Source organism: Asterias amurensis, chromosome 14 (genome assembly GCF_032118995.1).
Source record: "Asterias amurensis chromosome 14, ASM3211899v1".
NCBI lineage: Eukaryota > Metazoa > Echinodermata > Asteroidea > Forcipulatida > Asteriidae > Asterias > Asterias amurensis.
The window spans coordinates 4,842,465-4,966,993 of record NC_092661.1 but is presented as its reverse complement, the minus strand read 5'-3'; the positions used below and the strand labels follow the sequence as shown (position 1 = coordinate 4,966,993).

General features: G+C 38.3%; 4 protein-coding genes across 4 annotated transcripts in view; 1 reads left to right on the top strand and 3 right to left on the bottom strand.

The window, feature by feature from the left end:
- The first annotated feature begins 4,182 nt into the window (after positions 1-4,182).
- On the top strand, positions 4,183-88,073 carry LOC139947497 (protein eva-1 homolog C-like). Its single transcript, XM_071945423.1, has 9 exons — positions 4,183-4,797; positions 42,254-42,477; positions 49,853-49,976; positions 51,093-51,239; positions 55,548-55,691; positions 73,780-73,938; positions 81,605-81,751; positions 82,377-82,505; positions 84,514-88,073. The coding sequence occupies exons 1-9, from the start codon at positions 4,707-4,709 to the stop codon at positions 84,777-84,779; spliced, it is 1,431 nt and encodes a 476-aa protein (XP_071801524.1). The 5' UTR covers positions 4,183-4,706; the 3' UTR covers positions 84,780-88,073.
- A 2,928-nt stretch (positions 88,074-91,001) lies between these two features.
- Positions 91,002-100,276, bottom strand: LOC139947128 (cilia- and flagella-associated protein 298-like). Its single transcript, XM_071944978.1, has 8 exons — positions 100,117-100,276; positions 98,279-98,430; positions 97,769-97,936; positions 97,173-97,240; positions 96,366-96,524; positions 95,402-95,533; positions 94,868-94,963; positions 91,002-94,514 (listed from the first exon to the last, which is right to left on the bottom strand). The coding sequence occupies exons 2-8, from the start codon at positions 98,415-98,417 to the stop codon at positions 94,401-94,403; spliced, it is 876 nt and encodes a 291-aa protein (XP_071801079.1). The 5' UTR covers positions 98,418-98,430; positions 100,117-100,276; the 3' UTR covers positions 91,002-94,400.
- A 5,778-nt stretch (positions 100,277-106,054) lies between these two features.
- On the bottom strand, positions 106,055-116,214 carry LOC139947588 (fucolectin-3-like). Its single transcript, XM_071945535.1, has 5 exons — positions 116,109-116,214; positions 109,992-110,123; positions 107,613-107,702; positions 106,632-106,875; positions 106,055-106,340 (listed from the first exon to the last, which is right to left on the bottom strand). Exons 1-5 carry the CDS (start codon positions 116,212-116,214, stop codon positions 106,055-106,057), a joined length of 858 nt encoding a protein of 285 aa, XP_071801636.1.
- Positions 116,215-124,104: 7,890 nt separating this feature from the next.
- Positions 124,105-124,529, bottom strand: part of LOC139947262 (uncharacterized) — a 9,125-nt gene continuing 8,700 nt past the window's right edge. Inside the window, exon 5 of the mRNA XM_071945152.1 lies at positions 124,105-124,373. Within this exon, the coding sequence (XP_071801253.1) occupies positions 124,105-124,373 (269 nt within the window). The remainder of the gene's footprint in view (positions 124,374-124,529) is intronic.

The following is a 124,529-nucleotide window of genomic DNA, read 5'->3' as shown; positions in this document are numbered from 1 at the left end:
GTGAACTAAGAATACTTCCTTTTTGTTGGATTGAAAAATGGTTACTTCTGAATATTGTATTGTTACTAAATACATTGTTTTCATGGTAACATTTCCTCTTTAAGCATGTTATCAAAAAATGGTAATGTCTAATTTTGTTGGCATTTGTGAATGTACAACTTTTGTAAACCTTTTGTGATTTAACTAAAATACGCACAACATTAAATAAAGACTAGGTTCTTTTATGTACTTAAATAATTGTTAATCATAAAATTGATAGGGCCAAATTTTATAGAGCTGCTCGAGCACAAAAAATAGCTAAGCACAATTATAATAAATGCTTATCAGAATAAGGTTACCAGCCGAAATACCATTTCGGATGTATCAATTGTGACTGGTATCACGTTTATTTCTGCTTAAAAAAATTAGCGCTATGAAATTGGGCATATATTGAGAAATATAAAAGTATGGGCACATTTTTTTTTTTATTTTTTTTTTTTACTTTTTACTTTATTTATTTATTTATTTATTATTATTATTATTATTATTATTATTATTATTATTATTATTATTATTATTATTATTATTATTATTATTATTATTATTATTATTTTATTTTATTTTTTTTTTTTGGGGGGGGGGGGGTACCCATTGCCTCATATTGGGCATGGTCTATTCATGAACGTGCAAGATACTGATAGAGCAAACACATGTTCTTGTTGATTTTCAGGTTGATTTTTACACTGTATCTATTGAATACAAGAGTGTCAGATTTCTATACAAAAATCTTTAAACCGACCCCAAAACAATGGTGCACTTCTCCTTTAATACAATCTTGCCTCTCTCTTGAATAAGCTTTACACACATTGTACATGACAGAAATGAACGAGCATAGTAGAGCTGTAGGAGATTGCTCCCCAGTGTAATTTAGAGAGAGGTTTAACGTGCCACTGCCGTCAGGCAAATGCCCCCACTGGACAAAATAATATTGCCACATGTTTCAGTTCCGGTGGAGCTGGGCGATGCATTTTAAGCAAGGTTTTCTCAGATTATTCAGGCAGGGTTTTTGTGTATCTTTAGATCACAGTGAATCGATTCTGTCTTTAATTGGTGAAATAGAGGAGTTGATATGTGTCATTCTGAAAGCTATCCTATTCAATTAAATTCAAATCAACATTTATTTCCATTTTCTGGTGAAACATAAAACAAATAAACCAGTAGACAACAAACGAATAAGTTAAATGAAATAAAAAGTTTTAATTAAACAAACAAACAAACCCCATAAAAAAAAAATAAAAATAATAATAATAATTAAAAATTGTCATTGTTATTATGTTATCATGAACTTGCAAACTTGCAAAGAAAAATCCCTGATAATTTACATGAAACTTTTTTATTATTATTGTTATCATGGAAATTCGCCCAACTCATTTTATGAGCTTTGTCATTAAAAATGGTGTCCATTGCAATTGATAAGATGGGATTGACATCAATTCCAAAAACCAGTGATGCATTTTGACTTTTGAATAAAAATAACATTCATGTCACAGAGTCCTCAATAGGGGAGGTATGATTTGAAATCTCTGGTGTTAGAATAGACTTGTGGACAAGCCGTTAAATGTCTATCGCGGTGATAGCGTTCCGACTCTCCCCGTGGTTTCCGCGGTATTCTACTATTGCTGTCACGACTGCGATCCAGTTAATGGGGAGTAGAAGTCGGCAACCAGCAGTACCCGCGAGAGCAGTGATCTCGCCATAGCACCGCCACTACTCAACTATCTCACCGCGTGGGAAACTATCTCACCGCGTGGGAAACTATCTCACCGCGTGGGAAACTATCTCACCGCGTGGGAAACTATCTCACCGCGTGGGACCATGCACAACTTGTTCACAAGTCTAGTGTTAGAGGGATGTTGATGGACATGTCTGAAATTAATTTGAAAAGAAATGTTCCTAGGTTTTTTGCTACTAGTCTTTTTATGTGTGGGATTTTAAGATGTCGGAAATTTAAGGGAAGTAGTATTGGTAAATAATTATGTTTGTGATTTACTTTATCAATGGCTTTGGGATTTTTCTTTTTTAAATGTAAGACTTTGTGATAGCATCCCGAAATTATGTACAAATGTTGTAACTACTAAATGTAGAAATTATCAAATTATATTAACAGACAATTTAACAATAATGAAATGGTTGTCCATGGTTTTGTTTATAATTCTTATTGTAAATGTACCTGTATTCTCTTAAGTTTTGTAAATCACTGGGTTTAAAAAGAGATTTTTTGGTGTGGAGTGAGACGGTTAAAGGAACACGTTGCCTTGGATCGGTCGAGTTGGTCTTTGAAAAGGGTTCGAAACTGTTTGTTATGAAATGCATATGGATGGAAAGATGTTTAAAAAAACGAATAAAATGACCTCCACAAGTATTACTCAAAATTGCACGGTTTTCCTTTTACGTCGTGGACTATCACAGTCGGCCATTTTATGGAGTCAAAGTTTTGACTCCACAAAATGGTTGACCGTGTTTCTTCACGACGTAAAAGGAAAATCATGCAATTTCAAAGCATTTTTGTGGTGATTGTTCTATTCTACTTTTAAAATATCTTTCTTACCATTTGCATTTCATCACAAACGGTTTCAAATGCTTTTCAAAGACCAAGTCGACCGATCCAAGGCAACATATTCCGTTGATCTTCACTCTTTTTAATGAGATAAATACTAATTAATATTTGTATGTAATTGACTATGTACTTTTATCACGATGTATTTTAAAGCAGTAACCACTTCTTGTATATTTTAAAAGAAAATGAAGAATTCAAATGATGAGTTTGTCTACCCAGAAAGTGTATTTTTGTGTTTTGTGTGCGATTATTTTTTATATTTTTTATCAAGCTGTTAATGCATTTTGTTAAACTTTATGAAAGTTTGCTTAAAGGCAGTGGACACTATTGGTAATTACTCAAAATTATTATTAGCATAAAACCTTATTTGGTAGGGAGTAATGGTGAGCTGTTTATGGTATAAAACACTGTGAGAAATGACTCCCTTTGAAGTAATGTAGTTTTCGAGAAAGAAGTAATTTTCAACGAATTTGATTTTGAGACCTCAGATTTAGAATTTGAGGTCTCGAAATCAAGCATCTGAAAGCACACAACTTCGTGTGACAAGGGTGTTTTTTCCTCTCATAGTTATCTCGCAACTCTGACGACCAATCAAGCTAAAAAAAATCACAGGTTTGTTATTTTATGCATATGTTGAGATACACCAAGTGAGAAGACTGGTCTTTACCAATAGTGTTCAGTGTCTTTAAATTACAATAAATCATACAAGAAATACTCTTTAAGAAATGCCTTTATAAAGAAATACTCTGGCTAAAGCAATTCTCTAAAGCCAAACACTTTATAAAGCACCTTCACATGAGAGCAATTTAGCAAGGGTCCCTTGCTAAATTGTAGCAAGGTTGTACACATTTCTCGGGGTTAGACTGTGGCACGCTGTAGCACAATGTGTGTAGGGGGGGGGTCTACCCTTTTTCATGATTATTTTTGTTAAATAATGTCAAGTTTTGGCAGCAGTCACCGTTTTTTCTACACCATTATTCATTTATGGTTGTTCAGATTAGAAAACATAGACTCTGCAATCTATTCGGAAATACCAGGGGAATCCAATCCTCAGTGTACAAGAGAGGAGCCATTTCCTCCCTTTATAAATACAGTCAGTTTTGGTGTGGATCAATGGAATGTGTATTTGTAACTCGACGATCAAATAGCTAAATATACCGCCGGCCGCCTAAGGGCCGCTTTGGTATTTTTGTCACATGATTACAAACCGAATTTTTGAGCGGAGCAATGGTTTGGCGCGATCAGAAGCAATTTTAGTACATGAACATTTTGGTAGATGGAGCATAGCGCACATCCATAAGCAGTGACTTCGTTTTCATCTTGTTTCTTTTTCTTCAAAAAGAGATAATTTCACGATTTGGCCACCATGTGCTTTTTATGTTGTGCTGCTGAGAACTATTATAGCTGAGAAATACTGCAACGGCGTGCGGCTGTGTGAGGTGAAGTAATTAGCCCAGTATTCTAACGGTAGTGGTTTACTGGAATGCTTTGTGTATGTGTTTGCCCCATCATCATCAACATCACTGCATACCTAGTTCTCTGGGATTGGACCCAGTGTGTATCTGAGCTCCCCCTGTCACCCACTCACAGAAAAGGGTCCACACATTTTGAGTGGTTGGAGTAAAACGACCTTCTGTGAGTTGTTGGGGTAGTGTAGTGACTGTGTGTAGGATGCTAGCTGGCGCGCTTGTTATTTTATTACACACTTTATTGCAAGCGGAACAAACGGACGGACATACACTGACTATGGATCGATCGTGTGGAAAGCCTCGGTAAACTCGTGTTTTTCTCCGAAATGAAGTGAAATCGGCACTTTGTGTGTGTGCTGTTTTTTGCCTTGGACCAGTTTCGCCGGAACATTGTCAAGTGTTGACGTAACTCTCGAACAGTTTCATGGGGGTCGCTCTCTGACTGAAGCTCTGGGAAGATTTAAACGAGGACGTGCCACTTCGTGGAGAAAGAGAGCACTTGTGTTAACTTCCTCTCCATGATGATCGTAAACTACTTTTGTGTTTATAAGTTGCAGTAAATCGTGTGATGGGATACGGAAACTGGGCTCAGATCTAGGGTGAATTTATAGTGCGTTGATGAACCCATATTTATCGCCGGGATGATGCCCGATTTACTGCCCATGGTGTTCACTGTGATAGTGGGGCTGACTTTCCCATATCTACCCGTCAGCCTGGCAGACGGAAGCACAGGTGAGTGAGAAATACGGGGCTGGAGTTTTGGAGTCCCTGAAACTGTTCGTCCCCTCTAGAGAGAGGGGTGAAATTATAACAATGTATCTTACTCAAATGCCATGTGGTTGTTGTAAATTGATACTGTATTATTGTAGATAGATACATCTAAAAAAAAGAACAAGCCAAAGTAAAAAATAGTGGCAGTGCGGTTTAGCATCTTTTGACAGTGGATTCCGCTTTCACAGTCACTGATGCATTTGATTGAAAACTTCCTATTTCTTACCACAACTAGCTGCACATGGTTGCACCTATGGTTGCACTTTCATTGTGGTTTTTAGGAGGTTGGAAAAAACACATGTTTTTTTATCTCCCACACGTATTGATATTCGTGGTTCGTGCTTTGTGAAAACGATGTAATGTTTTTATAGATCGGGTGTCAGTGGGTTGTTTTGTTTTTGCAAAATTTATTTTGGTAACATCAGACTTGGGCCACCAGGTATTTTCAAAACAAATAAACAGGAATGGTTGGACGGCCTCAAGAAGAATCAAAGGCTAAATATAGTAGAGTACATTGACAGACCAACTGGGGGCTGTTCTCCTTTTTTCGAAACTTGTCATTAGGACCCATAATGACAAATTTTGAAAATAAGGAAAGTTCTACAGCGCCCCATAGTAGTAGTAGTAGGCCTACTTGGTCTACATAATATTGATGGATGGTTGGGGTTTGCGGGGGGGGGGGGGGGGGGGGGGGGGGGGGGGGCTCATCGGACATCTCCACTTTGACTTTAACCTAAAGTAAAAAGCATTGGGAAAAGTTTCCGTATGGCACCACCACTTTTTCATTCGAAATAAAATAATATAGTATCTAATTTACCTGATTGATATATCCCTTTTTGTAAAAATGAGTGAAAAAGTGGTGGCGCCATACGGAAAGTTATCCAAGCATTGTAAGTGTGATGTTTATAGACCATATGACGTCATTTCAGTAGGGCGCCCTCACCTAGAGGTCAAAAGGAGGTTGTTCATTGGCCAATACTGTGCGCCGGGCGTACAAATCTGTGCGTCTCGATTGTTTCATCACCGTTTTTCCTCTAAGATGGCGGGTGGATGACGTCAATGCATTAGGTCTATTGAAAACTTAAAAGATATTGGAATTAATTTGTTCTTCAGGAAATCAGTCGATGGATTTTCCCTACTACTAAAATGTTTTTTACAAGTTCATTTCAAAATATATTTCTTGTGCAAAATTGAATAGTCTGATAGGCATACCTAAAAAGTATTTGTTTTCCCACATTTTTATTTAGGGGAAGCAGCGAGGGCCAAACATTCTTTGAGAACAAATTTTCATAAAAAACAATACGTAGACTGTAAGTTTTACAGTAATTAACACAGATTGAAACTGTAACTTCCCCCTCCCTCCTTCCCACGTTGTAATGTAGGTCGGCACCTTCGGTTCACAAAAATATTTGAATACGCAGGGGACTTCCATGGTCTGTTTAACCGGCATACACAAAGATGACTGATAGATAAATTTATTATCAGAGCAGCTATTAATAAATTCATCACTTGTCAAACTGAAGCCTGTCTGTAAGGGATGGGTGTGAAGTATTGGTGGTGAAAGTCTCACCTCGATCACACTTAGCTCCATTGATCACACTGACTGAAACTTATCATATTAAAAAGTAGATCAATTGACAGCTGTTTGAATTGTATATTTAAGATTATGTAAATTTATGCAACCTTGTGTTTTTTTACATCTTGGGCTTGCGTTTTAATCATCAGAGTAAACAAATCAGACCTGGCTGCAGTCAGTGTAATCCTCACACTCTTGGTAATATTTTTCCATAGATGGAAAGGTTTGCAGTAACACCATGTAATGACTATGAGTTGGGGTGGCTCTGAAAAGAACCGTTGGTTTTAAAGGAACTCTTTGCCTTGGATCGGACAAGTTGGTCTATCAAAAGCAATTGTAACCGTTTTTTATAAAATGCATGGTTGGAAAGATGTTTTAAATATAATGATCCACACAAGTTTGCCTCGAAATGGCGTGGTTTTCCTTTTACTGTGCGAACTAACACGGTCAGCCATTTATGGGATTTAAAAATTTGACTCCCATAAAATAATGGTCAACGAAGTAAAAGGAAAATCGTGCAATTTCGAGGCATGTTTGTGTGGATCATTGTATTCTACTTTTACAACATCTTTCCACCCATGCATTTCATAACAAACGGTTACAAATGCTTTTCATAAGACCAACACGACCGATCCAAGGCAGCGTGTTCCTTTAACTAGACGTTTCGATCCGATGCTCTGATCGTCTTCTCCAGAAGAGATTGGTTATTACATGGTTACCGCAAACCTTTCCATATCGTATAATTTCCACCATTCAAAGTTTCAAATCCTACTTAATATTTTTCCAGTGATTTCACCGACCAATTTCTACACACAGTTTGTGTAGTGGCATCTAGGTGCTCTGAGAATAGAATTTGCAGCCTGTTAATCCTACCTCCTTGGTTGTGTATTGCGTATTCATTGTGTCATTGCAGGCTAGAACAGTCATTCAAAACCACAGTACACCATACATTTAAGATTGAATATTCAGACAGTAGGAGGGTTGACTGTGTACTGTGGTGATCTATAAATCATAGAGCAAGGACCAGGGGCTGATTCCACAAAGCATTAAAATTCACCCAAGACAACTTGTCAGTATTACCACAGTGATTTGAATTGTGAAATCACACTTTACTTAGCAACTACAATTGACTTAAAGTTAAGATCAGTCGTAGCTCTTTGATAATTGGCCCAGGGGTGGAGTTCACAAAGAGTTAGGACTAGTCCTATCTCAAGTTAGGAACAGTTACTCGTCCTATCTTGGGACTCTTCATGCAATTTGTATATCTCCTAGGACTAGTCCTAAGTTAGGACTAGTCCTATAAACTCTTTGTGAAATCGACCCCAGGTCCTTGCTCTATGATCTACAAATTATGTAGTGTATTCACCACACCATAATTGCAGGCTGGTGTAGTTTATCTAATTATTCACCACCACCAGAGATTGAGTAGTCAGACAGTAGGAGGGTTGACTGTGGATGCATGATGCACCTTGTATCATATTGCAGGCCTGTCAGGTTTTCTATCGATGTCATTCGAAACCACAGTGGGACTGGGTGATATTGAATTTTGTCAGACGGTTTGGATGGATAGGAATTAGCTTTGAACTGCTTTTAAATTTGTAAATGTCACACGATGAACCCAATCATAGCAGAATGTGTCTAGTGGGAAGGGCCCAGAATAACTTAGGGGTTAGCTGTGCTGTAAGAAGACATGGAGGGGGCTGAGAAGGAGGTTAACAAAGTTTATTTGTTCGTAATTATTTGGGGTGAGCTGCATGAACTATACCCCCCCCCCATTGCTTTCAAATCTTTGTCAACATTTGTCCTTTCCCTTAAAAACAATTTTGGGTTGAACAAAGACAAATTTACTCTCGATTAAAGGCAGTGGACACTATTGGTAATTACTCAAAATAATTATTATCGTAAAACCTTACTTGAATACGAGTAATGGGGAGAGGTTGATAGTATAAAACATTGGGAGAAACGGCTCCCTCTGAAGTGACGTAGTTTTCATGAAAGAAGTAATTTTCCAGGAATTTGATTTCGAGACCTCAGATTTAGAATTTGAGGTCTCGAAATCAAGCATCTGAAAGCACACAACTTCGTGTGACAATAATGGGTGTGGTTTTTTTTCATTATTATCTCGCAACTTCGACCACCGATTGAGCTCAAATTTTCACAGCTTTGTTATTTTATGCATATGATGTTGAGATACACCAACTGTGAAGAGTAGTCTTTGATAGTGTCCATAACACTGTCTTTAATGTGCTGAGTCAAAACCACAACCTGGGTCGGATGGAGATTGCAGGTTTAAGTCCTGCTCCAGTAAATTTTTCTTTATGCTTCTGAGTTAAAACCCCTTGAAGTATTTTAAAATTCATTCCAGTCAGTTTCTATTTAAACACTATGTGACCCGTTCAAAAATAACTAAATAAAAAGATGGCCAACAGGTCTATTTTAAAAGTTAATTGCAGACAGTTGTTAAATTGAGATAAATCACGGCTCCCAAATTAGAAGTCAGAGTGAAATGAGAAGAAAAGGCAAGCTTCAGCCTTTTAATGACTGGTCTTTAGCTACATGTAGGCCTATGTAGTCTATTGTAGAGACTCTGTAAGCAATACTGTAGTTTGTTTAGGGGTCTAATTACTGTAATTAATCACTCTGCTAATCAACCAGCCAAGCAGCCAGTTGGGCTTCAATTCACTTGGAGTCTAAGATTAAGAATTGAGAATACAATACACGTACTTGTTTGTGGTTAATAATGCAGTTACAAGAGGCAATTTTCCCAGGACAAGTGTTGGTGGGAAGAATTTGTTCACACACCTCAGCCAACATGCCCCAAGAATGCCAATCTACAGAATAACGTGAGCAACATGCACAAACTCCTGCTTTGACAGTTTATCTGATCAAATTCATTAACTCGATACTTCAGGGCAGGGTGGCAATGACGCTGAATGCAGGGATCAAAATTTACACTGGACCGTATTAGCCCTGAGGCCAGTGTTTTTAGAGTCAGGCCACAAAACTCATGACAGGAAGTCCAGTGACCTTTCCATTGAATGATTTAACTTCACTGTGAAAAAAAAAATAATAATGAAAAAGTGATTTTCAAATGTTGATTTAAAATCTCTTTGTTGAGTTTCCAAATGTACGTAACAAATAAAATAATGTGTTGTCACTGGACACTATTGGTAATCGTCAAAGACTAGTCTTCACAGTTGGTGTATCTCAACATGCATAAAATAACCAACCTGTGAAAATTTGAGCTCAATCGCTCGTCAAAGTTGAGAGATAATATTGAAAGAAAAAACACCCAAGTTGTGTGCGTTTAGACGATTGGTTTCGAGACTTCAAATTCTAAATCCGAGGTCTCGAAATCAAATTCGTGGAAAATTACTTCTTTCTTGAAAACTTTGCACTTCAGAGGCGAGCTGTTTTTCACAATGATTTATACTATCAACCTCTCCCCATTACTCGTAATCAAGAAAGGTTTTATGGTAATAATTATTTTGAGTAATTACCAATAGTGTCCACAGCCTGTGAAAAAAACAATTTAATGAACAAATGATTTTCATATGTTGATTTGGAATCTCTTTGTTGAGTTTCTAAGTGTATACAACCGATGATATCTCTCTTGTAGTGTTGTTAAAATAAAAGCAGTTTATAGGCTTTTGCCATTTTGATTCAGGGGTCGACTTAACAAAGAGTTAGGATCCTACAATGTTGCTTATGTACAATGTAGGACTAGTCCTAGGAGATATTAAAAACTTAAGGCTAGTCCCAAGTTAGAATGAGTATAGCTCGTGCTACTTGAGATAATACATATAGTCTTAACTCTTGGCGAAATACACCTAGTTATAAATATCTCCTCCTAGGACTTAAATAAGTCCTGAGAAATCGACCCCTGGTTGGTCGATTTTTCCGGTACAATATAAACCTAGCGGTCTTCAAGTTGATTTTCAACCAAATTTAAAACCTGCTTGGTGCCCCCATCCTCCATGGTGCCCCCCTTGCAATATTCGAGGGCACATGTTGACTTACTCTTCTACTCTGCCCATATGTGCCATTCACTGAGAGAAAAAAGGCACTGCTCAATTTATAAGACCAAAGTGACAGGGTTGCATATTGTTGTGGTGCAATTTCGTTGTACAACAAGCGTGCGTGGACTGTGTTCCAAGTTTAGACCACCTGTACTTGTGCAGTAAATAACACAAATTTGTTAGGCCTGCCATGGCCATAGGGCCATAATTTCCACTTTGATATTTATTAGGCTCCAGAGAGTCTGTTCTCAAACTGTTTTCTAGTTGCAGGTTGAGCCACGTAAAAAGGACCTTTTGTGTGAAAGCAATTTTTTAATATTCGATAATAAAACTGTTCCATAAACTTTCATTGCAGATTGCGTAAGGTACAAGGTTCCGTTTGGTGCGGGATTGTACTTTTGAAGGCCTCGCTTGTTTATAACAGTACAGTAAAAATGAACTGGGGTGTGGTAAAATGGGCAATCATGCGAAAGATCATCCCCCATAGTAAGTGTACAGTAAACCCTATGGATGGTAATTAAATCTAGCGGAAGAAAAGATTTTGCAGTGAATGCATGGATTTATGCTCCAGCGTAGTCGGTAAAAAGGAATCACGCTCGCAAAGGTTATCGACTTATGGCCCCTGTTTAGAACTAGATCCACGCTGGGAATTCTGTGCATAGGAGATTCTAATATTCTATGCTTGGAGTCCTTGATCTTTGAGACTGGTGTTTCCAGCAAGTTAATTCTCTTGTGCTTCCTATCTTTTGTCAAGCATTCTGAGAAGTTACAGATCACTGTGTATGTGTCATCATCATGGCATCATGCAATGCGGATCAAACAAGAAGTTTGGGTACGGGTCGGATTTGTTAGGGGGGGGGGGGTAAACACTCTCGCAGTTGGTTAAAGCAATCGCACAACCTTGGTAAACAGTATTGTCTAAAGACCCATACTTCGTGTATCACAACTTATATTTTAAAATAACAAACCTGTGAAAATGTAGGCTCAATCGGTCAGCGGAGTCAGGAGAAAATATCGGGAAAACTTGTTTCTGGACGTTTTGCCGTGTCATGACATGTGTTTAAAATAAATCTGTTATTCTCGATATCGAGAATCGATAATTGTTGTAATGTTTTCTCAAAAAGTAAAGCATGTCATGGAATAATATTTCAAGGGAAGTCTTTCACCATTATTACCTTCTGTAAACCCTGTAAGTTATTTGTTAATCTGTGAACTTTTAATTTTTGTTCTGTTCAGAAAGTGTCCACTGGCTTTAAATGTTCAAATACTCTAGGCTTACTACTATACTATGTACCAGCACTAGCTGTTGATCATCAGTTTGTGGGTTCCAGTCCTGCCATCGATTTCACTAAGAGTTAGGACTCGTCTTATCTCGAGTTAGGACGAGTAACGAGTGCTTAGAAACTTATTTTTAGTATAAAGCGCTATATAAATGTAATCATTATTATTATTATTATTATTAACTCGTCCTAACTTAGGATTAATCTTAAGGTCTGCATGCTACAGTGCAGGGTTGGGACTCGTCCTAAGTCATAAGATTAATCTTAAGTTAGGAAGAGTTTTGTGAAATCAAGGGCTGGTCTTGACACATTTTTTTTCCTTGACGAGATACTTTATAGATTTGTCCTTCAAATTGGACATTAAACCATGGAGGTAGAAATTCAATGATTTTACTGTGTACTTTTTGTAGCTCCAGTGTAGGCCTACTGGGATTGGCAGTGCACGTCGAAGAACCCAAGATCCACTTGTCACAGAAGAGTAAGGGGTTCATCCCAATGTTTCTATGATAGTTAACATGCATTACATTTTATGTATCAATTAGCGTGTAGACTATAGATTATGTATTCTTATAAGACCAAGACATTTAATAAAGACAGTAGCACGTCTTAATCATTCACTGCAAAACCTGTAATCAATTGAACCATCCATCAATGACTCAAGCAATATAAATACCTCTCAGAACACACTAGTATGTATTAAAGTCAGGAGAGTTCTTCACATACCTTGCTGCTCTTTTGTAAGTGTGAATTCATTTACATCCTATATTATTGTGAAGTGGCCCTCTGGAGCTTGTTTTTGTTTACGTTTTGAGCACCTGTTCGAGCTGTGAGGATGTAATAAATCCAAATTGTTATTGTTTTTAGTGTCTAGTATTAAGGCTCTACTGCACATCAATGTACCAGCAAACATTCATGAGTGGATAAATAGCGCCAAATTACCAGATGAAAGACACTGGACACTGTTTGTAATTGTCAAAGACCAGTCTTCTCACTTGCTGTATCTCAACATATGCATAACAAACCTGTATAAATTTGAGCTCAATCGTTCATCGAAGTTGCGAGATAATAATGAAAGAAAAAACACCTTTTCACATGATTGATTTTGAGACCGCAACTTCTAAATCTGAGGTCTCGATATCACATTCGTGGAAAATTACTTATTTCTTGAAAACTATGTCACTTCAGAGGGAGCCGTTTCTCACAATGTTTTATACTATCAACCTCTCCCCATTACTCGTCACCAAGTAAGGTTTTATGCAATAATTATTTTGAGTAATTACCAATAGTGTCCGCTACACAACGGCCCCACTACACAACAAATTTAGTACCAGCAAACATTCATGAGTGGATAAATAGCGCCAAATTACCAGATGCAAGGCCCTTAAAAAAGGGAGGGTACCCCCATTTGTTTGTTAATTACTCCAAAAATTAATGACCACAAAAGTTACTTGTTTTATGGTCATTAATTTTTAGCACTGCTGTATGCACATTTAGTTTTTTCCTTGGTGTTATCCCGACTTTCGGACATTGCCAAATATCCCGTAGAAGTACTGAAATAATTGAATACATTTTGGGAAACAGTTCCCTCCGACCATCGACGAAGGAATGTGGTTGTGGAAAGAGGGATTCGAAAACAATGCAATTTGAGCAACATTTCTGCAATTAAGCATTTCTTATGTTCTAATTGCGGACGATTAATCACTCCAGATTTTCACTCAAAAATGCGGTACATGTAGGCCTCCCCCTTTTTAAATGATATTTTTGTTGGTTAAATTTATTCGGGCCTTGGCCTATTTCTATACTTGGCTAGCCTACATGTAGGATTTTGGAAACAATTAAAAGTGTTCCAAAGGTGAAGGCCTAGGCCCTACTTTACCTTTAAAGGCACGGGACACTATTGGTAATTACTCAAAATAGTTGTCAGCATAAAAACTTACTTGGTAGCGAGCAATGGAGAGCTGTTGATAGTAATAGTATAAAACACGCTGAGAAATTGCTCCCTCTGAAGTTACATAGTTTTTGAGAAAAAGGTAATTACTCAGTCAAATATTTAAAGACTTCAGATGTGAAGCCTTTTTTAGCACACAAAGTAGTGCAACAAGGGTCTTTTTTCTTTCACTATATTCTTTTTCAACTTTAATGACCAATCGACGACCAAATTTTCACTGCATTCGTTGAGATACACCAAATGAGAATACAGGTCTTTGCCAATTACCAATAGTGTCCAGTGTCTTTGAAGAAGAAAGACTAAGTAATCAGAGACAGCGGTACAAGTTGGAGAATAATGTAGGTGAGTCTCAAGATTTGAGATTGAGACCCTTTTTAATGGACAGAACAGTCTAATTGCATTTTTAATGGGGAGAGGGAGACTGTTTCTTTGGCGGGAGGTAGCATTGAAAAAAAAACGACAGTTAAACGCAGTTAGGCCTACACCCCCGCAGCCCTACTGTACGGTAAATGGTAAAAACAAGTGTATCAAGTTACCAAATTGAATTCTAAAATTGATCTATTCTAAGATTTAAGTTCTACAAGTATCTTACGCTGATTGATATTTTTGGTGAATGGATTTGTTTTTGAAAATTCGTAGTTTGAAAGCATTTAAAAGTGTGCAGAGATTAGTATGAACTTCATATTCAAAATTTGAGGGTTTTTGTCCTCAGTACCTGTTATTAAAGATGCTATGTCAGATTTTTGGCCGATTTGACCAACAAATTTTGATTTAAAATTCAATAGGTATTTTGACGGGGGTCGAGAAAGTTACCACCTTCATTTGAGCCATTGCTCGAAAAAGTCCGCCAATTATTAGTTAGTAGCAGTGAAATAAAGTGCTCAAAATTAGTTTTTGTCGGGATCCCGACAATATATCAATTCTTATGACCAATTCTTATGTGTTTTATAAGAAACGTTTTAAATTGTTGTCATGGTTCCTGACCATTGAGAGTAAAAGTTAAACTTTTTTTTCGTTAGAGCGGGTGATACTCTTTGAAATACCATTCACTCAAAAAAAAAAATTTTTTAATGTTTGGGGCCAAAAATCTGACATAGCATCTTTAATGTACACATTGTTTCCAACACTGTCCCCGTTGTTAATCAATCTATGACTACAAGATACAAAATAAACGGGCTAGACTTGTTTGGTCTACATACAATGTATCCCCTTTAGAGACCATTCAGTTCTCTATATATTTCATCACCTTATAAAATTGTCTGGACAAATAATTTGAAACAGAAATTTTGTTTTTGTTTCTGACATAAAGAAACTATGAAAAAATGAGAAACATTGAAAAATGTCAATTCGGGTCATGACCTTTACTTTGACCTATTTGGTTGAGTGGAAGTAGGTCAAATTTCGAAGCGGTTTGCGGTTTGCGGCCGCTATGGGCATTTTAGTACGAAGTGTTTCCGGCATCTTCGGTCTCTAAAGGGATTTGAGGGGGAAAACTTTCAGTATTTGACTGGAGCTTCACTGTGTGGTTTTAAAATAATGAGTGGATTGAGGGCCGGCTGCTGTTGGATTGAGCCAAGAGTTAGGTCTTGAGTTTAGGGCAAATTCACAGAAGCGCAGGGCTTTATGTAGCTTACATTTTTTATTGGCCTATAAATTGATTTTTCAAGACCAGAAACGAAATGAGAAAAGAAAACCCTTTCTACACACTCTAACATCGCTGCATTGTAGTTAGGCCTACACTGGGGAGTGCGAGTTTTCATTTCATTATTTAATTAAAAAACACACCACTGAACTTGGAGTTTACTGGCCTTGAGCACACTAAATCACTGACCTCGACCCTGTGATCCACGGTAAATTTTAAGCATTGGACTATCCAGACTCTTTTTCACTCGTACTTGAATTTCATCCAAATCTAGCAGTAAATTCTAGCCATTTCTTTCGAAACTGCATGCCTTGTAAACTTTACCTCTTCTAATAATTTCCCCCCCCCCAAACTCCCAAAACAAAAAAATAACGTTGATTAGTTTAGAATTTGAGGTCTCGAAATCAAGCATCTGAAAGCTCACAACTTGTGTGATAAGGGTGTTTTTTTCTTTCATTATTATCTCGTTACTTTGACGACCAGCCGAGCTCAAATTTTCACAGGTTTGTTATTTTATACATATGTAGGGATACACCAAGTGAGACGACTGGTCTTTGACAATCACCAATAGTGTCCAGTGTCTTTAATTTTAAAAAAACAAGCCACTGGACTTGTCCGGTTGTGAGTTTGCTGGCCTCACACTAAATCACTGACCTCAACCCTGTGGTCCATGGTAAATTTTAAGCATCGGACTTCCTGACTCTATTTCATGTGCACTGTACTTTAATTCCATCTAAATCTAGCAGTAAAACCTAGCCATTTCCTTTCGAAATTGCAGCCTTGTAACTTTACATCCAATAATTCCCTCCCCCCAAACTGCCCGAAACAAAAAAATAACATTGATATTTTCGCATCACCGAGTGTGATTTCTTGTTAAAACAAAATGCAAAAGGGAATCTTAGTAGTAGTACTAGATGTGGGTCGGTCGGCAGTCATGCGTAATATAAATTGGGAAATAATCAAGTTTGATCATTTAGGGCATTGACCGTGATTGTAATATTGCTGAGATGAAGCCAATAATCCACTTGAGATGACTGTAGGCAAGACATGTTATTAAAAGTCAGTTGAGTAGCCGCACCTGGTTCTCCCTCGGGGAAACGTCCCCCCACATATTAATGTGTACCTGTCAACTCCTTAACATCTATTTTTAGATTGATCATGATATTATCTGCTTGTAGGCTCACAGCAAATCGTCCTTCTAAATTAAATCAAACTCGGTGAAAGTCATTGATGTGGGTAGAGATGGGTTTCCGAATGAGTACTGTGCATGTACGAACATGAGTATACATGTACATTATAATGAGGACTACTGTTGTGAACTGTGCATATACACGTATGGCAGGCACCCAAGTTGCCTTAAAATGCACACTCTCTGTGTACCCTTTCCTTGAGCACCCTTACCCATTGATGATTGTACCCAGTTATTTGCCTTCGGACCTTTGCCTAATTTGCCCCCTTGCAATTGCATCTGCACCCTTGCCTTTGCCCCCTTGCCTATGTTCCCCCTTGCCTATGTGCCCTTCCCTTCCCCATTGTATTTTGTAGCATGCCTTGTGCACTCTCCTTGCCTTATCCAACCTTGCCTTTGGTCCCTTGCCAGTGTGCCCTTGCCCCCCCCCCCTTGTATTTTGTAGCATGCCTTGTGCACTCTCCTTGCCTTATTCAACCTTGCCTTTGGTCCCTTGCCAGTGTGCCCTTGCCCCCCCCCTTGTATTTTGTAGCATGCCTTGTGCACTCTCCTTGCCTTATTCAACCTTGCCTTTGCCCCCTTGCCAGTGTGCCCTTGCCCCCCCCCCCCTTGTATTTTGTAGCATGCCTTGTGCACTCTCCTTGCCTTATTCAACCTTGCCTTTGGTCCCTTGCCAGTGTGCCCTTGCCCCCCCCCCCCCTTGTATTTTGTAGCATGCCTTGTGCACTCTCCTTGCCTTATTCAACCTTGCCTTTGCCCCCTTGCCAGTGTGCCCTTGCCCCCCCCCCTTGTATTTTGTAGCATGCCTTGTGCACTCTCCTTGCCTTATTCAACCTTGCCTTTGGTCCCTTGCCAGTGTGCCCTTGCCCCCCCCCCTTGTATTTTGTAGCATGCCTTGTGCACTCTCCTTGCCTTATCCAACCTTGCCTTTGCCCCCTTGCCAGTGTGCCCTTGCCCCCCCCCCTTGTATTTTGTAGCATGCCTTGTGCACTCTCCTTGCCTTATTCAACCTTGCCTTTGCCCCCTTGCCAGTGTGCCCTTGCCCCCCCCTTGTATTTTGTAGCATGCCTTGTGCACTCTCCTTGCCTTATTCAACCTTGCCTTTGCCCCCTTGCCAGTGTGCCCTTGCCCCCCCCTTGTATTTTGTAGCATGCCTTGTGCACTCTCCTTGCCTTATTCAACCTTGCCTTTGGTCCCTTGCCAGTGTGCCCTTGCCCCCCCCCCCCCCTTGTATTTTGTAGCATGCCTTGTGCACTCTCCTTGCCTTATTCAACCTTGCCTTTGGTCCCTTGCCAGTGTGCCCTTGCCCCCCCCCCTTGTATTTTGTAGCATGCCTTGTGCACTCTCCTTGCCTTATTCAACCTTGCCTTTGCCCCCTTGCCAGTGTGCCCTTGCCCCCCCCTTGTATTTTGTAGCATGCCTTGTGCACTCTCCTTGCCTTATTCAACCTTGCCTTTGGTCCCTTGCCAGTGTGCCCTTGCCCCCCACCCCCTTGTATTTTGTAGCATGCCTTGTGCACTCTCCTTGCCTTATCCAACCTTGCCTTTGCCCCCTTGCCAGTGTGCCCTTGCCCCCCCCCTTGTATTTTGTAGCATGCCTTGTGCACTCTCCTTGCCTTATTCAACCTTGCCTTTGCCCCCTTGCCAGTGTGCCCTTGCCCCCCCCCTTGTATTTTGTAGCATGCCTTGTGCACTCTCCTTGCCTTATTCAACCTTGCCTTTGCCCCCTTGCCAGTGTGCCCTTGCCCCCCCCCCCCTTGTATTTTGTAGCATGCCTTGTGCACTCTCCTTGCCTTATTCAACCTTGCCTTTGGTCCCTTGCCAGTGTGCCCTTGCCCCCCCCCCCCCCTTGTATTTTGTAGCATGCCTTGTGCACTCTCCTTGCCTTATCCAACCTTGCCTTTGGTCCCTTGCCTTTGCACTGTACCTTTGCCCCTTGCCTGTGTGCCCTTGCCTCCCCCCTTGTATTTTGTAGCATGCTAAGTGCACTCTCCTTGCCTTATCCAACCTAGACTTTGGTCCCTTGCCCTTGCCTTTGCACTTCACCTTTTTGTACCCTTTTTGCCTTTTAATCCTTGTCTTGGTGCATTTGTGCCTTGCCTTTATACCCTTGCCTGTGCCCCTTGCCTTTGCCCCTTGCCTATGTGCCCTTCCCTTCCCCCTTGTATTTTGTAGCATGCTAAGTGCACTCTCCTTGCCTTATCCAACCTTCTCTTTGGTCCCTTGCCCTTGCCTTGCCACTTCACCTTTTTGTATCCTTTTTGCCTTTTAATCCTTGTCTTGGTGCATTTGTGCCTTGCCTTTACACCCTTGCTTTAGCACCATTGCCTGTGCCCCTTGCCTGTGCCCCTTGCCTGTGCCCCTTGCCTGTGCCCCCTTGCCTTTTTATTGTCTTTGCTCTTTTAATTGTTTCTCTCGAAATTCATACAAATCAGACTTCCAGAGTAATATTCTCATCTGCAATACTCTCATTGCTAAAGTCAAGGACACCGCATTTAAAGACCTGCTGCCCCACCCCCAGCAATAACAAAAACATGTAGGCCCTACACTCGTAATAAATAAACTTGCACAAAATCCCAGTGACAAAACGCAAACAGTCTCTTGTTGTTTTCACTCAAACGCAATTGCTGTAAAGTTAATGAAATTTTCACTGGTTATTTGAGTGGCGTGTTTACATTGAAGCTGATGCGAATGACAATCGACCATTCCAAAAAAATAACTACGGACTTTCATTTCAATTAGTGTCACAACAGTGCTATGCAGATCCTTAAAAAGTATTGTGCGGCAAAATTAGATGCAATGTACACCTTAAATGCATAGCACAAGCAGTGAGTGGGCATGTGTGGATCAACTTTTAAAGAGGTATTCATGCTATGCAATACACATTGTACAGTAATCTTGATTATCACAAAAGCAAATTGACAACTTTTAATCTACTTAGGGGGCCTACATAAAAAGATTACTTGCTACATTAAGTTTGTATAATTTGTGGGCTGAGAAATATTGTGATGCGAAACATTGTAATTTTTGAGAAAATATGATGTTGCTTACAAATTTAAAGCATGGAAGGTTTTATCTGCACTATATAGACCTATTCGCAATGCTGACGCGAAATGCTGTTTTTACACAAAACTGGAACCTTGATTTTACTAAAGTTTCACGGTCAAGTTTTAAGAGCGCAATTTATTCTAGTGTAGATGTGTCATACATCTGTAGGCCTACATATTTAAGTTGCTAGAAAAAAATATGTTGTTGACATAAAAAATCTGTTTTCCCCCAATGTTCCCTTTTAATAATTGACTCCCTTTGAATAGTGAGCTGTCAAATTTTAAATAATAGGCAAAACGCACAATAAACATAGGTCAATGTACAAGTGTACATTAAAATGTAAACTATGGTAAAACTACAAAACGGGGAAGTTTTTACATCATGTCAAAAAGCAATAAACCCTAATATGGTGTCAAAAGAAGTACATTTGTAACTGCACCCCTGGGGTTATAGAAGGCTGCAATGGGCTTTTGCAAATTCCTCTTAATTGTACACTGTGGTAGACCTATAAAACCACAAACATAAAAGTATGAATGAAGCCGACATAATACCAAAATTCTGAAACATGTTCTGGAGATCCTGCATTATACACAAATGAAACATTGGCATTTTGTTGTATTTCTTTGAAAAAGGCAGGGGTCTTGCTGACAAGATAAATGCATTTTTTTTTTCAGGGCTAACAGTGTTGGTATGACAGGGATGCTAGTATCATTGGAGACATGCCTTTTTCATTGCAAATTCCTCTAAATTGTGGTAGACCAGTAAAACCACAAACATAAAAGTGTGAAAGAAGAGGATACACAGAATTGTGAAACATGTTTATACATAGAAAAATGAAATGTCAGCACGTTGTACTCAATTTCTTAGAAAACGGCAGGAATCTAGTTGACAAGGTTATTCCATTTTTGTCAGGGCTAGGACTAGGAGTACTGATAGAAGGGCAGGGATTGGCTACTTTACTAGGAGGGCCATGACTTTTCATTAGCCAGGGCCTAATTTCATAGAGCATACAGGCATGTGATATTTCCTCTTTTAAGCTGAGTTCCTCTTTTTGGTTTTGATTTTCATCTTTTTTTTTCTTCACTTTCTGTGTACAAAAGTATAGGAATATAATCTTTTACTCTTTTTTCTTGCCCGGTTTTCTCTTTTCCTCTTCTTTCAGGGTCAGTTACCCACATGCCGGGGCTTCTGAACAGATTCTAGTAAACAAAATGTGTCCTCTAAGCAGGAATTGTTCGGAAAACAATCCTTTAACATTAATACTTGTCACATGGTAGTTTGGTTGGTAACCTTTGAATATAGCCTGAGTTCCTGTGAACTGGCATTTCCATGAAACTTGTCCTTGAAACCCTACCTTTTTTGAAACCCTTCTTCGGACAATTATATTTAAATGGATTTTAATTACCCCTTTGTCCCCCTCCCCAAATTGGCTTAAACCCCCCATCAATGCAGTCAATACACAGATGAAAACATGAAAGCAGTATGCACACCTTGCTATACAATTGCCCTGTAATTCTCGCCAACATTAGACACCCAAGGGCCGACTATCACCCGATCCTTTATCCAGAATGATGACGAATTGATTTCATTGATTTCATTGATTTGGATCGATTTGCGGTTTAGTTAACAACAGGTGGAGGCATGTTCTGTCTAAATCGGAGGATGTGAAGTTATTGAAAAGATGTCAGGCTTTAAACCACTTAACTAATTACTCAAGCTGGTAACCTGAGGAATTATACATGGACTCAGGTTTACCTGCTGGTGGGTGTGCAGGAACCAGTGATCAGTAAAGTAAAGTGACCGCTGAATTGTCCTAATAGTGCATGCCACGTTTAACATTCATCAAACCATATAGCAAGGAATATAGTTATAATAATAGTAATAAAGACTTGTAATGCGCAAATATCCACCCTTTGTTCAAGGTGCAGTGAAACCCCCCCCCCCCCCCCCGCAAAAAAAAAACCAAAACAGTGAAAGATAAACAGACACAACAAAATGAGTCCTTGAAAACCTGTGACATAAGATAAGTTTTGAGGAGAGATTGGAATTTTGTGGTGTACAAAGACAAGATCTAAGATTTAAGGAACACGTTGCCTTGGATCGGACGAGTTGGTCTACAAAAAGCGTTATTCACATATTTCTTGTTGTATCCAAACCTTTATGTCACAGTCAGTCTTCTTCATTCAGGACCAGTGCTTTAGTTGCCATTATTTAGCATGTATGCATGCATTAATGTAGTTCTGTTCAACATTTAAAAAAAAAATGTTTGCCTATTATTAAACAGAACATCAAAAAAAACAAATTTATTTTAACAAAACTAACTTCTTTTGAAGATTTCACAGAATGAAATATCCATTTTGAATGGCTACTCAAAAATAACGTTCAAAGCGTTACATTTCAACTAGCCTTCTGCTAGTCTTCATTAAAATTCCTGCACCATGGTAATTCCACACCCAAACTGCTGGACTCTTGACTATGGTGGTAATGTTTGCCTGAACCCATGTGAAGCATGATCAGTTTACTAAAATGCAGTCCGCAGTTCAACACCCACCATACAGTAACTCAACACCCAAACTGCTGGACTCTGATTATGGTGGTATGCCTGATCTGCTATGTGTTGAGCATATTCAGTTTGTTGGTCCAGTCATGGAGGAAGAAAATAGAGTCTGTTTTCTTCCTCCATGGTCCAGTGTAGTCCTTAGTCCAAATAAATTGAACAAAAGATGGAGTGGAACTTTGAAGTTTTGAGGTTGGCAGGGTCAAGTACACCCTCAGCATTACAATGGAATATACTGGCTGGCTACTGTAATATTCTGGAACACCAAAGGACTTCATTCAAAAGGCACAAGGTACCCACCCCACCTCCTTGAACCAGAAAAAAAGAGAAGAAAAAAAAGAGAATGATTCTTGTAACCTGCAGACCGTCATTCCAACATACAAATGTAGTACACTCTCGGCCTTACAATGCCAATACTGGCTACTGTAATATCCTGAAACACCAAAGGACTTCACTCAAATATTAATACAAAAGTAACCCACCCCCTTCAACCAGAAAAAAAAAGTAAGAAAGAGGGGGAAAAACTCTTGTTCAATACAGACCTTTGAGTCATTCCAACATAGTACACCCTCACAATAGTTACTGTTATTTTCTGAAACACCAAAGGACTTCACTCAAATGCTAACAAGGTAGCCCACCCCCTCCAACCAGAAAAAAAGCGGGAGAAAAATGAAGAAAAAGTCTTGTTCAATACAGACCTTTGAGTCATTCCAACATAGTACACCGTCAGCTTTACAATAAACTGGCGACTGTAATTTTCTGAAACACCAAAGGACCACACTCAAATAGCAACAAGATACCCAGTCCACCCCCTCCAACCAGACAAAAAGGGAAAGAAAATCTTGACCCTTGGACCTTGTTAAAACGCAGACCTTTCAGTCACTCACAAAATGAACCAAACATCCCAAGGCTCTGTTTTGAGAAGTCACAAACTTTGGGTAAATTTGTAAAACCTTGTCCCTGAGCACTCAACAACTTAAAGGCAGTGGACACTATTGGTAGTTACTCAAAATAATTATTAGCATTAAACCTTATTTGGTAACGAGTAATGGGGAGAGGTTGATGGTATAAAACATTGTGAGAAGCGCCTCCCTCAGAAATAACATAGTTTTCGAGAGAGGAGTAATTTTACACGAATTTGATTTCGAGTTCTCAGATTTAGAACTTGAGGTCTCGAAATCAAGCATCTGAAAGCACACAACTTCGTGTGACAAGGGTGTTTTTTCTTTTATTATTATCTCCCAACTTCGACGACCAATTGAGTTCAAATTTTCACAGGTTTGTTATTTTATGCATATGTTGAGATACACCAAGTGAGAAGACTGGTCTTTGACAATTACCAATAGTGTCCAGGGTCTTTAAAGAGAAACACACCAAAGAAAACCCTTCATTTTAGAATTGTCATAGAATTTCTGTTTTCCACTTTTTGCAATAAAAAGTCAGGGATCTGAACTTATAGTTAGCAAGAGGGGGTGTCTTGGTGTCTTTTGGACACACTGTTTTATGTGTGATGTAGATATACAGTATGAACAGATTGGACAACCAGTTTTAAAATTTCAAGCAAATTTTGGCAATTTATGAACAATTTGGACAACCAGTTTATAAGTTTCAAGCAAATTTTGTCACAATTTTGACCAAGTTCTGTCTGATAGAGTGGGAAATTGATCCTTTTAGCTGTGTACATATTTTCCCTCTTCTCTTGACCTTGGAGTGGTTTACAGCTGACCCACAGTGGGTCCCTGCCTGGAACCTATACCACTGACTCATGACTGGCCCCTCCAAACCCCTAAAGGACTCAAGAAATGCAAGGAAAACAATTTCCTGGAAGACTGTGTTATGGCACTTCTAGGCATCCATATATGCGGCGCCCACAGTACAACAAAATCTGATTAAAACGATGCCGCCCGGAGGCATGTATTGAAATCATGTTGCCTAGTTGCTGATTGGGGCAAACTCTGGGACATACCAGTAGTAGTATAAGGGCTTCAGCCCACAGTCAATGAATTCCCCAGTTAATCCCCTGCCCCAAGGGTATGCAGTTTAGGCTCTGATCAGGTCAATTCTCAAACTGGAAATGTTTATACTTTTTGCATGCTGTACAAACCATGTAGGGTACACATGTAGGCCTACTGTAAAACCAGACCTTTATACTGGAGTGGTACCGCCATTTTTGTTGGGTGATATTGGGTTCCCTGTGTACGCATTCAAAGGTACAAGACTATCCCCCTCTCTAACTTCAATATTATACCATGTCCGATATGGGAACAGAAGTACCCCCCCCCCCCCCCCCAATGTTCCCACTTTTTAACGCACAATTAAAGGCACTGGACAATAATTGGTAATTACTTTAAAAAGTGTTGACATAAAAACTTACTTTGTGACAAGCAATGGAGAGCTGTTGATAATACAACACATTGTGAGGAACGGCTCTCTCTGACGGTAACGTAGTTTTTGAGAAAGAAGTAATTTTCCACTAAAATATTTGAATATGATTTCGAGACCTCAGAATAAGATTTTGAGGACCCGAAATCAAGCATTATAAAAGCACACAAATTCCTAGTATGTGACAAGGTTTTTTTTTCTTCCATTGTTGTCTCGTAGGTTTGTTATTTTGTGATTATGTTGAGATACACCAAGTGAGAAGACTGGTCTTTGACAATATTAACAAAAGTGCCCAGAGGTTGATTTCACAAAGAGTTAGGACTAGTCCTAGGAAATATTAAAAACTTAAGGATAGTGCTAAGTTATGACGAGTAACTCGTCCTAACTCGCGATAAGACTAGTCTTAACTCTTTGTGAAATCCACCCAAGTGTCTTAATCAGGCCTCAAAATAACTCATGATACCCACAGTAATTGATGTGATGCCCTGTCTTTTTGCTGTGTTGCCCTGTCTTTTTGCTGTGGTGTCCTGTCTTTTTGCTGTGTTGCCCTGTCTTTTTGCTGTGGTGTCCTGTCTTTTTGCTGTGTTGCCCTGTCTTTTTGCTGTGGTGCCCTGTGCTTTTGCTGTGGTGCCCTGTCTTTCTGCTGTGGTGTCCTGTCTTTTTGCTGTGGTGCCCTGTACTTTTGCTGTGGTGCCCTGTCTTTCTGCTGTGGTGTCCTGTCTTTCTGCTATGGTGCCCTGTGCTTTTGCTGTGGTGCCCTGTGCTTTTGCTGTGGTGCCCTGTCTTTCTGCTGTGGTGTCCTGTCTTTCTGCTATGGTGCCCTGTGCTTTTGCTGTGGTGCCCTGTGCTTTTGCTGTGGTGCCCTGTCTTTCTGCTGTGGTGTCCTGTCTTTCTGCTATGGTGCCCTGTGCTTTTGCTGTGGTGCCCTGTGCTTTTGCTGTGGTGCCCTGTCTTTCTGCTGTGGTGCCCTCTGTAAGGTTCCAATACAAACTTAATTTTCGCCATAGAAGTGTTCCTTACCAGTAGAGGAAAGGAATTAAATATAAAGCTTGCATCATTTTCTTCTTGTACAGAAGTACAGTACCCCTAGCAAGCTCTCTAAATAGTTCCCGATATTCCAAACACAATGAAGACATATTAATTTTGGTTTTTACCCATACACCGATGTGTGTTAGCACCGTATACTCGGTACTTTCCCGAGTCTTGTGAAAAAATATCACATGCATGTTACTCGGGTGGGATTCAAACCCACGACCCTTGTAATTCTAGAGCAGTGTCTTACCAACTAGACTACCGAGGTTGCCCGGTAGCTACAGGCAGTTCGAATCCTATGTTTTGGCAGCGGGTACCGCAATGATTATCAGAGATGTTAAGTTTGCGTCGGGGATAAGGAATATTAATTTTGGTTTTACCCATACACCGAAGACACTATAAAATGTAACATGCCCCCATATCAAGCACCAAATCTTCAATATGGTTACATTGGATTGGAAAACTGGGGGCATTCAAGATAGCCTCACAATTATGAAATTCAAACCTCAAATTCCGTATATATCATCGTACCTCATGGTGGGTCAACTCTGAGAAGTTGGACAACTACTGTTGATAAATAATGGTCCAGCAAAATGGTGTAAGGTCTCAGTATTTTCATGGTAGAATAAAGTGAACATAATATAATGCGAAAATGAATAATTGTGGGGGTGGGGGATAGTAATTTGTTATTTTTAACCTACAGTATAACGATCGAAGAATATGAATATGAGGGAAACACTTAGAACCGGCGACAAAAGATAGCCTTCCTCTTAGCAAAGAATGTAATGTGTAAAATTATGCCTCGGGTTGTGTGTTAAAGTACACAGTACTCTTACGTGTACTTCACACAAAACTCACATTGATTCCTGGGCTACCTTGTCTACATCCGGCCTAAGTTTGAAACAACTTGTTGAAAGGAATTCCATGAAACCCTGATAACAGAGAACGAACCTCTTAAAGACACTGGACACTATTGGTAATTGTCAAAGACCAGTCTTCTCACTTGGTGTATCTCAACATATGCATAAAATAACAAACATGTGAAAATTGAGCTCAATTGGTCGTTGCAAGATAATAATGAAAGAAAAAACACCCTTGTCACACGAAGTTGTGTGCCTTTAGATGGTTGATTTTGAGGCCTCAAATTCTAAATCTGAGGTCTCGAAATCAAATTCGTTGAAAATTACTTCTTTCTTGAAAGCTATGTCACTTGAGAGGGAGCCGTTTCTCACAATGTTTTATACCATCAACAACTCTCCATTACTCGTCACCAAGAAAGGTTTTATGCTAATAATTATTTTGAGTAATTACCAATAGTGTTCACTGCCTTTAAAAGTTTTGTTCTTTTATTGGGATCTTTTACGGTGACATTTTGTTAAAATAAGTGAGACCGAAACTGAAAGTGTCGAGTGAGAACATCCAGTCATACTCCTTTTGAAAAGGCAACTTAGTCCGGGAGAAACTATTGTGACTCAGCTTTTTTCTTGGTAGTTTTCTGGCCCTTAGAGCACAAACAATCTGTTTCTCATGATAGAGCCAATTCCAAGAAAATAGAAGCCTAGGAAATTGCTGAGGAAGTTTAACCAAGGCGTTGAATTAACTTATGGCACCCTTGGCAATAGCTGCAGTTCCCTGTACTTTTGCTTTGGTGTCCTTTGCAAATTGACTTTATCCTCATAAAAGTACCCCTAACCAGAGAAACTTTTCCTTACCCTTTCCAGAGCGAAGTTAAAGGAACACGTTGCCTTGGATCGGTCGAGTTGGTCTTTGAAAAGCGTTTGTAACCGGTTTTTTTTAATAAAATGTATCTGGTTAGAAAGATGTTGTAAAAGTAGAATACAATGATCCACACAAACATGTCTCGAAATTGCACGGTTTTCCTTTTACCTCGTTGACTAACTCAGTCGGCCATTTAAGGGAGTCAACCATAAATGGCGACCGTGTTAGTTTGCGACGTAAAAGGAAAACCGTACAATTTTGAGTGATACTTGTGTGGATCATTATGTTCTACTTTTAAAATATCTTTCTAACCAATGCATTTTATAACAAACTGTTACAAACGCTTCTTATAGACCAACTCGTCCGATCCAAGGCAACGTGTTCCTTTAAAGGCTTTTTAACCCACCTGCCACGTTTGCTTCACTTTTGATGCAATTTTTTATGGGGAAAATAAACACTCGGTATAGGGCTACTAACAATGCAAGTTCGGAAAGACTTTTTGCTAATAAAATGTCTAGGGAAGTTCGTCTGTGTGAATAGGGCTTACATTACAATCTTCTTTACGCACTGTTTTTAAAATGAATAGGATATACCTTACAGGCCTATGTTCTGTTATTTCCCGGTATTTTGTTGAGCAACTTGATAGGAGTTCAAGTGAAGAAGAATTTGACACTCTTTGTTCAGAAATACAAAATATATAGTAGAATGCAGTCAGTAGGAGCATAAAATGAACAGTACTAATGAAGGGGTGTAGAAGGGGAAAGACATGGGGATTAAAGGCATTATACACTTTCGGAACAGAAAACAAAATAAAAGTTCACAGATTTACAAATAACTTACAGGGTTTACAGAAGGTCATGGTGAAAGACTTCTCTTAAAATATTATTCCATGAAATGCTTTACTTTTTGAGAAAACATTAAAACAATTATTCAATTCTCAACAACGAGAATTACGGATTTATAGTAAACACATGTCATGCCACGGCGAAACGTGCGGAAACAAGGGTAGGTTTTCCCCGTTATTTTCTCCCGACTCCGATGACCGATGGAGCCTAAGATTTCACAGGATTGTTATTTTATATATAAGTTGTGATACACGAAGTGTGGGCCTTGGACAACACTGTTTACCGAAAGTGTCCACTGGCTTTAAGACACAAATGGATTGGAACACAAAATTGGACAGTCCTTATCTGGAATCCACCTCCTCTGATTGTTACATGTATGATGTTCCTTTATCATAAATAAGAGACATCATCTTTGTGTTTTTGTTTGCTTGTTTTGGGGGTTTTTTTTCCCAGTTTTTTTTTAAGGGGGGACTCGGGGAAGGATATCGTCTTGCAATTTTCCATTGCAAAAAAAAACGCCAATATTGAGCAACGAATCGTGATTTTTTTAGTGGCAACAGTGATACATTTTTATGGAGCATTCTGCTCTGCTATATAGAGAAATCATTCACTGGGACTTCAGATCAAATTCGCTAAAATCATCCCAGATTTTTAAATCATTCTGAGTGCTCAGGCCAAATGTCCAAAATGTTGGTGAAGAAAAAAACTTAAGAGAACCCTGGAATGTGTATTAAAAAGTAGAGGAAGGGAATTAAAGGCAGTGGACACTATTGGTAATCACTCAAAATAATGATTAGCATAAAACCTTTCTTGGTGACCAGTAATGGGGAGAGGTTGATAGTATAAAGCATTGTGAGAAACGGCTCCCTCTGAAGTGCCATAGTTTTCGAGAGAGAAGTAATTTGCCACGAATTTGATTTCGAGACCTCAAGTTTAGAACTTGAGGTCTCGAAATGAACTATCTTAACGCACAACTGTGTGTGACAAGGGTATTTTTTCTTTCATTATTATCTAGGAAGTTCGATGACCGATTGAGCTCAAATTTTCACAGGTTTGTTATTTTATGCATATGTTGAGATACAACAAGTGAGAAGACTGGTCTTTGACAATTACCAGTAGTGTCCACTGCCTTTAATTTACACTTCCGGTAAAACAATGATGGACATGATTCCCTTTGAATACAATGGGGGTATCTGATGTTCTTATACTATGACACTACTCTCTTAAGACTAGTGTGATATCTGGCAGCTGGTTTTCTCCAAGAAGCTGGTATTTCCCTTGAGGGTCTTTGGTCTGTAATGGATGCACAACACCCAAGTCTTCTATCAGCAAACTTGAGATGGTCTGAATAGCTTAGGGTACCTGTTTGACCCCATCAGGTCATGTAGGTTAGGATTGGTCAATAGATGTGGAATGTCAGACCACATGTCATCATTAACAGCTTAATAGTCCAATCCTGGATTTCACAAACACTGAGATTTATAATATCTTTAAAGGCACTGTACACGTTTGGTAATTGTCAAAGACCAGTGTCCTCACTTGGTGTATCCAATCATAACCATAAAATAACAGGCCTGTGAAAATTTGGGCTCAATTCATCAAAGTTGCGGGAAAAATAATGGGAAGATAAAGGTCTAGGATATTGGCTAGAAAAAAGCCATTCTGTGTGAAGGGCCGAATATTATTGTAAAAGGAGGACTATTACGGGATTATGAAACCACATAATATTTTTAAAAAGAGCCCACAAAATCCCAAACTGTATAACTCAAAACCCAAACTTTTAGACTATGGTAATGCGAGGTGGTCTGCCTGATCCCTTGTAAAGCATAATTAATTCAATGGTGGATAGTCCCCTGTACAACCTTTTTCCCATTGGTCCAACATATTCAAACAAAAATGTATATTTTGTTCTTTACCCTTACACCGATGTCTATTTTAAAGACACTGGACACTATTGGTAATTGTCAAAGACTTGTCTTCAAAGTTGGTGTATCTCAACATATATGCATTAAATAACAAACTTGTGAAAATTTGAGCTCACAATCGGTCATTAAAGTTGCGAGATAATAAAAGAAAAAACACCCTTGTCACACAAAGTTGTGTGCTTTCAGCAGATGCTTGATCTCGAGACCTCAAATTCTAAATCTGAGGTCTCAAAATCAAATTCATTTAAAATTACTTCTTTCTCAAAAACTACGTCACTTCAGAGGGAGCTGTTTCTCACAATGTTTTATACCATCAACCTCTCCCCATTACTCGTTACCAAGTAAGGTTTTATGCTAATAATTATTTCGAGTAATTACCAATAGTGTCCACTGCCTTTAAAAGCAACATGTAAGTTAGTACCTTCCCCGAGTTCTGTGAAAATATCCATAATCAAATCACTTGGGTAGGATTCAATTCAAATTCAAGACCTTTGCATTGTCACCGGAGTGATTGGAAATGTGATTGGAAATGTCTGTAAAGTTGTGAAGGGATTGCAAGGGATTAGATTGGGCCATCATAATGAAGACATTAGAAAGGGGGGCAATCCCACCCTCTTGAAGATACCATAGTCCAGGGATAAGCTCATTAGCATAGAGTGGTCCAAATCTCAAACAGAGAAAAGTGTTATCCCTGACTCATGTAATCCCATTTAGGTTTAAACTCCTTTCAGAAAGTTGTTGTGAACTAAGAGGCACTGGTTTTTTTGTGTGGCATTGCGCCATATTGTTTGTATAATTCGCTGGTAGATTCGAAAGGGATAAGTACATCATTGGTTTTTTCATTCCGATCCTCTAGCTTTCAAACAAACGCAAACACCAGGCTGAGGAATGTTTTTTATCCAATTCAGGGAATTTGAAAAAAGTCTCATCCTGTTATTAAGGTGAACTCCTGCTGTTTCCCTGGCCATACCTTAACTTGGGTATTTATTGGTGGGGGGGGGGAGATGTCATTACATGTACCTTGGTCGCTTTACTTTTGTTGTTTAAAGCCCGGTTCATACTTCCTGCGAATGCAAATGCGATGAGAATTTGGCGTCACAACCTTTCTTTCGCAGCGATATGCCCACTTGAGATGAGCAGAATTGAACTCGATTTCGAGACCTCAAATTCTAAATCTGAGGTCTTGAAATCAAATTCGTGGAAAATTACTTCCTTCTCGAAAACTACGTTACTTCAAAGGGAGCCCTTTCTCACAGTGTATTATACCATAGAGTAAGACTTTCAACAGCTCCCCAATAACTGTTAATACCAAGTAAGGTTTTATGCTAATAATTATTTTGAGTAATTACCAATAGTGTCCACTGCCTTTAATACAATTGTTATTAATTATGAACTAAAGGCTTGATCAGTGAAATTTCAAATTAAATCTGTATTTAAATCAAAATGGCCAATCCTGTCCTCTTCGCCTGAAAATGTGAATCTAGCTGGCCCGGTCCCTCCTAATACTAAGAACACCCTGGGCCCCCATCTCTTTCTTGTCCCCATAGAGAGATGTTTCTGTCTGGAGGTAGTACGTACTTCAAACCTCTCTAAATTGTCCTTGCTAGGCCCACGGAGTGATAAGCTAGGCCAAATAAAGGACAAGTAATTGGTTAACAGCATGTCCCACTTTCTAAATTACCTTGTGGGGGAGGAGGTTTTGTTTGCCATTATTGCACCCAGAGTTTATTGTAGAGAAAATAGAATTAGCTTTCGCAAGCTGCTTACCAACCATATATACAATGAAAGAGTTTGTTGTACAATCTAGTAATAATAATAGTGAAATACATTTGTAAAGCCCTTCGGCCCTTCTCCTGGTTTGTAAATTTCCCATTACAGTCCAATCCGTAGTCATCTTCCCATTGGCATTTCTTTCCTCTGCCATTTGTAGCGTCTATACCGAGATTTATTATATCCTCTTTACTAACCCGATATCTAAAGTGGCCGATATTTCAACCTTTTCTTCTAGCGACATGTCCATACCATTTCAGATTCCTGTGGGGGCCGATTTCACAAAGGGCTAAGATTGATCCTAAAGGAACATTACAGAATTGGTTTTGCTAGCAAAAAAGTTGCTGGCAGTTTGTGTAATTACTTTATATAATTCACCATACATAAACCGACAAACCTGTAGAAGTTAGAGATCGATCGGCCATCTTGGTCACGAGAGAGTAGTGAAAAAACGATTACAAATTTTGCATTGCAAAAAAAAAAATGAATAAAATGGTCACTGTAGTATGAGCGATAAGTCCCAAACGCGAAATTTGATTATTTATTTCTCATAAAATATGAAATTTCAGACAGAAATATTTCGAGGGATGTTTTCTACTATCATCATCATAGACCGTGTAAGTTTTTGTTTCTTACCAATTCTGTAACGTTCCTTAAACTTTGTATCAATCTTAATTGCTAAGCAAAGTGTGATGTCACAGTATAAATTGCTATGGCAATTATTAACAACTCTTCTTAAGAAAAATTTTTGTGCTTAGAGAAATTGAGCCCCAAGGTCAAATTGAGTTTTGTGATGCTCTCATTTTCTGATAGATTGAGTCCTCCTTAAAAAAGGTGAAAGGTTACAAGTCTGTAACCTGATGTTAAAATGGTGTATTGCATCTTATTTTATACACTTAAAGACACTGCACACTATTGGTAATTGTCAAAGACCAGTTCTCTCAATTGGTGTATCTCAATATATGCATAAAATAACAAACCTGTGAAAATTTGAGCTCAATTGGTCGCCGAAGTTGTGAGATACCTATATATGAAAGAAAAAACATCCTTGTCACACGAAGTTGTATGCTTTCAGATGCTTGATTTCGAGACCTCAAATTCTAAATCTGAGGTCTCGAAATCAAATTCTTGGAAAATTACTTCTTTCTTGAAAACTACATCACTTCACCGGGAGCCGTTTCTCACACTGTTTTATAATATCAACCTCTCCCCATTACTCGTTACCAATTAAGGTTTTATGCTAATAATTATTTTGGGACCATTTGTGTCCACTGCCTTTAAGTGAAGTTTAAAACATGGCGCCATCGGCAGCACAAAAAAATAGAGTCTGTTCCAAAGAGGAGGTTCTGCAACATTCATAAGCTCAAATTCAATGCTGTTTTGATTGAAAATTCAGGAATGAATTGAAAACTCTCCTTCAAAAAAATGTACAGACTGTAACTTCAAATATGATGTCATCAGACGTACCTTTTTGGATTTTGATTTTTGTTTTCGCTCTCGAAGGGAAGGGGGCCTATATTAAACCATGGAGGTAGAAATCAAACACAGTGGAATTTATACCATTGTAATGTGAGGTTAGAAACTTGTAACTTGTTCCAACATTCTAATAAGGACTCTATCTATTGGAAAATGAATGGTCACTCAAAAAACAACTCAATTTGACCTTGGAGCCATCTTTAAAGGAACACGTTGCCTTGGATCGGACGAGTTGGTCTTTGAAAAGTGCTTGAAACCAATTGTTATAAAATGCATATGATAAGAAAGATATTGTAAAAGTAGAATACAATGATCCACACAAACATGCCTCAAAATTGCACGGTTTTCCTTTGACTAACACAGTTGGCCATTTATGGGAGTCAAAAACTCAAATTTTTGACTCCCATATACGTAAATGGCCGATCATGTTAGTTCGTAAAGTAAAAGGAAAACCACGCAATGTCGAGGCAAATTTGTGTGGATCATTATATTCTACCTTTAAAACATCTTTCTAACCATATGCATTTTATAACAAACGGTTACAAACGCTTTTCAAAGACCAACTCGACCGATCCACGGCAACGTGTTCCTTTAATGTTTTAGTCCTAACAGTTAGACTGCAATCCAATATAGGTTTCTAGGCTAGTTAGTGTATGGTCAATGATGATGATCCCATTCTCGCTACAGCACTACACAGCATACACAGTGAATTGTGGTCGGGTAAATTGGAAGTTAAGTCCCAGTGTTACCTTTTCAATTTTCCAGTTGTGAGTTTGATTGTCCGCCCACACAATAGCCTGTAACTGCCTTCTATTATAGGGCATACACAAGTGCCACCCTTGTGCAATCACAGATTGAAAAGACTCTGAGGAAATCCTCATACAAAGGAATAAGTAACAATAAAGCAATGGCCTTTTTGTAGGAGCCTGGAGAGTGGGACTGGGCTGTGTTACTTTTTAGAGATTAAGGGAAGTGCTGAGGAAATACAGTTTTGCAAAAGTCTCTCAGCGGAATTTTAGAGAGATTGATCGAATGTTTCAAGAGATTGAGAGAAATTCTTTTCGCGGATAAATAATATGTTCCTTTCAAATGATTAAAATGAAAGTACATTGCACACAATCAATCTATCATCATGTATTTGTAGAGCTCCATCATTCTAGTTGCCTATTCCGAGGTGCTAATAAAGTAAGGGAAACAATTCAGACAAAAGACTTCGAAGAATTTCATGTGGAGGTGGCAAGTGCAGCGGAGTAAATGTAAGCAGATTTAAAGAGATGAGTCTTACTCCAGGGGTCGAAATTAAGTGTATTTCCATGGTAGTCAGCAGGGCTAGTGACCAATAATTTTTAGTAGCCCTGATTAGATTTTGGTAGCCCGAAAGACACATTATGTCTCGCGTCACGGCTCAAACTTTACAATACACCAATAACATAGTTCTTTATTGTTTGTGATGATGATTTTTGCATTATTTTTCCACTAGCCCGTCGGGCTATCAAACTGAAAAAATGAGTAGCCCGGCTGTAAATCTGGTAGTCCCGGGCTAGCGGGCTAGTGGCAATTTCGACCCCTGCTTACTCTTAATCTAGCTTTTAAGGATGTTTAAGGAGTCAAGTGTGTGGAGTTGATAGTGGGGATCATGCCATAGCTTTGGGGCACATTACTATTTGTGTGTTGATACCTTCCCTCTTTTCGGAAGTTGGGTTCGAGGAGCTACTAACTGCTCACTCAATGTGGGGAGGGGGGGTACAGAACCAAACTTTTTAACACATTAGTGTAAAAAGTGAAAGCAATACACAATGTTTATCCATGGAGAGATTATTTCTCCATGGTTTATCTAAGTTGTTACTTTTTCATTATATTTAATTATAAAGCATGTAGGCCTCCTCTGTTGATTTATTTATCCAGATTGCAGGATTGGAGGGGACACTATTGGTATTTGTCAAGGACCAGTCTTCTCACTTGGTGTATATCAGAAACAAACCTGTGAAAATGTGAGCTCAATTGGTCGTCGAAGTTGCAAGATGATAATGAAAGATAAAAACACCTTGTCACAAGAAGTTGTGTGCTTCTAGATGCTTGATTTCAAGACATTTTGCACTTCTCCATACGTATCAAAATTGAGGCCGAAAATAAAAACTTGTCTGAACCCTTTTTGAAAGAAATCCCTAATATAGCTGTTGCACACAGGGGATCATACCGAATAATCTGGCAACCTGCTTCATTCCAACAGCGAGAAGTGCGAAGCGCTTCCTTTAAAGGTGGTGGACACTATTGGTAATTATTCAAAATAATTATCAGCATAAAACCTTACTTGGTGACGAGTAATGGGGAGAGGTTGATAGTATAAAACATTGTGAGAAACAGCTCCCTCTGTAGTAACTTAGTTTTCGAGAAAGAAGTAATGTTCCACGAATTTGATTTTGAGACCTCAAGTTTGAATTTGAGGTCTCAAAATCAAGCACCTGAAAGCACACAACTTCGTGTGACAAGAGTGTTTTTTTCTTTCGTAGTTATCTCGCAACTCCGAAGACCAATCGAGCTAAAATTTTCACAGGTTTGTTATTTTATGCATATGTTGAGATACACCAAATGAGAAGACTGGTCTTCAACAGTTACCAATAGTGTTCAGTGTCTTTAATACAACAAATAATAACAAATCTCTGCAATGGATTGATGAAAAGAGACTCAGCACTGATGAGTATCTTGATGCTAATCTCCTATGGGTTAAACCCTTGTGGTTAAACTAAACCTGTAGGCTAGCCTACTGCAGGCATGTCACTAACCAAGGTCATTTATTTAATTAATGTACCCACATACACACCATAGTGTTGTTACACTTCACTCATTAATAACAGAATAAACCTACATTCCTGGGCTGTCCTGCTTTGCTTTCAAGTGGCTATTCACTTGTGTGATGATGGCCTTGGTGGGTGAAGTAGGGGGGGGGGGGTTACTGAGCCTCACTGTCCATTAAAGGGGGTATCCCATAATTGATAAAAAAGTGTTACATTATAGAGCAATAATAATTAGTTTACTGGGAGTGGAGGGGACTTTCCAGCATGGGTCTTTGTGTTGTTGTGATTCAGTTTTCAACAGATCTTTTTACAAATGTCGCTGGGTAAACATCCGGAGACCTATTGTGCATTAAGTGTAGACTCATTCAAAAGCAAGAAGAAGGACCTGGTAGGGTGCTCCTGTAAAATATAATTTGAGCATCTAGCCACTTAGGGATAGACTTGTGGACAAGTCATTAAATGTCTGATGCAGTGGTAGTGTTCCTCTCTCCGCGATTCCGAATCTCCCCGTGATTCCCACGACACTGGCGGTGTTCTCGCGAGACTGCTGGCCCCGCAAGACTATTGCTCTCACGGCTCTACCGTCCCATTTAATGGAGGATTAGTAGTCAGCAGCCAGCAGCTTCTCGCGAGAGGCGACCGTAGATACCTGAATCATTACGCCACCACCATGACTAGACTATCTCACCTTGACAGACCATAACAACTTGTCCACAAGTTGACTTAGGATCTGCTCCAGATCCTTTTTCTGCTGAGTTGGTTTTGAATTAGTCTACATATATTAATCCATCTTAAAGGTCTCCCATTGTTCACTGAGCAGATCAATAAAGGCAGAGGACACTTTTGGTAATTGTCAAAGACCAGTGTTCTCACTTGGTGTATCTAAACATATATGCGCAAAATAATAAAACTGTTAAAACTTGTACTCAATTGTTTGTCGAAGTTGCGAGAGAATAATGGAAGAAAAAACAGCTTTATCGCACGAGTTGTGTGTGCTTTCAGATGCCTTGAATTTGAGCCTTATCAGCTGAGGTCGCGAATAATATTCAACTCAAAAACTACATTACTTCAGAGGGAAGTACTTCTCACAATGTTTTATACTACTAACAGTTCTCCATTGCTTGTTACCAAGTAAGCTTTTATGCTAACAATTATTTTGATTAACTACCAATAGTGTCTGGTGCTTTTGTAAAATATAAGTTGAGCATCTAGCCACTTGGCTTCTGATGTTTACATCCCATTTTTTTTGGTGGTGACTCACCAGAACCATTTATAACCAGCCTGTATTCAAGATCACATTCCTGTGTTGCATAACTATTTGTCTGCCCTGCTAGGAAATGGCTTTGCAATATTGATGGATTTTTTTCCAAACTGGTAGGATAGGAGCCAGATTGCAAGCTGCAACTGACTGAATTAATTAGTTTAGTTCTGTCGATTTTATTACCTTTATTGCACACACATCAAAATACATCTTTAATGCAAATGGGAAACCCTGAACAGTCACTCACCCACTATAAATAGGGGATCCTTGATCACAGAATAGAACAGAGACAAAAGACAAACAGCAAAAAAATTAACTAACAGTAGAAAACCTGGAAGTAGAGTAGTTAAAACGGTGGCAAGGGGAGACGACTTTTCAACATTTTAAATTAAAGGAACTTTACAGAATTGGTAAGAAACAATAACTGTGGAGATCACAGATTTACCTAAAACTTACACGGTCTAATGATAATGGTAGAAGAAAACATCCCTTGAAATATTTCTGTCTGAAATGTCATTTTTTATGAGAAATAAATAATCTAACTTCGCGTTTGGAGTTTATCGCTCAGTTAGCGTTTTATTCATTTTTATTTTGGCATTGATGCAATGCAAAATTTGTAATCGTTTTTTTTCACTAGTCTCTCGTGACGACCCAGATGGCCGATCGATCTCAAACTTCTACAGGTTTGTCAGTTTAATATGATGAATTACATAAAGTGCTTACACTGCCAGCAACTGTTTTGTTAGCAAAAACCAATTCTGTAATGTTCCTTTAAGGGTCTTTCAGTGTTACTATAATGTTTAATTTCATTGTTTTGTTTCCAAATGGTTTTAAATATGAATCTCATACACTACCCTAAATGTCCCCTTGGCCTTACTTCAGATCCCACCCACAGGGATAAATTCAGTTTCTTTAATTAAAAACCAACCTGAGAGACCAGGCTATGACGTCAAGGGACTCATTTTACAATTTGCAAAGGCTAAACATGGTTAAACATTCTATATGGTACATGTTTAAACATGGCTGTGCGATCTCCCTCTCCACCAATTAGATTAAGAATGGAAAAACTGTCCCCTATGTTTCTGAATGTATTTCAAGTTTGTTGGCCTGCTGTACTCTAAAATGATGTGTACATTCTATGTTTGTATTGAAGAATGTTTTCAACAATGTCCAGTTAATAATGTGACAGTTTGTTAACTGAATGCTGTCAATAGCCATTGACATTTGTGTGTTGTTGTTTTAAAGGCAGGGGACACTATTGGTAATTACTCAAAATAATTATTAGCACAAAACCTCACTTGGTGATGAGTAATGGGGAGAGGTTGATGGTATAAAACATTGTGAGAAACGGCACCCTCTGAAGTGCCATAGTTTTTGAGAAAGAAGTAATTTTCCACGATTTTGATTTCGAGACCTCAGATTTAGAACTTTAGGTTTCCAAATCAACCATCTAAACGCACACAACATCGTGTGACAAGGTGGTTTTTTTTTCTTTCATTATTATTTTGCAAGTTCGATGATCGATTGAGCTCAAATTTTCACAGGTTTGTTATTTTATGCATTGAGAAGACTAGTCTTTGACAATTACCAATAGTGTCCACTGCCTTTAAAGAAAACAGTTGGTAGACTTCAGGCTCCAGGCCAGTGGTCCTACATTTGTAGTCTGGGACCTGTGGATTAATAGATTTATGACCAGACAAGTCCAGTGGTCTTGCGTTTTTCAATTGAATAACAATACATATGTCTCAATATCTTAAACTGAAACAACTGTTCAAATGCTGACCTTGAGTCTTAAAACACCTTTAAAAAAACTATTTAGTATGACTGCCTCAAAAGACATTGATAAAACATCACATGTGCCTTAGGCCCTAGTGTGTTTAAACTCATGTAGTCAGGACTAAGTTAATTTCCTTTCATTTTGACTCTGGTCAAGTCACCATTTTGAGCTACGTTGTGGATTGTGGATTTTTCTCCCAACTTTAAGCCCTTTAGCCTTGATAGCAATTAAGATTAATATACATTCAGAAATACCCCAGACAGTAGTGACTCGTTCTTAAACGTCCGTTTAAAACCTTGCAGGGTCGTTGCAGTGCGCTTTATCACACGGCAATTCAACCCTGCCGGCATTAAACAGCCGTGTAAGAACTTGTCGCTACCCTTTTATTCCCATAGTTATAAGATGAATCTTAACTTGCTGATGAAATCGGTCTACGGAGACATTATGTTTGACGTTTTTTCTTCTTACAGCGTCCAACATAGTTTCTCACAACACATCTTGATTTCACATTCTTCCGTTTTGTTTTCTGGGCCAATGAAAAACCACATGGTTCGATTTGCGCATTATACCATGCATTACGAGTCACATGCACCCAATTTTAAGCTACTGTGATGAACTGGTTGAAAAATAGTTCATGACTTCATGACTTCACTGATAACTGATTAATTAATGAATGTCTGGGATTGGGAAACTGCCGGGGATTACATGTCAGGTAGCATCTTATCATTGTTGTGACTGCACCTAGTTCTTCTTCTCCTCTTCTGGTTCATCAAACTGCTGAGTATGCTCATTCAGAAGGTTGGAGTTGTTTACCCCCGACCCTGATATTAGGAGCACTTGCTGCTACTCGAAAACAATCATCATCTTAAAGGGATAGTGCAAGGCTGTGGTCGAATTGGTTGTGTTGTATTTAACAATTTTACTAGGGTGTCATGGCCGATCGATTTGGGTGTGGGTTCGAACCTGACACTGATATAAGAGCAGTTGATGTTACTTGAAAACAATCATCATCTTAAAGGGATAGTGCAAGGCTATGGTCGAATTGGTTGTGTTGTACTTAAAAAGCTTACCAGGGTGTCTTGGCCGATCGGTTTGGGTGTAGGTTCGAACCTGACAATGATATAGGAGCAATTGATGTTACTTGAAAACAATCATCTACTAAAAGGGATAGTGCCAAGGCTGTGGTTGAATTGGTTGTGTCGTATTTTTGAAAAGCTTACCAGGGTGTCTTGGCCGATCGGTTTGGGTGTAGGTTCGAACCTGACAATGATATAGGAGCAATTGATGTTACTTGAAAACAATCATCTACTTAAAGGGGCAGTGCAAGGCTGTTGTCGAATTGGTTGTGTTGTATTAAAAAAGTTTACTAGGGTGTAATGGTCAATCGGTTTAGGTGTGGGTTCGAACCTGACACTGGTATAGGAGCACTTGATGTTACTTAAAAACAATCATCTTAAAGCCATTATACACTTTCGGAACAGAACAAAAAATTAAAAGTTCACAGATTTACAAACAACTTACAGGGTTTACAGAAGGTAATGGTGAAAGACTTCTCTTGAAATATTATTTCATGAAATGCTTTACTTTTTGAGAAAACAAAACAATATCAATTCTCGATATCGAGTACGGATTTATTTTAAACATGGGTCATGACACGGGGCAAAGTGCGGAAACAAGGGTGGGTTTTCCCGTTATTTTCTCCCGATGACTGATTGAGCCTAACTTTTCACAGGTTTGTTATTTTATATATAAGTTGTGATACACTAAGTGTGGGCCTTGGACAATACTGTTAACCGAAAGGGTCCAATGGCTTTAAAGGGACAGTGGCAAGGTTATATGCAAGTTGGTTGTGTTGTAAGTTTACTAGGGTGTCTGGCCGAGCGGTTTAGAGCACCAAATTCAAGTTCTGGCGGTTTAGTCATTGAGTAGTGGGTTCGTATCCTGTTTACCTGACACTGATATAGGAGCACTTGATGCTACTCAAAAACAATCATGGTCTTCTTAAAGGGGCAGTGCAAGGCTGTGGTCGAATTGGTTGTGTTGTAAGTTTATGGTGACATGGCCGAGCCAGGCCTGGACTTTATCTTTGAGAGGGCAAGGCCATTTTCATTTTGCAAGGAAATTCCTAAAATCTATGGAAACTTTTGAAGGAAGGGGGCATCAAGACACTGACCAGGGCTGTGTAATTCCAGGCCGAGCCGTTTGAAGCATCAAATTCAAGTTCTGGTGTGGATAGTGAACCTTGTGTCCTTTAGCAAGGTGCTTTACTGTAATGTCCTCTCTTCACCCAGGGGTATACCCAGGGGTCCTCTCTTCACCCAATGGGTACCTGCGATGGAACATGGGTACCTGTGATGGTTACCATAAGTTATCACACAAGTGCGAGTGGAATACGGAAAAATATAGCGCTTCTGCGTCCCATATCCAACTCGGCCTTCGACCTCGTTGGATATGGGACGCAGACGTGCTATATTTTTTGTATTCCACGAGTGCGCATGTTATAATGAATTTATCTTCCAGTTTCACGTCAACGGGCAAAGTTTAAAACTTCAGACTGTTATTTCGCGACGAAGCGCACAAAGTTTAGAATGTTATTTTTGCTCTGTCTGTATACGGAGCGTGACGCATTGACATTCCCAATACGGACTGTGTAATAAAAACAGAGGAAGTAGTATATATGTTTTTATCCCCCTGGTAGTTCGAGCTTCTGATTGGTGGATTAGCGAGTACTGGAAGATAAAGGTTGATGTTGTGTTTGAAAAAGCCTTGGAGCTCCAGGGCAGCTTGGAACTGTATACTCCCCAGGGAGAGAAAGATTCAAAGAATGTTATTGGCCCAATGACCAGGGCACTAATGTAAAGCGCATTGATACGCTACTGTAAATCTATGTAAAAACTAGGTATTATTTTTATTTGCCATTTGCTGAAATCACTTGCCTATTTTTAAGCTGTTTATTTCTTCTGCCTCTAGCTATCGGGCAATCCCACCTGAGTAATAAATGTATGCCTGTGATTTTTTTCACAGGACTCAAGGGGAAAGTACTGTGTATATCTGTACAGTGCTAACAGTAACACAAATCGATGTACATATATGGATAAAAACCAAAATTGTGATTCTTTATCCCTGATGCAAATGTAACATCAATTATATTTTTTTATTTTTTTTTATTTTTTACAGATTTGTTAATGTCTACTCTAAGAAGCAAGTTGGTGTTTGCCTGCGACAAAGACTTCCTTTCATTCAAGTGTCCGAACAACACTGTCATTACGATAGAAAACGCTAATTATGGACGGCAGGTCCCAAATAAACACATGTGCCCCTACAGATGGAGCACCGTCGGCAGCTATCAAGTTAAGCAGTTTCATGAAGACACCAACTGCAAGGCAATAAACTCAAGACAGGTTCGTATTATAAAGTGTATGGGATTAGTTGTACTTGTTCAACAGATGACAGAGTTGAGAAACATAGGGAATCTTTGGGATACTTGTAGCAGTAGATGTACCAAGTAAATTTACATTGGTTACATTATTGTGTGCATGCGCATTTTTCTGAGAAAAATAGATTTACCTCAAGGGATTGAGACATGATTTAAGACTTTACCTGAAGGTCTTGGAGAGACTTTACCTCAAGGACTTGAAACTTGACTTGAGACTTTATATCAGAGACCTGAAACTTGACTTGAGACTTTAGATCAGGGACCTGAAACTTGACTTGAGACTTTATCTCCAGGGCTGGAAACATGACTTGAGATGGTACATCAATGACCTAAACCTAGACTTGAGATTTTACCTCAATGACTTGAGACTTGAACTTAAGACTTTACTTAAAGAACCTAAACTTGACTTGAGACTTTGCATCAAGGACCGAAACTTGACTTGAGATTTTACCTCAATGACATCAGAATTGACCTGGGACTTTAGGCCTACTACCTGGACCTGAAACTTGACATGGCACTCAACATTAAGTTACCTCTAAAACTTAAGACACAATCTGTGACTTCCTCTTAGAGGCTTGGAACATAACTTGAGACTTTACCTCAAGGGATTAAAATAAGACTTGAGAGTTTACCTCAATGACTTCGGACTTGTCCTGCGACTTTCTCTTTAAGCTTAAGATGTGACTTGAGACTTATACCGTTAGGGGTTGAGACTTGATTCAAGACCTTCCCTGAGAGATGGTTTGAAACTTTACCTCAAGGACAATAGAACATGATTTGGAACTTTTACTCAAGGACTTTAGACTCAATCCAATTTAAATAGTTTGTACATACATGTATGAACATGTGTAAAACTAGGAACAAAATGTACAAGCTGGTTTTTACATATAAAGTTGATATATGCATCTGACAAATAAGGAAGTCAGTGGGTTAATACGAAGGCCATAACATTTATTGAAAAATAACTCATTGAAGGTTGGAGGTCATTACTTACAGTGAAAGTCACCTTCAATATTACTTCAGTCACTTGTTGACGCTTTTAAGGGCAGTTTGTTATTTATTGCTTACATGTCAACCACGTTTATGCTTTAAAGGATTTGGGTACTTTTTCAAAATGTCCATAGATTAACATTAAACTTACAGGGTTTGAAGATAATGATAGGTGAAAGCTTCCCTTCAAATATTACTTACTGAGGTGCTGTAGTTTTTGAGAAATGAGTAAAACAATGTCATGAAAATATGTTTGTAAATGATTAAAATAATTTTCGTCTCATGAGACGAAAATTATTTTCATGACATTGTTTTACTCATTTCCCAAAAACTACAGCACCTCAGCACGTAATATTTTCAGGGAAGCTTTCTACTATCATTATCTCCAAACTGTGTAAGTTTAGTGTAAATCTGTGGACATTGTGTTTTTTGTCCTACAAAAGTTACATAGACCCTTTAAATTTATTTGTTTGTTATGGTGTTTTATTTTGAAACCCTTAGGAGATTTCTTGATAAAACTAGTATGCTCGTACTAACATGATGGTACTAATGACAACACTTTTGACCAAAACACCTTGTCTGGTAAACATTCCACCAAGGACCACCACATTGGTGCGCCAGACCCCAGTACAGTCAGTACCAGTAGGTAAAGAAAACAGCTTAGACAGGTTTTTCTCAATTGGTCATCGAAAATGCAAGATAATAATGGGTGCGTTCGTTCGTTTAGCTTCCCTGGGTCGACCCCGATGTGTGGCGTTTTTTTTTTGCCAGGACAAATGTGTGCAGATAATTACCCACGTTCATCCTGGAAAAAAAAAACGCCACACACCGGGGTCGACCCAGGGAAGCTAAACGAACGCACTCTGTGATAGAAAAAAACACCCTCAGAGCAATGATTGACTCTACACTGAAGCCTCTGAACCCAAATCAATAGGCCCACTTCTCTCTTATCTCTTCAGTCTCCTGACGATGACTAGAGCAAGCTAGTCGAAATGTTGGGACCAATTCAATAACTGACTCCATGGTAGTGCAGTTATTTACGATCCTTTAAGCTTAAGTACTAGTCCCAGCCAATTTTCTATACCTTACAGCATGGAACAACATCCCTTCTTTCATTAAAGTCGCTAAATCCACAGACCAATTTAAAAAACTTCTGAAAACACATCTCTTCCCTGTTTAAGCTTTTCTCTCTTTATCATTCTTTTCAAACATTGTGTATGTAGCTTTTCCGTTAAGATTTTGTTGTTTATTGTGCATTTCAGTTTTTGTAAACACTATAGTTTTCTATGGGGAGCGTCTCTAAATACCTGTTATTGTTATTATTATTATTATTATTATTATTATTATTATTATTATTATTATTATTATTATTATTATTATTATTATTATTATTATTATTGATACCTCACCATGCAATGCTTCAAATCCTACAAAAACATGGAATTATGGGCTTTCAGATGCCGAAGATTCAAGTTTTTATGTGAAAATAACCCCATGGCTTGTGTCTAAGATCTGGATAGTGAACTGTTTCTAGCATTATTGAAGAGCGCTATTTTTCTTGAAATTGTGTGCTTAGAAAGAGGAAGACTCTGCTAAGGTCACAACATCAGGCCAGTAAATATTTTTAAGTGGCGGATTTTTTTGTGTCATAACCTTAAATGAAAGCTTGTAACTTTCTTAAATCAGTAACAATAGCACATTAAACATAGCATCTTTAAATCTTTTTAAAATGCCTTTTTGCTGTCTGAGTAGAATTACATGTAAAAAGCTTCTCATTAACAAGCCCAGTGAATATTGGAGACTGTTTGGTGTTTGACACTGTTCAAAACATTAAACAGCCGTCGTTTCCTTTGATGGAAAAGTTCAAAATTCACAAACAGACACCGGTGATGCATTGATCATTTAGAAGGGGAAACTCGGGGGGCACCGGTGAAATTGCTTGTACAGCATATCGCAGCTGGCCACTAGAACACGTTGTCGACGACCACACGGACCCTCTACGCAAAGGTATACGGGGAGACGTCTGAAAACGGAGCCCAGGGCAGGCTTAAAAATCACTTGCAGTAGGTGTTTAATTTCCTCTTGAATCTGTCTCGTTCAATCGGAGAGGATTTAAATTGATGAATTTAACAGTCCGAGTATTAACGCGGAGGGGTGTTGTGCTGGGAAAATTAAAAGCGCTGTGTTTCCCTGAGAGGTGGGCTTGGGATTTGTTTTTCTTGGAAGAGAACATTCATTCCCATCGGATCTGCTAGTTTAATTTCTCATTTAGGCTGGGGAAACCTTTCAGTAAAACACAGTTTTTCAAAGGTGCCAAGCACTAACAAACGTTCGTCGCGTAAAATTGAAAAAAATGTTCGAGACAAGGACAGACATTTTATGGAGAAAATAGAAAATTAATAGACAGTGAGATGGGGCAGATGAAATGAATTCAGTAGAAAACCCAAGATTGATTAAAAACAAAAATCTAAGCAAGGCAGAGGAGATGAATAGAGAAAACAAATAATTTTGTACCTAGATAGGCCTACAGCTGACGATAAAAAACCAAGCCCTCCATCATATTAAAAAAAAAAAACACCGTACAATCAACATGTGAAACTTTTGTTACAATTGTTTTCTTATTTTTTGTTGTGTGTTTGCTTATTTTTATTGTTGCAATCGTAGTAAGCAAAACCAATTTTGGAGGCAATCAATTGCTATTTTGCTCAACTTTTGCAGTTAAAGGCAGTGGACACTATTGTTAATTACTCAAAATAGTGTTTCAACAACTTTGATTTTGAGACCTCAGATTTAGCTTTTGAGGTCACAAAATCAAGCATCTGAAAGCACACAACTTCGTGTGACCAGGGTGTCCACTTTCTTTCATTATTATCTCGCAACTTGAGCTCACTTGAGCGACGACCAATTGAGCTCAAATTGTCACAGGTTTGTTATTTTATGCATATGTTGAGATACACCAAGTGAGAATACTGGTCTTTGACAATTACCAATAGTGTCCACTGTCTTTAACGAAAAAGTGGTTCAAAGCCTTATCACACACATTTAATGAAGGGGCTTATTTTGAAGAATGTACCAGCATGTTTTACCCTACGTATATGTTGCCCTGAAGCAAATGCTGTTTCTTCATCAATAACATGCTTTTTATGAATGTTCCTAATATAAACCAATGTCTAATTTTAAAACCGCACTCTTATCTTCAGGCAAATTGTGACGTCATGGCAAAAATTCACAAAGAAAACTTTCCGATAATAAAAAAGAAGAAAAAGAAGTGGAGCACAAAGCAAGGGTGAATGAATGAACCTTCCACATGAGTTAATGATGCTGAGTTCGCATGGCGTCAAACCATGCATCAGTGTTTTAAAGGGAAGGTACGCGTTTGGTAATCACTTTCCAAATGAATGGCCATTGGACACTTTCGGAACAGAAAGAAAATGAAAAGTTCACAGATTTACAAATAACTTACAGGGTTTACAGAAGGTAATGGTGAAAGACTTCTCTTGAAATATTATTCAATGAAATGTTTTAATTTTTGAGAAAACATTAAAACATTATCAATTCTTGATATCGAGATTTATTTTAAACAAATGTCATGACACGCGAAACGTGCGGAAACAAGAGTGGGCTTTCCCGTTATTTTCTCCCGACTCTGATGACCGATTGAGCCTAAATTTTCACAGGTTTGTTATTTTATATAGAAGTTGTGATACACAAAGTGTGGGCCTTGGACATTACTGTTTACCGAAAGGGTCCAATGGCTTTAAAACTTCTGGTAAGAAGCCTTCAGCTGCTTTCAATAGTACAAAGCATTTTGAGAAACATATCATAATTGTTAAAATATCATAATTTTTTTGTGCCTCAAAATTTGAATGTGAGAAGTTACTGTCAGTAACACTTCTCAGATTGTGGTTTCCTATTAGGGATTATTCTTCTTGCATGGACAAATTCGCTCCTGATTTCCGGCGATATCTAAAAAATAGATAAAGTGGAAAGCCATGAGACACAAATGTCACCATGTTCACAAATCGTCCTTAAATTTTGGTTGCAACAAACCAATCAGCTGTTGCATGTTTTTTTTGGTTTTTAGATTTCTTGAATGCGACTTCATTTCAGAGGGAGCTAATTAAAATAAAAAAAAAATGATTCCAGTAAGATCTTCATAATCAGTAGGATTCCAGACTGAAATTTAAAAAAAATTGTGTTTTACCAACTCTGCATAGTACGAAGGATGTATCTTTATTGATGGATGTATTCATTTAATGCATACATCAGCGAAGGCATTAATAATTTCCTTCGTTCACAGTTCTACAGTCACACTTAAAGGCAGTTGACACTATTGGTAATTACTCAAAATAATTATCAGCATAAAACCTTACTTGGTCTTGGTGACGAGTAATGGGGAGAGGTTGGTAGTATAAAACATTGCGAAAAAAGGCTCCCTCTGAAGTGGAGTAGTTTTCGAGTGAGAAGAGTGGTCTTTGACAATTACCAATAGTGTCCAGTGTCTTTGAAGAGTTTGTTGTTCTCCATCAACCTCTGTAGCAGCTACATACAAATTTCTTCTGAGTTGGTATTTTGAGCCTTAATGGATAAAAGATGCATCAAATCATCCAGAAGATTGAGGGTGTAGGGGAAAACAATATTTATTGCCAAACCTGTGCTTGCTGCCAATAAATTTATAGAGCAAGATAATTAGAGACACTACAGTGTTTATTTAAAGTAAGGGGTTATGAATGATTGTATTAATGTTGTAAAACTGCAATTAAGATAAATGACAGTCTTTAAAGTGCAAAGTGTATTTATGTGCCGTGTGATGAGTGTTTTTTCTTGTCTGTGGACATTTCTGCCCTGAACAAACATGGACAATAATCAGGAACTACAATCTAAGAGTAAACCTTTTGGCATGTTTTACAGCCAAAAGACAATTGATGCTCTTTGCTATGGACCAGACAGTATTGGATACAGGAATGTTTAAAGGAACACTACAGAACATTACTTTAATTGGTTTTTGCTAACAAAACAGTTGCTGACAGTGTAAGCACTTTATGTAATCCACCATATACATAAATTGACAAACCTGTATAAGTTTGAGATCCATCGGCCATCTGGGTCACGAGAAAATAGTGAAAAAACGATTACAAATTTTGTATTGCATCGATGCCAAAATAAAAATAAATAAAACAGTCACTGAGCGATAAACTCCAAACGGGAAGTTAGATTCTTGATTTCTCATAAAATATGACATTTCAGACAGAAATATTTCAAGGGATGTTTTCAACTATCATCATCATTAGACCGTGTAAGTTTTATGTAAATCTGTGATCTTCACGATTTTTGTTTCTTACCTTCTTACCAATTCTGTAGCATTCCTTTAAAGATAACACACATTTGTTGCGTGTGATTTTGCTCAGGCATTTTCATGATTTCATGATTGTCTCGGAACCTCCTTGATCCTTTAGCCCCTTTTACACAAAAGGTGTTTAGCAAGGGTTGTAGCATGTTTGTAGACTTTTACAAAATGTACCTTGTGTGAAAGGACAGCACTTTTTCTAATGTCCAAGTTCTTATGCAAAATTTTGTCAAACATTGCTACATTTTACAACCATGCTAAAATTAAGCGAGGGACCCCAGTTAAGTTGCTGTCATGTGAATGGCACTTCTACATCAAAGGGAGAAAGAAGTAGTCCACAGTTTGTCCAGACTTTGTTCTGTATTTCTGGTTCTGCATGGAGTCTATAAACCTCAGGATTGTAACATCGGGGAGGTTCTGGGTCTAGAATAAAGGGGAACCCAGACTGTAAATGCAGCTATATTGATCTGCTTTTTGTTTACACAGACCAACAAACAAATAAAAGACTTGACAAAAAAAACTATGCTGGCTTTCATGCTAACATTATATGATTGTTGCCACTGTGACGGGGTCCATGGCGTTTTGAACACCGAGTGTGCCATTTTCCCTCGAGGGTATACAAAACCCATGGACCCCAGTCACAACGTGAAACAACTGTTTTGTTATACCTTTGTATAATTTTTATTCCTCTTCTCGAAGTTCTGTTGTCATCTTCAGACATTATTACGACGGACTATTCATTGTTTAATAAGCAGACGAACAGTTCCCTCGAACCCACGGTTGTTTCGTACACAGCACTGGAAATCGACCAACGCCGGGAACGATCAAGGTGATGTACAATGGTGTACATCACTTTTCATGTTACCCGGCCCGTCGAGCCATGTAACATGCGTTTTTGTTGCGCGTAACACGATTGGTTCTCGACCAATCATACTCGACCAATCAAACTTCACAGTTTGTTACCGAGGTATAACAATTTTTTTTGTCAATGTCTTTGATATAGATTATACAAAACATGTGTGAAAGCAGGCAGCTTTGTAAGATCAGCGTCTCAAGTGATCTGTTTGGAGGAGACCCCTGCCCTGGGACAAACAAGTACTTAGATGTCACCTATAAATGCAAACCAAGTAAGTTTCTATAGAATAATATTGGATATTAAAGACACTGGACACTATTGGTAATTGTCAAAGACCAGTCTTCTCACTTGGTGTATCTTAACATATGCATAAAATAACCAACCTGTGAAAATTGAGCGAGATGATAATGAAAGAAAAAAACACCCTTGTCACACAAAGATGTGTGCTTTAAGTTGGTTGATTTCGAGACCTCAAATTCTAACTCTGAAGTCTCGAAATCAAATTCGTGGAAAATTACTTCTTTCTTGAAAACTGTGTCACTTCAGAGGGAGCGGTTTCTCACAATGTTTTATACTATCAACCTCTCCCCATTACTCGTCACCAAGTAAGGTTTTATGCTAATAATTATTTTGAATAATTACCAAAAGTGTCCACTGCTTTAAGAAGTGTTTGCATGTGCAAGTCTTGTGCAAGTCTTGCACATATCGAAAAAACAACTAGAACAAAGACTTAAAAAAAAAATGAAACAAATTTTGTTTTAACATTCTATAAAATAGAAAATTCTTGAATATATAAACGCGCATGGCAGATCTGGAATTTTGGCTTTGACAGGGCAAGGCCATTTTCATTTTACAACGGGCACTTGCATTGGAAAATCTTTAAGCCAATGGGAAACTTTTGAAGGGGCACCAAGGCCAAGACCAGGGGCAACATAGGCCATGACATCGATGTAATTCTAAGCAAGTTTTTAAGAACTCTATTTCAATTATTTTTATTTGATACAAATAAATAATAAATTTAAAATCCAAACTTGTGACGAAGACTCTTATTTTTTTGAGAAACCTCATTTGCCAATTACACCTAAGCTTAAATTTAGAGGGGATACAACAATTGGACAATGCCAGCGTTTTTCTTGACTTGGAGTTCTTCTTGGAAAGTCTTTCGACAGCAACATCGAGGTTGAAAACTGAAGTTGGAATTGTGGATTTTTTAATTTTTTATTTTATTTATTATATATATATATATTTTTTTTTTTTTGGGGGGGGGGTAGGGAGTTAGGCAAAGAAAGTAACGAAGAACAAAACTGGAAAGTAACTCTAGCGCCTGCCCTAACCAGCGTTATAGTGTTATGTTGATTTGACTGTATCTTCATTTTCTTTACTGCAGGTACATTTCGTAACATGGTTGTATGTGAAGACAGTCACATGATGCTTCATTGTGACAATAAAGAGGTTTTAGCAATACACTCAGCTGGTTTCGGTCGGCCCATTGCAGAGAATATGAAATGTCCGTCGTTCACTATGGATGAAACGGGTAAGTAAATTTCAAACTGATGGGAAAGAATTAATCTACCATTCTAAAAACTTTACTGTACATGTACCTTCCCTCCAAAGGCATCAAATAGGGATGGGGTTGGGGATTGGGGGTGTGGGATTGGGGGTGTGGGAGTGGGGGTGTGGCGGTCTACCCCCGAAACTTGCTGTTCGGTATTTGAGTGTTCATTTTGGTCATTGTTTTCTGAGCCCCCCCCCCCTCAACCTTCTCCACACAGTCTCAAGACATTCATCCTTATGAAACATTCTTTTGTTCTTTTCTTTGTCCCTCCACTTTTCTTTGTTTCCCATAGACTAGACGGTGTACACAAATTTCCTCATGGCGCACCCCAAATGTTTAGAATTCCCTTATGGAATTCTTTTGTTTTCCTTTTCTTGTTTTGTCCTTCGTCCCCAGTAGGTACTGAGCACACCTTCTCCTTCCCCTTCCCACACACTTTCCAGCATGAGGCTAAATTTCTCTCTCAGTCACCCCAAATTTCCTCGTGGAGAACCCCAATCTTTATAATTCCCATAGTTATGGAGTTCTTTTGTTTTTCTTTTTTGTTTTGTCCTTAGTCCCCTTAAAGGCACTGTACACGTTTGGTAATTGTCCAAGACCAGTGTTCACACTTGGTGTACCCCATCATAACCATATAGTAACAAGCCTGTGAAACTTTTGGCTCAATTGGTCATTGAAGAAAATGATGAAAGAAAAAACACCCTTGTTGGACGAATTTGTGTGCTTTCAGATAGGAGTAAAATACTTCTAGCTAGAAGTCTTTTAATATTTTAGTGAGAAATTACCTTTTTCTCAAAAACTACGTTTCTTCAGAGGAAGCCGTTTCTCACAATGTTTTATTCTATCAACAGCTCTACAATGCTCGCTACCAAGTCAGTTTTTAAGTTAATGTTTGTTTTGAGTAATTACCAAACGTGTACCTTCCCTTTAAACTACTGAAAAATGAGCACACCTTATCCTCCTCCCACACACTTTCAAGTATGAGGCTAAATTTCTCTCAAAAGATGCCACGGTGTGACACTATAATAAGTCATTTACAATCTTAAACACATCTGGTGGGAGCATCTATGTATTCTTTAGTCACATTTTACTACCCCCACCCCCCGGGCCCCCCCCCCCCTCCTGTTGTGTCACTGATGTGCAGCAGGGTACTTCATCATCTAAACCGAACGAAATGAAAAAGTCCTTATTTGGCAGTACTCATTACCGATTTATTTGCTCAAATGAGCGTTTCAGGAAAGCCTTTCAGGAGAAGCTGTGACTGGCGGCTTGTTTCTGGATTATTCCGGATATCTTTGCCATATTTCTGACCTGGATAAAGTGTCTTGTTTTTTTGGCGTGGGCTCCTGTACTTTATTTCTCCTCTAATTAACACAGATTGATTTATCACACATCTTGACAAGCTCTGTCTTGTTTATGACATTATAGTAAAATGAACTTTTATTCTATGCTTATCACGGAAGAACCCAAATAAGGCATTTACAAAATCTGTTTCAAAGGCCAGTTCGATCAACCAGACTAGAGCAGGGGCCAATTTCATATAGCTGCTTAAGCAAAAAATTTGCTTAAGCACGAAAATAGCTCGCTTATTTTACACATGTTACTAGCCAAAATTTCATGCCATATACATTGCTTATGACTAGTATTTAGCTGTTGTTTACTTAGCATAACAATTGAGTGGTATCTTGGCCGGTAATCTGATTTTACTAAGCAATGAGTTTTTTGCTTAAGCAAAATTTTGTGCTTAAGCAGCTCTATGAAATTGGGCCCAGGATTTGAACCTGCAACCTCCAGATAAACCTACCGGCGCTGCACTACCATCTGAGCCTTAGCCCTTAGCCCTAAAGTTGGCGGTCTCCCTATTTTGTCCATATCTGTGTTTTGGTGTGCCACTCAGACGCCATACAACCAAAAGCTGTTGTTAAGCCAGGGGCACTCGCACCCAAGGAGGCAACAGTTGCGATTGCCTCCATGCCCCCTTGTCATTGCCTTGATGCTCTTGAAATGCTCCAGTAGAAATTTACAATTTCCTTATAGGGTGAAGCCTTGGTACCACTGCCTTTCAAAAATGAAGCATACAGACCTGAAGGGAGATGCAAACTTTTATTTCAAATACAAAGCCACAAGAGAAACTGACTTGGTAAATTTTAAATAATTATGGGATGAAAAAAGACAAATTGAGTAGAGTGTGATTTTAAGATGCTTTACATTGTATACAAATCAATTTTTTGTTTGACTGACAACTCAATGACACCCTGCACTGTTTCTCTGTTGTCCTAGTGTTTTATCATATTGGGCTTAGTGTCTTTTGCTAACCAGCTCTGGTATGGTATTAAGAAAATGTATCTGAATATCATGTTTGCTCATACCACAAATGCCTAGTATTCAGTAATTGTTCAGGGTCCTTCCTCTCATCCCACATTAGAGTTATCACAGATCAGTATTTAGGCCTATAGAATTTTAATTTGCTCGCAAAAAGATATTTTGATTGACCGTAACTCATTTTCACCATGCAGTATTTCTCTGTTGTCGTTGTGTTTTATGAAATTGGGGCAAGTGTCTTTTGTTTACCAACTCTTGTATGAAATTCAGAATCTGAATGTCATGTTGCTCATACCACAAATGCCACGTACAGTAACTGTTGGTTCTATCTAACATCCCACTCAGAAGTTATCGCAGATCAGTATTTATAGAATTTTAATTTGCTCGCACTGTGATGTAAACCACAACCAACACAAGAGCGAGCCGCGGTGAACCAAAATGCCATCGGACTCGGCCAATTGGCAGCTATGTTGAAACTATGTTGCATGGGGTGACGTGGAATGTTGTAACAGTTTGACAGTGCGGACTGGAGTCTGCATATAACCAGCCTTGAAATTGAGGAACTGTCATTGCTCGTTGGCATCATAACAGCATTTTTACTTTACACCCCCCTATTGGCTAGAAGCCATCTGTCTGACCAATCATGGTGGGTCAGTTACAATCATTGGTCTCGGAGTGCTCCCTGTTGGGGATGGGTTCTGGATTGCTCGTTATGTAACAAGCGATGGTTATAATTAGGTGATTGGCCTGAGCGTATTTCCTTACCGGAGTTAATCTCGGTAAGAATTTCAGCATTGCATTTGCAGAGCTGCCAACTTGCGCTGACACTGTAGAAAGTTCATTGAAAATAAACCAAAGGCCATGTTCTAATGAACAAATCTTAACGCCTCCTTGACTATGGAAATGGTGTCCCCATTATACTGAACATACATGTAATTCTTAATATCTCTCTGAAACTTCTGGCCAAATAAAACTGTGTTTTAGGTTTGCATTTTTCTTTTAAAACAAGCCCATTTTTAGTGCTTTTGTCATGCTATTTGCAATTTGCCCTGGTCTTGGCTTTGGTGCCCCTTGAAAAGTTTCAACAGCCAAGAGTACTTCAATTCTATAATCTCAATGATTGCTAGATACAATTGTTGTCAGCTCTGCGTTTGAAAATATCTAAAACAGTTGTACATGTACTGGAGAGCAATTTCATTTCTTTTGTCATTGTAGGTGGTGGTGTTTAGCGAGTTTTGTGTGCTTACAGGCTTTATGAAATTGGGCCTAGGTGCTATAAATCTTTCTGAAAAACTTGATTTAGACACAGGTCAAAATAAGGCTGTGTCCGAATTGGTGGCCATGAAATATAGCCATGGCCGGGTCCCCTGGCATCATCCCTTGAAGTATAGTCTGTTTTTATCTTTATCAACGCCTGCAGCAACAGTCGTAGCCATTGATGTACATTGTAGCCGCCAAACTGCGAGTAAGATTTGTATAAAGATTGGTACAATGGCTTGCTTTAGTCAACAAGTTACTGCTTAAGTTTGAATTCCTCAGACTACAGACAGTTGCTATGTCATATGGTTCTGGGCAAGCTTTTGTATCTCCAGCAACCTCCAGATGAGCAAACTCTGGTACCATTGTGCCATACACACTCATTCAAAATTGTGTACGGGTGTTTGCTGCTCCTAACTAAAGTTACTACACGCAAAACTTTGCCCTGAATCATTTGACATAGCAACTGCCTAATAGTTTGAGGAATTCAATTTGTAACTTTTGTTCAAACAAGTCATTGTACCAGACATTATTCAAACTCACAAATGGCTTAACTGATAGCCTAAGTGAGTGTTAACCTCTACATTGCCTTGAACAAGACAAGGTGTGAGGTACATGTAGCTACAAGCCACAGGCATGTAGTATGTGGTTTGATATGTTTATTGTAAGAGGTTAATAGTACGATTGATTGATGTGCTTTATTTTCAGAATGTGAGTCTCATAACTCACTTGAGGAGGTGATGAAGAGATGTCATGGAAAGAGACACTGTGCCGTCAAGGCAAGCACAAGGGTCTTTGGGGAGCCATGTCAACTGGGTACCTACAAATATCTTAGCGTCATCTATACATGTGGTAAGTCAGCCAAAACTTTCAGTTCGGTTTGTGTTCCACAGTATCAAAATCAAAGACAAATTCAATTTCTTGCTTCTTAAAACCAAATGTGTAAATCTCTGGGAGGAGTGTTGGCTCTGAAAAGATTTCAACGGTCAACAGGGTATTTACCCACAAATATCTTAGCGTCATCTATACTTGTGGTAAGTCAGCCAAAACTTTCAGTTCAGTTTGTTTTCCACAGTATCAAAATCAAAAACAATTTCAGAGGGAAGTTAATTCTTACCTCCCAAAACCAAATGTGTCAATATTTCTTGCTGTTGGCTTTGAAAAGACTTCAAACTGTCAACAGGATCTTAGTGTCATTTATACTTGTGGTAAGTCAGCCAAAACTTTCAGTTCAGTTTGTTTTCCACAGTATCAAAATCAAAAACAATTTCAGAGGGAAGTTAATTCTTACCTCCCAAAACCAAATGTGTCAATATTTCGTGCTGTTGGCTCTGAAAAGACTTCAAACTGTCAACAGGATCTTAGCGTCATTTATACTTGTGGTAAGTCAGCCAAAACTTTCAGTTTGGTTTGTTTTACCAGTATCAAATGCAAAGACAATTTCAATTGGAAGTTTGGCTCTGAAAAGATGTCAACAGGGTATACCTACAATCATCTTAGCATCATCTATATTTGTCTTACCAACTAGACCACAGAGATTTCCTGGTAGCTATGACTATGAGATATTTCGAATCCTCTGTTTTATTCTTATGTTATTTTTCTTGACCTAATCTCTTTTTGGAGTAGCGTTCTTCTTCTTCTTGGCGTGTCCACACACACTAGTTAATGTGTTGTGTTCCCATAACTTGTTTCCCCCTCTAATCAATCATTGTTGTAGATTTGGTTTTCTTTGCACATTTTTCTTTGTTCCAATTTCCCATTTTCCATCTCTTCAATCTGTCTTCCATTGGTTTTTCAGCAATGGACCCTTGCTCCGGTGGCTCGGATCAAATACTCCCTCCATAAATTTTTACGTTTTGGCCCCTACGGATAAGTCATAAATGCTGTAGGCCTACACTAGATTTCTATATATGGTTCTAATGAATTAAAGTAGTGGATCATTGAGCAGTAAATGTTAGGAGTTGGTCTCTTCATGGTTGAGATGTTGTATCTGGAATGTCATTCAACTGTGACGATCCCCTGGTACTGCAGCGGCAAAAACGTTGTGTGTCCCCCCCCCCTCCTCCCCCCTAGTGGGCTCAAGCTCTGGAAGATCAGGATGAAGGAAGAGGGGCTGACTAATGAAGCATAGGCTTTGTTATGGTTGTCCAAAAATCAATAACGTTTTGTTTTCTGTGCATCTGTTTTTTGACATTTCTTTGAAAGGTTATTAGTTTTTTGTGACATTATTTTCAAATGAGTTTTTAAAAACAAGCTCTATGAGAAGACCTGGATACACATGTTGTGTCTCATTGTTCTTATAAGAGTATACTTCGATACTTGAAGGCAGTGGACACTATTGGTAATTAATAAAAATAGTTATTAGCATAAAACCTTATTTGATTACGAGTAACGGGGAGAGGTTGATAGTATAAAACATTGTGAGAAACGGCTATGAAGTAACGTAATTTTCGAGAAAGAAGTAATTTTCCACGAATTTGATTTTGAGACCTCAGATTTAGAATTTGAGGTCTCAAAATCAAGCATCGAAAGCACACAACTTTGTGTGACAAGGTTGTTTTTTTCTTTCATTATTATCTCGCAACTTCGACGACCGATTGAGCTCAAATTTCCACAGGTTTGTTATTTTATGCAGATGTTGAGATACACAAAGTAAGAAGACTGGTCTCTGACAAATACCAATAGTGTCCAGTGTCTTTAAATTGAAGTAGACTTTAGGAGTCATAGTCACACTTCTTCTTTTTTTACCATAAATATATTTGACAATGAGGTTCCCTGTAAATCTATTATTTAACTGAAAAAAAGAAATACCACTGGGCTTGTCTCTGGCCTGCGCTCCAGCGTTAATTTCGTGGTTGTTAATTTGGTAGTTGGTACAGTTGTTGCTTTCAGACCACTCATTCCTGTTCAACATTACTCAGCCGTTTAAAATGATTTATAGAAGTGCCAAATATGCCATTTGCAAAATGAAAAGGGAATTGCTCTTTCAACACTGAAAGTTCCAGACCCATGGGAAGTAATATTTTATGCAAAAAAAAGAACTCTAGAAAATGGGTCCTGGAATGTACATTTCAAGGTTTTGCTTTTTTTCTGCAAACAGTTTGACATCGACTGTACTATAAAATGTATAGACTCTAGCCAACTGATCCATCAAGCTGTCATGTGATCTAATATTTAACCAATCAGAGTGACAGGCTCATAGTAGTGCATTTTGAATGGGTGTTTTGTGTGTGTGTAAGCAGACTAAACTTGAAATTGCCCACCGGCCAATGTAAATAAGTAAGGTACTTGTGGAAATTGTGGCAATGTAATCACGTTTTGAAGGTCGCTTTCTTGAGAGTCTTTCTTGGTGTTTATTAAGAATGGTGAAGTTGTTTGAATGGTCGCCAGTATTTGATGTAGGACTTCATAGTTCACAATAGACTGAATTGATGTCTATCCAAGGGGCCCCCCCCCCACCCTCCGACCTTGTAAAAAAACAAAAACAAAAAAACGAAAGAAAAATCGCCCAAAAACCCACAGCCAGTTCGTAAAACAACATGACAGATTGTACCTCCTGGTGGTGCATTTTTCTAATTAAAAAACATATTGCAAACAATATAAATATTCCATCATTCTTTGGTACATTTTAAAGGAACATTACAGAATTGGGGTTTTGCTAACAAAACAGTTGACGGCAGTGTAAGCAGTTTATGTAATCCATCATCTACATAAACTGAAAAACCTGTATCAGTTTGAGATCCATCAGTCTTCTAAAGTCTTCCGGAAGCTTTTGTGAAACGGCACCAAGGTCAATCAACGCTATGGCCTCCATACATGTGGTAGCCTCTGTGTAGTTCTAGGCTTGATAGACTTGAAGGTGTTGCAGAGAGGAAGTGCCCTTGTAAGTAAATGGCTTCACCATCTCAAAGATGAAATTCAAGACCTGCAAAGAACGCTCAAATTAGATTCCCCAACTAAACTAAAGACAGTTAAGTTCCCAAACCTTGGCCTGTGCTCTGGCTTGCGCTCTGGCTTGTGCTCTGGCTTGCGCTCTGGCTTGCGCTCTGGCTTGGGCTCTGGCTTGGGCTCTGGCTTGGGCTCTTGCTTGAGCTCTGGCTTGTGCTCTGGCTTGGGCTCTGGCTTGCGCTCTGGCTTGGGCTCTGGCTTGGGCTCTTGCTTGTTGGGCTCTAGCTTGGGCTTTTGGCAGGGCTCTGGCTTGTGCTCTGGCTTGGGCTCTGGCTTGGGCTCTGGCTTGGGCTCTGGCTTGGGCTCTTGCTTGAGCTCTGGCTTGTGCTCTGGCTTGGGCTCTGGCTTGCACTCTGGCTTGGGCTCTGGCTTGGGCTCCAGCTTGTTGGGCTCTAGCTTGGGCTTTTGGCAGGGCTCTCGCTTGTGCTCTGGCTTGGGCTCTGGCTTGTGCTCTGGCTTGGGCTTGGGCTTCGGAGCAGTGTACATTTTGTAGGACATTTCCAACAACAAACAAAGCCTGGAGTAGAGACAGAACCTATAAGCAGATGTTTGGAGAAAGTCAGTGGTACCATTGTGCCATACAAAGTCAGATGTGTGTTTTGATGTTTGCCATCTCTTACTACACAAAAGCTTGCCCTGAACCATGGGACATAGCAACTGTCTGTAGGCTGAGGAATTCAATTTTAAGTGGTCATCTGTGAAGTCATTGTACCAGACATTAATTTATCAAATCTAGCACACATATAGGTAACTGGTTGCCTAGCTATGATGAACAATGTCTGATAAAGTAACATTGATGTTCAGCATCATTGAGATTAAAGGGGCACGTTGCCTTTTGCCTTCCAATTGGGCACACTGAGCTACAAAGAGCATTTGTTTTGAAATCAATTTTGATGGAGATACATGTACTATATATTATTTTAAAAATGATTCGCACAAATATCCCTTGGAATGGTGTTTTTTAGTTTTGCTGACAAGTAAAGGGGAGAGGTTGATAGTATAAAACATTGTGAGAAACGGCTTCCTCTGAAGTAACGTAGTTTTCGAGAAAGAAGTAATTTTCCATGGATTTGATTTCGAGACCTCAAGTTTAGAATTTGAGGTCTCGAAATCAAGCATCTGAAAGCACACCACTTCGTGTGACGAGGGTGTTTTTTTCTTTCATAGTTATATCGCAACTTCGACAACCAATTGAGATCTAATTTTCACAGGTTTTTTATTTTATGCATATGTTGAGAAGACTGGTCTTTCACTATTACCAATAGTGTCCAGTGTCTTTAAGCAAAAGGTGGCTAAGCACAACAAAAGTGTGCTGACCAGCATGTTTAACATGTTTAACCAGCCAAACTTCAATGTCACGTGTACAATTTGTGACTGGTTTCCTGCTAATTTATCCTCAGCAGAAAATTTTAAGCAAGATTTTCTGATTTTAAAACCAACTCTATGGAATTGGGCCCAGAACTGTACAAGCATGCACCCTGTCTGCATCATTGTACAAATGCTACATGATGTACACAATGCTATCTCATACTTTGTTTGAAAAGCTGATAACATAAGTGCTAGTGGTGTGTTGTTTCTATCACCTAACACATGTATGCATACACCTACATGTTTGATCATCAAGATAAACTATCTCTAGTACACTGTAGCTGGAAAAATATATAATAAATTTAGTTCATGTACAAATTACATTGAACTGTCTAAAAGCACAAGAAGTAGCTGAGCACGTAACAATTTGGGTGAGCAGAAATAGGTTACCAGCCAAAATACCATTTCAAAGTACTGTACTAATTTGTGACTGGTTTTCTGCTTAAAACTGCGCTCAGCATAACTTTTTTTTTACAGCATTTTCTACTTTAATTAAAAAATACTATTTGATAGTCCCCTCTCTCATCCCTTTTTTGAGGCTGCATCCTTTTTTTATATTTTACATTTTGTTTTCAAAAAATTACTAATTTTTTTATTTCTCATAAAACTTACTAATCTTTTAAGAACTTGTAACTATATAAAGTAAGGTTGGTGGCCAGTATTAATTAAAGGTGCTTAGCGGCCACCTTTGAAAAATTAAAATAAATAAATACAAAATAAAAAAGCCCTCATCTTCTTTTTAGAAAAACATGCATGATCAACTGATATTTTTGTTTACTTGGCCATGTAAGCAGCTCTATGAAATTAGCCCCCTGGTTAGGCTGGCAAACATTCATGAGATAATCTCTGATTGCTTGAGCATCATTAATTGTTTGTCAATTAAAGGGCGCTGTCGTCATGGTCAAAGCTGGCCTGTGGCTGTTCATCGAATAATGAACTCACCCAGTTCAACTGCATGGGTCGGTGTGTTTTACACTATGAACAGAGGGAGGGCATAGTATAGCTCAATGATAGTACTAGTCTTGGCCCAAGACGTCAGTGATCGATAGTTGATAGTGTACTACACTTAGTTGTTAATCGCTATAGCATGCCTTTCTAATTTATTTGGTTCCCCCAGAAAGGCGAGGGAGAAAACAATGAAAAAGATAGCCCAACGCTACAGAATTTCCAAGACGTTCGTGCGAGGCAGTCAAGTTGGTTAAATTATACTGTAGGAGGGCGCACTATGGTAATTTACAACTGAGCGTAGTACACATATCCATTTTCGATCACTGACGTCTTGGGCCAAGATGGTACAGTATGCTGTAAATGGTTGAGAGTTTAAAAAGAATACAAAAGTCATCCAAACATTTTCACCCGACCTAACAATTTATTACAAGGGGATAACAGATTTTAATTTAAGAGTGTCGAGTCTTCACGTCTTGAGATCATTTTTTGTTTATGCACCAACAGCTGAAAACAGCGCAAGAAGAAAATATTTAAATTATACAAGAAAACAAAATTAGTATTTTGTACTTGAAAAACGATCATTCTTTACAAATTGTTCAACTTGACTCTTGGGCAAATTAGTATCTGGAAGACACAGATTATGTTTTTCGATTTATTATGATTAAAAACTTTGAGGTAGGGAACGCTTAAAATATTAAGCAAATTCAGACCAATTTTAGGTAAACCAATTTAAGAAAAACAGAGTAAAAATGCTTAAAGGAACACGTTGCCTTGGATCGGACGAGTTGGTCTATAAAAAGCGTTTGAAACCGTTTGTTATGAAATGTATATGGTTAGAAAGATGTTTTAAAAGTAGAATATAATGATCCACACAAGTATCTCTCAAAATTGCACGGTTTTCTTTTTACGTCGCGAACTATCACGGTCGGCCATTTATGGGGGTCAAAATTTTGACTCCCATAAATGGCCGACCGTGTTTTTGGACGAGGTAAAAAGAAAACCACGCAATTTCGAGGCATATTTGTGTAGATCATTGTATTCTACTTTTACATCATCTTTCTAACCATATGCATTTTATAATAAACGGTAAAAAACGCTTTTCAAAGACCAACTCGACCGATCCAAGGCAACGTGTTCCTTTAAGAAAATTACAAACGACCAAAGACAGTTATTAAAAAGTTAAGCAAGTAAGAACAATGCTGGACAATTTAAGGTAAACAGATTTAAAATGCTTAAGAAAATTACAAACGACTACAACAGTGTTATAAATACCAATGGACAGCCTCAAAATGAAACAGGCAGGCAGATTGAGAAACTTTAAAAAGAGCAACGGATTAAAACTCATTAGTCCCATGGTTTCATAATTCTACAAAACCCAATTAATTATTAAAAAAGAAAGTTTTCAGTTTGGATTTAAAAATGTTCACAGATGATGCAAGCCTGAGTTGTAATTATCAAAGAAGCTAGGTAAGATTTTTAATTCGAAAAGTTCACCATGATAATAATAATGGTAACAACAGTAATAATAGTCATAATACAAATATTTATATTTAATATCAAAATCTGCCTAAAAAGATGCTCAAGGCACTTTATAAACTAGTGTTCTGAGAAAAAAATTCCTTTAATAAAAAAACTACATTTTTGTTTGCTTTTAGCCGCTGTCGTTGTTAGTCTATACATGTAGGTTGCCATATTTTTGTTAAAAACTATTAATCAATCCATCTGTTCTTATGTGTTTAAAGTGTCAGTGCTGTCAGTATCATGTCCCTTGTGTTTGTGCGTTAATTTGTTTGATTGGCTGTTTTCTGCACGCTTAAAGGGGAAAGGAACTGACAAACTAAATTTTGTTCTCATTTTATAAATGAAGTAGTTCACTATGGCAGTTTACACTATTTTAACACAAAGTTATAGAGACTTGTGAGTTTTCCCTCGCTCAAATGAGAACTCTATTTATTGGAAAATGAGTACAAGACAAAGTTAGATTTGATACTTCCATTGCTCTTTAAAGGCAATGGACACTATTGGTTATTACTCAAAATTATTATTAGCATAAAACCTTACTTGGTAACGAGTAATGGGGAGAGGTTGATAGTATAAAACATTGTGAGAAACGGCTCCCTCTGAAGTGACACAGTTTTTGAGAAAGAAGGCATTTTCCACGAATTTGATTTTGAGACCTCAGATTTAGAATTTGAGGTCTCAAAATCAACCATCTAAACGCACACAACTTCGTGTGACAAGTAAATAAGTATAAGACTATTTGCTGATTAAAGCAATGCTGACAGGATCTGAAATTAAATAAAGAACAGGGCAACTTATAAGAAGCAAGAGTCATAGTTCTCTCACAAGGGTGTTTTTTCTTTCATTATTATCTCGCAACTTCGACGACCGATTGAGCTCAACATTTTATGCTTATGTTGAGAAACACCAAGTGTGAAGACTAGTCTTTGACAATTACCAATAGTGTCCGTCTTTAAGAGCTCCATGGTTAATTAATTCCAGTATTGTTTACTCCATGTATTTGTTGTTATATCTCGATAGAAGTATGGAAATAAATGTGTATCGATAATGAAATGAATTGAATTTGCTAAATTGATCGAGCCACATGGAAGAAGCGCGCAGAAATCCCTGAAAAAAACCCACACCTATATGATGTTTTCTCCACGCCCGCTAAAAAACGTGACTCCTTTATAAAATGCCAATTTCACAGGCTGGCTTGATTATTGCAAAGTCTGAGAACGTGATTGGGAATGTATGAGCTCTTCCTTAAAACAATGATATATCACATCTTGAAATGTCAATTTGAAACTGAGCCAAGATAGGACAAGAGGCCACAAGGGTTTTCTGTTTTGTTTACAGCCTTGACTTCTTAAAGGCACTGGACACCTTTGGTAATTGTCAAAGATAAGTATTCTCACTTGGTGTATCCCAACATAAAATAACAAATCTTTGAAAATTGGAATTCAATTTGCATCGAAGTTGTGTGAGTATAATGAAAGGAAAACTACCCTTGCTGCACAAATTTGTGTGTCTTCAGATGCCTGATTAACTTCAAGTATTTTAATATTCGAGTGAAAAACTACGTCTTTCTCAAAAACTTGGTTACTTCAGAGGGCGTTGTTTCTCACAATGTTTTATTTTATCAACAGCTCTCCGTTGCTCGTTACCAATTCTGTTTTATTGCTAACAGTTATTTTGAGTAATTACCAATAGTGTCCAATGCCTTTAATTTCTAGTTATTTTATATTAGTAAGTGATGGTTTCCTTCTCCTTAAAAGAACCCCATTATTAAGCTTGAATCATTTATAAGATGACACGAAACGCTAGAAGAAGTCTGGGAAGAAACCAACTTCTTATTACATTTAAGACGGAGTCTCAAATGACTTAGCCCGAGCCGGTAATGTAATGGCATCTCTGATCCCGACCAGCAATGAAGTTACAAGTGATGGATTACATGTTTTTGTCTTTGCGATTTGGATATTGCCTTTGATATATCACGGGATGGGCGAGAGGTAAACGAAGAACGAATCCTAATTATCTTGTATGCCTGAGTTCCAATGCCAGCGGGATAGTTGGAGCAATGATTACTTTACCAAGTGTCATATTTCTGATGCGGCGCATGCTGTGCTGAGTATAGGCCCAGTGCATTCTTAAGGATCCCAGCGGGCATGATCGCAGTGCTGCTAGCATGGCCTCTACTCATAAATACAACCATAGATATTTATATCTCGATCCGGCATACCTGCACCAGAGTTAAACTGCAGTCTGCGCAATCCAATCGACTGTAAGTAAGGTTATATTCACTAGTGAAATATCAAAGGTAGCTGATGTAGCATATAGGTAGAGATATTCTACATGTTTGAAGCAAATTAATGTTATTTTGTTGGGTGTATAAGATGTTGAAATGGATACGTCAACCTGTCCTGGAGTGACTAGGTGTAAGTTTCTTGGTCTGAAGTGTCTTAGATGATGCAGTGGTACAGAATAATAGTATGTACATGGTACATGTACTTTGTTGTGCACAAACAGGATAACTGTCAACCACATACATCTACATTTTAATTCTGCTTAGCATTGAAAAGTCTTGCTTAACAGTTACAGGTTATCAGTCAAAATACTGGTATATGTGTGTATTATATGTGACAGGCTCCTGGGCTCCCTGCTAAGTTTTGCCTGGTAGAAAAATTGACTAGGCACCCTATTATAAACTGCTTTAGGAAACTGAACAGGCAAACAGACTTTACGTTTGTATGTTTACAAGTGTCGAGAAATGTATTGTAAAAATGAAAGATTTAAAGTCACCTGGAAGTGGTATTTTTTTCAAAATAAAGCTTTTGTCACTTATATATGTGTTTTGATGAGTGGAATGTGAATAAACAGTTACCTAAGGTTTTAAAAAATCAGTTCTTATGCTATTTACAAATTTAAGAGTAGATCCTGACCCAAGAGGGCGCTGTTCGTGACGTCAATCGAGGCAGACTTTGCCTGTAATGCGTAGAGTAAACACAATTGCAAAGTACATGTACGGACCAAGTCGTGAGTTTGTACGTTTAAAAAAAAAAATGTTTGTTTTTTCCGGCAATGCTGACCAGGTGTATTGCTGCTGAATGCAGAAAAACACTTTTTGAAATGTACCAACTCACGACTTGGACGTACATGTACTTTGCACGTGTGTTTACTATACGCATTGCAGGCAAAGTCTGCCTCGATTGACGTCACAAAAGGGGTAGGCGGAGTCAGCCCCCCAAACAACTTTATATATTTTTTAAACATATAAATCGTGACAAACAATTACTAAAAAAATTGTTTTATTGTTCGTAAGCATATACTCTTATGTTTGAAAGAAAAATTTTTTTATTTCCAGGTGATTTTAAGTTATGCCATCTCATATTGAGTTCTGAAAGATCTTTTTTATATCCTGTACAACACATTGAAAATATCTTCAAATTAAGCAACAATTTTTTAGGGCAAACGGACTACGTTTAAGTTTAGTTTTCACCAAGGGGTTGTGTGCGCAATATAGCAGCACAGTTTTTGCTTATTTTTCAGGTAAACTTCAAGTTTAACCTTAGGGCCACAAGGCAATGAAGGTTGGAAGCAATTTGCGTGTGTTATGAAGTGCACTGGCCTGCTTCAGTCATGCTGGACATAGTTGCACATACATATGGCAATACATGTAGATGGCAATTTTTCGCATTACTGAATATTACATGTAAATGGTCCGTGTACAATGTGTTTGTAATGCTACGGAACTGCAAGATGTATGCTGTCATATCAGCCTTTAAAGGTAGGTTGTTTTTTCATCGAAATACTGATTTTTATTTATAGGCCAAGTAAAAGATCAGTAAAGATACAACAAAAGTCACCTGTGAAGGTGTCAGTCGTATCCTTGCTGAAAAGAAAAAAAAGCGTCACATATTTAATTCATTAAAGGATTTCGGTACTTTTTCAAAATGTCCATAGATTTACATTAAACTTACAGGGTTTGAAGAAATGATAGTGGAAAGCTTCCCTTTAAATATTACTTACTGAGGTGCTGTAGTTTTTGAGAAATTAGTAAAACAATGTCATGAAAAAATGTTTGTAAATTATTAAAATTATTTTTCGTCTCATGAGATGAAAATTATTTTCATGACATTGTTTTACTCATTTCCCAAAAACTACAGCACCTCAGCACGTAATATTTTCAGGTAAGCTTTCTACCATCATTATCTTCAAACTATGTAAGTTTAGGGTAAATCTGTGGACATTGTGTTTTTTGTCTTACAAAAGTTACATAGACCCTTTAAAGAACATTGAATCCATTCATGTTTTGCGAGGTGACAACGGGTACCAACTGCATATTCAGCCGCAGCATTCACAAAAATGGACACCATGGAAACATGGATCTCCAAAAGTCGCCTGCTACAAACCTCTCATGATCTCTAATCAATGGAGAAACTTCAGTCAAAATAGTTTTCTTGGATACCCTTAAAGGTGGTGGAAACTATTGGTAATTACTCAAAATAATTATCAGCATAAAACCTTTGGTAACGAGTAATGGGGAGAGGTTGATGGTATAATACACTGTGAGAAACGGCTCCCTCTGAAGTAACGTAGTTTTCGAGAAAGAAGTAATTTTCCACGAGTTTGATTTAGAGACCTCAGATTTAGAATTTGAGGTATCGAAATCAAGCATTTAAAAGCACACAACTTCGTGTAACAGGAGTGTTTTTTCTTTCATTATTATCTCGCAATTTTCACAGCTTTGTTATTTTATGTATAAGTTGAGATACACCAAGTGTGAAGACTAGTCTTTGGCAATCACCAATGGTGTCCAGTGTCTTTAACATCTTTTGATTAGACTTTCAATTATATTATTGTTAGCTTCTTCTTCTTTTTTTCCTTTTTTTTTAAGGGGGGGGGGATCATTACCAAAAGTATGATCCTACCTTTAAGTTCCTTCAGACCTCCTTTGTCATCAAAGCCGTGCGTGAGTGTTGTAAAGTCGAGCCATCTCCCATTATTATTGGTTTATTTGCTAGAAGCATTTTTGAGTCAAGAAAAGCTGTTAGACGTTGGTCGCCATGAAACATGATGGATGTACTCTGCAATACCAACTGGTGTAAACAAGATGTCCTTAGTCTCCAGGCAACGTTTCAGTTAAAAGGTTGTGAAAAAAGCCAACCCAGCTTTTCTAAGAGCCGATACAGCTTCCAAAACAGAGAGTACACAAATTGTAATGAATTTGGTAAATAACTCCAGCTACTGGGCTATTTCAGTTACATTTACTTCAATGCTGTCATCCAACACAATAATGCACAGTTATGACGAAATTTGTTAACTTTGTTTACTTTCATAACTATTTCATGGCTAAATTTTACTTGCCCAACAGTATAATAAAACTTATATGGCCATAAACAATATATTTCAGTCTTTGAAAAATAAAAAACACAGAATCATGCACTCACAAAACTCAATATATGGTTTGGACTATTGAGGTTCAAATATGCGCAATTGCTCAGCCTCAATGTATTTGGATGCACAAAGCTTTTGTCTGAGGTAATTCATAGTTTAAAATGTACTTTTGGTAATTTTATTGTATATATTCTTTATATACAAACCTTCTGGCAAACGCAAATAGGTTGTGTGCGGCACGACGCACTCGAAGCTATCGCCCACGTTGAGTCTGTTTGTTAAAGTGCCTCTTGTTAATCTGAATTGGGTGCTGCTGTCACTAAAAGGAACTGGCAAAGAAAACATCTAAAGTATGAGATTTGGGTGTTCATTACACGAGGGAATGGAATTGGAATAGTCTAAAGATATTGTACACGCTTAAGGATGTTTAGATTCTATCTAGTGTTTCAGCGCTGACGTTGCGGTAAGTTGCTTGGAACCTTAGGTGTGGGACGAACAAGATCAGTTGGTTACGTATTATTTGCAGTTTATTCCTGACTTTCTGCTTTCTCTGGTGGAAAAACACAGAGTTTGTGTTTCACCAAAAGAAATATATATACACCAGACCCCAGGGTTTGTACTGCTGAACGTTCCAAATTTCTCACTTGCTGACCTTTTGGAAGGGGAATGTTTGGATTTTTAAAGGACCAGTCACACTGCAGCGATAACGAAACTGATAACAATCACGTTAACAAAGCTCGCCCTCGATAGGTGGAATAAGCGTGCGTGTATTCTGCGCGGGACAATTCAACCAATAGCATGCGTTCTCTTTGCGTCGTGATCGTTATTAATTTTGTTATCGCTGCAGTGTGACTGGCCCTTTAGTCACACTGCAGCGATAATGAAAACGATAACAATCACGTTAACAATGCACACCCTTGATAGGTGGAATAAGCGTGCGCGTATTCTGCGTGGGACAATTCAACCAATAGCATACGTTCTCTTTGCGTCGTGATCGTTATCAATTTTGTTATCGCTGCAGTGTGACTGGCCCTTTAGTCTTAAGGACAAAGTCTAGACTTAGTAATCCTAGTAAAGGTTTATCAAGTTTTAAAGCAATCGTACAACAATGGTAAACAGTATTGTCCAAAGGCCCACTTCGTGTATCACAACTAATATATACATGTAAACAAACCTGTGAAAATTTAGGCTCAATTGGTCATCGGAGTCGGGAGAAAATAATGGGAAAACCCACCCTTGTTTCCGCACGTTTCGCCGTGTCATGACATGTGTTTAAAATAAATCCGTTAATATCGATATCGAGAATTGATATTGTTTTAATGTGTTCTCAAAAAGTGAAGCATTTCATGGAATAATATTTCAAGGGAAGTGTTTTACCATTACCTTCTGTAAACCCTGTATGTTATTTGTAAATCTGTGAACTTTTAATGTTTTGTTCTGTTCAGAAACTGTCCAATGGCTTTAAATAAACCACAAAGGAAACTGACTGAGTAAATTTAAAATAAATAGGTGTTGATCAAATCAAAATTCACTTGAGCGGGATAAGGCTTGATAGCTCAGTTGGTAGAGCGCCAGCTTGATAAACCAGAGGTTATTGGTTCAAATCCGTCTCTTGTAAATTTGTCTTTGTTCAACCCCTAATTACCTCAGTAAAAGTATTGTACATTAATATATTTTATTATTTGTTTTATTACTTGTATTACAACCAGATGTGGGGAGGCAGATCTACGGACCACAGTAATTACTTTGCTTTATGTTTCTCCTAGCCCATCTGGAAGTATTTTTGTATTGTTAGTATCGTTGAAATAGCTGAATAAATAATTAGTAATAGTCATAATAAGAGGGAAACTCTAGATCACTGTAGTCAAGTAGTAAATCAGTAACATAATTTGATCCTTTTAGCAGAAAAAGTTCTGAGCAAGGTTCTTTGCTTTCTTTGGTATTGTCACAAGAGTGTCACATCCCTGTTTTAGCGAGGTGAGGACAGACAACCGCATCTCTTGTCGCAACATTTACCAGAGAGAATTCATGCATTCATCATTTCTCAGATTCGAATGTTATCAGGTGAAAAACTACCCAAACCAATATGTTCCTGGGTAAATTTTTTCTAAAAACTGCTTTAATTATACTCAGCTGCAGTGTTACTCATCAAGTAAGTCTTTATGCTCATTAATTTTTGGAGTATTTAGGTTTTGAGGCATTACATGGTGAGGTATCAATGTAGGTGTATTCGGTTTGCGGTAAAATGATGCGTATCTACTCTGCTTTGATGGTTTGTAGTCTTTAAAGGCAGTGGACGCTATTGGTAATTACTCAAAATAATTATTAGCATAAAACCTTTCTTGGCAACGAGTAATGGAGAGCTGTTGATAGTATAAAACATTGTGAGAAACGGATCCCTCTGAAGTTATGTAAGTTTTGAGAAAGAAGTAATTTTCCACGGATTTGATTTCGAGACCTCAGATTTAGAATTTGAGGTCTCAAAGTCAAGCATCTAGAAGCACACAACTTCGTGTGACAAGGGTGTTTTTTTCTTTCATTATTATCTCGCAAATTCAATGACCGATTGAGCTCAAATTTTCACAGGTTTGTTATTTTATGCAAATGTTGAGATACACCAACTGTATTAGTCTTTGACAATTACCAATAGTGTCCACTGCCTTTAAGTAATACCTGGGTGGAAGGTAGGAAATCAACCTGGAGTAGTTACCAGTCAATATATGACCATACCTTTAAAAGGCTGTTTATAAGACCTCATCACCTACTCTTTTACTCCCTTCTTATAAACAAACACTTCCACTCCTGGTGATGACTAAATCCTCTACTGTACAGTGCAGCCCATGGAAAGGTTGCATCTACATCCATGTATCTTAACACTATGTACAGGAATAGTGTTGAATGTCTTGGTGGTGTTATTCTTTGATGGTCTGGAACCAGGATGTGTTGAGAAGGTTGTCTGATGATGATCCAAGTGCAGTATTTGCTTTGACAGGCCCATGTTAAAAGTGTTATGATAACTAATTGAATGCAGAACAAAACCCTTTCCGTTTGGGGGGTCTCATCTCTTAAGCAAACAGTCGAGCCATGATATGCCCCTTCTCATCAAAGAAAGTCACTAGTTTCCCACAGTCAACGGCCAGTCTTTGTGTTGGAATGGCAGAGAAAGTTTGCCCACTTATGTGAGACATTCTGATGGTCAGGATAAAAGGGCTGCCGCTGCTACCACTAGGAAGTGAGTTGATCTGAATACATAGGGACCCCTTGATCTGCAATGTAGGTCTACATCAATCACTAGCTGAAGTGCCATTTGAGTGGAGTGATGCAGTATGTATACAATGTAGAACCGGAAAGTGTTTCAGAAAGTGAAGAGTGTACATAGATGTCACCAAGTTACAGTTATTCCTGATGGAGGTTTTTTTTTGGAGCACTGATGAGTCAAGCACCGATGAGTGAAGGGATAATCATGGGTTTTTTTATTGTGCAAGGGATGAAGCATGTTTACTCTGTAGGTTCTATGCTGGTCATTATTTGCACTGCTGGCTGGTTTCAATTTTGGAATGGATACCCTTGGTTCCTTCTGTGCTGATCTTTTTTTTCCATTTGTAAACTTATGCCTTATGCTGGGTGTTACATGCTATTACATTCATTGGATACAATGAAATCGTGCTGTTTGATCTACTTCCTCTAGTTCTAAGGATACTGTTCCTTAATCTTTAAACTCCAGGGGTTATTTACCAAAAAGAGGAAAATGTCATTCATTTCAATTGAACATTCATCCTTGAATTTTGATCTTAGTTTCAGCAGATGTGTTTTTTTTTTTTTTTTCAGCAGTGACTCACACCCATTTCATGAGTTTCATTGTTGCCTTGTTTCTTTTTGGAATACATGTAGATGCCTCGATGGTCTTGGAACTCTGGTACTTTTTTTCGAAACCAGGGCTCTGGCTTGGGCTCTGGCTTGGGCTCTGGCTTGGGCTCTGGCTTGGGCTCTGGCTTGAGCTCCTGCTTATGCTCTGGCTTGTGCTCTGGCTTGTGCTCCGGCTTGGGCTCTGGCTTGTGATCTTGCTTGTGATCTTGCTTGTGTTCTGTCTTGTCATCTGGCTTGTACTTTGGCTTGTAAACTGGCTTGGGCTCTGGCTTGTGATCTGGCTTGTGATCTGACTTGTGATCTGGCCAGAGCCCAAGTCAGATCCCAAGCCAGAGCCAAAGCCAGAGCACAAACCAGAGCCCAAGCCTGAGCCCAGCCAAAAGCCCAAGCCAGAGCCCAACAAACTGGAGCCCAAGCCAGAGCCCAAGCCGGAGCCCAAGCCAGAGCCCCAACGAGAGCCCAAGCCATAGCCCAAGCCATAGCCCAAGCCAGAGCCCAAGCCAGAGCAAAAGCCAGAGCTCAAGCCAGAGCCCAAGCCAAAGCCAGAGCACAAGCCATAGCACAAGCCAGAGCCCAATCCAGAGCACAAGCCAGAGCCCAAGCCAGAGCCCAAGCCATAGCACAAGCCAGAGCCCAATCCAGAGCTCAAGCCAGAGCACAAGCCAGAGCCTAAGCCAGAGCCCAAGCCAGAGCACAAGCCAGGAAGAGCCCAAGCCAGAGCACAAGTCAAATCAATAGTTTCAAAAAGGGCCTCCTGACTGATCTTTTTACTTGATTACTTGAAAGTAACAATTTATCTTTTGAGATTTTGTTGTGTATTTTACAAACAATGTCCAGAACATAAACAAAGCTGTGGATGTGTGCATAGAGACAGTACTTGAGAAACATCTTTGATGACATGCTAACTTTCTCTTGTTACTTTTAACACTAGTATCTTGACATAATGTTAAAACTAATGTATAAATGTTCGCCACCTAATGAAGACCAACAATGTTAATTAAGTACAGGGTGAAATTAAAAGAACACAGTGAACCTCCCCAGTGATGTTAAAATAAAATGGGAATTCTTGTTAACACTCTGGGGTAGAACTATCACACAACACTAATAGAACCTGGGAAACAGCAGGTTGGATTGAAAACTTGTGTTTGATTTCTGGCTATATGACAGTTTCAGGCTGCCTGGCTTCTGACTGTCCACTGCCGAACGAAGACAATGAACAAAACAGGGAGATTGTCTATGTTAGGGTTACCATGTATACAGTAGTAGTAGGTTGTCTGTCGTATTCGACGATGACGTCTTTGTGCATTCAGTGTGTTCGCATGTGACTATATAGTCCAATTTGAGAGCGGCACAGCCGCCCACAGTTGGGGCATGGAAACTGTCCAGGTACAGCTGACGAAGCTGCAGCTGCAGCCTTCCTCCTCTCTCGGGCAGTGATCAGGCCAGCTCTTCTCTGCTCCTCGAAGCTGACAAGGGCCTGACGCATGAGGGTGTGCCAATCTGTGCGATCTTGAGCACAGTGTTCCAACTCATTGGGAGGGATACCAGCATGTGTGATGTTGTCTTTCACGCTGTCCTTGTACCTCTTGCGAGGTCTTCCTCCGTTTCTTCTACCAAGAGAGAGCTCTCCATAGAACAGCTGCTTTGGGAGCCATGAATCTTCCATCCGGATGACGTGACCAGTCCATCTGAGCTGGGCTTTCAAGATGATAGCTTTGAGTTTTTGGTTCTCTGCCTTGTCAAGTATACAGCTCAGTTGGTAAAGCGCCAGTAGACTGGAGGTTGTTGGTTCAAATCCTGCTCTTGTCAATTTGTTCTTCAACCCAAACTAAATTAGAATTGAGCCAGTTAGTTTCCCTTGTGGTTTGTTTCTAAAATTTAACTTTTAATTTTTAATTTTTTTATTTCACAGTATCAAAGCGGATATTTCGTAAGCCTCGACGGTTTACTGGTATTCCGACGGTGCCATATAACTTCGTTATCAATCCAACCTTCCCAACGTATAGTCAAGGGTATGATCATCGCAGCCAGTCACCTAAAACCATGTCTGAATCAACGGATAACCAACCAGGTAAGGTTTACTAGTAATGTTACGGGGGTGTCATGGCAAGGTGGTTTTAGATCATCGACTTCAAGTTCTGGGTGTTTAAAGACAGTGGACACTATTGGTAATTGTCAAAGACCAGTCTTCTTGCTTGATGTATCTCAACATTTGTCTAAAATAACAAACCTGTGAAAATTTGAGGTTAATCGGTCGTTGAAGTTGCGAGATATTAATGAAAGAAAAAAACACCCTTGTCGCACGAAGTTGTGTGCTTTCAGATGCTTGATTTCGAGACCTCAAATTCTAAACTTGAGGTCTCAAAATCAAACTCGTGGAAAAATTACTTCTTTCTCGAAAACTATGTCACTTCAGAGGGAGCCGTTTCTCACAATGTTTTATAATATCAACCTCTCCCTATTACTCGTTACCAATGAAGGTTTTATGCTAATACTTATTTTGAGTAATTACCAATAGTGTCCACTGCCTTTAAGTCTCGGATTCGGGTTCGAATCTTGGCTCTGACATGTATGTCCTTTAACTGAATTCTCTCCACCAAGGGGTATAAATTCTCTACCTTTGATGGCAGAGACGGTTCTTGTGATTGATTTAAAGCCATTGGACCCTTTCGGTAAACAGTATTGTCCAAGGCCCACACTTCGTGTATCACAACTTCTATATAAAATAACAAACCTGTGGAAATTAAGGCTCAATCAGTCATCGGAGTCGGGAGAAAATTAGGGGAAAACCCACCCTTGTATCCGCATTTTCGCTGTGTCATGACATGTGTTTAAAATAAATTCGTAGTTCTCGATATCGAGAATTGATATTGTTTTACTGTTTTCTCAAAAAGTAAAGCATTTCATGGAATAATATTTCCAGAGAAGTCATTCACCACTACCTTCTCTAAACCCTGTAAGTTATTTGTAAATCTGTGAACTTTTTCTTTTTTCTGTACCGAAAGGGTCCAATGGCTTTAACCTAGTGCGCTACAAACTTGGCAGCACAGGCTGTATACTCCCAATGGAGATGAGATGGTTTTATTGAATGAAACCAAAATGGCCCCACGGCCAGGTGATAATGTTAGAGAGCAATGAGCGTCACTGAGTGATGGACCTGAGCGCTTTATAAGAAGCCATTATAATTATTATTATAGAATTTCCTAGTCATATTTTGGTAAATAAGCAGCCACTCCCTGCGCATTGATTCTAGCTGTAGCAAATCCCACACAATCATTTAAGTAAGTCACTATAACTAATTAAAGGAACACGTTGCCTCGGATCAGTCGAGTTGGTCTTTGAAAAGCGTTTGTAACCGTTTGTTATAAATTCATATGGTTAGAAAGATGTTGTAAAAGTAGAATACAATGATCCACACAAATTTGCCTCGAAGTTGCACGGTTTTCCTTTCCATATGCATTTTACAAACGGTTACAAACGCTTTTTATAGACCAACTCGACCGATCCAAGGCAACGTGTTCCTTTAATGGTGAGTAGAGGCATTTCTAATCTTGTATGTCAGCAACTTACTGAGTATACAGTGCTATAGGTGTGAGGGTCAAAACTAATCGTAATCGATATCATGTTTATTGTACAGGTATATCCCCGGTGCAAAACTAACAATCAATATAAAAATCCGAAAGGAAGCATTATTTTTTTAGGAGAAGCAAATCCCATGCCCTCTCAATGACAAAGTTTAAAACTTGTGCAATATAAGTTGGAAACTTTGAAATAGAATTAAAAATGAACACACTTTGCAAGCCTTTGATAAGGGCACTAATGTGTGGTGAAGAGGTTTTCAACTAGTGGTTTAATCCCAACGAGGCCTGGTGCTTGATAATTTTACCGAGATGAAGTCGAGGTAAATTATAAAGAACCAGGCCTCGGCGGGTTTAACTTCTACGTAGCTAGAAGTGTTTTATTCTTATCTGAAAGCACACAAATTCGTCCAACAAGGGTGTTTTTTGTTTCATCATTTCCTCGCAACTTTGATGACCAATTGAGCTCAAATTTTCACTGGCTTGTTAATTTATTGTTATGATGGGATACACCAAGTGAGAAGACTGGTCTTTGACAACTACCAAACGTGTACCTTCCCTTTAATTAACGAAGAGCACTAGTAAACGAAGAGCCTGTCGAAATTCAACAGGGTTTAAATAGATGATGTAATCTGTTTGTTTCCTGTATTCTTTTAGTGTTTTGTTCACTTCAAAATAAAAATGCCAGATCCTGTTATTTCCATCTATCTTCCGGGGGTTTATTTTGCAGACATTTGTGGGCCTTTCTAAGATTCATTTGTTTCTTTGAGGAGGCAAGGGTGTTGAACCGACGAAAGAGCAAATTGGTTGTCAGGAATGATACTGAATGATAATCTCACATTGACACTTATATTGTGCATTGCTACCTGCCGAGTGGAAAAACATGCACTATCTACAAGTGTTATTGGATAGGTTGTTTGTCAAGTCCGTCTAGCTTTAGTTCGTTTAAGATTTCCTTTTGCCGGTGAAACAAAAAGATTGTGACAAAACATTTAGGGGCCTATGTTAGTGAAGGCAGACTCTTGCAACCTGGGCCCAATTTCATCTGCTTAAGCCAAAAACAGTGCTTAGTAGTTTGCTGCTAAGCAACACTATGCAGTATACCAGTTACAGATTGTACGATGTATTCTGGCTAACCTTATTCTGGTAACCATAATTTTGTTGTGCTTAGCTAATATATTAGCTTTAAAAGCAGCTTTATGAAATTAATAATAATATAATATTATCGTAGTCTTATATAGCGCACGTATCTACCAAACAAGGTACTCAAGGCGCTGAGTATATACAAACTTTCAGAAAGATAGGTTATTGCAGTGATGGACCCAATTATGTAGCACCAATTATTTATAAGGTGCTATGACGCATTAAGCAGCCACAACCAGGAATACCGGGGCGAACCCCTTCTCTTTTCGATAAGTGCACTGGGTTATTTTACATGCTTTACACAACACATGGGACCAACGGCTTTACGTCCCATCCGAAGGACGAAGCAATGGTTCAGTGTCTTGCTCATAAGGACAATAGTGTCACGGCTGGGGTTTGAAAACCAGGCACCTATGTTATAGGTCTGCCATGGTTACATATTGCTGTATGCATAATGGTCTCTTATGAATTGTTGATTGTTTTCAGCCAAAATTTGTTGTTTTCGCAAAGAGGAACTAAGAGCACTAAGTTATCACTTGCAGATTTTTCGAAGGTCAAATACCAAATTTATTTTACAATCATTTCATGATTAGCATCTGGAATATGCAACGCAAAATTCAGTTTGAAAATAAAATAGTAGTTAGAAAAAAAGGGCTCCAAGGTCAAATTCAGGTTTGTGATCCACTCTTTTTCAAAAAGATCTGAAGAAAAGTCTATAAATATGAAAACTTGTTGGCCTAATTGTTTCCCGACTTTCTTGGGGATGCTATGTATTTTTATTGAAAAATTGGTGTATAAATTCCAAACTGAATTTGACAATAAAGCTCCCTTATTCAAATGCACTGGACTCTATTGGTTATTACTCAAAACAATTTTTTAGCATAAAAACATTGCATAATGAGCAATGGAGAGCTGTTGATAGTATAAAACATTGCGAGAAATGGCTCCCTCTGAAGTATCAAAGTTTTTGAGAAAGAGGTTAAAGGAACACGTTGCCTTGGATCGGACGAGTTGGTCTTTGAAAAGCGTTTGTAACCGTTTTTTGTAAAATGCATATGGGTAGAAAGATGTTTTAAAAGTAGAATACAATGATCCACACAAACATGCCTCGAAATTGCACGGTTTTCCTTTTACCTCGTCGACTAACACGGTCGGCCATTTATGGGAGTCAAATTTTTGACTCCCATAAATGGCCGACCGTGTTAGTTTGCGCAGTAAAAGGAAAACCACGCAATTTCGAGGCAAACTTGTGTGGATAACTGTATTCTACTGTTAAAACATCTTTCCAACCATATGCATTTTATAAAAAAACCGGTTACAAACGCTCAGTTATAGACCAACTCGTCCGATCCAAGGCAACGTGTTCCTTTAATTTCTCACTCAAATAATAAAATAGGCATCTCAAAGCACACTCTTGTGCAACAAGGGTGTTTTTTCTTTCATTATTCTCCAACAAATTCAATGACCAATTGAGCCCAAATATTCACAGATTTGTTATTTTATGCATATGTTGGGATCACCAAGTATAAATACTGGTCTTTGACAATTACCAAAGGTGCCTTTAAAGATTGAAATTTGGGGTGGGTGCATCTTCCTTTCTAGTTTAGCTCCAATCGCCTTCCTGTACTTATTTTTTTTATGGTTCCTTTTAGGTTCCTGTTTTCAATAGTTTTGTGAAGTATTCAAATAACTGTATTTTTCTTGGCTTTGTAGGAAAAAAGTATTGGGGTCTTAGGAGATTTGAAGGGAATTTGATTGGCTTCCTACCTTTTTTGAAAGGAGCGAGGATGCGTGGTTTTCTGGTTGATCTATATTTTTTATATACAAAATTTAATGTATTTTCTATAGTTTTTATATATATTTCTATTTGTTATGGTTTTTGATGTCCAATTTTTATGACGTTTTTGTCCTTGTGCCCTTTTGTGCCTTTGTTATTTTTATTGTCTGGATCGCCCTTAGATAGTGATTATTTTCGCTTTTTGGTTATCCGCAGGCTTGTTCTCTGTGTAGTCTTATTTTTTATTGCCTTTTCTTTGTATGTTCCGTTTGCCTGGAAATAAATAAATAAATAAAACCAAATTTGAAAACAGATTGAAATGCTAAACACTGATTACTCTTAATGGCCCCCTTAGTGTTGCTGCCGACTGCAGATAACTCCAAAAAAGCCAGAGCATGGCATATCAGTGACAATTGTAAGACGCAAATGTACTTGATGCTATAGACAAGGGAGTATGAAACCTAGCACGTAGATTTCACGCCATGAACCCTCTTAAACTCTTAAAGGGTATGGGTACATTTTGTAGAACACAAGACAAAATGTCCACAGATTCACATTTAAAGGCAGTGGACACTTTTGGTAATTGTCAAAGACTAGCCTTCACAGTTGGTGTATCTCAACATAAGCATTAAATAACAAACCTGTGAAAATTTCAGCTCAATCGGTCATCGAACTTGCGAGATAATAATGAAAGAAAAAACACCCTTGTCAAACGAAGTTGTGTGCGTTTAGATGGTTGATTTCGAGACCTCAAGTTCTAAATCTGAGGTCTCGAAATCAAATTCGTGGAAAATAACTTCTTTCTCGAAAACTATGTCACTTCAGAGGGAGCCGTTTCTCACAATGTTTTTTACCATAAACCTCTCCCCATTACTCGTTACCAAGAAAGGTTTTATGCTAATAATTATTTTGAGTAATTACCAAAAGTGTCCACTGCCTTTAACTTACAATATCATCTGCTGAGGTTCTTTAGTTTTTGAGAAATTAGTAAAACAAGTCACACAAATTATTTAAGCATGTCAAAACGTAATATACGTTTTACATGTACATGCTACAACTGAGACAAACATTTTTTTTATTATATTGTTTTACTCATTTCTCGAAAATCGACACCTCAGCACGTACTTTAAGGTAAGCATTCTTCTATCATCACCTTCAGATGGTGTAAGTTTAATGTAAGTTTGTTGACAATGTGTTTTGTGTTACAAAAAGTACCCAAATCTCCAAGGGTTTAGATACCTTTTTTAGATCAAGTTTTGCCATCCCTGCTTATTTTTAAAAATAATTTTTTTTATAAAATTTACCTGTATAAGTTTTAGCTTCATTAGTATTCAGGTTTTTGAGGAAATAATTGAAAAACACAGAGCAATGTTTTCAGGAGAGTTTTCGTTGTACATGCTTAAATAATTTTTGTATCTGCGGTAGTAGAATAAATAGCAAGACAGTTCACTAAAGAACAAAATCTACCTGGCAGTAGTCATACACATGGTGTTACAGCAAACCAAATATATTATTTTCGTCTTACCGAGATGAAAAATATATTTGTGAAAATGTTGTACTAGTTACTCAAAAAACAACAGCAACTCAGCAAGTTAATATTTTAAGGGAAGCTTTCTGCTATCATTATCTTTAAACCGTGTAAGTTTAATGTAAATTTGTGGACGTTTGTGTTATGCGGCGTACACAAAAAGTAGCCAAACCCTTTAGTGAGAGTCTTTCAATCATTGAGTTCGTGTACCACTTCATTGCCACGTTTAACCCCCATGGGGGTTTGATAGAAGAGATGATAGTCTCTGAAACTCCCACACCAGTGCTCATGGCGGTCATCCACTTGAAAGTCGAGATTGAATTAATCAACTTTGCCATCGAAATGCTTGTACATATCGATTTTAGTTTTGAGTCTACAAATATCCGAGCTATAACATGTGACCTACAGGCATAGTCCTGGGTGATGTTGACAAAACTAGAGCTAGGAATGTGAAGGACCCCGTGAAAACAATTTCCCCCTCCCCCTCCCCCTCCCCTGAGAAAGGGGAGTGGAGGAAGGGATGATGAAAAAAAAAAAAGCGAATGAAAATATTTTAAAAGATTCCGCTTACAGACAGGGTTTTTTTTTTTTGGTGCACTTCTCTTAGCCGCTTAGTACCACCCTTCTTTTAGCGAAGGGATGTAACTGGGTTTATGTACTATGCCTTTACATCTGAAAAATATTGACAAATATAGCGCCCTCTTTTGAATCATCCTCAAATATGAAACGAATTATACAAACAAATCAAGTCTGTTAATTGCCAATGTTATTTTGAAATAATATCTTAGAAAGCAAAGTCTCTCAATGTCGTTAAGTCATGAAAAAAAAGGGCAAAACAAAAATATTTAAAGGAACATTACAGAATTGAATGTTTTTGCTAACAAAACAGTTGCTGGCAGTGTAAGCACTTTATGTAATCCACAATATATATAAACTGACAAACCTGTCAAAGTTTGAGATCGATCGACCATCTGGGTGAAGAGAAAATAGTGAAAAACACTTTAACACATTTTGCATTGCATCGAATTAAAAAAAAAATGAATAAAATGCTCTCTGAGCGATAAACTCCTAATGGGAAATTAGTTTTACTTATTTCTCATGAAATATGACATTTCAGACAAAATATTTCAAGGGAAGTTTTCTACTCTCATCATCATTAGACTTTTGTTTGTTTTTAAAGCCTTCCATGACCAGACGCCATCATATATCAAGGATTGCTTTACTTTTCATAACTCATCCCGCCCTTACCTTCGCTCTTCTCGAGACCCATTTTTGCTTACCATTCCTAGGACCCTTAGCAAATCTGGCGATCGCTTATTCACTGTAACTGCATCCACAGAATGGAACAACATCCCTTCTTTCATTAAAGCTGCAAAATCCACAGACCAATTCAAAAAACTTCTGAAAACACATCTCTTCCCTGTTTTTCTCTTTTTCTCATGCTTTTCAAACATTGTGTATGTAGCTTTTCGATAAGTTTTTGTTATTGTTCATTTTCAGTTTTTGTAAGCGCTGTGATATAGTTTTCTATGGGGAGTGTTTCTAAATACCTGTTATAATTATTATTAAGTTACCTTTTCTTTTTCTTTGGTGTGTCTTTGCAGGAGGTGATATTTTTAGTACAACAGGGTCTAGCGTCTACACAACCAGGACGCCTTATAATACTAGCTATTAAGTAACTTTTTCTTTTTCTTGTGGTGTGTCTTTGCAGGAGGTGATATTTTTAGTACAACAGGGTCTAGCGTCTACGCAACCAGGACGCCTTATAATACCAGCTATGAACCCACAGTGCAAGCTGAGCAAGAAGAATCAATGGGATTCTTCACTGGTATACTAGCAGCTATTGGATACATCCAAAGTACGTATCTAATTGTACAAATGTGATGAGATCATGCCAAAGCACACAAATTTGCTTAGCATGAAATTTCTTCCTTGATAAAAACAGGATTACCAACCAAATTTCCACGTGATTTTCAGAATAAGCAAACAACAGCTGAGTACCAGTAACAAGAAATATGCAACTAATGGAATTTTTGTTGGTAATCCTGTTTTTATCAATGAAGAAATTTCATGCTAAGCAAATTTTTGTGCTAAGCAGCTCTATGAAATTGGGCCCAGGTCATTTCATATTTTTTTAAAGAGGGCTTTTAACAACTGTTAAAACCCCAAGTTGATACCAACTTTAGTTCAAAACTTGTTTAAGTAGAGACACCAAGTGGTGCGAGAGAATAAAACTGCAAAAAAGGCGTTTAAAGTCAAGTTGTTTATTGAAAATATTATTGCACATTTCAATCAATAGCTCTCCCTTAGTGGTTGCCAATATATATATTTTGAGTTATTACCAAATGGTTTTTAAAGTCTTTTGTCTTTTTTTATTTATTTGCCTTTAGCTTTGTTTTGGGTGAACTTGCATTAAAAAAAAATACCTTAACAAATCATTCCTTAACATTTATGTTTTTATAATGGTTGTGTTTGTCTTGCAGTGAACACTGAGGTATTTATTTTGTACATGTCCATTGGATGCTGTATGGGAGTGTTGGTAACTTTACTATGGTGTGTCATCAGACTTAAATGTCAGAATTATGATCTCAAGAAAAAACTTAAGGAATCAAGTAAGTCACTTCACCCTAATCTAATAACCCCTAAAAAAAGAAAGAGCCATTTGTGAGTTAGATTTGAATATTGTCGAGTACAACGACATGCTTAGTCACAAGCTACCACTTAAATTTGATTTCCTTTGACTTCGAATCAGTTGCTGTGTCACATGATTTGGGGCAAGCTTTTCAGAGTTGCGTAAGAGACGGTGAACACCCATACCCATTCTATATGGATGTGTATGGCACAATGGTACCAGCCGTCGGTTTCACAAAGAGTTAGGACTCGTCTGATCTCGAGTTAGAACAAGTAACTCATCCTAACTTAGGATCAATCTTAAGGTCTGCATGCTACAGTGCAGGGTTGGGACTCGTCCTAAGTCCTAAGATTAGTCTTAAGTTAGGAAGAGCTTTGTGAAATTGACGGCAGGGTTTGCTCATCTGGAGGTTGCTCTACAAAGGCTTTCCCCCGACCCATTTGACATAGCAACTGTCTCTATATAGTCTGAGGAATTCAAATGTAAGCGGTACGATGTGACTTAGGGAGTCATTGTACCAGACATTATTCAAATCTGAATCGCAAATGGCTCACTGCATGAAATTTTTTATGGAAGTTGTAAAAGATTTAGTCATTTTGGTGACATACAAGAATGCCGTTGGTGTAGTAATCCTCACCTTCCGCCTCAAGGACTCCAGTTCGAATCCCACTGGGGCTTTCTGTTTTATCGTTAGCTGAAATATTTATGTTTTCTGCTTGATTTTATTTTCCCCTTTTGTTTGCCCTAAATTCTATTAAAAATAATTTTATTACTTTGTCTTACTCCATAATTGCCTTCAGCTTCATTGTGTCTCATATCATATTTTTGTAGTTCTACATAATGTTCATTTTTTACCTTCTCTATTTAATTACTTGGTTGTACATTTTGCCATATGGAAATGAAGGTTAAATTGTATTGAATTGAATTTTGCATCTTGAACTATTTTGTCATTGTCCTTGTTTTGAATGGTTGACATTTGTGTTATTTTGAAATATTGTATGTGCAATACCATTTTAATTGCTTCGTTAATTGTATTTTGTTATGTTTTAAAAGACTAAGAAGCTTTGGTTGCAAAGGTCAGAATTTTTTTTTTTTCAGGTGTGTGCATGTACATGTACATGTGTATGCTTTCTCATGTATATGGGAATTTCCAATGAACATGCTAGCGTGTGCAGATAAAAACAGTTTTGTTATAATTGTTCATAAGGTCCAGTTATCCACCCTTTCATTTTGCACATATACTTTGTCCTCACCACTTAACTCCTATTGGTTTGTAAAGCCACCAATTGTTTCTAAAATAGAAATTTTGATTGGCTATAATTTTCCCACTTTTTATTATTTTATTTTTTTAGATGCAATACTTAATCCTTTGCTCCCCCTTTTTCTATAAAATGGATATTTGTTTGTACCTGTTTATGCCTCTACAGAAGGTCTGTTTTGGATCGAAAGCTAAGACATTATCTACTCTATTCATTTTATCATAAATATGACTCTGATCTTGTGAGGAAAAATACTAATAATCTTGCACAATAAAACTTTTTAGCATGTTTGTGAACTTCCCCTACAAAATGGAGCTCTCAAATATTGTAGTTTTCTTACATGTATGTTGTGAACGTCATTTATATTCAATGCCATTTGTTTTGTTTTTGTTTCATTATTGACTGTAACACACTTAGGCCTACCTCACTTTACTATTAAGTTTATTATTATATTTTGATAATGTTTTATACTCTTCTTTTTTTCTTTTTTGATATTGGTAATTGCTTCTTATTGCTGGGCGCTGTTGAAAAACGTGTTCCACTCTAAGATTTTGCTATAATATTAGGCCTAAACAATAAATACATTTATGAAAGAAAATAATACATACATGTATATAAATAAAAACATAAATAAATTTTATGCCTAAATGCATAAAACATCAAATAAACAAATCATCAATGAATAAATGAATAACTTTTGCATCTTTTTTGTTAAACTTATTTCTACAGATGTTCCAAAGTCGGATACCGACGCAGTGAATAGAACATTATCCCGCAACGGTTCCATCCTGGAATCCGTGCGGCAAGAAAACCGAGAAGACATTAATGAAATATGGAACACTCCGCCCCCTCCACCACCATCAACTTTAACGCCGCGCCCTGAAAATGGTTTCCACACAAACCGGAGGTGGGATTCTCCTTCCCCGATAACGACGCCGACGAGGGAGGTTAACACGCTACCGGCAACGAGGAATCTAAACAGTTACTTCCCATGACTAGGCCGAGAAAGCCATCATCAATCAGCTCATGAATATGCATTGGGTCTGGATGATGGCACAAGTGTTTGATGAAGCGAGGGCGCTCTTTGCAAAAAGAGGAACACTGCTCTGATAGTAGCCTGATAAACATCTGTCGACACACTCCGAAGCTCATGAGTTACACCAGATACCAGCCTTGAGTGTCTACCGTGTCGTGTAACCTTTGACCTGGCATTAATTTCACATGGAGATTCGCAGTCAAATTCTATTTAGAGCGTACACATATAAAACAACATTCAATAAATATACCAACATTCAGCAGGCTGCATGCAGCTGTCCGAAAGTGCAGCTGGCAAACATCACCTCAAACCATTCGAAACAGAGCTATGGAAAGCTTGTGCCACTGCACATGGAGATTCACAGTCAGATCCTATGTACAGTGTATACATATAAAGCAAGACTAAATGCATTTACTTATACTATGAACAAAATATATACATGTACGTGTACATGTACCAGCATTATGCACGCTGCCTGCAGTTGAAAGTGCAGCTAACAAACATCACCTCGGACCAATGGAATCACAGATATGGAAGCTTGCATTGTACCTCACCGCACATTTATCTAATGAAGTCAAAGGGTCTGTAAAACCAGTGAAAGACACGAATACCACCAGTCTACTTTGATAGTGACGTGATAGGTAGAATCATGGAGCAATAAATAAGAGGTGAAATGTGAAGAATTGTTTCACAGAGATCTTTAGTTTGCCAGATGCGCCCTCGCTTGATAGGGGTGATTCACCACTCAAGTGTCAGGAAAGAGGAACATCAGAACTTCATTTGGGAACGAGAACTTAAAAGAAAAGTCGGTCATATATATGACCCATCATCCACAAGGATAGAGGTAGCTGAGCAATCTCGGAATCTGATTATGACTGCGCCAAGTGAGATATGCAAAGGATACATGTGTTGCTACAGTCACCTGACCAATGAGAATCAAGGCTTCAGTCACCCGACCAATCAGATGTCAGGGTTTAGTCAACTAATCAAAGTTCATGCAGGTCAAGTCTCCTGACCAATCAGATTATATCCAGTTTCTGTCACCTGACAGTATTTTTTTTTCAGGCTACAGCCCCCTGACCAATCAGATGTAATGATACAAACTGACCAATCGCGTTTCAGGCTGCAGTCACCTGACCCATCAGGTGTCATATGCGATGGGCACCTAGCCAACGAGAGATCAGGTCAGACACATGTTCGTGTAGCTGGAATAAGATGAGCCAACAATAAAAGTATAGCAAGTAAGGAGAGAAGAAATCGGCAAACCTTTTAGTAACTTTGAAGCTGTTCAACTTCGCTGATCTGAGCTGTCTGATTTAGTATACAATGGCAAAGGCTGATTCTAAACAAAATAAATATCGTCTATTTGTAAATTTTAAAAGCTGTAAATTTCATATTGACAAAATGCAATACATGTATGTAAAAGCCCTGTAGCATTGTAAAGTGATACTTCATATTTTTAGGTTCCTTAGAATCATAGTCCCCCTTTAAACCAACAGGGTCACCCTTACCATCAAACATTCCTTCAATGTTTGTCAATTATTTGCCAAAGTGTTTTTAAAAAGTTTGTAAATTAACTTCCTTTCATGCTCAATTAGCTTCAATCCCAATAAGACCAAAGAACTGTAGGTATGTGTAGTGTGCGTGGTGGGTCAAGTCCTTCATGTAAGACAAGCTCTTCAGTTAAAGTTCCAAGTTCATAGGGTCAAGTCCTAAGTCAAGTTCCACAATTTTAGGGTCAAATGCTTAGTCAAATTCTTGAATTAAAGTTCAAAGTCCATTGGATCAAGTCGTTAGTTTAGTTCTGCATGTAAAGTTCTCTTGATCCCTTGGTGCATGTTCCAAGTCAAGTTCTTCATGTAAAGTTCCAAGTTCATAGAGTCAAATTCTAAGTCGAGGTCTTCAGGTAAAGTTCCAAGTCCATTTGTTTAATGTGGTAAAGTCTCAAATTTAAAAGGTAAATTTACTGATAAAGGACTTTACAGTGTACATGTGTTTACTCATGTATATTACAAGAGATTTAAAACAAAATTATAGGATGCATCCTATGTATTTTCTGTAAATTCTTTTTTTTTATTTTACTAAATGACATCAATTCAAAAAGTAATACGCGTGTAACCTTTGAAAGTAAATTTTCTCAAGGGCTTCATGACTTGCTTGGTCAAAGTGTGAGGCTATTGCTATTTTTTACTAATACTACGTCGTTTGGTCAGTAAGCAGTTTGCAACAGCTATTTTTGTATTTTATGCTCTTTTTTTTTAAACATTAATTCACTGAAATATTTCACGGACATTGTATCAATTGTAAATGCATAATGCATTTAGTCATCCACCAAGAGCAGATGGCCATTTTGCATTGGATTTTACCAATTAAATCATTTTTAAAGCAATCTTTGTGTTTAACTGCAAGAGGGCGCTATATTAAGTCTTTGGTTTTAATATTATGCGACAGGTCCTCAAATTAAACAATTGGGTCACAGCGAGTCAACAACTTAGTTCACGAAAGATTTGATCCGAAAAATAACAATAGCAGAAACCGAGCATTGTCTTCATACAGAAAATAATGACCAACCCTGCAAAGTTACAAAGGATAGAAGTTTGCTGCGAGGGCGCTGTACAATAAAATAAGCTATGTCATAAGTTAACATATGCCACAAGCATGCTTCGTCATCAAAGTAAGCGTAAAATAATTTGTGAGACTCGTCAAATATTCGAAACAAAAAAAAATCCACAAGTTTCCTGGAGAAAAATCACAAAAGAAGTTGCTCTTTCACCTTTTCCACAAAAAAAGTTGTTTACAAAATGAATATTCGTTATCCCCTATAACATCTATTAAATCGTTGCAGACCTGCTGCTAAAACATTCAACATAGGATTTAAGCTGCCTCTAGCTAACAGGCAATCTCGGTGGTCTAGTTGGTATGACACCTTATAATAATAATATATAATATAATAATTCTTATGTAGCGCATTTCACAATAACCGTATCAATGCTCTTTACATTAGTGCCCTGGTCATGGGGCCAATAACATCCCTGTAATGTTTCGCAGCTCCCTTGGGAGTATACAGCCCTGAGCTGCCTGTAAGGCGCTTATGTGGCTTTTTCATACACAATAACAACCTCTACCCTCGCAGGTACCCATTTATACCCCTGGGTGAAGAGAAGCAATTATAGTAAAGTATCTTGCTCAAGGACACACGACCGGGATTCTAACCCACACTCCGGTGAATCAGCACCAGAACTTGAATTCGATGCTCTTAAAGGAACACGTTGCCTTGGATCGGTCGAGTTGGTCTTTGAAAAGCGTTTGTAACCGTTTTTTATAAAATGCATATGGGTAGAAAGATGTTGTAAAAGTAGAATACAATGATCCACACAAACATGCCTCGAAATTGCGTGGTTTTCCTTGTACCTTGTCGACTAACACGTCGGCCATTTATGGGGGTCAAAATTTTGACTCCCATAAATGGCCGACCATGTTAGTTCGCACAGTAGAAGGAAAACCACGCAATTTCGAGGCAAACTTGTGTGGATCATTGTATTCTACTTTTAAAACATCTTTCCAACCATATGCATTTTATAGAAAACGGTTACAAACGCTTTTGTTTTGACCAACTCGTCCGATCCAAGGCAACGTGTTCCTTTAATCGCTCGGCCATGACACTCTTCTCGGCCATACACCGCTCTACAATTGCAGAACTAACACACATCAGTGTGTATGGGTAAAACCAAAAGGAATATACTTCAGATTTGTTTACAGAAAATAATCCAATGTTAAAATCATTAATTCTAAATAGTCCGTAAGGTTGAGGTTGATAATATTATCTTTGTTGTACTGATGCCTTTAAAATTCATTACTATAAGTAATGAAATTGGGAGCAAAGTCAATTTATTTTGTCTCAACACGTTGCACGTGCTGTATCTTGATTCTCAGGAAATGTATTTTTTTTTTGCCAAAAAAATATTGGTTAAACATTTGAAAAGTTACACCATAGCAACTCATTGTTGACTTTGAAAGAGGCTTAATTTAACACTTTTCACTACACGACAATACTTATACCAGTCATTTTTAAATCAGTGGTTAGCTTGGTAGGATTCAAACCGACAACCTTGTGATTGCAAATCGTGCAGTCTATCGCTAGACCACGGTGACTTCAATATTTAATGGCACAGCCGACAAACCCAAAAAATTAGAAAATCACCATGGCAGAATTTCCGATGGCTCTGCTTACCACTAAATTGTATGCTTACAATCGCCATTCTCCGCTGTCGTGCAAGGCCCAAATGTCTGCACCTGCTGTTTAAGCGCAGATTGCCTAGTAACGTGGAGTAAGCACGCGCAGAAGCCAAATTCCCCGTAAATAGAGCCATGAAATGGGGCCCTGATCAGCTGAAATGTTGCATGCTTGGGTGCTACTTAAGTGCAAAAAGTAGCTATAAGCACAAAAGTATGCTAAGCAGAATAAGATTACCACCCTATGTGCCATGTCACTTTTACAATCTGTGACTGGCATAATTCCCGTAAATAGAGCCATGAAATGGGGTGCTGATCAGCTGAAATGTTGCATGCATGGTTGCTACTTATACACAAAAAGTAGCTATAAACACAAGAAAAGTATGCTAAGCAGAATAATATTACCACCCTATGTGCCATGTCACATTTACAATCTGTGACTGGCATAATTCCCGTAAATAGAGCCATGAAATGGGGCGCTGATCAGCTGAAATGTTGCATGCATGGTTGCTACTTATACACAAAAAGTAGCTATAAACACAAGAAAAGTATGCTAAGCAGAATAATATTACCACCCAATGTGCCATGTCACATTTACAAGCTGTCCTGCTTATTTTTGCTCAGCAGAAGGTTGCTAAGCATAATTTTCTGCTTCAAAAGCAGCTTTATGAAATTGGACCCAGTGTTTGATTACACATTTTTTTATGAAGGGACCATGGTACAAATAATGTACTTTGCAGTCCAACTATGTGAGATGACTGTACAGACATCCAAAGTTGGAATTCAGATCCTGCCTTTTATATACATCTGGTATTTCTTATCTTTTAAAATGGGTCAAAATTTGTTGCAGTGATTGTAATTGTATTGTGAGAAACTCCAATGCAAATGGTTACCAAGTGATATCAAGTGGCTAACGACTGGTGATGTATCTAGGTCAACTATCTAGGACTCAATCTAACTAGATCATGTGGTGGGCCCAGGTTTCGCGATCTGCCCAACTGCAGTTGGGCTTTGTCCAATTGAAGATTCTTTAAGCCTGAGCTGTAATGCAACATGAGTGTTCTCAAGTTGGGATAGGTCTATAACTATAAATGGGAGTGCAACTCAAGTTGGGTAGCGGAACAGTGGTACATGTATCATCGAATGTCTTCCTTCCATGCCCATTTTAATGACCATTTATGTACTGAACCTTACAAAAAAGTGCATGGTCGGGGTTTTTATAAAGGCAGTGGACACTATTGGTAATTACTTGAAAAAATTATTAGCATAAAACTTCCTTTGGTAACGAGTAATGGGGAGAGGTTGATAGTATAAAACAATGTGAGAAACGGCTCCCTCAAGTGACGTAGTTTTCAAGAAAGAAGTTTTACCAGCCATACAACCATGTCACATGTACAATTTGTGACTGTGGTACCCTGCTCATTTCTGCTTAGCAGAAAATTGTTAAGCAATATTTTCTCGGTTAAGCTGCTCTATGAAATTGGGCCCTGATTATTGTGGTCAGCAGTAGGCCTACCATGAACAGGCGCTTATTCATTTATAAACAAGTAGTGTATTTATAATAGCAATACAAGTCAGGGTACCAGATCAAGAAGAGCATAATCCTTGGGTGCATTCGATAAGCTTCCCTCGGTCGACCCGGGTATGCCCACGGTACGTTCGAATAGCTTTGCCGTCATTCCAGGGGCTCACCCGGGTCAGCCCTCAGTGCCCTGCTTGTGGAACAGGTCACTTGGGGGCTGGCCCCAGGTGCATGACGTCAACACGAGAGGGCAAGTGATCTTTCGATTAGGTCTTGTCACGGGCTCACCTGAATGAGCTCATCGGGGTCGACACGGGGAAGCTATAGTCAAACGCACCCATTATATGAAGTTCATCCAGAACAGCTTGAGTTCTTTTTATCGCATAAAGTCAGGGTCAAATGATAAAAGCATTTTAACCAAATTAATTTCAACTGCCTACCTCATTTTAATTTTCTTTTCGTGCACAATGCCAACTTTATTTAAATATCAAAAGCATCTCAATCTTTTAATTAACAATTTTCAAGATGTCATAGGTATGTACATAAGATAATGAATAGTTGTGTACATTTAGTTGGAATATTTTGACTTTTTGAGCAATCCTGACGTCGATTTCACTTAACTTCCTAACTTACGATTAATCTTAGGACTTAGGACTAGTTAAGTTCCGTATCCATAGACGTTTGGACACGTTTTGGAGCCCATCCTAAGTTAGGACAAGTTACTCGTCCTAACTCGAGATAGGATTAATCCTAGCGTTTCAGGAAATCGGCTGCAGATGAAGCTGTTTAAAGGGTATCCGTTGTCTCTCGGCACCCCAACACCTCTTTGAAAACAGCTGTTACGTAAAGTTCACATTTTAAAAACATACAAAACTGATTAGGGCGTTTGCTCAAAGAGCTGCTAAGCCTCAAAATCGCTTAATGTTAAACAGAATTGCTTAGCTGTATCAGCCTTATGAGGCCAATATGTTATGCAAGTGTCCTGTACCCACTGCCAGTTTCCGCTGAAGTAAAATTATGTGAACACTTTGTTTTGGTCAGTTTTTTTAAGGTTACATTTTCCATAAAAAAAAGTACAAATATGTTTTTAGAGACGTTAGACCCTCTGTTGAAGGTTCAACAAGCTCAAACTGTACCCTCACTGAGATCAAGGGAGACATTTGCTGATGTGCATAGCGTGTACACACATACGCACACACATGTATGTTTATGGTGCAGACCGTGGACTTCTCTTTGATCTCCCATTGTTTGGACATAGTTTATTTTTCAGACGTCCCCATTGGTTTTGTACACAAAATCTACCAAGGACTGTCTCAGATGTGACATTTTTTTTTATCCCTTTTGTTAATGTCCTCGGTTATCAAGAGTAGACATGCCCACACATGCAACCGTGGACCTCCTTTTGTCCCCCGTTTGTTTATGCTTTAAGTTTTTGGCAATAGCTCCCATTGGTTTTGTACATATTTCCAACTGAGGACCTTTCTTGAACCATGGATCATATTGTCCTCTGTTGTTATACACTGTAGGTACCAGTTTGAATGGGTATGTGTATACCTACTCTTTGTTCTTTGGGGGGTATGAGCAATGGCAACCTACAATATGACCCTTATTTAAAGCCATTATATACACTTTCGGAACAGAAAAGAAAAAAAAGTTCACAGATTTACAAATTACTTACAGGGTTTACAGAAGGTAATAATGAAAGACTTCTCTTGAAATATTATTCCATGAAATGCTTTACTTTTTGAGAAAACATTAAAACAATTATCAATTCTCGATATCGAGAATTACGGATGTATTTTAAACACATGTCATGACACGGCGAAACGTGCGGAAACAAGTGTGGGTTTTCCCGTTATTTTCTACCGACTCCGATGACCGATTGAGTCTAAATTTTCACAGGTTTGTTATTTTATAGAGAAGTTGTGGTACACGAAGTGTGGGCCTTTGGACAATACTGTTTACCCAAAGTGTCCAATGGCTTTAACCATATTGTCGTAAGAATTCGTTAAAATATGTCAAGAACACAATAATATATTTAGATGACATCTTCCTGGGCATCTTCTCATTGTGTTTGTTTAATAATTATTGCCAACCCTCTGAGCTTAAAGGCAGTGGACACTCTTGGTAATTGTCAAAGACTAGCCTTCACAGTTGTTGTATCTTAACATATATGCATAAAATAACAAACCTGTGAAAATTTTAGCTCAATCGGTCATCAAAGTTGCGAGATAAGAATGAAAGAAAAAAAACACCCTTGTCACACGAAGTTGGGTGCGTTTAGATGGTTGATTTCGAGACCTCAAGTTTTAAATCTGAGGGCTCGAAGTCAAATTCGTGCAAAATTACTTCTTTCTCAAAAACCACGCCACTTCAGAGGGAGCCGTTTCTCACAATGTTTTATACTATCAACCTCTCCCCATTACTCGTTACCAAGTAAGGTTTTATGCTTATTATTTTGAGTAATTACCAATAGTGTGCACTGCCTTTAAAACTGTTATTCATACATGTATTGTGTACTAGGACATCCCCAATGTATCTGTCTGTATCAGTAGGGCGCCCTCACCTAGAGGTAAAAAAGCGGCCGTCATTGGTCAAACCTGTGCACTGTGCCACGTTGTGAATAGGGTCTAAAGACCCTTACAGACTCAAAAGACCTAAAACGTGCACTACATACACACTGGATAAAACACAGAGATGAGACCCCAAAATGGCAAAAATAAAATTGTTGTGACGATGACCTCAGGTAAATTGGGTCAATAATGCAACAGGTGTATTCAGGGCCTAATATTGTAAAGCTGTTAAGCAGAACATTCTGCAACGTTAAGCTAGGAATGATTGAGATACCAGTCTCACAGCAATGGTAACTGTATGGTGTATTTTGGCTGGTATCCTATTTTTGCTTAGCAAGAAATTTTTGTGCTAAGCATGGGCCCAGATCTTTTTTTTAAAATTGCTTATATACATTGTGGTAAATGTACCAGTACTAATAATGAAGTAATCGTTATAAGCGCATTATTGTAAACAAACTCCGATACGATGTAGTGGTTTGAATGTTGTCCTATAATAATTATAGGACTCCCAGTTTCCTTAATTTGTTGTCATTTTAACGTGTGTATGAACATATCATTGCTTCCACCATTGTATATACATATATTTATATTATTATTATTATTATTGTTATTATTATAGTGCAGAATGATACATTTGGAATAAAATAACACAAACTCAAGTTTATTGGTGTATCATTTGTTTTACTGTAGAAAAAAACAGGCACATACATTATTCAAACTTGGCGACAATTAAAACTAAGAGAAGACATCTTCAGGAAGATTATTTCATGCCAAGAAGTTTAAGTTGTAAAAGTGTATCATTTCACTTTGAAGCAGCCATTTTAAATGCAACATCACAGCCTTAGTTACTGTAAACCAATGTTGAAAATCTTATGGAGCCATTAGTGCAAAACAAAAACAGTTGTTTTGCTAACATTTGGCCGCCCTTGTCATGTGGTTTGTTTATCGACTATAGAAAGGTCTGTAACAAAAGTGAGGTTGAAAGGATAACAGTCTGGTGCTCTTTTATGATGAATTAGAACTATCATTACCATTACGTAACACAGGATGACTGACCAAGATGGCCACACTCCAGCGAAATCAGACTGGTGCTCTTTCATAAATTGAGATTAAGCAATACAATAACATCGGGTATAATACAGAGACCAAACCAAGATGGCCGCAATAAAAAAGTCTGGTGCTCTTTCAGAAGCTGTGATTTAACACTTCCATTGCATTGGGTGCATGAGGAATCATACGTAGAATGATTGCGTCACCGTGTGCCTCCCCATTTGATGTCTCTCAACCCATGGAACTGTCTCTTTAAGCTGTTAGTATCTGCCCAATCGGAGCCAAGGTGGGAATCCGTTGCTTCTGTCTCCAGTTTCTGTGTTTCAATAAGATCAAATATTCATGTTTTACATGATTTTTGTTCTGCGTCTTCGCTTAATTCATAATCATAGACATTAAACCAATGTTTGTGTAAGAGAGATTAGCTGTTGCCAGCTTTTTGTTTATATACCTTAATGTGATTTTTATCATCTAAACAAACAAACAGACAAACAAACACTCGTACAAAAAACAACAAAAAATCAACAAACACATCTGCTACCAGTCGGAATTCAAACAGTTTATGCATTTCAATGTGGCACTCTTGTCAAATAAAAATAGTTGTGTTATCCCAACCCCATTTTGCATGTTTTGTTGTGTTCTCAATTGTATAAGAAATGGCATTCATACCTTGAGTTCTTCTTGTTTTCTGTAGGCATACGCCATCATTTCTTTCTGTTCATCTTCGCTGAATACTCTTTCTCTAGCTGGTGCACCATGTCCCTTCTACAAAAATAAGAAAAACAAAATTAGTGATACATGTTGGGAGCGGTTCATTTTTCGAGTGTGGCACTCATTGACTCCACAAATTGGCGTCAAAGTGTCTATAATTGTATTTTGGGTTTTTTATTCCCTTAGTAAACTTGCGGGTACAACCATGTGTAAATATCTTTTGTGTGAGTGTTGGCTCTGAGAAGAGCCAGTGCAGTCTCGACGTTTCAAACAGTTTACTCTGCTCATTTTCAGGAGAATGCTGGACTATTGGTGGTGGTTGAGCTTAAGTGTCGCTGGAGGGATGCACATTAATTTTTAAATGACAGACAATGAATTGACACTTTGTGTTTTTGTTATGTGTCTCAAACAGACTGGTCCTGGAGAGAGCGCAATTTATACATTCAATTGTTATTATTATTATTGCCAAAACAGCAACTGAAAAATAAGTACCTTCTGAAGTTTGACAATAATCTTGGTCTTCTCATTCTTCCCGATGAAGTCTTCCAGTTTCTTTCCTCGGACTATTTCTTTACCAGAGAACCACAACGAGGCAACGTCTTCCTCTAGAACGGCAAGGGATGCCTGCAAAAGGGTGCACAACAAAGTTTAGTTCATAATAATAACAATAATACCCGGAGTTATAACGCGCCTTTTGCCAAAGGATACAAAGCGCCAGGTATTATAACTGCAAGGAGTGGGACGAAGTTTGAGATAAGATCTAATCCTTAGCACCATGTAATGGTTTACAAGGTGCTGTAGCGCAATATGCTGCCAATCCAGCCAGGAACACCGGGGCAAACCCCTTCTCTTTACGATAAGTGCCCTGGGTTCTTTTACATGCATTTACACAACACATGGGACCAACGGCTTTTTGTCCCATCCGAAGGACGAAGCAATGGTTAAGTGTTTATGAAGCTTTATAAGAACAGCCTAAGCCTGGGCAACTAGTGTGTCAAGTGTCAAAGCCGCGACTATTGATCGTCTACTTTGGTCGCGACTACCAGTTTTTAACTAATCGGATAATTTTGCCGCCACGACTACTAAACGATCGTAATTTCGTGCTTGGCAAACCAATTGTGTCGCGTACAAATTAACAACAACATAACTTACTTACATATTTACGAAACACAATCAGACTCAGTGACACAATCCTTAAATCCTTTCAGCTTGAATGTTACTATTTTGCACCTGCGGCAAACTGTATGCCGCAATGCATCTTGGGAATTAAAAAATTAGTTGCGACTAGTGTAGTAAACGCAACTATTTGAGGTGTGACTAGTCAAGGAGTAAATTTCAATAGACACCCAGGATTACTACAATAAAAATGTTGATTAATTTGTGTTTCTACAGCAGAATCAATGGCACAATAGTAGGAGGGTTGTAAATTTTGAATGAGACTTCCTTCATGACCGACCTGAGTGCCAGAGAGATCCTGTGTGTTCTCTAGCTCCATCCTGATGGGGTCATGGGGAGGCAGACCCATGGGGTACACTATCATCACAGAACCTCGTAACTGATCCTTGGCATCTCCTACTATCTGCCTGGTCATACACACGTTGGCTTTCACTTGATCCTGTAACGAGAAAGGGTAGAATAAACGGTAATGAATAATGATAATACTGGGTTCCTATACATCTCTTTATCATACCTTTCATACCCATTTCAGACAGGTGCTCCAGAGCTGCGCCGAACCAAGTTATTGAATTAAGTGCATGAAAAGTTCATCGTCTGAAACAGTTAGGAGCAACTAGACGCGCTAGAAGTCGAAAGATCAACTGTTGCAGTTGTTCGGAAGTACTCTAGTGCGCCTTGGTTTCAGACGTCGATCCTAACCTAATGTAAATAATATTATGTTAAATTCACCTGTCTGAAACCAAAACTTATTTGGGTTGACCTAGAGTCGATCCTAACCTATTTGTTTCTGAACCGGGTGTAATGGGCATATCAAAGCGTTCAGTATTTATTTTTTTTTTGCAAGGTATGTGAAGCTACGTTTTTGAAGTATGAGACTATGAGACATGTTTCCTTTATAGCACTACGTAATGGTTTACAAGGTGCTGTGGCGCAAAATGCTGCCGATCAAACCAGGTCCAGCAGCAAGTGTTACTGGGATCGTTTACGTGCATTACACAACGCACTGGACCAACAGCTTTACGTCCCATCTAAAGGGGGGAGCACAAATGGTCAAGTGTCTTGCTTATAAGGACTCTCCTTGACTTACTTTTGAGACAGCTTTCTTGACCTCGCTGATTGTCTTACTGAACACTTCCTTCATCTTGTCGTTACATGCTGCAAACATTCACAAGAAGATGTAAATTTATGAGAATCAATTGATAAAATTTGCCCCAAACATTGTTTTCTATTTGTTGGTAAATGAAAGATCGCCTAACATCAGAAGGCCAGGAGCGGCCACATCAATAAAGGGGGTTATACTAAACTTATAACTATAAAGACCTATAAACCTATAAAGAGCCATACAAATATGCTTCAAAATTGCATGGTTTTCCTTATACTTCGTTAACTGACGCAGCACACCAATTTTGGAATTGGACCCTGTTTACAAAGAATATGGAAAAGACCATATTGAATATGACGCCACCGAGAACGGCATTCAAATATATATATGCCCTACAACAAGGCGTCTGTGCGCGTGTGCAGGGGTGTGTGCGTGCATGTGCTATAGAAATCAAACCAGGAGCGCTGCATTGGTGTACGTGTTTGGACGCGCATACGGTCTTAGTTTGCCCTACAAGATGGCAACTTTCTTAGCAAAAAAGGGGTTGTTCAATACGGTCTATAGCCCTGGTGTGTACTGACCGTGCCCGTTCCGTCTGCCTGTCGGATCCTTGGTGAGAATCATTCCTCCACTTGGAGTGCACTTATCTTCCCATTCATCCTTCAGTTTTAAATCGACGATCTGGTCATCGGTCAATCCTTGCATGTTTGGTGGCAAACTCACACCGTGCTCAGATAAATCCTGTATTTCTGATTTAAACAAAATAACAAAAAGCATTCATGAAGTTATGATGGTAAAAATTCCCCATGCACAAGCTACACTTAGCACATCGAGCCAAGAGACCTTAATGCATTGATGTCATCCAGCTGATGTCTTAGAGGTAAAACGTGAGCATGAAATCAGCTCAAAGTGGAGACGTCACCTAGAAACAACACAATTTTGTTTAAGTTCCTGTTCATGTGTTTGACGGGTAACTCGTCCTAACTCGAGTTAGGATTAATCCTAGAGTTTTGTGAAATCGGCTGAAGGCCTCGTTGGGTTTAAACCACTAGTTGAAAACCTCTTCACCACACATTGATTCCCTTAGTTACCTTGACATAGCCTGCTTATCTTTAGTCTTTCATTGTAGATGTGTACCAACTCCTTCATCAGATCGTCAATGGGCGTCTTGACTGTACACTCATACAGGAACTGACTCTCCTCTCCGTGTTTCACATGTAACTTCACCATGATTGTCTAACGACTGGGTGGAAACAAACACAAATAAAGTACAGTGTATATAAATTTAACTATTTTTTTATTAAACTTTTGTTGTGTTCTCTACATTCTTGAGGTGTTTTACAGTTAGGTTAAGAGTTCCTCTTGTTTTCCTCCTTCTTAGGACTCCTAGGACTTTTTTGTGTAATTCCATTGTTTTGTTTTTTATTGTTTTTTAAAAGTGTTTATTTAGGTGTTCATGGAATTTCTGTTCATTGTTTTAATATTTTGGTATGTTTATTGCCTGCTTGTTTAATAAAGTGCCTTGAGCTTGTCTTTTTATAAGCTGGTTTTGGCACTAAATGTTTTTAATTTAGTTCATCTTGTGACAGTATCATGCAAAAGAAAGATAGCATTTTCCTTTGTGCCGGTAACTCCTCGAGGCAGGCTTTGTCCTGTAGACTTAGATCTTAAGGTTTTTTTTCTCAGGATCCTCGCCTTCTGTATTGTTGTAACTATTTTGAGATTTTCTGATTCTCTAAGTCCAACCCTTAAAATACACAACTAATATAAACTGTCATTTTTACTTTGGTTCAAAGGCAAAACTTTTCTAACTGTATTTAAAACGCCTTGAACAAAATTCCTCCCAATGAAACACGCAGCGCTGTCAAGACCATCACCATGTAGAGAATTTTTTGGGGTCAAAATTTTGCTATTTTTTTTAATGATTTTGATACTTTGTTTGAATTCTAACTGAAAAGTCTACGGACCTTTAGGTATTGTGAGTACCGTTCGTTTGATTTTGCCGATTGGTCAAAAGAAACTAGCTGTGTTGGTGGGAAAGCAATGGGGGCATACAGCACCCCTTTTCCTACTCCTACGTAGAACTACGAGGTTCGTTCTGCTATAGGTCCCCTAGGAGCACACTTTTCCTACTCCTAGAACTATTTCGGTTTCGTCCGGCTATCGTCTCCCGTAACCATGGGTCGTTAAACAGGTGAGAGATATAAACCTATGAGGTTACGGGAGACGATATTCGGACAAAACCGAAATAGTTCTAGGAGTACACTTTTCCCATCCAACAGCGGTTCCTTTCTTTGGCCATTCAGTAAAATCAACCAACCAAGCGAATTGGCGATAAACTCTGGTTTGCCTCTCTGACTCTGTCAACTCAATGTCATGTCTGTTTTCTCTCAACCCTCTTTAGACATTTTTAAACGGGTAAGAAGATTTAAGATTAAGAAGGGTGGTAATTTAACTTGACCTAGGCCTGTAATAAATAAGGAAGATTTGAAGTACTGGCTGAATGCGGATGAAGTTTACCTACTCCTGGAACTAACTATGAGGTTCGTTCCGCTATTGTCCCGGAACGAACCTCTGTAGAAATAGTTAAGTTCTAAGACTAGGTAGGAGTAAAGTTTACCCAACCAAATGAGATATCATATTCTGGATAAAACAAATGTGAAATACTACAGTAGTGGTGGCAGGACACGGAACGATTTAACTACAATTAACTACAAATCTACATAAACGTAAACAACAATCAACAACACACGAGTCACGACGACTAGGCCTATATTATTAATATTATTTATAAATTTCAATTGTCAAAATTGTCAATTGTCAAAATACATTCCCCCCCCCCCCCATGAAATGAGGAGTGAAGAACTGTAATTTTGTAAAATATAAAAAAATAAAAAATATCTGCTGTTTTAAAATACGAGTAATTTACCTCTTCTATGCAATCAGTGTGGAACAATCGTAGCGTCGGAAGCGTCTACACGAATAGTACAAAACAAATACGTTTGTCAATTAATTAACCGTTACAATACCAGGAATTCCCTAGCAACGTATTCCGCATTGGCTGATGTTTGTTGTTGATTCTCGTGAAAATTGCAAAACATTAAAAGAGGAGGGCGCCCTCAATCGAATTGATTTATTTTGAGTTAGCCTGAACATGACGTCACACTTCCTGGCTCGTGCGCTAGGCCTAGCCTGGACATCTGGGTCTCTTTTCGAGGCTCGTGAATAAAAACAGGGGCAGTCTAGCGTAGGCCTATCCTTCCATCTTCACCTTTCACCTACATACTTAAAGACAGGGGCAGGTCTAATTTCGAGCATAGAGGAAGGACAGAGCTCTATGTTTCGAGTTTGCTGACGTGCTTACAAGCAGTTGAGCCAGCCAGTCTTTTTCATCAGCCTGCCTCAAAAATTTGGGTATTATAATACTCGTTTGGCTATTTCTGTAAATCATATTCCACGTGGATGTTTATAAAAAAGACGGCGTCATCAGACGAAAAATCTGCACAATTAATTCGTAAACGCGTAGTTTAGGGTTGTTGGGCTGTGTTAGTGTTCCTTAATCGTTGGCATTAAAGTTTCCTATGACGAGAATAATTATGAGCCCTTTAAGGTGGGCCGGCTATCCCCCCCCCCCCCCCCCCAGACAATGATGTCTCATCTGAGCAATTGAAGTGGACGGTCTGACCTTCGATTTATTTCATCGGTAATAATTTGCAATGAGTTCAAAAATCAATTAGGAGTTGTGGAATTATTTCGATTAACCAAATTTTTACTAAAATTCTCTTTGTTGCGGACGTCAATTTAATGCGGAATGTAATCAAAGCGTGGACAATAATAATTGTTTCTCTGTCGTGGATTAATTAAAGGCAGTGGACACTATTGGTAATTATTCAAAATAATTATTAGCATAAAACCTTACTTGGTAACGAGTATGGGGAGAGGTTGATGGTATAAAACATTGTCAGAAACGGCACCCTCTGATTAGCCATAGTTTTCGAGAAAGGAGTAATTTTCCACGAATCTGATTTCGAGACCTCAGATTTAGAACTTGAGGTCACGAAATGAATCGTCTAAACGCACACAACCTCGTGTGACAAGGGTGTTTTTTTCTTCTTTCATTATTATCTCGCAAGTTCGATGACCGATTGAGCTCAAATTTTCACAGGTTTGTTATTTTATGCATATGTTGAGATACACCACATGAGAAGACTGGTCTTTGACAATTACCAATAGAGTCCACTGCCTTTAAAGGGTGGCCATAAAATGGAAACCGATTGTTAAAAAGTGTCTTGCCACACACCGTGATGAAGGACACAAACAAAGTATCAACTTGTTAATATTAGTACAACTGGAATGTTTAATATGACTTTTCTTAATGACCCCAAAACCAAACAAAGTCTTCTAAATATTTTGAATAAATAGCACTGGAAACACTGGTTATTCAAGTAATTGCGCAAAGCTTTCAACGAGCAATGGGAAACTAACTGTTGGTAAATGCCTATAGTACATTTCGAGAAACGGCTCCCTCTGAAGTAAATTGTAGTTTTTGAGAGAGAGAGATTGCTCACTAAAATATTAAAATACTTCAGGCCTGAAGCCTTTTATAAGGCATGAATGCATACAAATTAGATATGCAACAAGGTTGATTTTTCTGCATCAGTGTCTTGCAACCTCATTGACCAACTGAGTCAAAATTCTCACAATGCTTGTTGGTACACATCAAGTGAGAAAATTGGTCTTTGAAAACAAAAAGGTGTCCAGTGTTTAAAAAAAACGGTGCTGCACTCTGACATTTTACACAATAAGTGATTAGCAGTAGAGATGTGAATTTGTAATATTATTTTTCGACAGATTCCTCTTATAAAGGACAAAGATAAAAGAACATAACAATAATGATGAGCTACATTTGAAGGAACTTGTACAAGGTATCTGAGGCAGATATAAGTCTGAACTTCTAAAATAAAATAATTAAGTGCAGCTGCTATAAAGAATACGCCAATCTCCGAGTAGAGAAACTTACTATACATAACACTATTAGGCAGAAAATGTAATAATAAAAACTTAAATTGATAACCGTGTACACACACTTTTTGTAATAATGTTATGAGTTTAAGACAGTAGCTACGAATGTCTTCAGAAATGTATCTGACTATGCAGATATTAGTCTGAACTTCTAAAAAAAAATACACACCGACATGTTACATCATTATAACTATTAATTAGGTGACACAAGATGGTATCCCAGCGCATTTGTATTTGACGGAAACCGACAGGGTGTTTAACTGATTATTAATATTCGTGGACTGGAAAGAAAAAAAATCATTTTCGAGAAACTGCCTGTGTGAGTTCCTCGCTGCAAGGCTTGACTGCATTCGCGTAAACACCAGTCATTTCCCTCTCAATTACCTCTTTTGTTCACATTATGTACCCAATAATTATTGGGACGAGACCAATGATGAATAACTAGATAGATAGAAGTACAGCACAAAATCACCGAATATCTGATGACTCTTGCATTACAATCACCGTCATATCTAATTTGGAGGGGCATCCCCAATTCAAGCAAACACTTACCAAGGATTTTAATTATTCAAATTAGTCTGGTCCCCTGACCAAAGATTCCTTGACGTCTTTTGTTAAAAATCTTAGGTCAGGTATCACCCACGGTTAAAAATAGAGCATGACGCAACTTGTCAGGGTCGGGGGGTCATCTCCATGAGGGAAACCATGTCTGCACTAGTTGTGATAACCAGGCCGGAGGGTTACGAGATTATTTTGATCGGCAAATGGCAATTTGGTTCAACTCGTATAATTTCGACAGCTAGTCACCATATTTGCCCCATTTTTACCACTTTCAAAAATCATGACACTTAATCCTCAATCAATGTCTAATGAACACTCAAGTCAAAACCACTTTTAAGAAAATATTTTTGAAGAAAAGAGACAAAAATTTACCAGATCCCGGAGCGATTTCCCAGGTTTATATATTTTGAACTTGTCGCATCGCTTTGCAAACGCTTTATTTAGGCACAACGCCTGCATTAACAATAACTGGCATAAAAACTCCTGGATCTACGGCCGACGGGACTGACATTATGATTCCATAACCGACCACCAACGATACTGTCCGAACGTTGACGACAACACGTTCGGAACATTTCGGATAACTTCGAAAAAGGAGGAATTCCTCCTTTTTGGTCACGTGATTTTGGGTGATACCGGACCCTAAATTTGACAGAGCCTAGTCGGAGATTTTTGGGTCTTGGAACCAGACTATTATTCAAATTCACCGAATTCCTTTTTCATAAGTAACTTCAGTTTATAAAGAATACTTGCAGTTCGCTGAGGCGTTAAGAGTGTGGCGCGGAGCTGTCCTGCATTGGCAGCGCTTGACTCAAATCATTCCTGCACAAGAAGTGACAGCGGCAAGACGTGTTTTGAGTCTTCGTTCTTTCCGTTATTTTTGGTTCACAATTTTGAGTTGAATTTAAAGTTGTATGATCCGTCAACGAATTAAGCTCTATACCACAGCCCGACGTACCCGCTAGCATCATTCCATTGAAGTTTTCTAGTAAGTTGCAAATTGTTATTTTAATATGGGATTTGCCTTATTGATAGTATTGTACAACTTGTTGTGCGTGTAGACTTTCATTGCTTATCGTTTTGATAATTGTACATCTTGTTGAGCACGTGGACTTTAATTTGTTCCACTAACAATCAGCCCTTTTCTGCAGACAGCCACTTCAGATTGGGCGGTATTGTTAAAATGAACTATGTGCCAAGTTGACTCTATTTGTAGGGTCCATGAGATAATTATTTCTGGTGAAACATTTTTGAAATTAATGGACACTTTTGGTACAGAAAGCAAAACAAAAAGTTCACAGATTTACAAATAATTTACAGTGTTTACAGAAGGTAATGGTAAAAGACTTCTCTTGAAATATTATTCCATGAAATGCTTTACATTTTGAGAAAACATTAAAACAATTATCAATTCTCGACATCGAGAATTACGGATTATAGTAAACACATGTCGTGACACGGCGAAACGTGCGGAAACAAGGGTTGGTTTTCCCGTTATTTTCTCCCGACTCCGATGACCGACTGAGCCTAAATTTTCACAGGTTTGTTATAATATATAAGTTGTGATACACGAAGTGTGGGCCTTTGGACAATTCTGTTTACCGAAAGTGTCCCATGGCTTTAATGTTAAGAACGGTCGTAAATCCACCAAAGAAATGTAGTATTATTTAATAATGATAGCGTTACTTAAGCAATAATTAAACCCGTCCTTGCAACTTGTAAGGTACGAATAAAGCCCGATTACTGAAATATGTGTTTTGATGAGTGGAATATGAATAAAAAGTTAACTAAGGTTCTAAAAAGTAAGTTTCCATTTTATTTACAAATTTAAAAGAAGGCCCGACCCGAGAGGGTGCTGTTCGTGACGTCAATCGAGGCGCGATGTTTGAGTGAAAATGAGTTGTCTGGCCCCATACACTACGTCTGGATACCTGATCGGTATGATGCCTATGTACAGAACTACGATCACGGAGGAGACTGCATGCACTGTATGGCTGCTGTGCGGACGATCCACTCAGATTACCCAGCACGGTTAATCGCATTCAGTGCAAACACAAGATAGTGACGCTTGGCGCAAGCTTAAAACATGCCCTCAAAGTTGAAAAAATACCCGATTTTTGTTCACGTCAGGCAGATGCTCCTTTAGGTTCATCCTGTCTCTCAGGTACCTTCGACTTACCACTAGCTGGACAAATTGTTGGGATGGCGTCATGTTTTAGAAAATAATTTTTTTCTTCATGTCAAAATGTGTGGTGTATTAATTCCGAATTCTCGAAGCACGACGGCTCGGAATGTTTGCTGCAGTGCACAGCGCCGGGAAGGACCGGAACACTTTGCAAACTGACCCTATTATTGCTGCATCCAGCAGCAATACACCTGGTCGACATTGCCGGAAAAATGCAAGATTTATTTTTTTTTTCGAAACGTACAAACTCACGACTAGGACTTTCATGTACTTGCACGTACATGTGTTCGATGTTCGATCGAGGCAAAGTCTGCCTCGATTGACGTCACAAAAGGGGTAGGCGGAGTCACCCCCCAAACAACTTAATCTGTTTTTTAAACATATAAATCGTTACAAACAATTACTCAAACAATTATTTTATTGATCATAAACATACTCTAATGTTTGACTTTTTTGTCCAGGTGACTTTAAGATGTCTTCAGTTATGCACCGTTACAGATATGTTGAATTTTTGTGTAATCGACGAACGTTGTTCGTCTCCAACTGCAAAGTTCTGGAAGTGATTAAAGTCAATATCAATCAAAATGCATTTTGTTTAAGAACTAAAAGAGAGTATTTTGTAGAATACAGCAATAATTTTCTGTATTCGTTTTCCACTCCCTTCAGTGCGAATGGAATGGCCCATTATTTTTGCGGTAGTCTTTTTTAATGGCTTATAGACTTTATTCTTACAGCTTTTATGCCCTTATGCCTTAGACCTTACTATTTTGTAGCACTGTAATTCTGCTTTATTTTCAACTGGTAACGTCAAAATAAGCCACAGTTTCAACTATTTTTGAGTTTTCCGAAACCTGTATTTTCTTTTTTGTTGTGTTGCCTGCCACTTGGTAACAATAGTTACTTTAAGTATTTTATGTATTTATTTTTTTTCCACCGTGCAAAATATCTGTTTAGATTAGTCTTTTGACTTGTTTTGATGGCAACAGTTTGAGTGAGTAATAATAGCCTTAACACAAGTTAGTGTCAAACAATTTTACTAAATTAAAATATTTCGAAAACAATTATAAATCGAAAGTTTGAACTAATATCCAAAACTATTTCAGCCACGACTGACCACCACGTACACCTTACAGCCTGGCTGATCATCTACAATCAAGTCTCCAGTCTTTACATCGTAGAGCCTGCACTGACCAGAAGTCATGACGTAATCGAAAGACCAACACTCGTTCTCCATCCTCAAACACCGCTGGAAACAGCGCAACATCGACTTCATGTGAAGGACCGACAGAGGGCGTGGGTCAACAATACATTTCCCTTCGAATAGCAATGAGGACGTCTTTTCAGCGATGGCGAATGGCGTGTCTTTAGTCATTGCAGCTGTTGACAAACGAACAATGATAGTGATCAGAAAATATTATAAAATAAATGAACACGAAAGAGACGTTTATGGTTAATTCTGAGATTGTATAATAATCTTCAAAATTGCTAATTGTTTGGTCAAAGTCAGCGAGTCACCTGTTTCGTATAGTCGTTAACTGGTGTGAACTAACTCACAAGAACAACGGAACAATATAAGTTGGACGTATTGTGATAATCAGCACAAAATCTCTTTTGTTTCTATAAAAAACGGTATACAAAAAATCCAATACATTAATACCGTCTTACGTAAATCGTTATGCAGGCAGTCTCCCATCTGGTACTCTTCAACTATCACTTCGCACAGTGTCAGTTTGCCTCCTGCTTCCTTCAAAAGAATGTCAACACTGACGTACCGGGCAATCACGAGCGGGTCACACAAAAACTTTATGTGTGCCCCAGGGATCGATGCTTGGTCCGATGTCACTGGTAACCCACACGCGGCATTGCTGAAAATGTCAGTCTCATTGCCTGCTCTGACGATGGCACCAGACAAACGGTTATCTGTCATTGAAAGAAGTTTTCACCTATTAAACTTGAAAGTAATAAAAACATCTATAAACACAAACATTTGTAGAAACAATGGGGTCTTTTGTTTCTGTTGTATTTTGTAAACTGGGATATCGATGTTCATTCGTCCAAAGCTCCCTAGCAATATTAATGAACATTGCCACAAATGAATGTTTGTCACCAAATTCTACACGAAACATAACAACATTTCTTTTAAAGATACTGTTAAACTATATAATTAAGAATGCTTTTTGTTGTCCACTTTGGGTCAAGCTCTCATTTTCACAGTAGACCACGCTCCGGATATTATGTTAAAAATTATACAAAACTTCACAAACTTGATTTTTTTATAGTCAATTTGAACCCACGATGCATTAAACACTATACTCGTATTCTGTCAATTCTGGGGATTGAAGGTTTGTGTTAACTCATGATTGTGTGACACAAGTCCCCTGTCGATATCACTACACAGCACCCGAGACATTCAATCAGTACTGTAAGTGCAAAAATCATCTCCCTTTTTGTGTATAGCGCCCCTCTTGACAAGTGGTATAGTTGCCCGGGCCCCGCAAGGATAACTCGCCTTCCAGAACCAGCGATTTCATTGGGTACAATGATGTTGCTTTACATATTATCTGTATTTTGATTGGTCCGAGGTTATTTGAGTGTTTAACAATGATATTTCAAAAACTCTTTTGGTATTATTTTGTAACGGCTTCAATTTCACTTACTACAGCAATCTGCTCTGTTGACAAGGGTGATACGACCGAGGCAGTGGTTTGCTCCCAGGTCCACCTTCCACCAGGGATGCGACTCTAACACTAAAAAGGAATGTATTGATTGTTGTGCAAGTTTAGTTAACAATAATTAAATTGACGCGAAATGAAATAAAATAAACAAGAGATAAAGAGCTAAAACCTCCAAAGGTTGCATTATTAACAAAAAGCTCAAAATTGTATACAAAATGGTGGCTTTATATGGGGTTAGACCAGATCATCCAGAATCAAAACGAATTATTATGTCTGTAGCCACTGAGAAACGTTTTCGTTTAAAGGCAGTGGACGCTATTGGTAATTAGAAAGAAGTAATTTTCCACGAATTTGATTTTTGAGACCTCAAGTTTAGAATTAATTTGAGGTCTCGAAATCAAGCATCTGAAAGCACTCAACTTCGTGTGACAAGTGTTTTTTTCTTCTTTCATAGTTGTTTGGCAACTCCGACGACCAATCGAGCTAAAATTTTCACAGGTGTATTATTTTATGCATATGTTGAGATACACCTAGTGAGAAGACTGGTCTTTGACAATTACCAATAGTGTCCAGTGTCTTTAAGTAGGGAGAAACTGTGGGTAATGCGCCTATAGACCATTCAAACCCATGGTCTGAACAACCAAGAAGAAAATCTTCATAACCCTTTGTCTTTACGTTATACTTTTCCCTAGACAGATAATAATGCCCTTTTCACTAACTGTCGTCCTTAATTGTTTACCCCTAGCTTTTTTTCTGCGTGCTTTGAGACTCTCTCTCTATTCAGACCTGTTCTTGTTGTGTTGCCGATTATCCTTCGAGAAAGGCTACGCCAGGCCAGTACTAAGGGAATCAATGTGTGGTGAAGAGGTTTTCAACTAGTGGTTTAATCCAAACGAGGCCTGGTTCTTGATAATTTTACCAAGACGAGGTCGAGGTAAATTATCAAGAACCAGGCCTCGGCGGGTTTAAACCACTAGTTGAAAACTGATTCAACACACTTTGATTCCCATTCATAAATACCCTTTCGGTCAAAAACATCAACACTTTTTGGTCAAAAAGTAAAATAAATGCAAACATTATAATTGTTAAATGATTCCTTTCAACACAACACCCCTCCAGCTATGAAATGGTAAAGCCCTTCGCCGCCCTCGGGTAAACAACTCCTTATAAGGGAATGCTGTGCGCGTCGCGCGTATCGCGTGATGTGGCACAACTATTTCAGCCGTTGCTCTCGACCAATAGGAATGAAGAAACCGTCTTATAAGAACAGGTGCAAGCTTGCGTGTCACGGCCATGTTTCAACACTTTTTACTGGTCATAAACAAAGGTTTATACACACCCACGTGACGCGCTCTCCACCAATAGGAATAGCGAAACTGTCTGAGGTATTTATGAATAATAATTAATATGATCGTTTGCATTTATACGACAGTTCCCTTATGGTTAATAAGCAGTTTGCAACAGCTAATTTTATTTTCCTCAGAACAGATTTATTGTTTTTGCATTTATACCACATGTGACCAGCAAGACTTGTTAATCTTCGCTGCCAGGCACTTGTAAATACATAACTATTGTCTAATTTTCTATGTACATAATAAAGCACGGCGATGCATATGCGATCGCGACGCACCAGGCGAGTCATAATTGTTTACATTATTTTACCGCGCCGCCACGCGTCATTGCTCTCACTATAGCGCCCTAGTTGTTTGTTTACGTGCGTATTCAATTTGCATAATTTCAAGCCTCTTTAGTTTGCTTTGCACTTGTAAAAAATTTGCCTAATTTATTCAGTTTGGGTATTCATGGGAAGACATTCCACGAATACCAACAATAGTACATGGGGAATAGCAAGTGGTTAAGCGGCAACACTTTCTCATTTTGATACGATTGATCTCACACCTATATTTGTCGCTGGGCTGCTAAGCAATTTTATATTCTTGAGCCTTGGGTAGTATAATCCCAACTTTATTAAAGGTAAAGAGTGAGAGGAAACACGATTCCCATAGAACCGTCCTGACTGTCGTTTTTTGTATATATGAACATAACACTTCAACTGTAAATAAACACGAATAAAACACTCTGAACTTCAACAGCCGTCTGTTTGTCACTGCCTGTGAGTAGCCTTCCTTCCAACTCGGTTACACACAGATCCTTTTGGTTAGTAATTATAAAACAGTTAATTATATTTTCTCAACAAAATAATATTTAATATTTTGTTTAAGTATGAATTTGAAAGTTCTCTGTTGAGAACTGTCCTCGGAGCTACTTTGGCCATTTTTTAGGAGTATAGGTTTGAGAGTAGGGTTAGTGGTCAATGCTGAAAAATACACTGACAAATTATTTGATCATAAAAACACTTACAGGTATGAGTGCAACTGAATCTATCGGCATTTGTTCTTTGATCACCATCTATCGCTAGATCCGCTGAAAGGTTAACTCCGTAGTGTTGGCTAGTCGATACCTGGGTGGCTTGCATTCCCTGAAGATTCAAAACTGAAATTAAGACAAACAAATTCAAATTCTAATTCAAATTCGACATGTCGTAAATTGTACATAATATTTACATTGTAAAATGAAAATACTGTTTTGTATTGTCCATTTTACTGATCAGTATTTATGACTTTGACATTGTTTTTAACTTTTGTATATCTCATCTTTTTAAAAATGGTTGTTTAACTTTTTAATTTTGTTTTTTTTCCAGTTTTTTGTATCTAGATTCCTTAAATTATTTTATTGTGTAATACTTTGATTTGTATAAATTATTGTCGTTCTTTTCCAGCGCATTGAGGCAGATTCTTTCTGCTATTGTTTTTGCGCTTTATAAATTTTTCTTTATTATAATTATTAAAAGCATGCATGGCTGGAAAGACCACGTCGGCAGCAGTGATTTGGTATACGTCTAAACTATGGGTTGTATCGCGTTTCTGAGTTACTCCCATTTGAAATTAGCCAATATCATGTTTTGTGAAAAACGAGTTACAAGTAAATTGATGTTTTAAACTACCATCTAGCACTACACATAAGGTAAAGGATACAAATTAGACTAAAGTATGATCACAAAATTGTTGTATTCGTCTTCATTGACAAAAAATTGTGTGCTGAAGGTTTACAATGCAAATATAAATCTTTAAAAAAATCAAAACAAAATCAAACAATATTCACATTAAACTGTCCATTACATCGTCGCCGTTTTCTTCACGAAGTGGCGAATCCGTCCAAAATGTTGCGTCGGGGCATTTACGTTTTTTCACATTATTTTTCTTAATGTATTTGGTGTCTTCAACATTTCCGCTTAATTTCAAGTCTTCAACCGCGTAAAGCTTGGAACTAGGTGCATTGTGGTCTAGCTGGTATCCAAATTTGATCCATATCTATCCCACAATGCACCCTATTCAACAGTCTGCGCTTGCGCATTGGTATTTGCGAAAAGGTCTATGCCCCGCGCGGCGCCATGGCTAGAGCGCCACCATGCGGTACCATTTCGTTGAGATACTGCAGGGGAGCTCACGAAGAAGCCAAGCGTTTTAAGCGTGAGCCCAAACAGGTACGCTCGTCGAGCACAAACCATACACACATAAACTTCAATTACATTGGTTGGGTTTTCAGTTGGAATAGCACAAGCACAAGGTTTGGGCTCAAGGGGATGTACTGTATACAGTTTTTAAACTATAAAACAGTAGACATACAAACAAAACGGATCGAAGTCAGATGAGATCAGCAGATCAAAATAGGATTTACATTTACTTAAATTATACTTCAATCAATTATAAGTTTGGATAACAGTAGATTTAAATAATCGCTTCAATGATCGCTTTGGTCACAACACAGTTAAAGGGAGGGTACACGTTTGGTCATTGTCAAAGACCAGTATTCTCGCTTGGTGTATCCCTTTAAAAGCATAAAATAATAAGCCTGTGAAAATTTGAGCTCAATCGGTCATCGAAGTTGCGAGAAAATGATGCAAAAAAAAAACACCCTTGTTGGACGAATTTGTGTGCTTTCAGATAGGAATAAAAGACTTCTAGCTATAGAATTTTATTTTAGTGAGAAATTACCTCTCTCTCAAAATCTATGCTACTTCATGAGGGAGCCGTTTCCCACACTGTTGTATACTATCAACAGCTCTACAATGCTCGTTACCAAGTCAGTTTTTAAGTTAATATTCTGTTTTGAGTAATTACCAAACGTGTACCTTCCCTTTAGTTGGCGTATGTGTCAATAATGTAGTCACGATGTGCCACTGCATGCGATGAGGGAACCATTATTTTACTGAAGATATGAAATGTCATTATTCGCCATAATTCACGATTTGTGCCCCCAGTCGTTCATAACTACATCTATATTCATAGAAACAAAAAAAAATACTTGAAGCCAAGTCGTAAATTTTTTCCTTAGCATTTTTTTTAAAATGTTGGCGTATAGGCCTATTTACCTTTTCATTGTTTTTACACTAAGAACGCTCTTGTAACCAGGGGTAATAATTTTAAGCGCTTTGAGACACCCGCTCGGGAGTGAAAAAGCGCTATATAAACTCAAATATTATTATTACTAAATATTATCTCAACATTATGCATAATATAACAAACCTGTGAAAATTTGAGCTCATTATTGGTCGTTGAAGTTGCGAGATAATAATGAACGAAAAACAAAGAAAATCACCCTTGTCACACGAAGTTGTGTGCTTTCAGATGCTTGATTTTAAGACCCCAAAATCAAATTCTGAGGTCCCGAAATCAAATTCGTGGAAAATAACTTCTTTCTCTAAAACTACGTCACTTCAGAGGGAGCCGTTTCTCACGTTTTATACTATCAACCTCTCCCAATTTCTTGTAACCAAGTAAGTTTTTATGCTTATAATTATTTTTGAGTAATCACCAATAGTGTCCACTGCCTTTAAATATTATTTTGTACTTTGGGATACTTTTTTAATTTTTGCATTTATTTTATACTGTTTTTACCCACGTGGCTGTGGGAAGTACTATGTATACATTCGGTGTGTTTTTATGTAAAATACAAATAACAGTTTCTCGTCTAAGAGCACATACAGGAATTTGTATTTTGTTAAACTGAAATCCGAGTCTACTGGGTTGGGTGAACACTTACCTGTGAGATTGAGGCACCAGCAGGATAGCGGGTGAAACCACACGAGGATTCCAAAGAGAAATATCCAAAGAATGTTGTCCTGCAACATTTTCTTGCTGTGAGCCATTGTGACAAACGAAATACTGGTATCACAGTTACCTGTACAATGTTCGAAAAACTACGTGTTCCATGCAGACGGGTAAAATGCTTTTTGTGATGACGTCAAACCAACGCGCACGTTCGGATATCAATGCACACAATATAGCGACACACTCCAAAGGCGAAAATACATTATTTATTTCTTATCAATATGACATTTCAGACAAAAATATTTTAAGGGATGTCCATTCGACCGTGTAAGTTTTATGTAATCTGTGATCTTCACAATTTTTGTCTTACCAATTCTGTAATAATTAATGAAATAATGGGTTTTTAGAAGGCTTTTATATTGATCAAGCGAGTTTGTGCGTATTTAATGTATTGGGGAGTTTGTTCCAAAGAGTGGGAAAGGGCGTAAAAAAGCACGGTGGCCGTAGATAATTATGACGATGTTAATGCCGGTTATAAGCATTAGATTGTGGTTGAGAGCGGAGTTTTCTTTGAGGCTTGTATTTTTGTGAAAAGGTTCTTGTAAATATTATTTTGTTGGTGCGTGCGCAGCCATAGATACAAGAAAGTTACCAGGCGCGAGAAAAATGCTTTTAAGCATGGTACTGGACGACACTTTTGGTAATTGTCAAAGACCATTCTTCTCACTTGGTGTATTTCAACATTCGCACGTAATAAGATATGTCCAACCTGTGAAAATTTGAACTCAACTGGTCGTCCTAGGCTAGGATCTCGATTTCAAATCCAATATTTTAAGGAGAATTTACTCCTTTCTAAACAACTACGCCCTTCAGAGCGAGCCGTTTCTCACAAAGTGTTATACTATATCAGCAATTGTTTTGAGTAATTACCACCATTAATCAGTGCTTTTTTTCCTTTTTTTTTTTTTTTTTGGGGGGGGGGGGGGGCAAAGGAAAAACACAATCAAATACATACCATGATCCGTACATATGCAGGGCCCAAATGGAAACCGGTTATTTTTTAATGGTTGGGCTCACCCTGTTGTCTGAACTCGCTGTAATGTGGAGATTGAATCGCCAGTATGGACAAATTTGTCTGTGTTGGATTGAAGGGTGGCTTAAATGGGAAGCCGATTGTTCAAAGCCACCCTATAGGTATAGGCCCAAGGAGCTACATTAAAATGACTAAAATGGAGACCTGGATGCAGGAATTGATATTCCTTTTAAAACAGTCCAGATTGTAGGATGGTGGGAAATATCCACCGGGCAAGGAGTTCCAAAGAGATGCAGTACGTGGAAAAAAAAGCTATTGGAATGACTCGTTGTTCTACGCCTACATCTCAACTACTCAAGAGTGTATGGGGGTGAGAAGAAGCAGAAAGTCTGGTTTCACGATCAATCACCCTGATAGGATGAACTAGGTCAGACACACTAGTGGCACATTTACCATAAAAATATCTGTAGAAAAGACAGAGGCTGGCTACACCTGTAGTTTAAAGGCAGTAGACACTATTGGTAATTACTCAAAATACCTAATTATCATCACGAAACCTTTCTTGATTAACAGTAATGGGGAGAGGTTGATAGTACAAAACATTGTGAGAAACAGCTCCCTCTGAAATGACGTTGTTTTCGAGAAAGAAATAATTGTCCACGAATTTGATTTCGAGACCTCAAGTTTAGAACTTGAGGTCTCGAAATTTGAGGTCTCGAAATTTGTTGTATTTTGATAAATTGTTGAGCGTGCACAACATAGTTGTGAAACGTCGCCTCCCCTCCTAACCTTCTCTCTTGCGTTCTCCAACTAAAGGAATTGGTGTTTGTTTCTGGAATTGAGATTTAATATTGGGGAAGGGTGTACTTGGCAATGATGGTTCATGGCATGATATGTAGGGTTTTTCGTGATATTTTAGTGTTGATCGAGCGGGCCAACGCATTATCTGTATAAATATGGAAAAATTTTCGCCTCTTTTACGCATAGTTTTAATTCAATCGGCTTTTGTCATTGAATTAATTATTTTCTGCACCGAGTATTTCCCCGCTAAGATAACTGTAAGGGTAATTACTTAGTCGATTATAAATATAGCACGTACACTGCTCACTTGGCGTATCCCTTTAAAAGCATAAAATAATAAGCCTGTGAAAATTTGAGCTCAATCGGTCATCGAAGTTGCGAGAAAATGATGCAAAAAAAAACACCCTTGTTGAACGAATTTGTGTGCTTTCAGATAGGAATAAAAGACTTCTAGCTATAGAATTTTATTTTAGTGAGAAATTACCTCTCTCTCAAAATCTATGCTACTTCATGAGGGAGCCGTTTCTCACACTGTTTTATACTATCAACAGCTCTACAATGCTCGTTACCAAGTCAGTTTTTAAGTTAATATTCTGTTTTGAGTAATTACCAAACGTGTACCTTCCCTTTAGTTGGCGTATGTGTCAATAATGTAGTCACGATGTGCCACTGCATGCGATGAGGGAACCATTATTTTACTGAAGATATGAAATGTCATTATTCGCCATAATTCACGATTTGTGCCCCCAGTCGTTCATAACTACATCTATATTCATAGAAACAAAAAAAAATACTTGAAGCCAAGTCGTAATTTTTTTCTTAGCATTTTTTTTTAAATGTTGGCGTAAGTAGGCCTTTTTACCTTTTCATTGTTTTTTACACTAAGAACGCTCTTGTAACCAGGGGTAATAATTTTAAGCGCTTTGAGACACCCGCTCGGGAGTGAAAAAGCGCTCCATAAACTCAAATATTATTATTACTAAATATTATCTCAACATTATGCATAATATAACAAACCTGTGAAAATTTGAGCTCATTATTGGTCGTTGAAGTTGCGAGATGATAATGAACAAAAAACAAAAAAAATCACCCTTGTCACACGAAGTTGTGTGCTTTCAGATGCTTGATTTTAAGACCCCAAAATCAAATTCTGAGGTCCCGAAATCAAATTCGTGGAAAATAACTTCTTTCTCTAAAACTACGTCACTTCAGAGGGAGCCGTTTCTCACGTTTTATACTATCAACCTCTCCCAATTTCTTGTAACCAAGTAAGTTTTTATGCTTATAATTATTTTGAGTAATCACCAATAGTGTCCACTGCCTTTAAATATTATTTTTTACTTTGGGATACTTTTTTAATTTTTGTATTTATTTTATACTGTTTTTACCCACGTGGCTGTGGGAAGTACTATGTATACATTCGGTGTGTTTTTATGTAAAATACAAATAACGGTTTCTCGTCTAAGAGCACATACAGGAATTTGTATTTTGTTAAAATGAAATCCGAGTCTACTGGGCTGGGTGAACACTTACCTGTGAGATTGAGGCACCAGCAGGATAGCGGGTGAAACCACACGAGGATTCCAAAGAGAAATATCCAAAGAGTTTTGTCCAGCAACATTTTCTCGCTGTGAGCCATTGTGACAAACAAAATACTGGTATCACAGTTACCTGTACAGTGTTCGAAAAACTACGTGTTCCATGCAGACGGGTAAAAAATGCTTTTTGTGATGACGTCAAACCAACGCGCACGGATGGCCAAGACAAGTCGACGGTTGAGCGGCCGACCTTCGTTACTGTCATGTTTACACGAACTTTCCTGTATAATTCCTGCGATTCTATAATTTATCATTATTATTTATCAATTTTTATTTACCACATGAAAGTGTGGTGTCCCAGTGAAGCCATACTTGCAGAAACATCTGTTAGTGACTATCTCGAGACTGTAAAAACAGACTATGACTTTAGTGTAGCCACCTAGCAGTTGTCTTCAATTTATTCAAAATAACAGGTTACAAAAAAAAAACAATTTAAACGTTAAATAATTAACAAATTCTAGAAGATTTACTTTTATTTACTTTATTACCAACAACAATAACAACTCGATCATGTATGGTACATGAAAATGCAGGGTCATGGTAAAAAATTATAAAACGTATCAATTATCCATTTGCCCGGATATTAAACTCACCCACCATAATATACCCCCACCCCCGGGGAACGCCCGTGCATCATTGTCAAGTCACTAGTTAGTACATTTACCCCTCACGCCCAGCGCTGAGCCCCCGTCACGGCCATCAGTCGACTTGTCTTGACCCCAAGTCGAGTTGTCTGACGGTTGAATAAATCATCCGTCGAGTTGTCCGAACCGTCGAGTTATCTGAACCGTCGAGTTGTCCGAACGGACGAGTTGTCCGACGGACGAGTTGTCTGGTCTCCGAGCCAATCTCACTAGACTGGTCCCCTCTATTTATCCGCATAAAGACGGGTACTCGGTTTACAGAACCAGTGATATTATTGTTAAAACGTGAAGTGATGTAAACTTTCCGTACTTCTAGAAACTATAAGGCCCCCCCCCCCCCGTGGGCCTTATACAGGGGTCTAATATTTTTTGGCCTCCTTAACGCTATACGTTTTTAAAATCGGCGTTGATAGGTGAAAGTTTTATATTACGACCGTTAGCCATCAACAACTAAAGTTTCCTTTCCTGACCTTATTATTGCGCGGAGAGCCCAAATTAATTCCACACCCAACTTAAGTTCGTAGGTCACATACATTTCGCTTTCGCAAGTTTGAAACCTGCATGAGAAAAAAATGTTTAACTTGAGCGCGCAATGAAAACCGAATGCATGAATTGCTTGACATCAATGCACACAATATAGCGACACACTCCAAAGGCGAAAATACATTAGTTATTTCTTATCAAATATGACATTTCAGACAGAAACATTTTAAGGGATGTCCATTCGACCGTGTAAGTTTTATGTAAACTGTGATCTTCACAATTTTTTTCTTACCAATTCTGTAGTCAGGCAGCTTATGACCATATTTTAGATGGATGTGGACGTTCCGGACAAAAGCACCAAATTTTGTCCACGTGTTCCTTAATACCTAAGCTTTGCATTTTTGATAGGAACCACCTCACCAAGATGTATTATGGCGGCCATCTTGGATTTCCAAGATGGCCGCCATTTAAAAACCTGTTTTTGCCAGTATCTCACCTCCTGAGTCACCTAGGATCACAATTATGGTGTCTAGATATACATTTCCATGGTCAAGGAATACATCTTCACCACTTAGAAAAGCAACAGTGCTTTATTTTCTTTGTATGGCGGCCATCTTGGATTTTTAAGATGGTAACCATATGAAAAACCCATATTTGCCGGTATCTCGCCTCCAAAGTTACATAGAATCAAATAGTGTGTCCAAATATATATTTCCATGGTCAATGGATCAAACTGTACCACTTAGAAGAGCAGCAGTGTCTTCTTTCTTTTATATAGGGCCATATTGGGTTTTCAAGATGGCCGCCATATGAAGAAAACACACATTTTATCAATATCTCATGTTCTAAATCACTTTTAATCACAATTATGGTGACCAAATATACATTTTCATGGTCAATGAATCTAACTGTACCACTCAGAAGAGCAGCAGTGCCTTCTTTGTTTTGGATGGCGGCCATCTTGGGGTTTTCAAGATGACCGCCATGTGAAGAAAACCCATATTTTTATCAATATCGCACCTAAATCACTTATAATCACAATTACAGTTGTGGTGACCAAATAATATACATTTTCATGGTCGAGGAATCCAACTGTATATTTAGAAGAGCAGCAGTGCTTTGTTTTCTTTGTATGGCGGCCATCTTGGATTTTTTATGTAGTGGTCATCTTGGGTTTTCAAGATGGCCGTCATAAGAAGACAAAAACGTATTTGCCAATATCTCACCTTTAAGTCACTTAGAGTCAAAATAATGGCTTCTTAATATATATTGTTATGGTCAAGGAGTGCAACTGTACCACTTGGAAAAGCAGGCCATCGATCACTTTCAATATTGCTGCCAAGTATAAACCCATTCAATATCTGACCTCCTTCGTTCAGTGATCTGGATCACAAATTTGGTATTTGACAACTTGGGTCATACCCCACCTACTACAACTGCAAAAAGTTAAATTTCATAGCACACTGGAATCTGCACGTTTGAAATTACTTGAGAGAACAGCAAAATGAAATGAAACTGGCTGTGTCTTAAACGAAAAATCACCAGTTGTCAGACAACTCTACCCTTGTGCCAGCTGGGGGCTGTTAAGACACTGGACACCATTGGTAATTGTTAAAGACCAGTATTCTCTCTTCCCAGCAACCATGTATGTAGGCCCCTTCCATTCTGACTTTTAAAACGATCAGTTCATTGGCAAGTGACGGTAACCCTTCTTTATGCTTTGCGAGCAAAATGTGGATACATGAAAATGTGTGATACTCGTACTGTGGGACTGTGTGAAAATGAAAGAAAAAATGCGCTATTCTCTATATAATTCTCTAAACCATTTTTGGGAGGTAGATGGAACAGGAAGAAAATGTGTGATGTCTCAACTTTATTATTATGAGAAAACTGGCAGTTCTGTGTGACATTCTTTCCAATATGAATAATCCAACTATCGAGGAAAACGCTAACTAACAACATAGACTAGAGTCTGTACTTCTACTTGCTAACAATAACACGGAAATAATGGATGATTTACCGGACACAAAGTTGTCACACCATGCATGCATGCATGTAGCCCACCTTGTTGAGCTGTTAATGGCTCCGCTTTTAACATCGGTCTCATCACTGTCGATGAGACCGATGTTAAAAGCGGAGCCATTAACAGCTCAACAAGGTGGGCTAGCATGCATGCATATCCGGTCATGAATATCATGATCATCATGTCGTGAAGGTTGCCAATCTTATGCCTGTTGCACTGGCGGACGTGTTTCGGCATCTATCCACGCTTTATTTTGATCCTGAAACTTGTCAACTTCAGGGAAGCGAAAGAACTTTAACCCTTCTTTTGATCCGAACCAATTTTTGCAGCAACAGCGGCTAAGAATCATGATTATTCGACTGTAAAGTTCGTATCTGTATACATTTACACACAAGTAAACAAACTTTTGCCAACCAAGATGGTGGAATTGTTTTGTCACGTGACTCGTGACGTGTCAAAAGAAAGGTCTATTCTGAGTGGTACAATTAAATTCATCGACCATGAAAATGTATATTTGGTCACCAAAATTGTGGTTATAAGTGATTTAGAAGGTGAGATATTGATAAAATGTGTGTTTTCTTCATATGGCGGCCATCTTGAAAACCCAAGATGGCCTCTTTATAAAAGAAAGAAGGCACTGCTGCTCTTCTGAGTGGTACAGTTTGATCCATTGACCATGGAAATATATATTTGGACACACTATTTGTGATTCTATGTAATTTTGGAGGCGAGATACCGGCAAATATGGGTTTTTCATATGGTTACCATCTTAAAAATCCAAGATGGCCGCCATACACAGAAAAAAAAGCACTGTTGCTTTTCTAAGTGGTGAAGATGTATTCCTTGACCATGGAAATGTACATCTAGACACCATAATTGTGATCCTAGGTGACTCAGGAGGTGAGATACAGGCAAAAACAGGTTTTTAAATGGCGGCCATCTTGGAAATCCAAGATGGCCGCCATAATACGTCTTGGTGAGGTGGTTCCTATCAAAAATGCAAAGCTTAGGTAATAAGGACCACGTGGACAAAATTTGGTGCTTTTGTCCGGAACGTCCACATCCATTCGCTAAGCTACCTGACTAGTAATGTTTAAAGAAATAATGAGTTTTTAGAAGGCTTTTATATTGATCAAGCGAGTTTGTGCGTATTTGATGTATTGGGGAGTTTTCTTCTCACTTGGTGTATTTCAACATTCGCACGCAATAAGATGTCCAACCTGTGAAAATTTGAACTCAACTGGTCGTCCTAAGCTAGGATCTCGTTTTCAAATCCAATATTTTAAGGAGAATTTACTTCTTTCTTAACAACTACGCCCAAATGGAAACCGGTTATTTTTTAATGGTTGGGCTCACCCTGTTGTCTGAACTCGCTGTAATGTGGAGATTGAATCGCCAGCATGTATTGGAAGTATGGACAAATTTTTCTGTGTTGGATTGAAGGGTGGCTTAAATGGGAAGCCGATTGTTCAAAGCCACCCTAGGTATAGGCCCAAGGAGCTACATTAAAATGACTAAAATGGAGACCTGGATGCAGGAATTGATATTCCTCTTAAAACAGTCCAGATTGTAGGATGGTGGGAAATATCCACCGGGCAAGGAGTTCCAAAGAGATGCAGTACGTGGAAAAAAAAGCTATTGGAATGACTCGTTGTTCTACGCCTACATCTCAACTACTCAAGAGTGTATGGGGGGTGAGAAGAAGCAGAAAGTCTGGTTTCACGATCAATCACCCTGATAGGATGAACTAGGTCAGACACACTAGTGGCACATTTACCATAAAAATATCTGTAGAAAAGACAGAGGCTGGCTACACCTGTAGTTTAAAGGCAGTAGACACTGTTGGTAATTACTCAAAATACCTAATTATCATCACAAAACCTTTCTTGATTAACAGTAATGGGGAGAGGTTGATAGTATAAAACATTGTGAGAAACAGCTCCCTCTGAAATGACGTTGTTTTCGAGAAAGAAATAATTGTCCACGAATTTGATTTCGAGACCTCAAGTTTAGAACTTGAGGTCTCGAAATCAAGCATCAGAAAGCACACGATTTCGTGTAACAAGGGTGTTTTTTCTTTCATTATTATTATGCAACTTATACAAACAACCGATTGGGCTCAAAATGTTCACATGTTTGTTATTTTATGCATTATGTTAAGATACACCAAGTGAGAAGACTGGTCTTTGACAATTACCAATAGTGTCCAGTGTCTTTAATGTTAACAAGAATAGTGTTTATAATAGTGTGACCTTTCCATTGCCACCCACAGCGATTCACTGTAAATGGCGGCAGAAGGAGAACTTGCTAAAGCTGGTGTTTGTGTAGAAAAAAACCACCTTGATAGTCATGGCAAAAGCCATAGTAGGCCTACGCAATTTTTGTTTACAGATCATTATTAATTCACCGCCTTCACAGTTGACTTGTAAATTGTCGACGCTAATGATGCCCCCTAAAAACGGTAATTTGTTAAAATTGTCTTTCATCGTAATGATGTTGTCAGAAAACGCCATGGCAATTAATCTGTTTACGCATTTTTATTTTAGCCAGATAAGAGACATGAAAAGCAACTGTGTTCAATTTGTCCTTGTACAAAAAAAACCGCCATAAAAAGTACCGGTATAGCCGTTCACGAGAGCGATTATTGTTCCCATGGGGACATGTATACAAATACTACCGAAAATGACACAATAATGTGCATCAATAATAACCTACTAGCGGGATGCCGCGCTTCGCGCGGCACCCCGCTAGATGAGGAGGATTCTAGTATGTACATTTGTATATTATACAACATTTGTTGTGAAAGGTAATGTGGGGTAAGGGCGGTATTCTTAAAGGTAATAATCATTTCGTAGGATTGGATTAGAAATTGTATTTATAATCGGTGCTAACCTTCTCTCTTGCGTTCTCCAACTAAAGGAATTGGTGTTTGTTTCTGGAATTGAGATTTAATATTGGGGAAGGGTGTACTTGGCAATGATGGTTCATGGCATGATATGTAGGGTTTTTCGTGATATTTTAGTGTTGATCGAGCGGGCCAACGCATTATCTGTATAAATATGGATAATTTTTCGCCTCTTTTACGCATAGTTTTAATTCAATCGGCTTTTGTCATTGAATTAATTATATTCACTGCACCGAGTATTTCCCCGCTAAGATAACTGTAAGGGTAATTACTTAGTCGATTAAAAATATAGCACGTACACTGCTATAATTACACACTTACTTTATTGTGTTGAGCACATTGGGTATTCAAATTGCCGACAACAGGCGGTCTTTGTCAAAGAGCCAATCAGACAATCGTATATCACGATGAATTTGGAATCAGCAGTGGTATTTGGTTCCCTCCGCAACAAATCCGAAGTCACCGATAGCCACGGAATTACTCGACTAAAGGCTCACAAGAGTCTGGTCCCCCCCCCCCCCTCAACAATAATCACCGCTGCTAATAGCAGAGGAGATATCCGAATCAAAAGGCTTGTATGAAAGTGGTACCCTCTTGCTATAATATGATTTGCTGCTTTGTTTCCAATAACGTTCACACGATTTCAGAATCTTAGGCCCCCATCGTGATTTATCGAGAGTACGTTAAACGACGCATACAAAGGTGTCGTAGCACCAAATAAAGCGAGTTTTCGGAACATGCTGTGCAACAGATAATCTACTGATTTTACCACCGCTTTTGGGGAGTAACAGAGCGTCGGCCTCTCCTCATATCAATTATTTCTCATGTTAACTTTCTGGTCAACATCCGCCGTGGCGCGCGCCCCGTGTGACGAAATCCTATGATAAAACATCCAATTTTATATGTTACCATATCTCTGGAGCCCTATACAAATTAAAACAATAGAAACGGTAATTTTATTGGTCTTTAATAACTACTCCTACGCCCTCTCACTTATTTCACTTTTAGAAAACATTTGCCTTGTTATTTTGAGGGTTTGTACGTCCAGTTTGGTTAATTTTGTATGGAGAAATTCGTAAAAAATGTATAGTACCCGATTCAGTCGCACATGAGGGCTCAACCCGACGGCCGATTGCTTAATACCGTAAAACGAATTTGGCAAATGCACATCCTGAGTCCTGACCAAACTGCTTTAAGTTCTAACAATTTTGTTGCTTCAGAACCTTGACCACTATGGAATGTTCGTTCACAGCTTCAAAACAGCCGTTGTTGTTTCACAAAGTTCGTAACTATGAAAGCATACTATTCTTAAACGGTAATTTCAAGTACTCTTTTGAAGAACTGGCAAAACCTATATGAAAAGAATCAGTAATGTATTCACTTTCTTCTTGCAAATAAATTATTGCAATTTCTGCGTGTATACGTTCTGTGTGTGGGGATGACATAATGGACTGTACCTCATACCACCAATGGTACAGGGTTATAATGGAACAAATAAAGTTATTAGCAACAGTTGGTTGCTGTTTGATGTGTTTAAAAAATGCTGGAAAGTTGGGTACGCCTACATGAGTGACTGGCATGGTGCTGTCTTGCTCAAGGACACAAGTGTCACGACCGGGATTCGATCACACACTCTGCTGAATAAAAACGCAAGAGCTTGCGTTCGGTGCTCGTATCCGCTCGGCCACAACACCCCACAAAGTCAAGTCAGATGTTCTCATTGAAACGTGTTTGCTGTTAACATGTCACGGCAATTTGTAGGTAGGGGAGACTTGACTTTTTATGATGGCAAATAAGTGTCACATATTTTGGTCTGATTTAAAACAAATCGAAGAGGTCATGCAGTCGATGGTTGGTTCTTGAAGTCATTAATGGTCTAGCCACGGACTACTGCATACACCAAGCAGCCTGGCTGATCATCAGCCTTCAAGTCTCCAGCCTTTACATCGTAGAGCCTGCACTGACCAGAAGTCATGACGTAGTCGAAAGACCAACACCCGTTCATTCTACAGCCCAAGAAACATTGCAATGGTGACTTCATGTAAAGGACCGACAGAGGGCGTGGTTCCACAATACATTTCCCTTCAAATAGCAATGTGGATAGTATGCCAGCAACTGGTAAAGCCTTGTCCATGGTCGTCGCGGCTGTAGATAAAAAACACGATAAAGAAAAAGACAATACACGAAGATAACAAGAAACGAATAATAATAATAACCGTATTTATAACGCGCCTTTTTCCAAAGGATACAAAGCGCCAGGTATTATTACTGCAAGGAGTGGGGCGAATTTTGAGATATATT

Bases quoted from the DNA above. Each gene is read 5' to 3' on its own strand.
- LOC139947497 (XM_071945423.1), top strand. From the start codon at position 4,707: ATGATGCCCGATTTACTGCCCATGGTGTTCACTGTGATAGTGGGGCTG. The intron at 49,977-51,092 runs GTAAGTTTCTAT...TCTTTACTGCAG, and splicing joins CACCTATAAATGCAAACCAA to GTACATTTCGTAACATGGTT. The intron at 73,939-81,604 runs GTAAGGTTTACT...GTGTCTTTGCAG, and splicing joins ATCAACGGATAACCAACCAG to GAGGTGATATTTTTAGTACA.
- LOC139947128 (XM_071944978.1), bottom strand. From the start codon at position 98,417: ATGGTGAAGTTACATGTGAAACACGGAGAGGAGAGTCAGTTCCTGTAT. The intron at 97,937-98,278 runs GTAACTAAGGGA...TGTTTAAATCAG, and splicing joins GATAAGCAGGCTATGTCAAG to AAATACAGGATTTATCTGAG. The intron at 95,534-96,365 runs GTCGGTCATGAA...ACCCTTTTGCAG, and splicing joins AGGATCTCTCTGGCACTCAG to GCATCCCTTGCCGTTCTAGA.
- LOC139947588 (XM_071945535.1), bottom strand. From the start codon at position 116,214: ATGGCTCACAGCGAGAAAATGTTGCTGGACAAAACTCTTTGGATATTT. The intron at 107,703-109,991 runs GTAAGTGTTTTT...ATTCCTTTTTAG, and splicing joins ATTCAGTTGCACTCATACCT to TGTTAGAGTCGCATCCCTGG. The intron at 106,341-106,631 runs TAACGATTTACG...CATTGTTCGTTT, and splicing joins CAGATGGGAGACTGCCTGCA to GTCAACAGCTGCAATGACTA.